The sequence below is a fragment of the Gorilla gorilla genome, chromosome 8 (genome assembly GCF_029281585.2).
Source record: "Gorilla gorilla gorilla isolate KB3781 chromosome 8, NHGRI_mGorGor1-v2.1_pri, whole genome shotgun sequence".
In the NCBI taxonomy this organism is placed as follows: Eukaryota; Metazoa; Chordata; class Mammalia; order Primates; family Hominidae; genus Gorilla; species Gorilla gorilla.
In genome coordinates, this window is record NC_073232.2 from 50,897,702 (window position 1) to 51,019,597 (window position 121,896).

Sequence of the window (121,896 nt, forward strand, 5' to 3'; positions counted from 1 at the left end):
AAGGAACCAGTTAGGCAGATAGCTGGGACAAGTCCTCGGTAGAATTCCTTTTTCTAACAAAGGAACAGCTTGAAAGATCAAGGTGTAAGCACAGATAAGGGGGCAAAGTCCACCATAAAAATGCCTTCTGTATAACTAGCAATGGTTACATATACATGGTAGGCTTCAGTGAACACATCCTTTCCTTTTATGGACATACTCAGATAAGGGAGTTTGCATGGGGAGGGGCTTACTTGAAACGTGCCTGTGCTGCACAGATAAAAGAAGTTACACAGAACCAGACACGTCCACAATAGAGAATTCTGCCCCCAGCACGTGCACAGTGAGGAAAATTAAACAACATGGAGTGACTAGGCTAAGAATCCACATGTGCACCAGAAGGACAAGGTGGAGCTGTCAGGAATTCACACCTTATGCAAATGAAACACTTCTTAACCAGTTTTTCATGCCTTTTGAAAATGAAACATCCCTCCCTACTAACCTGTTTATAAAAGCCTTTGTATTCAACCATAGAATGGCAACCCCTCTTCAAGGCGGAAAGCTTTCTCCTTTCCCTTATTAAACTTTTGCTCCAACCTCACCTTTGTGTTTATGGTCCTTAATTCTCCTGGTCATGAGACAAAGAACTCCATGTCCTACTTCAAACAACAAAATCGAAACATTGTGGTGCACTGGCAAGACTGCAACAGTCTCTGCCATCGTAGTGTGAACACAGACATAGACAATATAAAAAAAAAAATGAGCCTGGCTCTGCACCAGTAATGCCTTATTAAAAGAGGGCTGGACTTGCTCAGCAGGCCATAGTTAACACAGTTAACTAAATCCTCATATAGAGCATACTTCTTAATTACAATAAAATTAGGTTAGAAAAATATAATAAAAAGAAAATTGGAATATCCTCAGACATACAGAAATTTAAAATTTCACTTTTAAAGATGCCATAATTCAAAGAAAATATTGCAATAGGATAAAAAATGGCTATAATACATGAAAAACATACCTCATATCAAAATCTGTGTTACTCACTAAAATGAAGTAGGGGTGCTCAGGGAGTTGGCTGATTCCGCACCTGAGGCAGGATATGAACAAGATGAGCCTAAAACCTGTTGTGAAAAGAGAAAATTAAGAAATTTTTCAAAATCACAGTAAAACCACAGGAACCATTTTAAAAATTATCCCTCAGAAGTTGAGACAATTTTTGTATCAAAAAGAATGAAGGTTTCAATGGTTTGAAACATACTGAATACTTTAAAAAATCCATTAGTGTCTAAGAGAAATGAACAAATGGTTATATGGTTAACTTTGGAAGATGATGTGTCAAATTATGAATTAGAAATTATTCATTAAAAGAAATTAAAAATTGTTGCACCCTTTCCTGGAAGAATTTCACATCAGAATAATCAAGACTCCTTGAGGGAAATATTGTAATAGAATTTTTTAGCTTAATAAACAAAGAATAAAAATTATATTATTATAATAACATATAAAGTCTACTAAAATAATGGATATAGTCAATAACCGTAAATGGCTTCTAAAACTGTAAATGAAATAGTGATAGAAAAATGTATAATAGATAAATCAGACAGGTAACAACTGTATCAGCTGATCACTTTCAATATCTTAAATAAAGAGACAACCAGAAAGATATGCTGGTAAAAAAGTACTCAACGTCATCTATGAAGTATTCTTTCCAGAAATTCAAATCTTTCATCTGGTCAAGTCTCTAGATTTAACCATCATTTATGAGAAATTCAGGCCAACTAGAAATGTATCAAAGGCAGCACAAGATATAGTGAACACATTCTCATATTTAGAAATATCTATGGAATAAATAACATCATATCTTCAACAAATATAAGGGGAAAAAAGCTGACAAGTAAAAGCTATAGTTTAAAAAACATTTAAAGTACATAACAACCCAATTCAATGTGTGGACCTTTTCTTTAAATTTTGACTTAATAAAACTGACTATAAAAAGAAAGATGAAAAACAGGAAAGTTCAAAGATAGACTGGCTATTGTAGCATATTGAGAAGTTGTTATTAAAAATGTTAGATGGTAATAATGTATTGTTATTTTGTTTTAAGTATCCTGTCTTTTAGTGATAAATACCATAATGTTTACAGATGAAATCATGTGATATATATGTAAATCTCCTTAAAATGTTAAGGAAAGGATGACAAAGTGTGGGGTAGATATTGTGAAGGAAAATCTTGGGGTCTGAAAATCACTAATCTAAAGGAAAAAGTCAAGCTGGGAACTGCTTAGGGCAAACCTGCCTCCCTTTCTATTCAAAGTCATCCCTCTGCTCACCGAGAAAAATGCATATCTGATTGCTTCTTTTGGAAAGGCTAATCAGAAACTCAAAAGAATGCAACCATTTTTTCTATTATCTACCTATGACTTGGAAGTCCCCTTCACACATCGTGTTCTCCCACCTTTCTGGACAGAACCAATATACAACTTACATATACTGAGTGATAGCTCATGTCTCCCTAAAATGAATACAACCAAGCTGTGCCCCGACCACCTCGGGCACATATCATCCGGCCCTCCTGGGGCTGTCATGGGCGCACGTCCTTAACTTTGGCAAAACAAACTTCCTAAATTGACTAAGACCTGTCTCACATAGTTGGGTTTCACAATATCAAACAAGATTGACCATGAAGTGATAGTAATTTATACTGGAATTTATGTACATGACAGGAGGGTATAATTTTGCTATTTTCTCTACTATGTATATATGTGAAACATTTCTTAATATAATCTCTTAAAACTTAAAAAAATGTGTGGGAATCAGCTGTAGTTGTGCCAGAGGAAATAATATAGCCTAGAATTCATATATAAGAAAAAAGATTATATAAAAAAATCTTATCCATATTAAAAGTTTATAAAAGAACACTAACTAAATTCCAAAAAAATACAAGAAAAAGGTGATACCGACTAGGAGACCATAAAACTAAAATATAAGCAACAATAAAGAGAATAAAAAAGACAAAATATTTTTGAAAATCCAGTTGAGTTGGGATGTTTCTGATGAGACAGAGAAGTCAAATGTGAGAAAAATTGTAAATGATGAAAGTCAATATCAGGGATAAACAGAGGTGTTACAATAGATTCTGTAGATATTACAAAAACAATAAAAAAGTTATAGAAACACACAAATAAAATTTAAAAGCTACATTAAATGGATAATTTTCTGGAAATAAACAATTATGACACAAGAAGAAAAAGCTGAGCATTGTTTACTATTATAAATGTAGAATTTATAATTACAAAACTTTTCATGCTTTACAGAAATATTGTATCAATTATTTTAAACAAAATTATATTCGATTTGACATAAAGTTTTCCAGAGAACTGAAAATTTCAGAAGAGTGACAAACTCGTGTTACTAATCCAGTATCACCTTTATGCCAAACATTAGGTTGTTGCAAAAGTAATTTCAGGTTTTGCCGTTGAAAGTAATGGCAAAAACCACGATTACTTTTGCACCAACCTAATAGAGCATATTGAGAGAACAGAACATTATTGGTATCTTACCTCATGGATTTTGAAGCCAAACCTTAAATTCAACAAGGTACGGAATGAATAATAAATGAACAATATGTTGGATGTGACAATGGAATGCCTGTTTAGCTTAATATTAAAAAAGCAGTCATACTTTGCCATAGCAATATATTAAAGAAGCAAAATTGTATAACATTTTTACTAGATGCATTTGTAAAAGCACCAAACTAGGAACAGAAAGGAATTTCCTTGATATGATACAGTCTGTTTTCACAAACTATAGAGCAAACACTTTATGGTGAAACAGCAACCTTTTTTTTTTTTTTTTTTTTTTTTTTTAACTAGGACCTTACCGGGTGAGGTAAAAACAGCTTGATTTTCAACTTCCAGCAAGTGCTTCCTGTTGCCTGAGGGCTTTCTCCTGCTGCTGAGCCAGCTTTGGTGCCCCTGTGGCAGTCCAGATGTGCCAGGGAATGAATAGCCCTAGAAGCAGCTCTCTGCATGGCTGATAGGAATTAATGCATACATACGCCACCATCTGCACCCTGGCCCTTGGGGGGAACAACTGGGAGGCATGTGTCCTCCACTGATTCATAGTTTCTTACCCATGCAAAAGTGCCAGTAGCCCACAGTAGAAGCTGGCATCCTTTATCGGCTGTCTTATTTTCCTTCATTTTTTCATATCCTTAATAAACTATTTGCACTAGAATCCTCATCTCAGTGTCTGCTTCTGGGGAATCCAAACTAATTCATAATATAATTGTTGAAAATCTATTTACTTTGATAATAATAAATTCATTTATAAAATAACGTATAATTTTAATTGATTTTACAGCTATTAACTTCTCTTCTTACCATTTAAAAAATGGAAAATGCCTAACAGTCTCACTCATTTAGGATAAACAAAAATGCACTCTGCTTTAGCACAATATTTAATAGAGTCAAGCATTTCATAATCACAGGAATATAGTTCAACAGTTTCACAGGCATATATGAATATACAAACCTTTGTGTGTATGTTTTGTTGTGGTTGTTGTTTTATAACAGGACTACTTCTAATTCATATTTTAGGTTAGGTATAAAATAATTACAGAATAGTGATGCAATAGAAGTGGCTTATTTCCCTGTATTCTAAACATTACACATAAAAGAATTTAAGACAAAGTAACATTACTGGTTAGTTACTCCTTACACCTTACCTCTTCCTCTAGGAAGGAGGAGAGATTATCTGATACAGTGGGAGAAGAAACTGATCCTCATTAGCTCATCAGCTTTTTCTTTGGAGCAAGCCTATTCACAAGATGCATGAATTCCTGTGAGAGGCTTCCTCTCAAGGAGAGCCCTGGGATTGTCTACACTACAGTATTAGGTTAGGGATGTCTGTCCAATTCAGGAGTGAAGTCTGAGTGAACCAACTGTGTTAGCCTGTTCTCACACTGCTATGAAGAAATACTCGAGACTGCATAACTTATAAAGAAAAGAGATTTGATTGACTCACAGTTCCACATGGAGGCCTCAGGAAACTTACAATCATGGTGGAAGGGGAAGCAAACATGTCCTTCTTCAATGGCAGCAGGAGAGAGAAGTGGAGAGCAAAGCGGGCAACACCCCTTATAAAACCATCAGATCTCATGAGAACTCACTCATTATCACAAGAACAGCATAGGGGAACTGCCCCCATGGTCTAATCACCTTCCACAAGGTCCCTCCTCCAACACATGGCGATTACAATTCAGATTACAATTCGAGATGAGATTTGAGTGGGGATACAGAGCCAGACCATATCATCCACTTAGCTGCAAACCAAAGCTGTCCTTTAAATAGCACTTTCAGTTAAAAGTGGTATTTTCATCTCCATTTATAAAATTCCTACATGTATCTCTCAATGTGCTTTGAACTCAAGGGGGAAAAAGCGAGGTATTTATCAGCCCCTTAAAAATCACAAACTATTGAAAAAGAATCTCTAGGGGTGAATCCAGACACTTTATTTTTAACAAGCTCCACAAATTATTTTAGTGCACACTAAGTTTGGAGAATCTTTAGAGACAATGATATATATAAGCATATATACAAGTTACTTTCCTGGAAAGAAGATTTTATTGAAAATTTTAAATTTGTAATTTTTAAAGCTTTCATTTAAGTTTTTATTAAGTACACAATAGAATTTTCTTAAAAAATTATTACTGTAAAATTATATTTAATCAACTAAACCTAGTTTAGAAAATAAATATTTAATTAAAATATTTAAAATGCTTATTTAAATTGAATAATAATAAAACAGTTAACATATTTATAACTCTTTCAGTGTGTTCAATGGTATACTGGGAAATTCTCTAGAATATTATCTTGATTGAGAAAGATATTTTCCCTCAACGCCCCCATCTGCACTCAAGATGTCCAGATTCCACGTGTGCTGTTCAGTGGGCCTCTGTGTATCCAACTGTCCAGGACTGTTGGTTGGGTTGATCCCAGAATGGATTGGTGGTTTTCTGTGGATTTTCAAATATTAGAAGAGCTGGAAGTTGAGACTCTCCTGTCTGTGCCTGGAGCTTTCTTCCCTTCCCTAACTGAAGAATTCTTTCCTTTTTCTCTTCCTCTTCACTTCAGCCCTCTACTTCTGGTTTGGAGAATAGACAAACTAGCTGCGTAGATACGCATTCAAATATTTCTATCTTATGCTAAAGCTAGTGTCTTTTTTCAGACTTTGTTTTTGCTTTGTGTTATCTTGTAAAGTAAAAGTGGTACTGCAGTAACTAATGACAGAGGAAAAGGAAAGCAAAAATTTGGAAAGTAAATAAATTAATAATTTAGAATACAACAAAATAGAAAGGCTAAAAATAAGAAAATAGACTTGCCCTTTAAACTTCAAAACCCATTCAAGATCAATGGAAAAAAATAGATAATGAGGAAGTGTCCATATGTGTGTGTTTCTAACCTCAGTCTTTCTCTTTCCCTCTCTCTCTAGCCTTTCCATACATATTGTTCACATGACAGCAAAGGGACGGATGGTAAATATTTTAGTGTTTACAAGCAGTCATTCTCACAACAACTTAGCTCTGTCTTGTAACGCAAAAGCAGCCATATACGTACATGGACAAATAAGCATGGCTGTGTGATATAGTTTGGCTCTGTCCCCACCCAAAACCTCATCTTGAATTGTAATCCCCATGATCCCCACATGTCAAAGGAAAGACCAGGCGGAGGCAATGGAATCATGGAGGCGGTTTCCCTCATGCTGTTCTTATGATGGTGAGTTCTCACAAGGTCTGCTGGTTTTGTCAGTGTTCCATAGTTCCTCCTGCATTCATTCTCCTTCCTTTCACCATGTGAAAAAGGTGCCTTGCTTCTCCTTCACCTCTGACCTGATTCTAAGTTTCCTGAGGCCTCCTTAGCCATGCTGAACCGTAAGTCAATGAAACCTCTTTCCTAAATTACCCAGTCTCAGGCAATTATTTATAACAGTGTGAAAATGGGCTAATACAGCATGTTCCAGTAAAACTTTACTTTCAAAAGCAGGTAGTGGGATTGCCTCCTGGTTAAATTTAAAAAGATATAATCCTACAGGGAGAAAGGGTAGAAAATTCAGTAAATGGCAAGGTACAATTTTTCAAACACCCATTTTGTAACCCAAAAGTAACTTCCAGATAGTACTATAAAATCAAACTGACTTTTAAACCTACTATCTATATTCTAAAATATACAAAAGACATAGTGTCATAGACTTATTTATTACAAATAATTTTTTCCAAGAGAGTTCTTGATGGCCTCATTTAAAAATTGAACATGTGGTTTCCTTTTACTCTTGACAATGAGTATTACTACAATACAGCTTGGAAGGAGAAGCAAAATGCAGGGATTTAAAATATGAAAGTAAAACTTAAAAAACAAGTTATTGCCCTGAACTTAATTTCAATACCTTTTATTTATAGTGCTTCATTGGTGACTTTCTTATTCCATACTGCTTTAAGACCAACTCAAATTACTTTCATTCTAGATATAAAATTCATTCTAGATATAAAACTCATTCTAGATATAAAACTTCCATAGGTATTTTGACATTGTCAGAGTAATTAGTATTAAATATTGACAAAAAGTTTTGAAGAACATATATGCTGGTGGTTTTATCAATACACTAACTAAAAACATAAAAGCCAAACTAGAATTGCAGGCAATCTTATTATCTGATTCCATTAATTTGGTTTGCATTTTTTGAATATCACTGAATTTTATTTTACTTTTCAAAGAGAAAGGCTAAAGAGGACATTGATAATTAGTGAGACCTTCAAGATTCACTCTCATGAGAACAAAAAAATGTACAGTGTTTTCTCTTAAGGTCTATCTCTTCTTTTGAGTAAGAGTGCCATCTGCAGCTGTGAATCTGGATGCTGTCAAAGTAAGCTCTTCGTGTCAGCACAATCACAGCCAGGTTATGCCTTTGTGGAAGAGTAACCTGCTTCTATTTGCTGAAAGTAGGCACACCAATTTATCCAAACCCAGGCAACTCGACCCTTCAAAATAGGCAATGTTATCTCACTTATATCTTTGACTATAATTTCAAGGCAACTCATTTGAAATACTAATTTACTTTAGATATGAAAAGCATATTATTTACATCTGACAAGATAGCACATTTTAACACTGGCCACAGGTAAGGGAACATAGTTATAAATATAGCATCAACTTCTTGAGGAATGATACACATCTATCATATAATCGAAATAAGATCTATTATGAGGGAAGTTCTTCACAGTGAGCACGTCTCCATCATGAAAATCATCCTAATTGCTAATAATACCTACAACATTTTCATTAGTTATACATATAATTACGAAAGTATATGTATTATAGAATTGGATGTCAGAAGGATCGGTATTATCAGCTAGAGCAATATAAATAAAGGAAAGCATGCTATAGTTAAAAAGTAATAAATTTGTATCCAGATGAATTGGATTTGAGTCTGAGTACCTCCACTGATGGAGTCAATTTATCACCATAAACATGTTTCCCTCCTGTAAAAATGATTTGAATAATTATTTCCTAATTGACATATTTTTAAAAATAATTCTGTAATGACATAGGCATGGGAAAGACCATTGTAAACCTCAAAGTACACAGTCATTTTCTTGGTCATTAACGAAGAAACTCTGGGGTTTTATTTTTATTTTTATTTTATTTTTTTGAGACAAAGTTTTCCTCTGTCCCCCAAGCTGGAGTGCAGTGACATGGTATCGGCTCACTGCAACCTCCACCGACCGAGTTCAAGTGATTCTCCTGCCTCACCCTCCTGAGTACGTGGGACTACAGGCCTGTGCCACCATGCCCGGTTAATTTTTGTATTTTTAGTAGAGACAGGGTTTCACCTTGTTGGCCAGGCTAGTCTCAAACCTCTGGCCTCAAGTGATGCGCCCACCTCGGCCTCCCAAAGTGCTGGGATTACAGAAGTTTTCTTCTTAAATGTATGCCAATGTTGTCTATTTTTACCTTTTTGTAAAAGTCATCTGAGATAATTGCTCCACATAGAGATTCCCAAGCCCTTTCCCTAGAGATTCTGATTAAGTCTTATTCTAGCAGATCTCAGTAATCTTTATTTTTTTGTCAAGGCTTGTATGTATCTTTCTAATGATCAGGCCAGTTTGGAAAATATTGACTTATATTCTTCATTTTAGTAAAAGTTATGCATATAATGACTCAAATGTTATGGAATTTGAGCTGAAATAAAATTTTAGGTATGCAATATGAAACAAAATTTCTTACTCTACTGTTTGGTCATCCATAGCAAATTTATCTTTTATTTTAATGACCAGTGGTATACCCAACATGAAATATATTTAACTGATATCTTCTTTTTGTTGGTAGAAACACATTCAAGACTTAAGGAATTCTATCATCTTCTTTATGATATTTCTTAACTAGAGGGATACATTAGAATCAATCTTGACATTTTTCTGAATATATTTGCCTAGGAAATTCATTGTCAACTTGTTAATATTATAAAAAGGGAACCATTAACCAGTAATTCCTCCAGTGTTATTCCTCCTGAGTAAAGAACACAGCACCTCCTATGTTATCCTATATGAACATAAGAACATATTATCTGACCCCACAAAAGTGAAACCAGAAAAATCCAACTAGTAGAAATTCTGCAGAACAATCATTGTGGTTTTCTCAACAAACAAAGTGACCGGGAAAAAATAGAAATAGAAAGAAATGTATACATAACAAGAAAATTAAAAACTCAGACTTCGACTATAATTTACACAAATAAACAAAGGGAGATCATTTGAAATTTTCACATTTATTAGATGTCTGATTATATTAAGGAAATAATCGTATTTGTTTTAGGTATCATGGTAGTATTGTGGTCATGTTAAAGATTCTATCTTTTAGAGATGCATACAAAAATATTTCTGGAGTAAACAATATGATGTCAGGAATTGCTCAAAATACTCCAAGAAGCAGAGAGTAAAAAGGTTGTGGGTGACGCTGGTGGTGTTTGGGAATGGGTGATGGGCATATGAAGGTGCATTTTGCAGTCTTTCTGCTTTTAAGTATATTCAAAACTCTCCATAGTAGACAATTAAAAATAATAACTATATATAGGCCCATCTCTAACAGTGCTGACTTCACAGTTTGGTGGTAAACCCTAGGCATCCAAATTTTAAGTAAGATGCACAGATGCTATCTGATGCACAATCATGGCTTAAATATACTATGAAGGATGTATTTATATTTTATTTTATTTATATTTGATACATTTATTCATATTTCTATCATTTCACTTATTTACATGTGGGGCATTCATACAGTCCATCTTTAATGAAACGTTGAAGTAATTAAGTTTTTTCAGACTTGACAGATCAGTTTTCTTAAAATGATTGCAGATATGCCTGTGATTTTATTAATGCAGATGATATTAAACTTGCTATTTTCATGAAATGCAGAACTCCTGACAATAAGATATTATAATAAAGACTTAAATATTTAAACCTAAAATATTATAGGCCTTATAATATTTTAAATATGTTGGGGTAATCCAGGTTGCATTATTAGAATAATTCTATGGAGAAAGAGAAGAAAAAAATTGTTCACATGTAAGTGAGTAAATATGTAGAAGTAGAGCCTTTACCAACGAAAATAATATTGAAGCATTTTCCTTGAACACTTAGAGAAAATGCAATCACTAACATACACTGATCCATGAGAAAAGAAAAAATAATCACATCAAACTAGAGCCAGTGGTTCTCAATTCTGGTTATTTTCCAATTGCTTAAAGAGATTTTTTTAAATTATCAATGCTCATACACCAAATATTTGGATGCCATTGGGTTAGGGTTGAGTCTGAACATTGGTATTATTTTTAAATTCTACAGATTATTCTAATATGTTGCCTGGTTGAGAAATATTTTGTTGTAGACAAAACAACTCTCTATTTGGATAAGAACTTTCAGGAATTTGCTCATGGTATTTATTTCAAGAACAATATAACCTGGTTATAAATAATAAGGGAATATTACAATCTAACACCTAATGAGTATGAATAAATGAATTCATTTCAATTGAGCCCTTGGTGTGGATTTTTTTTTCTTACTACTGACCTGTGTGTGTTATAACAACATCTTGACTACATATGTGTTCTTTCTAGAGAACTCTGTGGAATGTCATATGTTAGAATAAGATGAGTCAAGTACATCTTTTGCCACCACGGAGATTTTAATCAAGGCTACAGTTAAACATGATTACATAATCATGCAATCAGCAACATACATGTATTGACTGATTACTATGTGTGGGAGCTTCTATCAGTAGCTAGGAGACACCACAATGAATAAGAGCTTAAATCCTGGTGAATTTCATCCTAAAAGATAAAGTGAACAAGCAAATAAATGTAAACACAGTGCTTTCAAATTCTGACAATTACTATAGGTGATATGTTGGAGGCTGTTGGGTTCGAGGATTGTTTTGCACTTATTGCTAACGAAAAGCTTCACTTAAGGATACTATCTGAACTGAAACAAGAATGAAGAGAATGGGTTAGATATGTTGAGATAGGGGGAATTGTTTTCCAAGCAGAGAGAATAGCCTCATCAAACATCATCAGTAAAGATCCTTGCACCTCCCAGGAACAAAGAGGAAAACAGTATGGATGAAGCTTATTGAACAAGAGCAAGAGGGAGAGATAAGAGAAAAGGTCAGAAAAGTAACCAGAAATCAAATCAAGTCATGTAGTAGTGTCTTTCATCTACAGTATGGATGTTTTATTTGTTTTGTTTTGTTTTGTTTTTTGTTTTTCCTCAAGGGCAGTGGAAAGCCTTTTTAGAGTTCTAGGCAGGGAAGTGACACGGTCTGATTTATACTTTCAAAAGGTCACTCTGGCTGCTGTGCAGAAAAAGGATTACAAGGCAAGAGTAGAAGCAGGGATCCCCTGCAGAAGAAAATTGCTGTATTCCAGGGAGGAATGATAAAATTATTACATAACATGATGAAATAAGAATAAGATGCAAGCAAAAATCTACATCGGTGTGAATTAAAAAAAAAAAAAACTTATGGGGCCAGGCGCAGTGGCTCACACCTGTAATCCCAGTGCTTTGAGAGGCCAAAGTAGGAGGATTGCTTGAGTCCAGGAGTTCATGACTAGCCTGGGAAACATAGTGAGACCTTGTCTCTATTAAAAAAATAATTGTAATTATATAGTATCATGGTGCACACCTGTAGTCCTAGATACTAGTGAGGCTGAGGCAGGAGGATTGCTTGAGGTTGCAGTGAGGTATGATCATGCCACTGCATTTCAGCTTGGGCAGCAAAGTGAGACCTTGTCGCCAAAAGTAATAATAATATATATAACATATATATAATGCATATAAATGTTATTTATATGCATTATATATGTTATTATATACATGACTATTTTTAAAAATCATTTCACATATACATGTGCAATTTCCTAACTACACAAATTTAGACAGCAGAACTATTAGAAGGATCATCATTTAATCCCAATTTCTTTTTTGTCAAATTTCATCTAGTTGATAGACTATGAAGCTATTGTTCTGGATTTCCAAAAGCATGTGAAAACAACTCTTTCATTGAATTGTTATGATAATCTTTCACTGCTTTGTATCAATCCATATACTGTTATAAGATAAAGATATATGATGTGTTATAAATTTAGACTTTATAAAAACAGAATCACCTGAGCATCTTTCAAGTAAGGAAGTTATGCAGTCTGATTTCTGCATTATCAAGGTCACTCTTGATATTGTCAAAGAAAGTCAACAACAAAAACAAAAGATATGTTAGATGATCTTTGCCTTTTAAAATTATGGATTAGATCATGTCACTTTCCTGCTTAGTATTCTTAAATCCAGAGAAGCTATGACATTATCTTAGGCAGCTGTGTAGATGATGGGACATGATAGGATACATTTTGGAGGAAGATCCAAATCAGAAGTGTGATATTAAAAAAAGAAAGAAATCAAACATTGGGTTTTGAACTTTATAACTTGATGACTGTTAATGCCATAAACTGAAGTAGAGAAGACTAGGAAAAGAAACCATTTTCGGGGAGAAATAAAGAATTGCAGTTGGGGCATGTTAAGCATATAATATCTCTTTTTTTAAATGAATCAATTTCTTAAATTGATGTATAAAATTGCGTGTATTTATCATGTACAACGTGATGTCTTGAAGTATGTTTACATTGTAAAGTAGTTAAATCCAGCTCAATTAGCAAATGCATCACCTCACATAGTTATCATTTGTGTAGTAAGATCACTTACCATCTAGTCTCAGCATTTTTCAAGAATACAATATATTGACCAAAGGGAGATGTTAAGGCTTGGGTGCATAGCTTAGAACTCAGGCGGATATTGAGGATTTGAGATGTAGATCAAAGCCACAGGCCTGAAAGTAATCATTCAGGGCACAACTAATGACCATGAGGAAGGCTGAAGACTCACCTTTAGGGTACTCTAACATTTAAAGAAGAATGAGATACCAGCAAAGACATCTGAGAGGAAGCAGCCTATAATGTAGGTGAAGAGGTTAAGGTATCTGTTAGTATGGAATTCAGAAGATAGAAGTATTTCAAGAAGCCAGTGGTAGCAGAACATTTCAAATACTGGTAAGATATAAATAAATTTTATGAATTTCTCTTCTGAGGACAGAGTCTAAACAAAAATTAATTGGAGGTGTTTCAAATGAATTGATGCTTATGTAAAAGAAAGAACACAAATTGCATTAGTTAAAATAGTTCATCTGCTGACATAATGAGTCTAAATTCTTAGTGGTCTGTAATCTAGTAAAATGGAATCTAAGTTTAGTGGCTCCACCAGTACCTGAGATCTGAAATGACTCTGTGGACCTTTTGCCTCCAGACAGGAAGCAACGGAGAAGGGAGAAATAGAGAGAATAAGTAAGAGCTTTTTAACTGCCTTGGCCAGGTAATGATACATCACTTTCGTCAACTTTGCATTGGAAAAAAATAAAGAATATGGCAAGCAGGATGAGACATTTCATTTATTGGTGTTCCCTATAACAGAAAGTAATTTCACTAATTTCTAGCCAGTCTCTGCTACATGAATATTTTTAAAAATCATTTCAATATCTCTAATTATTTTATTTTATTAAAATACTGGGATATTATTCCATTGATTATGTAAGTTGGTGCCTTAATTCAATGCATTTGGTTTTGCTGCTGTCCATATCCCAGTTACAGACTTTCCTTATGATGCTGCTATGGAATTTAACTGACTTGATCTGGTAATTAATTTATCAAGTGCTCTGGAATTTATATAATTCCCGCGTGAAATGCAGTCTATACCTTTTCATTAGGTATACTTCTCATTTAGACTGTCTTTTATATAATAAAAATATAGTATACTAAAAAGATAAAGTATTACATACTAATTTTAAAATATTCTGGCATATTTACATTCCTTATTTGAATATACATATATATGTTTATATACACACATATATATGTATATATCAGGTATATGTATATACATGTGTAGGCACTTATGCACATATATACACTTACACACAGGCATATATAGGTGTAAAGAAATATGTTTAAGCTTGTATTTTAGAAAACATCACCATATTGCACTTATCACATTAGAACACTGCCTCCAAGGCTACTTACTTATTTCCCCAAATATAGTAAGTCATTAGATATCCATATGCAAATATAGTTCAATGATAATATTGTGTTCTATATAGTTAATTTAGAAGTTCATCAAATTGGCAGGGCATGGTGGCTCATGCCTGTAATCACAGCACTTTGGGAGGCCCAGGCGGGTGGATCACCTGAGGTCAGGAGTTCGAGACCAGCCTGGCCAACATGGTGAAACCTCGTCTCTACCAAAAATACAAAAAATTAGCCAGGAGTGGTGGTGGGTGCCTGTAATCCCAGCTACTCGGGAGGCTCAGGTAGGAGAATCACTTGAACCCAGGTGGCAGAGATTGCAGTGAGCCAAGATCACACCACTGCACTCCAGCCTAGGCAACAAGCGTAAAACTCTCTCTCAGAAAAAAAAAAAAAAGTTCATCAAATTATAAAAACTTTGATAGGTGGTAAATAAGAAAAGAAGGCAAGATTTTATTCATTAATGCTTATTTAAATTGGAATTGTTAACAAAACTGCTTGTATATTCAGCATTCAATAAGTTGCTTCCCCAAAAATTGGACTAATAACAAACTAGAAATTTAAAATAATGTATCTGCTGACTCCTAGTTGTACATCACTAGACATAAATTGTGATTATTTTAACATGCGGCACATCATTACTTTGAATTATGGTATTTGAAAACAGAATTTTTTTAAGTGTAGCTGTTCCTTTGGTTGAACTGTTCTGAAAAGAACTGGTTAGGTGAAGGATGGTACTGTTGACCTCCTGAGAGTGCTTTGCATGATTATAACAAATGCTAATGAATTAGCTTCAGCTATCCTCGTCACTTCTAGTCTTTCCCACACAATTTTTCAAAATAATTAGCAAAAGATATGGAGCCAACCTACACTTATGATACACATTATGTATTATAGATTAATTCTATCTAAGCTAACATTGTTCTCATTAATAATATGCTTATACCAACCATGTCAATTATTAGAAAAAGCTAAGAATTACAGAATGGGTATATATAGATTTGCCAGTGTGCTACTCTTCACTTTTTTAATGACTATAAATTCAGTTTCAGTTAGTGCTTATTTAAGAATTGGCACACTCAATTAGTGATAAAAATGTCAAACATTCACTGAGTCAGGTATTAATATTTTAAAACACTTGGAGGCCAGGTGTGGTGGCTCACACTTGTAATCCCAGCACTTTGGGAGGCTGAGGCAGGCAGATCACAAGGTCAGGAGTTCAAGACCAGCCTGGCCAACATAGTGAAACCCCATCTCTACTAAAAGTACAAAAATTAGCTAGGCATGGTGGTGTGTGCCTGTAGTCCCAGCTACTTGGGAGGCTGAGGCAGGAGAATTGTTTGAACCCAGGAGGTGGAGGTTTTGATGAGCCGAGATCGGGCCACTGCACTCCAGCCTGGGCAACAGAGTGAGACTCTTGTCTCAAAAAAAAAATCACTTGGAGAGTACAAAATTAAGTACTTTATTTACACAACATTTTATTTGAAAAATTTTGTCCACAAAATGAATTACCTATGATACATGGTTCTCTAAAGTGTAAGTGTAAACACATTTCTTTATACCAATATATATGCCTGTGTACAAGTGTATATATGTTCATAAATGTATACCCACATACATATATACAGTATATGTGTACATATATATTCAGGTAAGTATATGGGTGCACTGTGTGTATATATGTGTGCATATGTAGGTTGTATATACAAATGTGTGCGTGTGTGTGTGTGTGTGTGTATATATATATTCAAATAAGGGGCACAAATATGCCAGAATGAAAAATAACAAAACATCGGCTTAAGTAGAGACCAAGCAACTATGACATGCTTTCACCTAAGATTCTATCAAATAACAAAATAAATGTAAAAAGGCCAAATGAATTTAAAGCATCACAGGGAAACACAAAACAGCGTCATTAAAAACAAAAAAAAATCCAGAAAGATAGAAAGGAAATAGGTTCAGATAATCAGATAATTTTAAAATGGAAGCTATAATGGCACAAATGCAGTAAGGGTAAAATACATTTATTATAAACTCCTTAGCACTTAAGCAAGCTAGCCCAACTCATACAAAAAGTGGCACAGGGCCCATTTGGAAAAACAAACTGGTTGACCTCTCCCTCTCCTGGATTTGTACTAAGCAATAAGTAAAAATGTCATTAACCCACAGGTTAAGCAATTAGTGTGGAAATTGGAATAGCAGAATCAGGAAAATGTCTTCAATAGCTGCTAAGTAGGTAACAACCACCCTGAGATGACAATCACTAAGAAACTGAGACTTAAATCATGTAGCATACATTACTGCTATTTTACTCCACTGTAGACTAAACTGACATGTAATTTATAATCATCACTTTAAAACAACATGCAGACAATCAAGATTCATAAGATAATTGAGTAAAAACATTGAAAGAAGGCACTCACCTAGACCAATTGATCACACTTAAAATAAATTTGTAGTGCAAACAAGTTAATATCAGAATAAATATCAATACAATTCAAGTTATCTACCTACCTCAAACCTCACATAACTAATGCAAGAGGGATTGTGGGCTATAGGTAAAACATAAAATAATAACGTTTTCAGGTAAAAATATAAGAAAATATATTTACAACCTTAGGGAAAGCAATGACTACTTAAGTAGTATAAAATGTAGCAACTATAAAGAAATGCCAATAAAGTAGTTTTAATCCAAATTCAAAACATTTGTAGTAAAAGATGAGATTAACTGAGTGAAAATGCAAGCCGAAGTCCGGGAGATGTCATGTGTAACATTAATGTTAGACAGTGAAATCTATCCAGAATACATCAAAACATGTTACAATTTAATAAGATAATGTGGTAAATATGGACAAAATCTTGAGAAGACACTTAACCACCTTAAATATGCCTACAGCCTGTAAGATATGAAAATCATTTACCATTATTAATCACCAGGGAAAAACTAAAACGTTAATGATATACCTCTACAACTCTCATTAGATTAACTAAAAGAAAAGAGAAAACTTAAGGTTTAAGGGTATGTAATAAGTAGAACTCACACATTGCTAGTGGTGTATGTTAAAGACAAACACACACAAAAAATTGTAACCCAGCAATTCCCCCTTTGCTGCACACCACACAGAAAAATACAGAAATGTACAAACATGTCCACAGGTGTGTTTGTAGTTGTTTCTTTATCATTTCATCTTTTTTCTATAACCAAATATTAAATGGGGGAAATTCTGGTGAGGGTTAAAAATGTCATTTAGATATTTTAGAGATTTTGAGTTTTCGTATTATTAGAATATTGGCAAAGAGAAATGTCTTTCTTTTCATAATTTTTCTGCCAGAGTACTAGTTTTCTCTTTCCCCTACTTCCCTTTTTTCTTTTTCTCTCTGTATTCCAAAATAAACACTTGTTATTCCATTTATCATTCATTTTTGCTCAGTCTTTTAAAAAGTAATTAAGTATATTAATTTTATATTGTCTATTGTCTACTATATCACCATGTCAGCATATATCGATGACTTAATAAATGTTTGTTGAATGAAAGTATGGTATTTTTAAATGAGTAACTATGGAAAGATGTGGAAAAAATTGCAAAACACAATTGTAAAATGACGATTTAATCACCTTGGATTTCTGTTTATTGCATCTCTATTTTCTCTGTTTCTCTTATTCCTTCAAAAGTGATGCATAAATGACCACATCCTGGTTTCAGTGTCCTTCTGTGCTTCATCAGTAATACATAGTAGCCTGCTTATGTTAAATGTGCTCATCAATGTTCACGATGTAGTATGAGCTTAATTCTTCAAGATGCATTCATTACACTGGTGATCTTGACTGGCTTATTCCTGGTGAGATGAGTAAACTCACTGCAAGGAAACTTGTTGGAAAATCAACTGGTCACTTCAAGAACTGTGGAATCACAATGTCCATGTCTCTCAAACTACCTTTAGAAGAACCATTTCTAGTGATTTTTATTTTTTTATTTTTTATTTTTTATTTTTTGAGACGGAGTCTCTCTCTGTTTCCCAGGCTGGAGTGCAGTGGCGTGATCTCGGCTCACTGCAAGCTCTGCCTCCCAGGTACAAGCAATTCTCCTGCCTCAGCCTCCCAAGTAGCTGGGACTGCAGGTGCCTGCCACCATGCCTGGCTAATTTTTTTTTTTTTTTTTGTATTTTTAGTAGAGACGGGGTTTCACCATGTTAGCCAGGATGGTCTCGATCTCCTGACCTCGTGATCACTCGCCTTGCCCTCCCAAAGTGCTGGGATTACAGGCATGAGCCACCACGCCCGGCCTCTAGTTATTTTTTAAAAAATTCCTTAACTATCATGCACTGATACAACGAAAAGAAATTACTAGATTAAGGATTGCATGCTTAAAGGTCAAACTGCTATGAAAGTTTCCAAATGCTCTTCTTTTTGGTAGTTTTCTCTTCATAGACAGTGGTGAGCAGTTTGCAGACACAGGTCCATTGGGCATACTTTGAGTATTGATGCTGTGAATTACATAGGAGGGGGTCAAGATCAGGGTTTCAGCAGAAAACCAATGGCATAATCAAATTGAGGCTATTCAAAGAGGTTTCAGAGTAGGAGTTATTTGCAAAAGTATGGTCAAGAAATAGAGAAAAAACAAGAGGTAGTAATAAGAATTTCTATCACAGATGAGAATTTTTAGTCTCATAGAAGTAAGTTTTCACAACAGATAAGCTCTTGACCCAAGATATAACCTCAATCAGGCTGACCTCCAAAGAAATGTAAAAAATAATATTTTGAGGGAGCCTTAATTGAACACCTGAAACATAGAAAGATTAGGGATGATATATTACTTGGTCTATGAATAAGTATAAAACAATCGAGTATAGGCTGAAACATAAGCACTAGAGAGACTGAGGGAGGGTGATCAAAAGAAAATGGTCAAGCTAGGAAATATATATCTACTGAAGAAAATTACCGAGTTCCAGGGCATGTTAGAAAGAAAATATTGACAATGTAACATTGAGGAAAAGGATTATTGAGGAGTTGAAATGAAGCATGAGAAAACTCATCCAGGTGTGATCCAGCAATTTGTATTTCGAAGTGCGCAGAAGGTTTCCTCAATCAATGCAGAGTATACGCTGAGAAGTAATGTGAGATGACTCAGAAGTGGCCTCACTGTCATCATTTAGGGACCTGCACACCAGCAGGTCACAGATTAAATAAATATTTTTTAAAAGATTACTGAAATAAAGACTTTCTTTAGGTGTGCAATTTATTATTTTATGCTCTATTGGTGAGTAGTGAAACAGAACTCTACAGGTTTCGTGTTCAAAATAAATCGGGGCATGGAAAATTGTTACTGCTCCCACTTCAATAACTAGCTAAGGAAATTTATTCTGAGGTTTAATGGAGTCTTCGAAAAAAAAGTTTGTAAAAAAGCAGCATCAGCACCTTTCAAAGTTTATCATTTTCCATCTGTCACTCGGCCATAAATACCTCTTCATTTATATTATTTTTGCAAAATTAGACATAAAACATTTATTGTAGATAATAATGTCTGTCTCAATTTGTTAGCCAAACTGTAAAATAAATCCAAATATGCAGTTAATTGATATTTAATAACAGTTGCATATTTGGTTAAATTATAAATCACAAGCCTTTCACCGGGCAAGTACATAATGCACCCTTAACAGGGATTAATATTCCAGTCCTAACGATTTGAAAAAACCTATAAGCAAACACATCACCATCCAAATTATTCTCGTTCAAAAAGTTATAAAATTCTTGCCAGCTTTCTCAAATAAGATGCATGAAAAGATAGCCCTTCTTTTGTGCAGTTTATACTTCAAAATGTTACATGATTGTTACAGTCAATTCCAAAGACTAAAGTTTCAAGTGTCAACCTGGATGCAAACAATGAGTTTATTGTGTTAAGGAGGGCCTATCAATAAAATTTACATATTTAAATATATTTAATTTATATTGAAAGCTTTTGATTTTAGTCCTTAGTAGATTGTTGACTTACGCAGACATACTTTCAAGGTATATTAATGTGGTTCTAATAAAATATGGAATTGTAGGACAGCATTTTAAGGTGTGTTAATTGAGCAGCTCTTAATATTTTCTGTGTCATCAATGGCTACTGTTTCATGCCCTAACTGTGCGAAAATATCAGGAAAATTTTGCTTTTCTGAATAGATGGTAGAGAACGAATAAATGAATGCAACTGTCAGCATGACACACTCTGACAGTTTTTATTTGTAGTATATTTTAACTTTAAAAAGTATAAGCCATAAAAATTCAACATGTTGAAACAATTAAAAATGTAACTAAACATAAAGCTAACCAGGTGATATTACAACTCATGTGTTTTCTATTAGATACCCATAGTCTGCAAGTTAATTTAGTTAGACCAATGTATCCGCATCATCAACAAAAATATTCATGATCATTATCACTTTTCAGCTGGCAGAAATTTGCAACAGATGTTATGGAAGTTTTCCATGTTTATATTCAGAGATGTTCAACATTCTCCTGTGAATTCAAAATAGGAAAACACAATGAATCATGTCCCTGCAGTCATAGCAAACCATATTTTGCATCATAATAACCATTTGTCTAGCGCAAATTCATTTCAGATTTGTTGCCCCTCAAAGGTAAAGGAGTTAGAAAACAGTTGGGTCCCCATAAAAATGCTCTTCCTATTGCTCAGACTAAAAAGTAAAAAATAGTTTTGTTTATAAAATGTTATCTAGAATCTAATAACCAGAGGATATCTGTTGTGTACCATTTTATTGTTTAGCTTACATATTAATACAATATTTATTTAAAGATTATAATCCTTTATTACCACACCTTTCCAAATTAATTAAGAAAACCAATTTTTTTGTGTTTCTAAAGTGGAGAAGTACCTTACTCAGTGTATGAAACAGAACAAGTAAATATTTTAAAAGGGCAAAAATAACTAAATCCCCTGATGTTATCAGACACCCAAATGAGCTTGTAACTACAATTTAGCATTGCACTTAGCACTGCATTTACTCATAGCAATGTCAAAAAGTAGCTCATCTTACAAGCATAAACATTTTTCTAATATCAATTCTGAGAAGTAATTACTGTGTGGGTCTTGATATAAGCTGTGAATAATGTAATAGATGACATTTTCAACTGAATTTTCAGTAGAAATAAAAGCGTTCCTAAATGGTATAACTTAAATCACTATTGATAAACACTGAAGAAATGGCATTTAATTTTAAACCCTAAAGGCATGGAAAGCTGTGAAGGCATTAGAGCGGATATATAAATTTCTGGTGATGTTAGTAAATAGATGATTAGAGATCTCTAGTAAGTGAGTTCTAGCATGGTTTCTCAACATTATTTCTTTGAGTTCTAAGTTACCAAGATAGTCTACGATTAAAATGTTCCTTATTTACATAATGTTGGGAGTCATTACTTGTTTTCTGATTTTCTAAATTTTCAGAATTCATATTCGTCCATTTGAGAAGTTCTGCACCAAAAAAGCTGGTCATATTTGTAAAATTTGTATTCTAAAGGTCATTTAACTTTTTTCATATAACATGTATTAAACTAGCAATGTCTTCTTTAATTAATATTCCAGAGAACAGATTTTGAAACTTACTTAAATGGCAGGACTGGTAAGTGACAGGTGCCCAAATAAAGTAAGTCAACTAAAGTAGTTGACGATCATGATTGGTGATCACATCACAGTTGTTTTTTCTGATGGGTACCTAAAAGGTCAGCATTATATTTGTTGTTTTTCATAGTAATGAAGCAGCTTTATATAACACATATATGAGACAAAACATGGACACTTGCTAGGGAAATTAAGAACATAGAATATGAACTTACATGGAAGACAAACTTGTCTTGTGCCAAGAGTTGAGTCAAGAGTTCTGTTGGAAAGACATTTTCATTTTTAATTAAAAAGGGCTTTGAAAATGCTTAAATCCTTTCAGGGAAATGATGATTGAAAGTATCTTAGGTTAGATTCTAAGAACTGAAATTTGATATGAGGATTCTTGTCCAAGTGCTCTGTAAGGAAGAGAGGAAAGCAGGATGGGGTGGCACAAAACACTAAAGATAGTTAGATGTCCTTTCAACCCAAAAGTCTAACCTCAGCCTGATACTGCAAGAGACTCTATAACATGCTCTGGGGATTAAAGGAGGGAGTATGGCCTCTTCAGGCATCTCCAGGAATGAAGCCTGAGCAATTTTCTAGAGGAGGGTAAAGCTGTAATCTAGAGAAAGCCAATACCCTCTACCTGGTAAGAGGATATGAGGAGAACCAGCAGCAAACAGCATCTACTACAGATGTACTTTAGCCTGTTAAATTTTAAAACTTTAGCAGTCTTTCTTATAAGTAGTGCCATCGACAGTTCATTAATATAAAGCTCAGGAAATGATTATAAGGCAATAAGCTAAAACTTAGTCACCTCCATAAACAAACAACAACATATTTCTATATTTCAAATGCCATAAGGTTCAAGGAATTCAACAAATTGAAAACTAAACTAAGGAACTACTATTCCAACTTAGCCAAAGCCCTCCTCCATTGCAATGGCACTACCATCTGTGAACAAGCTCTCTTTGGTTTTACTATGAAATATCTCTTGAATCCATTTGCTTTCTTTTTTTTAAATTGTTTCCCAGCTTTATTGACAAAAGTTATATATGTTTATGGTGTACAACATGATGTTTCAATTTATGTATACATTATTAAATGAATTGAGTCCATTTGTTTTCATTCATTCCTTAGCTACAAATTATCAAAACTATCATCTGTCTAGCTTAAATTTCAGAAAATATCTTATGTGTTTCATTGCATTTGGTTTTAATCCCCTTTAATACAGTTCCACACCACAGCTGGAGCTATCTTTTAAAAGCAAATCTAATCTTATATCCTTCCCTTGTAAAATTTACGTTGGATTTCTGTAGTTCTGAGGACAAAGACTCAAACCATATATTTGACAAACTTCAAAATATTAGAAAGTCCTAAGGACCAACCCTTAGCTCTGTTGTTTCCACCATCTTCACTCACTGCCAGTTCCATGCTGAGGACACCTAGTTTTATCTCTCTAATCCCTACTTTGCATTTGTACTCCAGACTTATGGATCCAAACTGCCCACTCGACATCTCTACTGGCTATTTAATAACTAGTGCAATATCTATTGTTGACATCTTTTTTCTTACCGTATCTACATAAAATTCATCAACACTACCATCAGCTTTTCCAGAATCTGACTCTTTTTTACAACCTCAGCATTCTAGTCTAAACCACCATCTTCAGTCATCTATATTTTTTCATCATAACTAATCTCCAAGTTCTATTCATGTCCCTCAACATACCCTATTCTACATACAGTTGTCACCAAGATCACCTTAAATACAAATCAACTGTACAAGTCCTTTTAAAACTATACAATTTATCTTCACTTTGATCCATCTAAGTCCTTCACTTTGTCTAAAGACTGTACAGGTTCCACTCCTGGCTAACTCTCTAAATTTCTCTTTCATAATTCTCTTCATTCTCATGCTATTCTAACCGTACTTAACTTTTTTCTGTTCCTCTCTCATATTTTCCCAGAATGTCGAGATAGCTTGCTCCCCTCTTTCAGATAACTGGTCAATTATTACTTTAAAAAAGGCACCATTCTACAACATTGCTCTATATAACATTACTCCTTTAATGTTGTTCATAATTATTATCAGCTCCAGATCTCTATTTAGTCAGATTGACTTCAACATAAAGCACCTTCTTTAGAAACAAGATCTTCATTTTGTTTAATTTGTACTCCCTAGTACTAAAAGTAGTGCCTGATACATAGTATTTGTTAAACAAATATTTTTGGTAGAAGTTATCGATGCTGATTCAATTTTTATTCATTCAACTAAGCCAATATAACCTTTCTCAGTTTCTTTGAATATGTGTCAAGACACACAACCAGATACTTTTCTCTTGCTTCCTTTGTATTTCTTGGAATTAAAACACTTACATATATGACTAAAAGCCAGTATATATAGAGAGATAAAATCACATGTTCTATTCTCTATGTGTATGTTTCATATCACAAGTAAAGGTTTTCTTTTCTTTCTTTCCTATTCTTTAGCTCCTGTGGTAAGTCAATGAATGGAGCACTACTTAACAAATTGTTCTAAATTTCAAAGGGAAAGTATTAGTATATTTTGGTAAAATGGCTACCATTGTGAACTATTGTCAAGTTAACTTGAATCAATAATGATGCCATATCCAAATAAGAATGGTTATTATACTGTTTGTTGTAAAGTTTCACTCAATAAAATTTTATTGTGGAAAATCTCTATAATACAAAAATTTTAAATCAACATTAGAGCAGATTACTTCATTTCATTTATGACAGCACTAAAATATGCAATAGGATTATGATGTTAAATTCCTATGGCTGGATTTCAATGCTGTTCATTATCTGGCTCCACCTCACCTCCCACCACCCATAAACTTCATTTCAGACTATTCCACAGTGAAATACTAGGTTAGTTTTACCTACACAACTATATGCTCTTTCCCACTTGTCAGATTTTTCATTTGATTTGATCATAACACAGAGAAATCAATTTGGCTAAAAGCAATGTAAACTTAGTAGTGGTAATAATGAAATAGGGATTTATTTTTCTTATACGAATGCTATAGGTCAAAAACTCAAGACAGAAACAGTGTCTTAATACGTTGGTATCCTAGGTTCCTGTTATATTTTTCTCCATAATATTTAGCGTCTTGACGTTTTTTCTTCCTAATTATTGCCTTATGGTTTCAAGGTGGCCACAAACCATCAGACTTCAAATACATCTTCCAGGTAGGATGGAGAGAAAAAAAGCAAAAGGAAAAGCATAGAGGCTAAAGGACTTTCCCCTAAAGAAGCCTTAGTGTGTATTGGGAAGGATGCCATTTCCAGGGAGCTTTGACCACAAAATACTGACATAAACATGACAACCTACCACTCTTAGTACATTTTGCCAAGCTCCCAGGTATAGGCCATGGACCTCACTCTGAGTAGTAAATTATATACCAAACTTTAAAAAATTATAATATAATCTAAGTCCTCCTCAGGTTCGTATACAAACTTGCCTCTTAGTTAATTGAGTAACCCTAGGCAATACATTTAACATTCAGTTTTCCTATATCTAGGCTGTGGATAACAATAAAATCAAATTATGGTTATGAAATAAAATTAAATTACAGTTTATATGAAGCACTTGCACATAGTGACCATCCCCCAAAGAATTGTTCGATTTCTTTTTAGCATTTCTGATATTTGTATTATTACCATCTGAAGCCAGCATTTTCCAAGTGTTTTCCATGATATAATCAAAACTGTTATCTAAGAAAATAATAATAATATATTTGAGAAAAAAAACCTGGGTTAAATAGATAACCAAATTAAAGGACCTGAAGAGTCTAATCATAAATAAATTTTCCCAAGCCCTATAATTTACTAATATGATTTATGAATCTCCAATAAGGAGTATGACAATTAGCATTCCACAAGACTATCAACCAATAAAGCCATTTTTTTTTTTGTGAGCAGAGCTCACGAAATTATGGCAAAGCCATAACATTCTCAAATTCCCTCTTAGTCTATGTGACGATTCTTCTTAAGTTTGTTCAGGACCTTTACGACTGTGTGCAGCAACTCTTCACCGATACCTACTCTTGGAGCATAGTTTGAGAAACAATTCAGGAGACACCTGACATAATTTAGGTGAGAGAGCCCATCAGAAAGAGGGGATAGTGAAGTCATTAACATACAGATGGCCTTCAGAAGGAGGGTCATGAAGGCTTTACAGAAATATAGAAGGGGGAAAAAGAAGAAATAGGAGAAGCAGAAGGCAGGAGAATATACCCAGGAAGTTCTATGAACATCTCTTGATTCTTGTGCATTTCTTACCCTTAAACTAAGGAAAAGGAATTCCTTCCTAGTACAATTTTACCAGAGATGTTGTGATATTGTTATTTATGTGGTTCATAGTGACTTGTTTTACAGGCTTTCTTTTACTAAAAAAAATAAGTGAATGATCAATTAATCTGGTTATATTATGCTAGAGGGTGAAATTATATTTACAAACATCCATATTAGACAAATAAATACTGAGTTGATGTGCAGATGAAAGTGTCAACTGTGATATCAAAATCAAGAGCATTGATAAAACAAGATGATACAGATTAATTAGAAATTCTTCCCTGGAAAATCACCCTGTCTTCCTTCTTTGTCATCCTTCCAATATGAGGCCCAATGAATTTGGGATTGGTGTTCAAATAATACACTATTTTCCTGTGCAAAACACTGTAGCGCCCTGAGGAGGAAAAGGGCAACTGTTTTGGAATTAAACCATGTATCCTCACATATGTCCAAACAAATATCATTACTGACGCTAGGAATTTAGAGCTCCATTAGTAAATGGGAAAATATAAAAATTGAAATTAATCATAAGAAAATGGCTTCTCAAAACACCCTTGCGGTCCTATCTGATAAAACTCAAATATTATTCAAAAGATTATTTTGAAAGAGCATCGAAAGGGAAAGCTAACACTAAGATGAAAGTCATTGGCACTCACAACATATTGTGCACCACTCTTAGAGCCCAAGAGCAGATGGATCATCATCGTGAAGTCCTGACATTCTTCCAAGGGTGTACATTATTGAAATTGATGCGGGATTTTTCTCGGCCCCTTTGCCGGACTCATGGCAGGGGTGCCACCTCTACCCCTCCCCCGGTACTCAACCCCCTGTGGAAGGGAGCACGTGAGTGAGCGAGTGCCGGATTCAGCTGGCTGCTCTGGGTGCTGACACAGGAACAAGCTCCGTGCAGGACCCGTGGCCAGACCAGCTGTGTCACCTCGAGGGGAAAGTGGCGGCACCCAGATGAGGGTGCCCACGACCCTGAAGCCCCAGAGGGGGTGTTACAGTGTCCCTGTACTTCTGCCATCAGCAGTTGGTTGTGTGTTAGCAGCTCAGTTGGCCCCTTGTCTCATCGTGTGGGCCAGCTGCCCTCCTCTGGCGAGGGCAAAGGGCCAATGTGACAGCCTTTCTTGGTACCCTCACTGGGTGGGTCCTGCGCTCTTGTCCAGCATCCAAGAAGAAAGAGAGCACATGGAGAGTTGAAGGATGGTGAAGGTGGAGAATTTTATTGAGCGATGAAAACGGCTCTTAGCAGAGAGGGGAGCTGGAGCAGGGACAGGAAAGCAGGCCAACCTCCTCAAAATCAGGTTGTCGCTTCCTCAAGTCAGGCCATCTCCCCTTATACCAACTGATTCTGGGGTCTTTATAGGCAGGGAGTGCATGCTGATTGGTTTGTGAGAATGCAAGAGGTTAAAGTGAAAATAGCACTTAAAGGTGGGCACGACAGTGTAGAGAATTTGGAAAGGGTAGGTATATGCAAAATAGGTGAAAGGTGGGGATCAATTAAAGGAAAGTGCTCCAAGCAGGACAAAAAGTTATCAGTCGGTCTGAGGATTTAACCTGTAGCTTGGCTTTCAGGCTTTAAATTTTCTTAGGCTTGGAGGTGGGGTGTCTTCAGGTACCCACCCCTATCTGCCCCTATCTGCCTAGACATTTGGCTGCCTCCTGTCACTATCAAAATGATTTTAGATACCCACCCAGAAGTTATAGAACTTAAAAAATACTATGCCATAATTAGTATCCGTGGACCAATCCATTGGCAGTTACCTGCCAATTGATATCAACAATGTAATTAAAAGACAGTACCTTAAATATGGTTGTCTACTGAGCATTGAAGAGACATTACAATCACAATATCCCAGGGCCAGAGGTATGGGGGGTGGAATACACTCATAGAAAAAAATAGGAGCTGGATTTAACATTTTCTTCAAAAATTCTCGAAACTGATTGCAGATGATGACTCTGTGCTGGAAAAAAAAAAAAACTCTATAGACTTTTGTTTTGTCCCCCCGAGATAGAGTCTTGCTCTGTCATGCAGGCTGGAGTGCAATGACACGATCTCGGCTCACTGCAACCTCCGCCTCCTGGGTTCAAGCGATTCTCCTGCCTCAGCCTCCCAAGTACTGGGATTACAGGTACCCGCCACCATGCCCAGCTAATTTTGTAGATGGGTATCGCCATGTTGGCCAGGCTGGTCTCAAACTCCTGACCTCAGGTGATCCACCCTCCTCGGCCTCTCAAAGTGCTGGGATTATAGGCATGAGCCACTGTGCCTAGCCTCAATAGACTTTCAAAGCAAATATTTGCACAAAATTATTAGGTAGAATAAGAGACCTAGTATTTTCTAAGAAAAACAAATTTATTTCATTGAGCAGTGGTTTGTAGTTCTCCTTGAAGAGGTCCTTCACGTCCCTTGTAAGTTGGATTCCTAGGTATTTTATTCTCTTTGAAGCAATTGTGAATGGGAATTCACTCATGATTTGTCTCTCTGTTTGTCTGTTATCGGTGTATAAGAATGCTTGTGATTTTTGTGCATTGATTTTGTATCCTGAGACTTTGCTGAAGTTGCTTATCAGCTTAAGGAGATTTTGGGCTGAGACAATGGGGTTTTCTAGATATACAATCATGTCATCTGCAAACAGGGACAATTTGACTTCCTCTTTTCCTAATTGAATACCCTTTATTTCCTTCTCCTGCCTAATTGCCCTGGCCAGAACTTCCAACACTATGTTGAATAGGAGTGGTGAGAGACGGCATCCCTGTCTTGTGCCAGTTTTCAAAGGGAATGCTTCCAGTTTTTGCCCATTCAGTATGATATTGGCTGTGGGTTTGTCATAGATAGCTCTTATTATTTTGACATATGTCCCATCAATACCTAATTTATTGAGAGATTTTAGCATGAAGCATTGTTGAATTTTGTCAAAGGCCTTTTCTGCATCTATTGAGATAATCATGTGGTTTTTGTCTTTGGTTCTGTTTATATGCTGGATTACATTTATTGATTTGCGTATATTAAACCAGCCTTGCATCCCATGGATGAAGCCTACTTGATCATGGTGGATAAGCCTTTTGACATGCTGCTGGATTCGGTTTGCCAGTATTTTACTGAGGATTTTTGCATCAATGTTCATCAAGGATATTGGTCTAAAATTCTCTTTTTTGGTTGTGTCTCTGCCCGGCTTTGGTATCAGGATGATGCTGGCCTCATAAAATGAATTAGGGAGGATTCCCTCTTTTTCTATTGATTGGAATAGTTTCAGAAGGAATGGTACCAGTTCCTCCTTGTACCTCTGGTAGAATTCAGCTGTGAATCCATCTGGTCCTGGACTCTTTTTGGTTGGTAAGCTACTGATTATTTCCACAATTTCAGAGCCTGTTATTGGTCTAGTCAGAGATTCAACTTCTTCCTGGTTTCATCTTGGGAGGGTGTATGTGTCGAGGAATTTATCCATTTCTTCTAGATTTTCTAGTTTATTTGCGTAGAGGTGTTTGTAGTATTCTCTGATGGTAGTTTGTATTTCTGTGGGATCGGTGGTGATATCCCCTTTATCATTTTTTATTGCATCTATTTGATTCTTCTCTCTTTTCTTCTTTATTAGTCTTGCTAGCGGTCTATCAATTTTGTTGATCCTTTCAAAAAACCAGCTCCTGGATTCATTAATTTTTTGAAGGGTTTTTTGTGTCTCTATTTCCTTCAGTTCTGCTCTGATTTTAGTTATTTCTTGCCTTCTGCTAGCTTTTGAATGTGTTTGCTCTTGCTTTTCTAGTTCTTTTAATTGTAATGTTAGGGTGTCAATTTTAGATCTTTCCTGCTTTCTCTTGTGGACATTTAGTGCTATCAATTTGCCTCTACACACTGTTTTGATTGTGTCCCAGAGATTCTGGTATGTTGTGTCTTTATTCTCGTTGGTTTCAAAGAACATCTTTATTTCTGCCTCAATTTCATTACGTACCCAGTAGTCATTCAGGAGCAGGTTGTTCAGTTTCCATGTAGTTGAGCGGTTTTGAGTGAGTGTCTTAATCCTGAGTTCTAGTTTGATTGCACTGTGGTCTGAGAGACAGTTTGTTATAATTTCTGATCTTTTACATTTGCTGAGGAGAGCTTTACTTCCAACTATGTGTTCAATTTTGGAATAGGTGTTGTGTGGTGCTGACAAGAATGTATATTCTGTTGATTCGGAGTGGAGAGTTCTGTAGATGTCTATTAGGTCTGCTTGGTGCAGAGCTGAGTTCAACTCCTGGGTATCCTTGTTAACTTTCTGTCTCGTTGATCTGCCTAATGTTGACAGTGGGGTGTTAAAGTCTCCCATTATTATTGTGTGGGAGTCTAAATCTCCTTGTAGGTCACTCAGGACTTGCTTTATGAATCTGGGTGCTCCTGTATTGGGTGCATATATATTTAGGATAGTTAGCTCTTCTTGTCGAATTGATCCCTTTACCATAAGAATCAATATCGTGAAAATGGCCATACTGCCCAAGGTAATTTACAGATTCAATGCTATCCCCATCAAGCTACCAATGACTTTCTTCACAGAATTGGAAAAAACTACTTTAAAGTTCATACGGAACCAAAAAAGAGGCCACATCGCCAAGTCAATCCTAAGCCAAAAGAACAAAGCTGGAGACATCACGCTACCTGACTTCAAACTATACTACAAGGCTACAGTAACCAAAACAGCATGGTACTGGTACCAAAACAGAGATATAGATCAATGGAACAGAACAGAGCCCTCAGAAATAATGCCGCATATCTACAACTATCTGATCTTTGACAAACCTGATAAAAAAAAGCAATGGGGAAAGGATTCCCTATTTAATAAATGGTGCTGGGAAAACTGGCTAGCCATACGTAGAACGCTGAAACTGGATCCCTTCCTTACACCTTATACAAAAATTAATTTAAGATAGATTAAAGACTTAAACATTAGATGTAAAGCCATAAAAACCCTAGAAGAAAACCTAGGCATTACCATTCAGGACATAGACATGGGCAAGGACTTCATGTCCAAAACACCAAAAGCAATGGCAACAAAACCCAAAATTGACAAATGGGATCTAATTAAACTAAAGAGCTTCTGCACAGCAAAAGAAACTACCATCAGAGTGAACAGGCAACCTACAACATGGGAGAAAATTTTCGCAACCTACTCATCTGACAAAGGGCTAATATCCAGAATCTACAATGAACTCAAACAAATTTACAAGAAAAAAACAAACAACCCCATCAGCAAGTGGGCGAAGGACATGAACAGACACTTCTCAAAAGAAGACATTTATGCAGCCAAAAAACACATGAAAAAATGCTCACCGTCACTGGCCATCAGAGAAATGCAAATCAAAACCACAATGAGATACCATCTCACACCAGTTAGAATGGCGATCATTAAAAAGTCAGGAAACAACAGGTGCTGGAGAGGAGGTGGAGAAATAGGAACACTTTTACACTGTTGGTGGGACTGTAAACTAGTTCAACCATTGTGGAAGTCAGTGTGGCGATTCCTCGGGGATCTAGAACTAGAAATACCATTTGACCCAGCCATCCCATTACTGGGTATATACCCAAAGGACTATAAATCACGCTGCTATAAAGACACATGCACACATATGTTTATTGCGGCACTATTCACAATAGCAAAGACTTGGAACCAACCCAAATGTCCAACAATGATAGACTGGATTAAGAAAATGTGGCACATATACACCATGGAATACTATGCAGCCATAAAAAATGATGAGTTCATGTCCTTTGTAGGGACATGGATGAAATTGGAAATCATCATTCTCAGTAAACTATCGCAAGAACAAAAAACCAAACACTGCATATTCTCACTCATAGGTGGGAATTGAACAATGAGAACACATGGACACAGGAAGGGGAACGTCACACTCTGGGGACTGTTGTGGGGTGGGGGGAGGGGGGAGGGGGGAGTGATAGCATTAGGAGATATACCTAATGCTAGATGATGAGTTAATGGGTGCAGCATACCAGCATGGCACATCTATACATACGTAACTAACCTGCACATTGTGCACATGTACCCTAAAACTTAAAGTATAATAATAATAAAATAAAATAAAATAAAAATAAAAATAAATAAAAAAGAAACAAATTTAATGTCACAAATCATCATAATTATTACCTATGTATCTTTCATAAGCAACATCCTCTTTTATGCTAGTTCTGTCCACTTTTGCACAAATAGTCAAATTGCTTTTTTCTTTTTAAAACTAGTTTCCATCCTAAACTAAATACATAATACAAGTGACAAAATAAATGAGTCATATAGGCCCCAAAATGTTACTACAACAATGTACAATTTATTTGGAGTCCCCAATATGATTAGAAGGCTTAATGGATTACAAAATGAAACAATGAGTCTCCCTGGAGAATCAGCACAAAATTGGGAGCATTATCCCTTTTGAAAGGGATAATTAAAATACTTCTATATAGATACAAAGAGGTATAAGGGAGACTTCTAGAACTTTTAGAAATCTGAAGACAACAAACTTTCCTGTCTAGTACAAAGCTCTAATATGTCTTAAACAATTTCTTAAACATTTCTAAAGCAGATTTTTTTCCCTTCACTATTTCTATTTATGGTGTATTCCTCAAGAGCACAGCTAATATAGCCCAAATCCTTTCTTTCTTATCCTGTCCTGGTAAAAATTCAGAATAAAAAGGTATTTGGGGGTGGCTTGGAGCTAGAACATGCTACAGGAAAGTTTTGTGTGACTTAGAACAGGTACTCAATCAGGGAGAGGTAGTCTGGAATCAGTAGGAAGACCTGGGTGTTGCAAGGAAGTAGCTTTTACTGATACAGTAAACATTGTATTGGAACTCACCTCAACATAGTTTCAGTGTTCCCTATTTCTGAATGCTTGATGACTAAAGAGAAGACTGTAAAAATCTCCAAGGCTGGCGTTCATTTGTAGAAGCCTAAGCTATTGTACTCTATGACGCAGCTGCCAGAAAGAAACACCAAAACAAGGAAGTGTGCTCTTTCTACAGGAGAAAAACATTCATGTTGGGAGATGTGCAAGCAAAGGGAAAGAAATTCTAGACAGCAAGCTCTGAGAGCAACTAAAGGCATCTGAGAAATAGTGTCATCTAGAGAACAGAAAAATATGGCACAAAAGCAGTAAGTAGAACTGTAAACCAATAAATATCAAGACAGTGAATACATTGTGGGGTAGGCCCCAAGGAAATGCTATTCAGTAGGGATAATAAACAATCTATTAGCTACATAAACTATATGGTGAAATATCACATACATGGAGCAGAAGTCGTACAAAAAGTATTCATACCTGTGATTCTTTTTAGATAAAGAACTAGCTGGATGAAAATAATTTATACTAAAGATATTAGAACAGTAGTTACTCTTGGGAACAAGTAGCATTAGGAAAGGGGCACAAGGGAATCCTCTAGAACACTGGTGACATTCTATTCCTTGAGCTGAGGGACAATTATACAAGGAGTTACATTTGTGATAGTTTATCGATCTATATATCTATGATCTGAAGACTTTTCCTAGATAAAATTATTTGAAAGAATGTTATATTGAGCATATTAGTTATATATTTTTGGTTTGTGTTACAATTACTTTCAAGATTTTGTGTTTTGTTTGGTTTTGTTTTGCTTTTGTGGTTGCAGTGCATTCTCCAAGCAAACATATTATTTAAAAATACAGACAAATTAATCAATATTTTATTCCTGATTTCTCACTTTTGTGTCATACTTGGAAGTTGTTTCCATCAAAGGTCATTATATACGAAATAAAAGGCTCCTATGTATTTTTCTAAGAAACTATAGAGCTTTTTCCTGTTTTGTTGTTTACACCTCTGATCCATCTGGAGGTTATTTTTGTAAGGAGTGAAGTATGTTTTATTGTCTTACTGGGATTGTATTCCCTATTCATTTAACATGTAAAATCCGCTTTTCAAATTTAACAATGATCAGCACTTAAGATAGATTTTCTTGTCAATATAGAGATTTTCTTGTCAACATCATCTATCGCAGACACAGGTGAGACACAGTATGTATAGTATGATTCCATATTGCAACACCCAGTTGATTATTAGAAACACATTCTGCAATATACCTGAAATGTTAGCACAGAGTATCTCCAGGTTGTAGGTTGGCAGTAGAATCCATATACTTATCTTTATTTTCTGTTTTTCTCTATTTTCTAAATTATTTGCTTATGATTTAAGCATATAATCTTTTGTTTTTAAAAAAGCACTTTTCTCCCCTTCTTCCAAACACAAATTGACCTCCTGTTCCTCTGATAAAAAATATGAGGTTTTTTTGTTTTTGTTTTTGTTTTTTATTGTGGCCTTTAGAAAGTATTCTTTCTTAACTAGTCATAGAATACCTCTTCATCCACGTTGAATTTTTCACATTGACCTGAATGCCCCATGACCTTCCATGTCTCTATAAGCTACTACGCCTTTTTTCTGAATGCTTCTCTTTTTTTTTCCTATGTGAAGATTTTCCAGAGTTCTATAAACAGTTATTTGCTCTTTTTTATATACCCAAAAATTGTAACTTTAGATCACACATAAAGTTAAATCATATAATTTTTTTCCTATACATGACTATCTCTTCCAGTAAAGTTAATTCCTGAGGCCAGGGCCTTCTATAATTTTCTTTTGTATCCCCATCACTGTTCAAGGGATGCAAATGACCAAAGTTTGTTAAATGAATGAATTACATCAAGACACCGGTAATTTTGATCTGATGTCTACAGTTTGAACCACGATGATGAGAAACAGGAGGTTAGTACCCAAATGACATCAAATAATAAATAAGAATCTTTAAATTTAACTTAGCAGAGCTGGAGAGTCAAATTTATAAATATGACTGGTATTTTTAGCCCCCTCTAATTTTAGAGTACAAAGAAAATACTAAACCATGAGGGAACAGATGACAGCATTTATTATTAACTAACTCACGTATTCAACAAATATAAAGTGGTGAATATCTGACAGATTTTTTAATATGAAAAACTTAAAATACTTGTCCTCAATGTCTCATAATTTTCTAGAAGTTCAGAAAGTTGTAATTAGCCTGTAAAAAATTTTGATCAAAATATACTGGTTAACAATTGGATGACTAAAAGAAACAAATTTCAAGAACAGCCTGAGTTAGCTCACATGTTCCTATATTTTATCAAATAACTTTATGTCATGAACTTGTCATCAAACAAGAACAGCGTATGAAATGAATTATATCCTCTTACTCATTTCCTATTTATGTTCTAAAAGAACATGAATATATTCTTTTTTCACACCATTGTATCCCCATATCGATCAGAATTCCTGCTTCCTAGAAGTATTTGACAAACACTTGTTAAATAAATGAAGAGTGAACGAATGAGCCATACTCTCCTCTTCAATTTTAGCATTTAAATGCAAATTCTGAAACTCTGTTCAAATTGATAGTGCACAATTACCAGAGAAGGAATGCAGGAGATATAGAAAAAAATAGTACATTAGAAAATAAATACAAATGAATGCTCATTACATATATTAAGTATACAGTGCAACTCTGCAAAGTAGTTCACTCTTTACTGGGCTCTATAATGTTGTTTTATATATGAGTTTAACTCATGGGTAAATTTGTCCTAATGTGAGATACATTTTAAACATGAAATACCATAATGACAAAGTTTGAATAAATTATTCTTACAAAGATTTTTGCTCTTCAATAGCCTGAAAGAATATCACAAAAGATTTGTGAGAGAGATTTTCTTTTCACCTTCAGCTGAAGTATGTGGGTTGGGATAAATGGAGTAGTGTGTTTATGAGAATTTGAAAATTACACAGAACGTAATTGACTTCTCAAGATCAACTCTTTAAAATCTCTTACATACACACAAGCAGAGAAACACACCTTTTATTTTTATGTAAATGAATTTAAAACAAATTATCATTTATGAAATTACATGGATTAAATGTTTGACTCACCAAAAATGTTCTTCAAAGGGAAAAGTCTACCTCAAAAGAATGTATGTGTCAGAAAAGCAGTTTGTTTATCAACTTTAATGCGTTGTAATGATGTTTTACTTTTGTTTCCAGTATACAGTATTACCAGAGTTAATATTAAATAATTATATTTTAATTTTAGCTCTTACAAAATAAAAACTGTTAAAATCTTACTTGTAAGTAGAGTATTCTACTGGCTAATATAAGTTTCCTATTTAGTGTTTTATTACAATGTATTATGTATACATTCATATTTAATTTATTTGTTTAAGCCTATGACCAATATAGCCTAATATATTCACTACTTGCCTAGAAACTCAAAGTATCTTGGCGATTGCAGACATAAGCACACTTGTATCAGACTTTCAGCTGGCCTGATAAATGGTCCAGTGTTTTTTTTTCAAATCAGCTGGGACAAGTCAGGTGACAAATGATTTCCATTAGCTTCAGCAGAATGGAAACAAAACAGATCAATACAAATGATTTGCAGCAAGTTTAGATCATAAATTTCCTTTTGCCCGGGTACATCATTTTAATATAGAAGCTTTTTCTTTTCATAGCAGAGAAAAAAGTCATTAGAGAATTGAAAATTCTTGTTACAGCAAACTGTCTCTGATTTAAGGTGAGACCATTTTAATGCACTATTAGTTTTATCCAATGGTACATAACGATATTATTTTAAAATATGGCAAACAATAAAAATGTTAATGAGCAACGTTCCAGAAAATTAATTTTACGTGTAAGCTGTGTACCAACCATAAAATGCTGAAGTCTACAAAGTAAGCTTTTTGTGTCTATTTTTAACTTAGGACCTTCATTGTTTGAATATTTTTCTTTAGTTCTATTTCTTAACCATTTTTTAATAATTAGTTTTTGATCGGCAAAGTATCTTCACTTCCTTGCTTCATGTTCTAAAGATGTGGTACTCCCTTTATGTATTATGTTTCAACGGTAGCAAATTATAGAAAAAGAAGGATAGGGAAATAAAGAAGAAGAAGAGGATAAAAAAATCAAGCCACAGAAAGCAAATTAGGGTTATTTACCTTTTTCCTAAGTTATTCCGGTGTATATAGATTCTTATATAGTCATGGAGGAATTTGTAAAGACCCATAGAAACATAGGGTGATTTCCAAGGAAGTCCTGGCAGTTAATAGAATTATTTATTTATATGATTTTGTGGACCTATAAAGGCTGAGCATAAAACTATCAGTCATGCTACATGTACCAAGAGCATCCACTCTGAACAAGTTCTGCTACACCCAAGGAAAATGTATGATGTAAGTGCCATTCACTGCACCCATGGGGGTCCTCTCGCTGCTGTTATAAGCAGATAGCTTTTACCTCAGTATAGAAACGGTAGTTCAAATTCATCACCACTACCTGAGAGAGAGAGAGAGAGGCTGGGATACATGGGGTGCTCTCCAGCTGACTACTGTTGCTGCATGAACAAGTGCAAGGGGACAGTAAGTATCTCAGCTTCTATAGCCTTTCTAACAAGTCAGTTAACCTTTCTCAGGATTATAATTTATAATTTAAATTTATAATTAAATTTATAATTTATATCACAAGCATACAGCAAGAGAAGATGATTCAAGATGAAAATAGAAAGAGAAACAATAAAACAAACTTGCTTTTATGACCCAAATAACTTGAAGGAGTTTTGGCTTTGTTTGGACAGTAGGGGAAATGTACATGGGTGTGAGATTAGGACAGAGATACATTTATCCCCTCAAGAGCAGATTTTAAAGTTTCCAAAGTCACCCAACTTGTCTTAGTAGCATGGAATAATTTTTCTAGACTCGTAATTTGGTTCATAGAGAGTGCTCTAGTCCTGTATGAAAACCCGTGTTTCAAGCCTGACTCCATTCTTTATTCTCAGTAAGATCCCTAAAAATAATTTAAATAGTTCCTCATCAGACTACTATTTGAAAATCAAGCAAAATAATATCCCCTCTGTCTAGATCCTAATGCCTATCAGCATCTGGTTTTCAAACTGCCCTAATGAGTCCAAAGTGTGTATGAGTAGAGTACAGTGTTAAAGAGCGTGGAGTCTCCAGTCACATTGCTTGGATTCAAATCCAGACTTTGCAAGTTACTAGCTTTGTGATTTTTGGCAAGTTTTTTAACCTCTGTGTGACTCAGTTTCTTCAACTGTGAAAGACGGATAACAATCATTCCTACCTAATAGGATTGTGGTGAGGATTAAGGAAGTTAATAGAGTAAAGCGCTAACAGCACCTAAATCATGTCTTCCTATCTGTTTTAGCTATTATTATTACTACTACTAATAGTATTATTATTATTATCATTATTATTGGTGTGTGTTCAAGAATGTCAAAAACAATTTGAAACAGGAGCTGAAGACTTGGAAGAAGGTAATAGAGGATTAGGAGTCTTATAAAAAAAAAACAAAAACAAAAAACCAGCAAACAACAACAAAAAAAGCTTTTACCTCCCAGGCACTCACTGAATTTTGTGACATATTGGAGAACTTTAGTTTGGTTCTCCTGGGAATCCAGCCATTATGTAAAATATCTGAATGCCAAGAGGCTGCTATGATGGAGAGGACTTGTGTAGCCTCGTCGGTCACCAGGTTAAGCTGAATTCCTTGGTGAACTCTAGCATTAATGGCCATGAGAATGAGCCATATTAGATGCATATTTAACTCCAAATATCAGATGACTGACCCAGCTGACAACCACTACAACCACATGAGACACTTCAAGCTGCCCAGCTAAAGCCCTCTTGAATTCCAAACATGTAACATCATGAGCAAAATAAAAGTGTTCATTGTTTGATGGTGTTACGTTTTGAGGATTTTTATCATGCAGTAATAGCAACCAGAACAGCATCAGTTCTGTTCTCTGCTCCTACCTTCTTTCCAAGAACCCAACTTTTTAGTCTTTTACTTTTCCTGCCTCCTACCTACCTTTGTGGCCCTCCAGCTCAGCTCTTTGCCTGGAATCATAGTCCATTACCTTGTAATGAGCATTTGCATGTTCCATGAAGAAATGTAACTAGCTATTAGCTCATCTTTCCAAGATATATGACTCTGGAATCTTGGTCTCTCATATTATTCCTGTATTACTTTTGTATTGCCTTGAAATAACTTTTGTTTTGTTCTGCTTTGTTTTAAATGTTATTCGGCTTTTCCACTTGTAGAAACACTGGACTACAGCAAGCTATTCTTTCTTAGTCAGAAGCAAAGTTATTATTGCCTTAATAATGAAGATTGGATTCTAAAATCATTATTGACTCAATTCCTTAATTGTATGCAAGGAACTAGAACTTGACTCATATTAAAATTCAAAAGATTTTATATTAACCATAAATTATTCAGAAGTCTTCTACTTCTTAAACCTAGTGTACTTCAATAACATTCCTTATGAACACAACCCATCTTCTTCAAAATTTCTTACTCTAAAACTAACAACAAGCCATTCATCACCATCAAGACATCCTCTGAGTCTTCTTTTACTTGGAGTCAGCTGATGTTCTTTAGAAAGAGAACACTTACTTTCCTGTGGAGCCAGCATTCCATGAGTGACCACCCAAAAGACTCCCTTGCCAGAATTCTTAATTCATCAGATCTTTTCTGTAAATCCTCAGCCTGGATTCAGTCACATATTTCCATTTGCTCTTCCAAATGGAATTTACAATTAATTGGAGAAATGCAACAACACGTGAATTGGTGCTAATGCAAACTTACAGTTCTAGGAGCCTGTGCTGACAGAAGTGGACCTTTAGTACCCTGCCAGTTTTTGAGTATTATATATTCTATATAATGCTGGAGGTTCTAGATAGTGAAGTAAGTCAGGAGAAAAAAAGAGATATACATATTTAAAAGGAATAAATAAAATTTCACTTTTGTAAAATAATATGATTGTGCATAAAATCCATAAAAAGAAGTGCATAAAAAGAACACTTATGTAATTTTCAAATTTGTATAACTTTTTATAAGGTAATGAGCAAGAGTAAACAAACAGACATATATTGTATGCCTATTGCAATAATTAACAATTAACAATTACATATTAAAATGCAATTTAAATGTTATTAAAATATAAGAGATCTACAAATAAATCAAACAAATATAACAAACAACCTATTTGGACAAAATATAAAATATCACTAGAGAAATTTAAAAATATCTGAATTAATAAAGTATTATGTTATCATCAGGATTATAAGATTCATTTGTAACAATGACAATTTTACCCATATTGATTACAGTTCAAAATTATAATAGATTTGTAAATCCTAGCCAAGCTTATTTAATTTCCTTTTGAACATTGAAAGGATAGAATTTGTCAAGGTTTCCTTGAAGAACAACAATGTGGCATGACTTGTTCTACAGATACAATTTTGTAATATGAAGTTACAATATTTAGTACACATACAATCATTTTAGTAAATGGTAATGAGAAAATTAGATAGGCTTATTTGGAAAAAAAAAGACTCAAATGTGAGTCATGTCAATATAGAATAAAATACAAAAAGCAAAATATTAAATGATCCAAAAGTTAATATAGATAAATATATTCATAACTTCAAGGTATATAAACATTTTCCTTTTTTTGTTTCTAAAGTACAAATTCAGTTTATTCATCTGTTTATGACACAGTACACAGGAGGCAAAGTGTTTCACATCATAGACTTCACTTCCAGCTGCTTGGAATGTACATTTCTTTGGCTTACAGGAGAGACCAGACAGGAAAGCCAGGCTATGCTTACGCAACTAAAATGAGGTTGGGGGCAATGCTAATGTCATCTTCACAGGGACGGCCACAGGGACTGTTAGCCGCAAGCTGGTTTTCTAGACCTGTTAGCTGGAAGCGTGGGGAGCACCGTTTCTGGAAGCTCAAGCTATGTTGGGCTTCAATCATCTCCACCACACACAGGTACAGCAGTGCTTTCTGGGTAGTCGTTCTTAGTGTCTTGCTGGATGTAATAGTACGGGGACATGCCATACTTTCTCTTGAATTCAGACCTAATTTTCAACATGTCCACTTCACTGCGGGAGACGATGATTCTGATCAGGACCTTATCTCGAGCCCCCTGGCCCTTCATGGAGTAGTACAGCCAATCAGCAAAATACAGGGGCTTGTTCTGAATGCACTGGACCAGGTTCAGGAAAGCATTTTCCAGGTCTCCTTTAACCTCTTTCTTGATGCTCTCTCTTGATGGGCTGTAGCTCTTGTGCCTTTCAAATACTTTCTGGAGGTGGGACATGCTCTGCTCGGTCATCATGCTGATCCACTTGGGAATGTCAGTTCTTTTCCTCTTCACTCCAGCATCACAGAAATCCCGGGCATCTTGGTCAATCAGTTCATAATCAATGACAGAGCCATCCTCTGGTCTTCTAACATTTGCCAGGGCAAACATCAGCTTGCAGAAGTCACCATATGTGTCCGAAATAATGTCCTTCTCCAGATCAGTTTTGTACATTTCTTTGTAGACTCTGTTAATTCCCTGGAGCTCCTGGTTGGTTGTTGAGCAGATGATCTCAACGAGGGAGTCCTCCTCAGTTCCCAGCCCCTTCATGGAAGCTTTTAGCTCAGAAGCATCATACTGAGCAGGTGTCTTCAATAGGCCCAAAATGACTGTCTCCAGGTGGCCAGTAAGGCTGACTTCAGTGCTGATGCAAGTTCCTTTGTGGTCCTTCTCTGCTAGGCAAAGGCAACATCCTCTCTCCGAGCATTCCTGCTGTTGGTCAAAATGTTGACAATGGTGAACTTACCCACACCTTATGTCCTGATGGTCCTTTCAATGTTCAAAGCATCCCCCTCAGCATCAAAGTTGGTGTAGGCTTTGACTGACCCATATGCACCTGAGGGTGTAGAGTGATCACCCTCCAAGCTGAGCTTGCACAGGATTTCATAAATAGTATACATTTTGAAGGAAGCTGGGCCAGGCGCTGAGAGCTGAGAGTGTCCCCAGATGCTGAGCCAAAAATTTTCAACAGAACACAAAAAGCACTGATCATTAAGTTTATTTTTTATTTTTATTTTTATTTTTATTATGTTTTTATTTTTATTATTACTATTATTATTATTTTCTTTAAGATAGACTTTCACTCTTGTTGCCCAGGCTGGAGTGGAATGGCATGATCTCGGCTCACTGCAACCTCTGCCTCCCGGGTTCAAGTGATTCTCCTGCCTCAGCCTCCTGAGTAGCTGGGACTACAGATGCCGGCCACCACGCCCAGCTAATTTTTTGTATTTCTAGTAGGGATGGAGTTTCACCATGTTGGCCAGGCTGGTCTCGAACTCCTGACCTCAGTGGTCCACCCACCTCGGCCTCCCAAAGTGCTGGATGACAGGCGTGAGCCACTACACCTGGCCTGATCATAAATTTTAAATGTAAGCTTTGGTCATAAAGATTTGATCACAAAAAAAGTTAAAGTCTGAAACCATATTTGAAAATTCTAAATAAAAGACACATAATCAGAAAACCTAAAGAATTACAAATCAATTAGAAAAATATAAACAAACAAAAAAGGGTAAAAAATGTGAATAAAGAGGAAATTGGCATGTACAGTAAAACAATTGAAAAAAAGTTGTTCAATTTCATTAGTCATCAAGGAAAAGAATATTAAAGTTTCAATAAATTGCACCCAAAAAAGAAGATAAAATTAAATTCCCGGTGTTTGTATGAATGTAGAAAAACTCATACTATTTCTTTCAGGGGATATAAATTCATGCTATCACTTTGGAAAACAGTATGATATTATCTAGTAATTTAAAAATATGAAAAACGCAACTATTTCCTCATAGGTATATAGACAACAGGAATGTATTTACATATGAACTCAGAAATGTGTAAGAATATTCACAGCATTCATCATAAAAGCCCTAAACTGGAAACTATCCAAATATCCATTAACAGGAAAACTGGTGTATAAATTGTGGATATATTCATCAACTGAAATGCTTTACAACAATCACAGGAAAATGGAACTACAACTACACACACTACTTTCAACTGATCTCACAAGTATAACATTGAGCAAGAGAATTCAGACCCACATTTATGTATAATGTATTATTCCATTTATATAATGCTCAAAAATAGGCAAAACTGAATGATTCCATTGAGTTATCATTATTTAGGTAGTAATACTACAAAGAAAGTGAGTGGTTATTACCTTTACATTGAGGATAGTGATTGCCTTTAGAAGAAATGGACCAGTTTGTGATTTGAATGGGTGTGCAGGGTGCTCATATTATTTCACATCTTGATCTTGAAAGTGTTTATAGGGGTGTTAACTATATAATAACTTTTTAGCTGCACGTTTAGATTTTATGCAGTTTTCTCTATGTGTTTTTAATTCAGCGTAGAAATGATTAGAAATACTGTCAACATCTCATGTCTTTTATATTTTTCATCTTTTTCTTCATCGATCTCTGCCAATTATAATTTTATTTAAAAATATGATGAGTAAATGTAATTAGAGGAGTAGGAAGAAGAATGGAAACTACTAAAGTGATACTGTGGAAATTCCTCATGGTAAGAAAAATTTTATGACAAACACTCACTGCTGCTTCAGTTAAGGGAGGTCATGTTTAACCAGACTTCTGAAATTATTTGAAAATATTACACCTATAATAGATGATAGAAATTCAATGATGTAGTACTCCTGTATTTTTCTTCAGGCAAAAAGCCATGTTACACATGAGAAATTAATGACTAAGGTAACAAGTTTTTGAGTAAGAGGTTAGAAATAGTGCTGGATAGGAAACTGACAGCAGCATTCCTTTTACTCACAGGCTAAAGCCATAAAATCCCTCCTCTAGTGTCTTTTTCTGGAATATTCTAACCATGAGATAAGCCATCCTCTAGGTACTGCTGAGACCTTAAGGACTGAAGGAGTCAAGGAAGTCAGGATTCCTTTAATCCTCTACCTTCAAGGGCCACCCCATTTAAAAGTTGTGCTGACCTTTCTTCTTTCTCTCCTTTCTCGCCTCTCCTCTTCTTCCTTATCTTCTCATTCGTCCCCTTTTCTTAACCATTCATATGTTTTTTCACCTTCCTGTAAGGGACAGGAAGTGTGGAGCTTTCCAGCCAGAGAAAAGTAAGACTTGCCAGGTGTTTAGCAATTCTGCTCCTGTAATCTCAAGATATTGCAAGTAAAGATTTTGAAAGTAGAATCATCTATCCTATTTTTGAAATTCAAAGACTCAGATATAATTTGAATATGAAGATTAAAAATTCAGTAAAATTTTATTCATTGTTATATGCAATAATGATCATTTTCTTAGGGAAAGTAAGGGAGATATGCCACTTTCTATTTAAGCACTTTGCTTTAATATACATTAGGAAAAATCATTATATTTGGCAATCATCAAAGTAATTTGGACAAACACACTTTTAAAAAAACACTATAGAAACTGGCTTTTCCAGCATTGTACAGTTTGGTGAACTATAATAATCACCACAGATCAGTTCATTACCAAGTCCCCATCTTCTCTTTGCTTTCAAGACTAGTTTCTAGAATCTATTTGTTAGGTTACACACACACAAACACACACACACACGCACAGCACGTTTTCACACACACGTGTAATGTGGCTTTTTGCCTGGAGAAAAATACATACAAGAGTACTACATCATTGAATTTCTGCTATCTATTATAGATGTAATGTTTTCAAATAATTTCAGAAGCCTGATTAAACAGGACCTCCCTTAACTGAACATACTGTAAATGTTCACAAACATAACAGTAGTCCCCCTTATCTATGGATTACATGCTTCAAGATTTCCAGTGGACAGCACTAAACTCTGTTTTTTTTCCTACATGCATGGAAACCTGTGTATATTTTTCATATACATAAATATCTACAATAAAAAGTTTAATGTATAAATTAGGCACAGTAAGAGGTTAACAACAATAATTAATGAAACAGAATAATTATAGCAATATACTATAAGCAAAAGTTATATGAATGTGATCTCTTTCTCTCTCAAAATATCTTATTATACTTACTCACCTATTTTTAGGCTGTGGTTGACTGTGGGTAACTAAAACCAAGGGAAGTGAAATCACAAATAAGGGGGGAATACTGCACTGTGAAAACTCTCTTATGAGAAATGTCATAAATATTATATAATTTTCTCATATTTCAGATAGAAAATATGGGCAATCTTTTTAAATTAATTAATTTAATTTGTAGAGATGAAGTCTCACTATGTTGCCCAGGCTGGTCTTGAACTCCTGGGCTCAAGTCATCCTCCCACCTTGGTCTCCCGAGGTGCTGAGATTACAGGTGTGAGCCACTGCACCTGGCCAGATAATATCAGCAAACTTAATCATACCATAGCTGGCTTTCTCTGCACATTTTGAATGAAACCATCTTTGAAACATTGAAATGTTTTGCTCATATATATATTTGCTTTTCTAGTGCCTTCATGCTAGATTTGACTAATTTATATTAGGAAATTAATTAGATTCATAAATAGAAATTATCTTTGCTAATAATAATTGGAAGTAAGAACTTTTACCCCAGTGAACATAAATATCAAAATTTCAAAATTAATCAGAGGTTTCCAGCAGATATGTCATGTATGGAGAATAAGGGGATGCCATTTCTAGGAGTATTTCCTAACATCCAAGGCTGAATTTGTTGCCTCTGCTCTGGACACCATTTATCACACTTTATTATTAATGTCTATTTTATTTTCACTTCCCCTCCAGGTCAGCACTCTTCAATAGAATATTCTGTGAAGATAGAACGGATCTGTATCTGTGCTGTCCAATAGGTTAGCTACTGGCCACATGTGGTTATGACTCACTTAAAATATGGCTATTCTTAATCAGAATGTGTTGTAATATAAACTACAGATTATATTTCAAAAACTTAGTGCAAAATTAAATATATAGCATTAATATATTTTTACATAGAATGCATGCTGAAATGATAATATTTTGAGTATATGGGGTTACATGAAATATAATTAATTTCACTCATTTTTTCTACTTTTTAAATAATGACTACTATGAAAATTTAGAATTATGCATGTAGCTAGAAATTGTAGAGTACTGTATCTCTATGAGGAGGCATGCTTTATGTCTGTGAAAAAAAGCATTTTTCTACATACAGTATTTTGTAACACTATATTCTAAGTTATATTTTAACTTATATTTTCTATTAAATAGTAGTGTGTGCAGGTCATAATTTACTTGGGGCCTTTTCTTTTCTCTTTTAGTGTTTCTGTTTTTTGCTTAGTGCATCTTATAATCAGTTATAAGTTAGGACCAATAAAATATGCTTTCTTTCTATGTTTGCCACATAAAAACACAGTGCAAATCAGTTGATTCTTAATCCTGTGAAAATATCATCAAATAACTAAAAACATTATATTTCAAAACGCTTGAATTAGTGTGCTTGCCAAAAGGATAATTACCCAGAAGAAAGTGTTAGCAAATACTTAAATAAAATGCAGCTCTCTAGAGAAATAATTGAGGCAGATCAGTTTATCCTTCTCTTTGAATATTATTATAATCACTTCAAATAAGTCTACAGTATTGACTTTAGTTAGCATAAAAGCGAATTTGAATGATGGCTTGAAGTTTGTTGACATTATTTCTAACTAATAATCAAACAATAGATTTGCACTGCATGTTTACATTGGTTGGAAGGAAGGGTTGGGAAACTTTGAGGAAAGAAAATTTAAGAAAAGTAAAATTATGTAAATTTTACTTTTCTTTGATGTTAATATTTGTTGGTTTTTTCCTTTTTATTTTAAAAATAATATCTGAAACAAAAAGTAATACAAACAGGTGGTGTCTAATCAAATATCACGGTCCACGTTAAGGCACCTCCAATTTCACTCCTAGTAGCAACTCATTCCATTTCTGTCACTTTAATATTTCTGGTGATTTCCACATAATTCTTCATCGTGTGTTAACATCTTTATTTCTGAATTTATCAAATTTAGAAAAACATATATTAATGCTCAACAATTAAAGATAGAGAAAAGCCTGCATCATACCAAGCCCTATTTTCCTGTGATATACTCCCATAGTCAATAGTGTACTGTTTAGTTTTGTATAGATTACCTTCCTATCTTAATTAAAAAATTAATTATCCCATTAACTTATGACAGTGTCTCTTAACTCACCATGTCTTCATATTAGAAAATAAGGGTTTTAGTACTTTCATCTACTCTTCTTTCTATTAATAAATGTATTCCTTCCCTCTTCTATTTTCTATCATTCACGTTGCTAGAATATTTATTTATTTCCTGCAACCATAACCAAGTTTTTCAAACATTGATTCTTCCATAAATTCTAAAGTTGAAACCCAATAGCCACATTTCCACTTCTATGACTATGTAAATATTGTCTACAGCCAAGTTAGACTAACTCTAAGTCTATGTATCTTTACCCTCACTTCAATTCATTGATCTCAAAAAGACAAAAGCAATTATTTCTATTTTTTAATAAAATGCATATATTTTGCAAGTACACTTTTATAACAGTTTGTGATACCTAATTTTACCAAAAACTTCCTGGGTTTTTCTTCCACAATCTAATTTTTAAAATGCAGTTTCATGTGGCTTGAATTATCAGAGTTAATAATATGCATTCCTGATAGAAAAAAAAGGTGACTTTTTATCTAGATGAAATAGTAACAGTGTTGAGTTTATAGTAGATGCTGAACAATTATTTGTTAAATGAATGAATAATTCATCTTTCAAAGAAAGTTCTAATATCTAGATGTAGAAATTTTTGAATTCAAGAGTAAGGTTCTTTTTTTACTGAATGCAGTAGATGAGAATAAATTATTAAAATGTTTCTTAATATACTTTTGATGTAAGGATACTAAGAAAGAACTAACTGGATTTTTTTTAGGTCAATGATTTTAATCATATAATTCAAACCTGAAAAATATTTGAATTACACATGTGAACTTTTTACAATATGAGAATAGTTGACCACAAATTTGATAACACCATATTAAATTAAACCATATTAAATTAAATTAATACCATATTGTCTAATTAAAATAAATTAAAGAATATTTCTACTCTTTAAATACACATGAAAATTAAGCATTATTTTAAGAGTATGTTGTGACTCTTTCATGCAGTAAAAATTATTAACATTTTCTTTTAAAAATATGCACTTTATCTTAAAACAAGGCATAATTAAGGTGGGAGCTAGGTAGCAACTATTTTTTATTTTTAATTTTTAATTTTATATTAAAATAATTTTATTTTTTATTTTATCAAATATATATTTAAATTATTGATGGTTTTAAAAAGTAGTAAACTTTTAATAAGGTTAAAAATTTAAATTTTTAATATTTTAATCATGTCCATAATCCTGATGCTGATGATGAGGCATTATCCTAAATCAAGAGGTAAACCTTTGGGTTTTGCTGTGATACAGTTGGGAGCACTGTATGAAGGGATGGATGTAAAACAGTGATCTTGTCATGTCTTATTTGTAATTAATGGAAAAAATTCATAAATGCTCATGAAATAAGTTGCTAATAAATGTCCATAAAATAAAAAGAAAATTTGCTTTCTGTGTTACATAGAATATTCATAATTAGTGTCATTTCACTTCCATTCAATGGATTTTAAAGAATTTCGACCATCCTAGTATCTTCCGGATTGTTTTCATCCTCATAAGCCCAATCTGTCATTTTTCCCATTTTAAATGATTTGACATGTTGCTAAAACAGGACTCAGAAGAATTGGCTAAATATATCTATAACTGAGCTACCATTCTTTTGAAGAAATGTTTAGTTTCACTTGGGCGATTTAGAATCAGAAGCAGAAGTTCCAGGAGGATAAAATGGAATGTGAACAGTATAGACAGATTAGAACAAATGAAAGATACGTAAAATCACCATGGGAAACAGTTAAGTTTTAACATTCATTGTCATGAAATTGTGTGATAGATGTTCACTGAACTTGTGTGACACTCCCTGCATAGCAGGCACTCAAGAAAGGTGATTGATGGACTGGCAACAAGTTTCCAAACTTTGGAATTTATTTAGCATGTCAAATTGAGAATATATTTTTAAATACTACATTTGTTTATAGTTAAGATTAATGCTATTCAACTATTCAAAAAAATCACAATTGCAACAATTCCCTAAGGAAATATTTCCCTAAGGAAATATTTCTTTTTATCTGGCCTTATTTTATTTCACTGTGTTAGAGAGTGATAGACCATGAGGGAGTTATTCTAGAGATGACTACTTCAGGTAGTTGTGAACGCCTAAGAGATACTTCTATAAATGATGGTACTTTCATTACAAGAAATTGTTCAAGTTGCCTTTCCATCTTGACTAATATTATGAAAGTTAAGTGGCAAAAAGTCAAGGAAAAATTTTGACATACCTTAGATCAAATACTGATCATTGCTGCTTTCTAACATATAGAATTAACAGAGACATAAAACAGTAAATTCAAGTTTTGGATCCATTACATACGTAAGTTTTACTAATTCATCACAATCATAGACACCGTTGCACAAAACAACATCCTGCTGATATTCTATATAATATGTAGAGTGTTCACTAATTTTAATTTGTTTTGTTCTTTCTTGTGAGTTAACCGATTGGTTCACTAGAGGCAACAGAATCCATGAGACCATAGCAAACACATATCTCCTACAAAAATGTCTCATTTCTGGCATTGATTTAGGAAATTTTTCCAGAATTTCCTTAAAGTAGCACTATAAAAAAATATAAGGATACCAACATCTAGAATGATTAGACACTATATCATAAATAATATCAAATATCAATCCTTACACTCAACTGACATTGTAGTATTGTGGTAACAAACAGTTTACAGTGGGATGTCATTGTTTGCTTTTGCTGTGAAATAACCTACCCCAAAACTCAATGCCTGGAAACAAGAATCAATTCTGTCCAATGTCAGTATGGGTTTGAATCAGCTGGGTGGTTTTTCCAGTGGTAAGGTTGGAGCTTCCACATCACCTACAGTCAGCTTGGGGCTGATTTGTCTAGAATGAACTAACCCACAGGTCTGGGGGTCAGTGCTTCCTATCATCTGTGGCTATGAACATCAGGCTAGCCTGGGACTCATTTGCATGGGGGTGATCATAGTTTTCAAAGAAAGAGCAAAGTAAGGTATATTCCAAAGCAGAAGCACATTGAAGTCCCTCCTTCTATCACATATACCTGTTACCCCAGGGCTTGCTGTCCAAAGCAAGTCATGTGACCAAGTTAAGTATAAATGGATTTTAGTCTTCTCAAGAACATGGATACAGACAGCCATGATTAAATTGAGGGCTATTGCTATAACAATCTATAATGCTGGAATAATGGCTTGCTAATTAAATACAAACAAATCAGGTCTTTATATTGTCCTAGTTGAATTAAATCAATGCATTAATTAATATATAAACTTTTCTTTATCCATTAGTTCATGAATGTATTTAAATATTTATTTATTCAATTCATGGTAAAAATGTAGAATTAAAACATGACTTAAATTTAAGTTCTAAGAAAGATTTATTTATTTATTTATTACTTCCCCATGCCAATTAAAATATTTGGAACTGAATACTTAGGTATGCAGCAGAGAGAAAAAAGTTGGCTGGTCCTCAAGAGGCACTCTGAGTCCACACACACAGCCATGTAAAATTGGCATGGAGATAAAACACAAAAAGAAGAATTATAAGAGACGAAACAGAAGAAAACATCTTAATTTTAATATAAAATAATCCTATACACAATTGTTTGTGCCTATATCCAATTAGAAATTCCTCTTCACATGCAGAGGAAGATAGAAAAGCTTAGACAAAGTGGGACTATGTTTGAGAGAGAGACGAAAAATTCCACTTGAGAAATAACTTCATACCAAATATTTTAAATGATAAAACTCAACACTGCATATACAACCTGCTTAGGTAAAATGGTAAAACACATGTAAACGGTAGTGATGATACACAGAAAGAACGAGGAAAATGTTACCATATATCTGTAATTTCACACTTAAGAAATTATGCTAAAGAAAATATTCAACAGAACATTCTGGCTTAATAACAAACTATTTTGAGAAACTGAAAACAATTATAGAAATACGGTTTAAATTACAATTGAACATAGAGATAATTGGGTAGCCATTAACATTATAATTATGAAGATTTTTTTCAACATAGAAAATGTTTAACATGTAAATAACATTGAGTAAAAATGCTAATTTATATGATTGCTACCATGTGTTTTACATACACACTCATATGTGTATATGTAAAAAAACCCCATAAATTTTGAGTTAGAGTGGTTAACTTAATGAGTAATTGTTTTAAAGCAGAAAGTATTTATATTTCTATGTATTAAATTTGAGATATAATAACATTCCTTGAAATAAGTATACCCTGAATTCATTAAAAATTCATAAAAACAATTTAAAATAAGAGCAAAATATATAAAATGAGTTTCATGCCTTAGTTACCAATTGTTTCAATTCAAATTCACTGGCTTTACTATAGGTATTAAAAGGTTGCATAGCAGAGTGGGTCAATCTATTAAGGTTTCATTGTTTTCTTGGTAAAAAGTTACTTTAAAAATGAAATAGAAAATAGAGAATTATATTTGTATTCAAAACTAGAAATTGTTCCAATAGTCCAAACCAAGCAAAGTCCTTATTTAATATAAATAACCAGGATAACTGACTTACTACCTTACTTTTCTGTGTACATATAGTCTACAAAGAAAATATATTCAGTGTTTTAATTATACTAGGCATCATGTTATTTATGTCTCACCTATGTCTAGGTAAAATACGTTTCTCAAATATCATTAAGTGAATTTCAACTTGACTTTCAAGCCAAATTATTAGTATTTCTAGAATATCCATCTCCTTTGCCCTGCTATAGAATTACTCCAAATGTAACTCTAAGTTATCAAGCTTAGGAAATTGAAACGGAAATTTAGTTGTAGGCTGTTTTCAGCTCAGTTAGGAAGCATGCAATTGCAATTGAATGCTCAGCAGCAAACACTGCTTGAGCCTGAAGGCCTTTCAAATTTTTGTTAAGCAACTCACGTATATGATTAAAGCATATGGCAGTGCTGTCTTTTCTTTCCTCCATAAATAAAAGAAATGTTAGTAGTATTTAACTTTGACCCAGAAACACAATGCTATTGTCACTGCAAAATGTCAGCCCCATTATGAAGTTTAAGATAGATCAGGTCAGACTTGCATTGTATTTTCTTAAGTGAAGAGAAACATTGAGTAATATATATCATGATGAAAACAAAGACACTGGAATGTTTAGGGAAAAAATTATGGTAACTTGCTATTTTACTTCTGAAATATATGAACTTTATTTTGCATGGTGTATTAATGTCTCAAAGGGAGAAATGCAATGGAAAATACTCAAAATGAATAGAAAAGTTACTAATCTGTGGTATAAGTTTCGGGGGATTTCTTACCTTTCATGTAGGCTGTGAGATACCTCCAAACACCAAGAAATTAGACCTGTTAATATAATTCCCAAAATATTGGTCTATTACTGATACTGTATTAACTCCTAAGGAAATTTAAAGAATTTAAATAACTCACTCAACGTTGCTAAATATAAACAAATAAAAAGTAACACTAAAGTTAACTTTATAATATGAGCCTCTGATTGATTAGGAAGAAGGTGGAAAAGGAAAAAAAACAATTGGAACAGTAAATATTTCACACTTTCTCTCATGCTCTGAATTTGAAACTCATTGTTTATTTGGGAAACTTAACCATTGTGTGGACCCAAAGCATGATTTTGGTTGTAGTTCCAACCTCTTAGTTTCCATTATTTCCTGCCCTTTTCATGAACCTTGCTTCATAAATCACCAAACATTGTTGGAGAAATATCATGTTTTGAAGTACATTTTTTTTCTATTCCAATTACTCAGAGTTGGTTAATCTTGTTGGCCTCTCAAACATGAATTTGAAAACATTATGTTAGAGCGTGTTACAGGCAAGAGACCTGAAACCTGATATTGGTCACTGGCCCGGGTGTGAATGAAAAGTAAAGCCTGGTTCATATTAAGATAATTGGATCTGGCAGCCTATAGTTTGCAAGGTGAAACCATTAATAAAATTATCCATAATGCACTGTGAAAGCCAAGTTTGCAGGATGGAGTTGCCACTACTAGAGGAGAATATGCACAACACAGTGAACACAAGACCTATGGTGTGATGGGACTGAAATTAACAGATCTAACCAGCTTAGAGAAAGAAATCACAAGTTTAGATTGCTAAATTTCAGAATTAAGGTATAGACTGAAACTCAGCAATTTTCTACAATTGTGCTGAAAGAATGACTTACCTCTTATGAGGGAAAACATGTAATGCCCCAGGTACTATTCTAGTTATGGGACAAACAACAATAAACCTAACTAGGAAAACTCCTCCAACTATAAAGAGCTATACTTAACATAGTAAGGCAGAAAAGTAATAAAATTTTCATGATGAATAGATTAGATAGGTAGATAGATAGATGATAGATAGATAGATAGATAGATAGTTTCATTTATTTAATTTAGAGATAGATGAAAAGAAAGTGAGTATCAGAGAGGGTTGTCTGTGAGTATATGGGTGTGTCTGGGATGGGAGTCTCATTTTTTATATAGTGGTTAGAGAAGGTGTCACTGGCAATTTGACATTTAAGAATGACTTAAGAAAGTATTGGAATGAACCATGTGGTTATTTGGGGGAAAGAATGCTGGAGGCATATTGGTTAGCAAGTACAAGAGTCTTAAGGAAGGATCATGTCTGACATTTTATAGAGAAAGCAAAGAGGTCAATGTGGTTGGAGCAAAGCAAGTGAGCTGGAGACTTACAAGAGATAAGTAACCACAGGCTATTCCTAGGGCTTTGGATTTCTCAAGCTACGTGAGATAGTAAGCTATGAGTCTTTAAAGCAGAGAACTGATATTATCTGACCAACTTGATTGCTCTAGTAATAGTAGACTCTGATAGTCAGGGTGGAAGCAGTGACATTTGTTAAAAAGGAAAAAAAAAGTTATCTAACATTTTTGACCTGCAAAATCAAAAGAACAGATCAATGACTTGCCATGAAGGGAAAAATGTTTAGGCGATGCAAGTCAGTGTGGATTTTGAAATCATAAGTTCAGTATTGGATATTGTGATGGTTAATTTTAGGGGTCAATTTGGGCTAAGGAATACTCAGAAAGACGGTACATCTGTGAGGGTGTTTCTGGAAGAGATTAACATTTGAATCTATAGACTGAGTAAAAATCTGAGCAAAGATCTCCTCAATTTGAGTGGACATCATCCAATGGCAGAAGAAGGGCAAATATGCTCCCTGCTTGAGCCAGAACATTGATATTTTCCTGCCCTTGGACATCAGGGCTTCTGGTTCTTGAACCTTCAATTTGGACCAGAACTTACATCATTGACACCTCAGTTCTCAGGACTTTGCACTTGAACTGTGAATTACACTACTGGTTTCCATGGTTCCCAGGCCACCAGATTTAAGCTGGAACTATTCAAAGTAGCACTTTGGCATCCCTGGGCTTCCAGCTTGCAGACAGCTGGAAGGTTATGAGACTTCTCAGCCTTCTTAACTTCTTTGGAGAACCCTGGCTAATACAGATTTTAGTGTTTAGAGTAGTTCTAGGAAAACAAAATTTTAAGGATGAGTTTTCTGAATTGTTTCTGGGGTATCTAGAACTGATTCCCTAATCTGATTAAAGACAATGATGACTTTCTTTTGTTGGTAAAGAGAACACTGATAGTCCATGGCATGAATTGTTTATAAAAAATATGCAACATATCTGCATTGTATAATTCTAATCAACCATGTATAAGAAACAAGGAGCTAGGTGACTCTGTATATGATACTTTCAAACATTTTTGGAAAACTAATTAATATAATTATGTTCGTCGGTTGCTTCTAATGTCACCGGATATGTCTATGGCCCTACCACCCTGAACACACCCAATCTCACCTGAAAATGTCACTGGATGAATTGGTAAAGAAAAGAATGTGCTCTAGGATTCAAATTCCTAGCTCAAGTACCAAATAAATGACCTAAGAGCATCTGTGTGTGTCCTGAAAGGGTCCCTTATTTCCTGTAGCTGAAGGGCTGAAATTGCTAAAACTTAAACACAAAACCTCATCCTGCAACTGGTTAAATTACAGTGCAAGTTGAACTCTCATCTTTGAATGATTTCTACTCTTAGGGTGAGGGTATTGACTGGAAAAAAAAATGGGATCCTATATATATATTGCAGTGGGGATGTGTGGAACGATCTTGATGAAACTAGATACATTCACTCCTAAATTCTGTTAAGTCTTCCATACCAATGGAAGAAGTTTTCTCACCCCCAATGGAAGTGGCCTTCTAAATCCTAGTGGCACTGGTCTCTTCACCTCTGGTGACAATGGCAACACCACTCCCAGAGATATTGGTCTCCCCACCCCCAGTGACACAGTGACAATGACCTCACTACTCCCAAGGGTATCAGTCTCTCAACCCTCAGTGGTATCTGCCTCTGTCTGTTCTCACAATAGTCTGGGCCTTTGTATCCATCTGAGGGGATTGACCCTGCCTTCCTTGAGCAATGACAACAGTAATGGACTCCCCTAAGGCAGTTGCCGCGTAATTCGAAGCCGATTTTCCTCAGGACACCCCTTATCTCTCATCTTTGCTTCCAGACCTATAATTGGACTCAAGTTTCAGTAGACTTCTAAAAGTGAGGTGTAAAATGTGACCCATGAGGATGTAAGCTACAATCACAAAGCACTTCTTGAGTTTTCTAATTTATAAGACAGAATCCAGAGAATGTGTGTGGGGATGATACTAACAGTATGGGGTAATGGTGGCAGAAAGATAATGTAGGATTAGGCCATATTTATTGATATGTGCTCATTTAGCAGAAATTCTGCATTTAATGTTGTAGCTTCTGGGGATAGAAAGCGTTCTACAGTTTGGTTGCCTGGTTAGAACAAGGACCAAAGGATGGTCCACTGTGAGCAAATTGGAAATGCTGGATGTACCTTCGTTTAGTGTAGAGAAAGAGATTCAAAGGCTTAGGAGGTTAGAATATTAGAATGAATTTACAATTTAGTAACTACCCACCCACATTGGGAGGGTACAGAAGACATACCTTCCACCACTCTATGAGAAATAAATTTGTGAAAGAAACCCCAGGATCTTTGAAGAACTCTGGGTTCACTTTTTCTGTATGTCACACTTCAAAGTGGGAACTGCAGTCACTGAATTGGAAAATCTAAATGCAATGGGAGTAACTGGTTCCTGGGGTATCAGAGACCAAGTGGTGGAACTCAACCACCAAAGGCAAGCTGGGCTTGGTTACTGTAATGGGCGGCAGGGTGAAAGCAGCAATCAGGATAGTCTGACTTGCCCAGACCTATGAAATTAGCTAGTTTAATCATGATGTACTTAGAAGTGAAATAGTAAGACTATTCTTTTTTTAAAACGTATGTATTTTTTAATTGACAAATAGAAATTGTGTATATTAATCATGTACCGAGGGCTGGCAAGATGGCCAAATAGGAACAGCTCTGGTCTGCAGCTGACAGCAAGACCAACGCAGAAGGTGGGTGATTTCTGCATTTCCAACTGAGGTACCCAGTTCATCTCACTGGGACTTATTAGAAAGTGGGTATAGCCCACAGAGGGCAAGCAGAGCATGGTGGGGCATCACCTCACCCAGAAAGCACAAGGGGTCAAGGAACTCCCTCCCCTAGCCAAGGGAAGCCTTGAGGGACTGTGCCATAAGGGACCGTGTTATCCAGCATAGATGCTATGCTTTTCCTGTGGTATTTGCAACCCACAGACCAAGAGATTCCCTTGGGTGCCTACACCACCAGGGCCCTGGGTTTCAAGCACAAAAGTGGGCAGCTGTTTGGGCAGACACCAAGCTATCTGCAGGAATTTAGTTTTTCATACCTCAGTGGTGCCTGGAACACCAGAAAGACAGAACCGTTCACTGCCCTGGAAAGGGGGCTGAAGCCAGGGAGCCAAGACGTCTTGCTCAGTGGATTCCACTCCCACAGAGCCCAGCAAGCTAAGATCCACTGGCTTGAAATTCTCGCTGCCAGCACAGCAGTCTGAAGTCAATCAGGGATACTCAAGCTTGGTTGTGGGAGGGGCATCGGCCATTGCTGAGGCTTGAGTCAGCAGTTTTCACCTCACAGTGTAAACAAAGCCTCCAGGAAGTTTGAACTAGGTGGAGCCCACCAGAGCACGACAAAGCCACTGTATCCAGACTGCCTCTCTAGATTCCTCCTCTCAGGCCAAGGCATCTCTGAAAGAAAGACAGCAGCCCCAGTCAGGGGCTTATAGATAAAACTCCCATCTCCCTGGGACAAAGAACCTGGGGAAAGGGGCAGCCGTGGGCCCAGCTCCAGCAGACTTAAATGTTCCTGCCTGTCAGCTCTGAAGAGAGCAGCAGATCTCCCAGCATAGCACTCAAGCTCTGCTAAGGGTCAGACTGCCTCCTCAAGCAGGTCCCTGACCTCTGTGCCTCCTGACTGGGAGACACCTCTCAGCAGGGGTCAACAGACACCTCATACAGTAGAGCTCTGGCTGGTATCTGGCAGATGCCTCTCTGAGATGAAGCTTCCAGAGAAAGGAGCAGTCAGCGCAGCCTCCAGTGGTGAAACCCAGGCAAATAGAGTCTGGAGTGGACCTCCAGCAAACCCCAGCAGACCTGCAGCAGAGGGGCCTGATTGTTAAAAGGAAAACTAAGAAACAGAAAGCAATAACATCAACATCAACAAAAAGGACACCTACACAAAAAACCCCATCTGAAGGTCACCAACATCAAAGATCAAAGGTAGAAAAATCCATGAAGATGAGGAAAAAAATAGCACAAAAATGCTGAAAGTTCCAAAAAAAGAATGCCTCTTCTTCTGCAAAGGATCACAACTCCTCACCTACAAGGGAAAAAAACTGGACAGAGAATGAGATTGATGAATTGACAGAAGTAGGCTCCAGAAGGTGAGTAATAACAAACTCCTACGTGCTAAAGGAGCATGTTCTAACCCAATGCAAGGAAGCTAAGAACCTTGATAAAAGGTTAGAGGAACTGCCAACTAGAATAACCAGTTTAGAGAAGAACATAAATGACCTGATGGAGCCAAAAAAACACAGCACAAAAACTTTGTGAAGCATATACAAGTATACAAGCTGAATCGATCAAGCAGAAGAAAGGATATCAGAGATTGAAGATCAGCTTAATGAAATAAAGTGTGAAGACAAGATTAGAGAAAAAAGAATGAAAAGAAATGAACAAAGCCTCCAAAAAATATGGGACTATGAGAAAGACCAAATCTACATTTGATTGGTGTACCTGAAAGTGACATGGAGAATGAAACCAAGGTGGAAAACACCCTTCAGGAAATTGTCCTGGATAACTTCCCCAACATAGCAAGACAGGCCAACATTCAAATTCAGGAAATACAGAGAACATCACAAAGATATTCCTCAAGAAGCGCAATCCCAAGATACATAATCATCAGATTCACCAAGGTTGAAAAAAAGGAAAAAATGTTAAGGGCAGCCAGAGAGAAAGGTCGGATTACCCATAAAGGGAAGCCCATCAAACTAACAGTGGATCTCTCTGCAGAAACCCTACAAGCCAGAAGAGAGTGGGGGCCAATATTCAACATTATTAAAGAAAATAATCTTCAACCCAGAATTTCATATTCAGCCAAACTAAGCTTCATAAGTGAAAGAGAAATAAAATCATTTCCAGGCTAGCAAATGCTGAGGGATTTTGTCACCACCAGGCCTGCCTTACAAGAGTTCCTGAAGGAAGCACTAAATAGGGAAAGGGAAAAATGGTACCAGCCACTGGAAAACATACCAAAATGTAAAGACCATCAACACTATGAAGAAACTGCATTAACTAATGTGCAAAATAACCAGCTGGCATCATAATGACAGGATGAAATTCACATATAACAATATTAACTTTAAATATAAATGGTCTAAATTCCCCAATTAAAAGACACAGACTGGAGAACTGGATAAATAGTCAAGAACCATCAGTGTGCTGTGTTCAGGAGACCCATCTCACATGCAAAGACACACATAGGCTCAAAATAAGGGGATGGAAGAATATTTAAAAGGCAAATGGAAAGCAAAAAAAAGCATGGGATGCAATCCTATTCTCTGATAAAACAGACTTTAAACCAACAAAGATCAAAAAAGACAAAGAAGGGCATTACATAATGGTAAAGGGATCACTGCAACGAAAAGAGCTAACTATCCTAAATACATATGCTTTCAATATAGCAGCACCCAGATTAATAACACAAGTTCTTAGAGACCTACAAAGAGACTTAGACTCCCACACAATAATAGTGGGAGACTTTAACACCTCATTGTCAATATTAGACAGATCAATGAGACAGAAAATAAACAAGGATATTCAGGACTTGAACTCAGCTCTGGACCACATGGACCTAATAGACTTCTACAGAACTCTCCACCCAAAATCAACAGAATATACATTTTTCTCAGCACTACATAGCACTCACTCTAAAATTGAACACATAATTGGAAGTAAAACAGTCCTTAGCAAATGCCAAAGGATGTAAATCATAACAGTCTCTCAGACCACAGTGCAATCAAATTAGAACTCAGAATTAAGAAACTCACTCAAAACCACACAACTATATGGAAACTAAACAACCTGCTCCTGAATGACAACTGGGTAAATAAGAAAACCAAGGCAGAAATAAATAAGTTCTTTGAATCTAATGAGAACAAAGACAAAATGTACCAGAATCTCTGGGACATAGCTAAAGTAATGTTTAGAGGGAAATTTATAGCACTAAAGGCCCACATGAGAAAGCGGGAAAGATCTAAAATCCACATCCTAACATCACAATTACAAGAACTAGAGAAGCAAGAGCAAACAAATTCAAATGCTAGCAGAAGACACAAAATAACTAAGAACAGAGCAGAACTGAAGGAGATAGAGACAAAAAAAACCCTTGAAAAAGATCAGTGAATCCAGGAGCTGCTTTTTCTAAAAGATTAACAAAATAGACAGACCACCAGCCAGACTAATAGAGAACAAAAGAGAGAAGAATCAAATACACACAATAAAAAATGATAAAGGGGATATCACCACTGATCCCACATAAATGCAAACTACCACCAGAGAATACTATAAACAACTCCATGGAAATAAACTAAAAAATATAGAGGAAATAGATAAATTTCGGGACACATACACCCTCCCAAGGCTAAACCAGGAAGAAGTCGAATCCTTGAATAGACCAATAACAAGTTCTGAAATTGAGGCAGTAACTAACAGCATACCAAACAACAAAAGCCCAGGACCAGATGGATTCACAGCAGAATTAGACCAGAGGTACAAAGAAGAGCTGGTACCATTCCTTCAGAAACTATTCCAAACAATAGAAAAAGAGGGACTCCTCCCTAACTCATTTTATGAGGCCAGCATCATCCTGATACCAAAACCTGGCAGAGACACAACAAAAAAAGACAATTTCAGTCCAATATCCCTGATGAACATCGATAAGAAAATCCTCAAAAAATAAAAAATAAATAATAGGCAAACTGAATCCAGCAGCACATCAAAAAGTTTACCCACCAAGATCAAGTTGGCTTCATCCCTGGGATGCAAAGCTGGTTCAACATACGTGAATCAATAAACGTAATCCATCACATAAACAGAACCAATGACAAAAAACACACGATTATCTCAATAGATCCAGAAAAGGCTTTCAATAAAATCAACACCCCTTCATTGCTAAAAACACTCAATAAACTAGGCACTGATTGAATGTTTCTCAAAATAATAAGAACTACTTATGACAAATCCACAGCCAATATCATACTGAATGGGCAAAACCTGGAAGAATTCCCTTTGAAAACCGGCACAAGACAAGGATGCCCTATCTCACCAATCCAATTCAACACAGAATTGGAAGTTCTGTCCAGGGCAATCAGGCAAGAGAAAGAAATAAAGCATATTCAAATAGGAAGAGAGGGAGTCGAATTGTCTTTGTTTGCAGATGACATGATTGTATATTTAGAAAACCCCATCGTCTCAGCCCAAAATCTCCTTAAGCTGATAAGCAAATTCAGCAACGTCTCAGGATAAAAAATCAATGTGCAAAAATCACAAGCATTACTATACACCAATAATAGACAAACAGAGAGCCAAATCATGAGTGAACTCCCATTCACAATTGAACTAACCTGCTCCTGAATGACAACTGGGTAAATAACAAAACTAAGGCAGAAATAAGTAAGTTCAAAGAGAACTTGAACTTATTTATTACAAATAAGTTTAGTAACTTAAATAATTACAAAGAGAATAAAATACCTAGGAGTACAACTTACAAAGGATGCGAAGGACCTTTTCAAGGAGAACTACAAACCGCTGCTCAAGGAAATAAGAGAGGACACAAACAAATTGAAAAACATTCCATGCTCCTGGATAGGAAGAATCAATATCTTGAAAATGGCCAGACTGCTCAAAATGATTTATAGATTCAATGCTATTTCCATCAAGCTACCATTGACTTTCTTCACAGAATCAGAAAAAAAAAAATACTTTAAATTTCATATGGAACCAAAAGTGAGCCCATATAGCCAAGACAATCCTAAGCAAAAAGAACAAAGCTGGAGGCATCATGCTACCTGAATTCAAACTATACTACAAGGCTACAGTAACCAACGCAGTAACCAAAACAGCATGGTACTTGTACCAAAACAGATATATAGACCAATGGGACAGAACAGAGGCCTCAGAAATAACACCACGTATCTACAACCATCTGATCTTTGACAAACCTGACAAAAATAAGCAATGGGGAAACGATTCCCTATTTAATAAATGGTGTTGGGAAAACTGGCTAGCCATATGCAGAAAACTAAAATTGGATCCCTTTCTTACACCTTATACAAAAATTAACTCAAGATGGATTCAAGACTTAAATGTAAGACCTAAAACCATAAAAACCCTAGAAGAAAATCTAGGCAATACCATTCAGGACATAAGCATGGGCAAAGACTTCATGACTAAAACACCAAAAGCAATTGCAACAAAAGCCAAAATTGACAAATGGGATCTAATTAGAAAGCTTCTGCACAGCAAAAGAAACTACCATCAAAGTGGACAGACAACCTACAGAATAGGAGAAAATTTTTGCAATCTATCCCTCTGACAAAGGGCTAATATACAGAATCTACAAGGAACTTAAACAAATTTAAAGAAAAAAAAAGACCCCATCAAAAAGTGTGTGAAGGATATGAACAGACACTTCTCAAAAGAAGACATTTATGCAGCCAACAAACATTTGAAAAAAAGCTCATCATCACTGGTCATTAGAGAAATGCAGATCAAAACCACAATGAGATACCATCTCACGCCAGTTAGAATAGCAATCATTAAAAAGTCTGGAAACAACAGATTCTGGAGAGGATGTGGAGAAATAGGAATGCTTTTACACTGTTGGTGGGAGTGTAAATTAGTTCAACCATTGTGGAAGACAGTGTGGTGATTCCTCAAAGATCTAGAACCAGATTTGACCCAGCAATTCCATTACTGGGTATAAATCCAAAGGATCATAAATCATTCTACTACAAGGACACATGCACATGTATGTTTATTGCAGCACTATTGACAATAGCAAAGACTTGGGACCAACCCAAATGCCCATCAGTGATAGACTGGATAAAGAAAATGTGGCACATATACACCATGGAGTACTATGCAATCATAAAAAAGAATGAGTTCATGTCCTTTGCAGGGATAAGAATGAAGCTGGAAACGATCATTCTCAGCAAACTAACACAGGAACAGAAAACCAAACACTTCATGTTCTCAGTCATACATGGGAGGTGAACAATGAAAACACGGAGGCAACATCACACACTGGGGCCTGTTGCAGGGTGGGGGGCTAGGGGAGGGATAGCATTAGGAGAAATACCTAATGTAGATGACAGGTTGATGGGTGCAGCAAACCACCATGGCACATGTATACCTATGTAACAAGCCTGCATGTTCTGCACATGTATCCCAGAACTTAAAGTATAATTAAAAAATTTAAAAAATAATTGACCACATGATGTTTTGGAATATGTATACATTATGAAATAAAAGTCTACTAAAGTCTTATTGGATATGTATAAACAGAAAAATTCCAAGTCAAGTAAACAAAAGTGTATCTCAAATTATAAAGTTAGTCATCATCTTTCAATCAATTCTCAGACTTGAGCCAATTTATAGGCCCAGAACCCCCTTGAAGTAAGGGGGAATCCAGTTCCTCTTGAGGAAATACTCCAACAGACTACCAAAAAGTATGTTGTAAATCTTTCTCCCAGTCTTCCCCAAAAATATCTTGTCCAGTGCATTAGGAAAAATAAAATAATCCAATTTTAGGGGAACTACTGGACACTAGCTCCGAAATAATATTAATCATCATTGTGGCTCACCATTCAGAGTAGGGGCTTATGAAGGTCAGGTAATAAATAAAGTTTTAGCTCAGGTCCATCTCATAGTGGGTCGAGTGTGTCCCTAAACCCATCCTGTGGGTATGCAATTATGCATTCCCGGTTCTAGAATGCATAATTGAAAGAGACATACATAGCAGCTGCAAGAATCCCCACATTTGCTCTCTGATCTGTGTAGTTAGGGCTATTATGATGGGAAAAGCCAAGTGAAAACACTAGAATGGCCTCTACCCATGAACATAGTAAATCACCGATAATAAAACATTCATTGAGGGATTGCAGAGATTATTTGTGCCACTGTTAAGAAAAGATGCAAGGATAGCAATTCACACCATATCTCCATTCAACTCTCCTATTTGGCCTATGCAGAAGACAAATGGATCTTGGAGAATGACAGAGGATTATCATAAATTTAGCCAGGTTAGTGACTCCGCAGATTCCCCCCAAAAGTGGGCAACAGCATCACAACAGCCCCTCTCAAGGACATCCCTGAAGGAGAGTCATGATGGAAAATCTTCCCAGTGAGAGATCTTCCCTGATCTTTGAACAGGGTACCTGGTTGCACACATTTTGCCACAAAGGAGAAATGACAAAAAGTTCTTCTATCCCAGTTCATGGGCTGTAGCCAATGGTTTGACTGGATGGTCAGGGAATTTGAAGAAACGTAATTGGAAAACTGCTGAGAAACAAACATCGGGAAGAGATATATGAATATATATCTCTGAAGGAAAAAAAATGTTAAAATATGTGTGTCCCACAAGAATGCTCACCAAGAGGTGACCTCAGCAGTGGAGGGGGGTTTTGAAATCAAGTGGACAGAGTAACCCATTCTGTGAATACCAGTCAGCCTCTTTCCCCAACCATCCCTGTTATCACCCAATTGGCTTATGAATAAAGTGACCATGGTGATAGGAGAAGAGGTTAAGCATGGGCTCGGCAACATGGACTTTCATTCACCAAGGCTAACCTGGCTATGGCCTCTGCTGAGTGCCCAACATGCCAGCAGCAGAGACTGGCACTGAGTCCTCTATATGGCATTATTCCCCAAGGTGATCAGTCAGATACCTGGTGGCAGGTTGATTACACTGAATTATTTCCATCGTGGAAGGTGTAGTATTTTGTCCTTATTGGAATGGACACTTACTCTGGGTTTTTCTTCCCTGAGTGCAGTGTTTCTGCCAAAGCTACCATATGTGGATCTACAGATTGCCTTTTACACTGCCATGGTATTTGTCACAGCATTTCTTTTAATCAATGAAATCACGTCACAGCAAAAGAAATGTGGTAAGGAGGCCATGGTCATGGAATTCACTGGTCTTACCATGATCACCACCATTCTGAAGCAGCTTGCTTGACAGAGCAATAAAATGGCCTTTTGAAGGTTCAGTTACAGTGCAAGTGAGTGTCAAAACTTTGCAGGGCTAGGGTATGGTTTTTCAGAAGTCTGTATATGCTCTAAATTAGCCTCCAATATATGGCATTGTTTCTTTCATAGCCAGGATTCATGAGTCTGGAAATCAAGAGGTGGAAACAGGAGTAGCACCATACCTCTTATTGTCACCCTTGGAAATTCACTAACAAAATGTTTACTTCCTGTTCCCATGACATTCTGCTCTGCTGGCCTAGAGGTCTTGTTCAAGAAGGAAGAATGTTTCTACCAGGAGGCACAACAATGATTTCACTGAATTGGGATTTTTAACACAAGTACCTGGCCACTTTGGGCTCCTCATCTCACTGAATCAACAGGTAAAGAAGGGAGTTATGGTGTTAGCTAGGGTGATTAATCCTGACTACCAAGGGGAAATTGAACTACTTCTCCAAAATGGAGGCAAAGAAGAATATGTCTGGAATACAGGAGATCCCTTAAAGTGTCTCTCAGTGTTACCATGCCCTGTAACTAAGGTCAATGGAAAACTACAACCCAATTCAAACAGGACTACTAATAGGTGAGACTCTTCAGGAATGAAGGTTTGGGTCACCCTACCAGGTAAACAACCACAATTAGCTAAGGTACTTGCTGAAGGCAAAGGAAATACAGAATGAGTAGTAGAAGAAGATAGTTATAAATACCAGCTACAATCATATGACTAGTTACAGAAACAAGGACTCAAGCTGCCATGAGTGTTTTCTTCTTATTTTGATATATATACACACACATATATGCATTTGATATGTACACATATATATACACACAAATACATCTGTGTGTATATATTTATATACATACATATATTAAGCCAATATCTTTGGTTTCTTTTCTCTCTTTTTTTCAATTATATAATATAAAATGTACCGACTTTATATCACCATTTTAGTATTATTAATTTTACATAATAGTATTTAAGAATGGGTTACCAGGAGAAGAGAAAACATCACTCATGGACTTTACCTTCTCTACTGGAAAACGGACCAATGTGCAGGATAGCTGTATCACATTAGTTGGAATTAGGACCTTATTATTGGCTTTATGTAGGTATTTGGTATTTAAGAAGAGGTTTATATATGCCAAGTTGATAAAGGGTAGGATTGTGATGATTAATTTTAGGTGTCAATTTGACTATGCTAAGGAATGACCCAATATATGGCAAAATATTATTTCAGGGTGTGTCTGTGAGGATGTTTTCAGAAGAAATCATTATTGACTCTGTAGGCCGAATGTGGAAGATTGCCCTCTTCAATGCTGATGGACACCACCCAACCTGTTGAGGGCCTGAATAGAACAAAAGTTAGAAGAACAGCAAGCTTGCTCTCTGCTTGAGTTGAGACATTCATCTTCTTCTGCCCTTGGAAATTTTGCTCCTGGTTTTCTGGCACTCAGACTTGGACTAGGATTTAAATCATCAGAATGTTGGAAGAAATATGGACTGTAGAGGCCATTCTGATGAGGTATCAAATGGAAATGAGCATGTTAGTTGACAATAGATAAAAAAAAAATCTTTGTTACAAAGTGGCAAAGAGCTTTGCTGAATTGTATTTGTGTTCCAGTGTTTATTCGAAGCTACTTGGCTGAAGTTATTTCTAAGCAAAGTTGTGGAGGCTTAACTGTCCCTGACTGCTTATGGTAAGCTGAAAGAAGGATAAACGGTTTAAAGATGGAATTATTAAGCAACAAGGAGGCAGAACTTAAAGATTTGAACATTTTTCAGCTTATTCATATGGAAAGAAAAAGAGACCTTTTCGTGGAAGAACATTAAGGGCGTGGCCAAGATAAGGAGATTCATATAGATGTGAACCATGGACTTACTCAGCCAACAGAGCAGGAAAACTGCCAGTTTGACTTGAAGAAAAAGGACACAGAAAGGAATAAAGGAAGACTGTCCTACTTTCTGTATTTTATAGGACAGAACTATAGAGCTACTCAGCTTCAAATGTGCACTATTCTTTAAAACCGGAGAAGAATGACCTCAAAGGCAATTCAGAGATCATTAGGGCTGCCTCCTTGGTTTCAAAAGGGGAGACCATCACCTTTCTTTCAACAGGCCTAACAATTGTGCAAAGCTGTGGAGGCGGGACCACTGCCCCAGTGGTTTCAGAGGCAGGATTGTCACCCCAGTGGGTCAGAAATGTAGGACTACTGTCACTGTGTGCCTAAAAGGCACAACATCGAGCCGAAGAGGATTATTCTGAAGTCTTAAAATCTCATGGAGTTTGCTTTGTACTTTGTACTTCGTACTTACTTGGAATCTGTTACCCCTTTCGTTTTTCCTGATTTCTCTCTTTTGGAATGGAAATGTGTATTTTATGCCTGTCCCATGATTGCATTTTGGATACACATGAGTTGTTTGGTTTCACAATGTCACAGCTGGAGAGCAGTTGGCCTCAGGATTAACTGTATTTTATTTTATTTATTTATTTATTTACTTTTTTGAGATGGAGTCTCACTCTGTTGCCCAGGCTGGAGTGCAGTGGCACAATCTTGGCTCACTGCAAGCTCTGCCTCCCGGGTTCACGCCATTCTCCTGCCTCAGCCTCCCCAGCAGCTGGGACTACAGGTGTCTGCCACCACACCCAGCTAATTTTTTTGTATTTTTAGTACAGACGGTGTTTCACCATGTTAGCCAGGATGGTCTCCATCTCCTGACCTCGTGATCCGCCCGCCTCAGCCTCCCAAAGTGCTGGGATTACAGGCGTGAGCCACTGCACCCGGCCAGGATTAACTGTACTTTAAATCTCATCCATATCTAATTTAGAGGATATTTAGGTGAGAACTTGGATTTTAGACTTTAGAGTTGATGATAGAACAAGTTAAGACTTTAGGGGCTGTTGAGATATAATGAATGCATTTTGCCTGTGAGAATAGCATGAGCTTTGGGGGACCAGAGGCAAAATGCTATAGACTGAATATTTGCTGTCCCCACCCCCAATTCATATGTTGAAATCCTAACCACCAATATGATGGTATTAGGTGGTGGTGGTGCCTTTTGCAGGTGATTAGATTTTGAGGGTGAAGCCCTCATTAATAAAATTTGTGCCCCTATGAAAGAGGCTCCCGATAACTCCCTTACCCCTTTTACTATGTGAGGACACAGAGAAAAGAAGACCACTATGCATCAAAGAGTGTGCCCACATCAGACTCTGAATCTGCTGGGATCTTGATCTTGGACTTCCCAGTCTCCAGAACCATGAGAAATAAATTTCTGTTGTTTATAAGCCACCTAAATATGCTACTTTGTAATAGCAGCCCTTGACTTAGACAGCTATGTTAAAGTTGAGATGCTCCTTGGATTTATAATGGTAAATATTGAGTTGGCTGTTGGCTCTACAAGTTCAAAGTTTAAGAGAGACTTGCAGGATAGAGATTTAACTTGGAGAGGTTTTTAATCATATTGACAATATTTAGAAATATGAAATTAGGTGAGGTAACCTAGAAGAGGTTCAAGAACTTAGTTCTGAGGTCATCCAAGAAGAAAGAAAGATATAAAGAAAGCACCAAAGGAGACTAAAGAGGATCAGCTATTGAGTTAGAAAGAGAATAATGAGGGTGGGATGCCAGAAGTCAAGTGCAGAAAAATAAAAACAATTAGATGAAGACTGAGATTTGACTCTTAGTGATAGATTGGATTATTATTTGCAACTTTCTACACTCTCTCTGAATTGGAATTATACTTCTCCTATCCTATGCAGCATAACTTAACAGTACACTCCTACAGTGAGTGGAATTTCTTTTCCTAACATTGTCAATATAGGGCTCATGGACATTACTTGCTTCAGCCAATGGAATGTTAGCAAATGCAATATAAAAAGATGCCATAAAGATTTGCACAGTTTGGTTCAATCTCTTATGCTCTTGCTACTTATTCTGACAAAAACATGCCATCATTCACTATGAAAAAAATATGCTGTGGATAGCAGCTGGGCTAGGGATGATGAGAGAAATGGCCAGCTTGAATCCAATCCAAATAAACGAGCCACCTAAAGCAAAGCCACTTATCTATGCCCATCCTAAATTAGTCCAGCTGTACTCAACCTGCAACATGCGGCCCTGAAAATAAATTTTTTTGTAACCCACTGAGATTCTGAAGTTGTTATGCAGCATTAATTTGGCAATAGCTGGATAATTCAGTGTTGTATTTGGCAGTTTAATGTCATGTAGTTATTTTGCCAGTGCTATTTCAGAGTCATGTCCAGAACAAAACTCTGATTAGAGTGGATTAAAAAAAATAAAAACAAAAACAAAAAAAAAAACAGGAGGAAAATACAGAGAGAATGTATAACAGACGTTTTTGAGAATCACATATATAAATGGGAAAAAAATTCAATGATATAAATTAGGCTATAAATGTATAGTAAAATAAGTTGTCTTCATTTATTTCTTGTGTTTCAAAAAACTATAGTCAGGTTAGTCACAGTGGCTCACACCTGTAATCTTGGCACTTTGGGAGGCTAAGGCAGGAAAATTTTTTGAGCCCAAGAGTTTTAGACCAGCCTGGGCAAGTTAGGGAGACCTCATCTCTGAAAAAGAAAAAAAAAAGAAAATAGCTGGGCATTGTGGCATGTGCCTTTAGTTCCAACTACTCGTGAGACTGAGGTGGAAGGATCACTTGAGCCCAGGAGGTTAAGGCTGCAGTGAGCTATAATCACACCACTGCACTCCAGCTTGGTTGACAGAGTGAGACCCCATCTCAAGAAACAAACAAATAAAAAAGTATAATCATGGGGCATCTTTCACAATTTAACTTCAAGTAATATGTTTGGTTCTTAAGTAAGTATACATCCATAGGGAATACCAGGTGTATTAGTCTGTTCTCACACTGCTAATAAAGACATACACAAGACTGGGTAATCTATAAAGAAAAGAGGTTTAATTGACTCACAGTTTCACATGGCTGGGGAGGCCTCATGATCATGGTGGAAGGCAAATGGGGAACAAAATCATGGTGGCAGGCAAGACAGCTTGTTCAGGGGAACTCCCATTTATAAAACCATCGGATCTCATGAGACTTATTCACTACCATGAGAACGGTATGGGGGAAATTGCCTCCATGATTCAATTATCTTCACCCAGCCCTGCCCTTGACATGTGGGGATTATTACAATTCAAGGTGAGATCTGGGTGGGGACATGCCCAAACCATCTCACCAGGAAAAGGAAAGCGTTTTATTAATTTGGTCTATATTAGCTAAAACTGAGCCTTGAGAATGAATAAGATTCTTAAGACTCAGAACTGTGTTGTATTAAAAGCATCATAATCTGCATAATCTTTTCTGATTTCCTCTACTTAGTTAAATGGAATGCCACTAGAAATAAAAGAAATCCTTTCACTCTCCAACCCCATCTTGACACTACTCCTGGGACTATCTTAAATTTAGAGCAAGTATTCTTGCCTCAACAGTATGCTAAGAAGTTTAATTAACAGAAAATTATATTTCACACCTATATCAAGTATGAAATACATGCATAGAAAATAAGCATGGAAATCATGGGCAAACTTGCTTTACAGAACCCATCTGCCAGACATACTAAAATGGCATTATTTACCTTTTCTTGAGCAGGTAGCTAATTTCTGTGGGAATTTTTAGATGTTAAACCTCAGAAATTCTCAGAAATCCTGTTTTCTTTGCACTATGTACATGAAAAGAGTGAAAGCAAACAAAAACAAAAAATCTCTATTTGTAGTTTAGCACCTCTGGCCCCTCCTCTTTGGCTGAGAAGAGATCAGATGTCCAAATATCCTGCCCCTAGAGAGAGCACACAGATGGACCTCAGAAGGATGTTGAAGTCTGTGGGCTCCCCAGAAAGCTGATAGTTATATGTGAGCCCTTTTCAGGCAGGGATAGGAGAGCTCTCACCAAAACTAGTGAAATCACCTAAGCCAGAGACTTATGGATATCCATTCTAGGGAGACAACTCATCTTTTGGCCTGAAGTTATTAGATTATTTTTCTCCATTACTTTGCTGTTTTTGCTCTTAAGAAAAGAGGGTTTTTTCATCTTTCCTATGTTATCCTGAGAGTCAAATATGGCGAATAGTCGAATGGGGATAATATCTCACGAAGTCATTCTGAGGATCAGATAATTTCTGGGTGGATGGCAGGCCAGATACCTCTTTGTTGTTTGCATGTGTTTTTTCAGTTATAGAACTTTCAAAGATGAGATTGGAGTTAAGAGATATGTCCTTAAATCGTGGGATAATGACAATCCTACATGCATTCGACAAATATTTATTGAACACATTGGTAAACCAGATAACACAATCCCTGCATTCATGTAGCTTTCATTTTAGTGGTAGACAGAATGTACTACAAAGGAACACATAAAATAATTGCAGATAGTGACAACAGCTAACATGACTAGATAAAGTTGTTCTTTTGAGTAGTCGGTCAGATAAAAAGCCTTTCAGAAGAAATGACGATTGAACTGAAACCTGGCTTATGAGAAAGTGCCAGCCAAGCAAAATCTGTGGGAAAAGCATTCAAAGCAAAAGAAAAAACAAGTGAAATACTCTTAGGGGAAAAAAAAATGACCTTGGCATACTTTAGATGAATTCTACATAATTAGAATGTAGTAAAAATGGGAGACTATAAGGTCAGAAAAATAGATAAATAGGGATTGGATCATGTATGAAGTATGTTACCCTTTGAAAAACATGCATTATATCTTTTAGTAATGATGATAATATTTGAAATACAAGTTGACCCATTGCAAAAGCCTGGTAATGATTTGTGAGAAGAGATACCGTATTAGGATAATGAATTCATATTGCTAAGCCACTGTAGACATAAAAAAGATTGCCTCTATGTGATAAAAACTTAAATAAATATCTAGGAAGAAAACAGGCCTTCAAAAAATCCTGTATCAGCTATATGGCTTGTCTATATTACTCTCAATATTGGCATTTTAGGGATAATCCCAATATTCCATTTATTTTTTTTAAATACATTTTTCCTTCAAGTAGTTTTAGATTTACGGAAAAATTGAGAAAATAGTGCAGAGTTCCCATGTAGCCTATGCTCTGTTTCCTCCATTGTTAACATCTTATATTGGTATGGTATATTTTTCACAATTAAGGAACTAATATTGATACATTATAATTAACTAAATCCATACTTAATTTAGCTTTTTTTTTTTTTTGAGACAAGAGTTTCACTCTGCTGCTCAGGCTGGAGTGCAATGGCATGGTCTCAGCTCACTGCAACCTCCACCTTCTGGGTTCAAGTGATTCTCCTGCCTCAGCCTCCCTAGTAGCTGGGATTACAGGCATGTACCACCAAGCCCAGCTAATTTTTGTGTTTTTTAGTAGAGATGGGGGTTTCACCATGTTGGCCAGGCTGGTCTGGCCTGACGTCAGGTGATCCACCCACCTTGGCCTCCCAAAGTGCTGGGATTACAGGCATGAGCCAGTGCACCTGGCCTAGATTTCTTAAATGCCTTTTGTTGTTGTTCCAGCGTAGCATGGTAGATTGAGTTGTCGTGTGCCTCTATGGTCCCTTGCTTATCACAGTGTCTCAGATTTTCCTTAACTTTGATGACCTTCACAATTTTGAGGAGCACTGGGCAGCTATTTTATAAAACGTCCTTTAATTTGGATTTGTCTGATGTTTTTCTTATGATTAGACCAAGAGTATGTAGTTTTAAGAATACCACAAAAGTAAAGTGCCATTTTTATCACATCATACCAAGGAACATAGCATTAAGATGACTTATCACTGTTGATCACCTGGCTATGGTAGTTATTTTTAGGTATTCAACTGTAACGTTACTCTTCTCTCTGCCCCCTTAGGAAACAGCTTCCTCATTGGAGTAGATTACTTACATGCAGTGTCTCTTGTTCTCAGTCTTACAAACTCTACCCATTTCTAAAGTTATTTTGGTTGACATTTCCCTACACCCCCACCCCTTCAGTGAGGTTATTTTATAAACTTATCATACAGTTATATCAAAGTTTGCATTCCATACTGGGATCCTCCCTAAATGATTTGTTTAAATTTGCATACACTAAGGTTCATTATTCTTGCTGCAATATTCTATAGGTTTTCACAAATGCATTGTCATGGATCTACAACTTAACTATCATACAGAATAGTTTCACAACCCTAAAAGTTTCCCTATGTTTTATCTATTTAACCTTCTTCCCTCCTTCAACACCTGGAAATCACTTGTTATCCTTGTTATAGTTTCATCTTTCCAGAATATCATGTAATTGGAATCATGTGGCATATAGTCTGGCAAAATGTTTTCCTTGGAGTGTAGACCTGTCTTAGTCTGTTTGTGTTGCTATAAAGGAGTAGATTAGGCTGGGTAATTCATAAAGAAAAGTGGTTTACTTGGTGCATGGTTCTGAAGACTGTACAAAAAGCATGGCACCAGCATTGCTTCTGGTCAGAGTTTCAGGGAGCTACCACTCATGGCAGAAAAGCCAGCTATGCAGAAAACATATGGTGAAAGATGCAAGAAAGAGAGAAGGAAGAAGGTGCCAAGCTCTTTTTAACAACCAGCTCTCATGGGAACTAACAGAGTGAGAATTCACTCATATCTTCCCCCTCCACCAGGGAGGGGATTAATCTATTTATGGAGGATCTGCTCCCATGAGCCAAACATCTCCCATTAGGCCCTACCTCCAGCATTGGGGATTAGGTTTCAACATAAGGTTTAGGGGACAAACATCCAAAATGCAGCAAGGAATTTGATATGGAGCACTCCATGGGTAAATTTTATGGTGATTCTTCTTTTCCCATTGTCAGAGCCACAAGGGGGGTTGTCTCCTGGATCTTCACTATAAGAACTGGGTAGGACTATTGGGGGAGAACCCAAGATAGAGTGAGCTCCCACTAAGACTATGGCCCCATGCATTTCTCACTATCATGCCAGTGTACACTTACACTCTAAAAACTGGTCAAAGTGATCATGTAACTGCTCCAACAGCTGATGGCCCCAGTGGCTTCTCTTCCAGATTTCAGAGTGGGAATTTGCTCTGCAACTTCAGTTTTCTGTTAAGTACAATAAAAGTCATTGGTTTTTAGTTTGTTTAGATTTTCATATTGTAAGGACGGGCCTGGCAACTTCTAAGTTATTTCCATGTGGAAACTAAAACTACAAGTCCTTTACTTATTTTTCCTTAAATATGTTAATATCTTCTTACATTTTTCCTTTCTCAGGCACTGTGTTACTCGCACTAAACTTACTATCTTGCTGGGTGTTTTCATACAGTTAAGTACATTCTCAAGGAACCTCAACAAATTATACTGTCTCTTTGTCCTGTACTTTTTTTGTCTTTATTTTGTTCGCATTTTTTCTTTTGTTTTTTCATAGTGGGTTCCCAATAAATTATTACCTGCATACATTACTAATTAATAACAAATAGAGATATAAAATGAGAATAATAAATTCAGTTTTCAAATCTACAAGATTAAAAATGCCATGCTAACTTATTTTACATCAGTTTTATACTTGGGTTCTTTGTGACATAAGGAAGATAATAATAATTTTAAACAATAATAACCTATGCTATAAGCTAAAGAAAACCTACTAGAAATTATATAGTTATCATTAAGGTGACACCTTTTACATCAAAACATATTGTCATCATCACCAGCAGAAAATTTACAAAGGTCAATCTGGGAACTAAATGACTCATCTAGAGAGCAATTTGTCTTTATTTGCTTAACATAGACCCTTATCACTTAGTGACATTCATTTATGCAGTTGTAATAAGCTTAATAATAATCCTTGAATTAAAAATTTTATGCAAAATAATTTTATATTATATGTATTATAATTTTATATCCTTGAATTAATTTTTATTCCTTGAATTAAGATTTCATGCAAAATAAAATAATTTTATATGATATTTTATATTAATTGTAATTTTATATTTTTATGCAGTAATAACATAACTCATTTCTAAGTGGATCTAAAGAAGAAAAATCTCTTCCAAGAATTCAGCATTATGAGATATATCACCTGTTCCATTCATTTTAATGTTTTTCCTCCAATGTACGTGTGGATCTTTTATTTTTCTCTGAATTGTGGCCAAAGCCAAAGAAATAATTCAAAATATAACATTGTTACCCAGACCCTACATTTATATTCTCTGTTATTTGGAGGTGATATGTTATGAAAAAATTCTATACATGACTTAAAAGTACATATTTTAACATCTGAGTCCTTCAAACTGACTTCAACCTTTATTGAACTTCAGACTTCTCCAAAAATACTCATGTTTTCTTTAAATCAACTGGTGACAGAAAGACACACGGTCTCTGCCCATATCTAACAAGGAATAAATTACCTATAAAACCACCAAAGTAAGTAAGTAAAGTACTTTACTCAGGAAGACCCAGTTTCTCATAGTATCTGGGTGTTTTTAAAGAGGGTTTATGGAAGAGGCATTAACTCTTTCAGATCAGCCAAGGTCTGAATACATTGAAGCAATAACACAATTTTGACTTGAGAACAATATAAAGTAGTCATATAATGTAATGTAATATAATATAATGAAGTGTACTGAAAGGAACTTAAAGCCCTGGAAACTGGGTTCCAATCTGTTTCTCACATTAATTTATGTACATAAATTTGAATCTAATGAATGCTAAACTTACTAGCTTTATTCATCCCATATATTTACTGGGTTTTTCACCTCATCCCCAGTAATTAGGTTTAACTGATAAGACATGTTATATAAAAGGCTGTATCCAATCTAAAAGAACAAGCCACTTTCTCATAAGTATCATCTAGTAAGTTACTGTTTGGCATTGTGTTTCCTTGAATTTACATAAGCTATTATGAAAGAAGAGATAATTTTGATAACTTAGTTTTTTTTAAGATTCTTTCTTCAGTTATCTTACTATTTCCATGATGCTTCTTATGAGAAACCTCCAATTCTTTCCATTCCCTACACACTATTTTCTATGTGTAAGTTATTCATTGATGGAATGGCAATAATCTAACATAAATTGATTCATGCTCCTCTGTTAATAGAGTTAAGGTGTTACAGTATTATTATTCTCAGAATCCCTGCCATTTTCTCCTTTTCCAGGAAAGCTGAATACTGGATACCTTATTAAGCCCAATTCCAATAAATAAGTGCCTAAGCCTACCTTCTGAGCAAATAACTGCCTTCTGAGAAATGCATCTATAGACTCAAGTCTTTCTGTCTCTTTAAATGTGTCCCATAGAGAAAGGTGGAATGTCCCAGTGGATAAGTTAGGCAAGTGTTATCTGCTCTGTAAATGCAATCTCCCTTACAGGCAGATCCCAAGCTCCAGACTTGGGTGAGTACATAGAGCAGCATGGAAAGACTGCTTCTGGCTAGAATTCTAAGTTGCATTTTCCTATTCAGATTTAGCACGTTAACATTAATAAATGTATTCTCTCCCACATGACTTCCAAATCTATCTACTAAAACTTCAATATGGAAAAAAAAGTATTGTGAATATGGAAATATACATTTTTCTTTTAAATTCCTTAAACAAGAGTTCGTTGACATAAACTTGGAAAAGTTAATCATAGACACGTATTTATTATTTATATAGTTATTTTTTAATATGATGTACCAAAACATTAACCTGTGGTAAGATAACAAATTCATCTACATTATTTGGTTCTATGGATCATTTTGTGATATAAAAGCACACACATTTGTATACATGCACTATGGGAAATTACAAATAACTCAAGTAAAAGCTCTTTTGTATAAATGTTTTCAATGATTCTGTACCAAATTGGATTATTTCCTCTGTAGACATCATGACTCAAGCAGTATACCTTTAATTATTTTTCTATTTGTGCTTAAACAAAAGCATTTGTTTTTATAGTCCACATTTAAAAATATGGTTGAATATAAAAATATCGATCAAATTTGTTATTTTTAAAAAAGGTTCCCTTAACTAATCCTGATGGGAAATTCAGTGGAAGTAGATAATTTGAGCTAGATATAATACTAGAACAATTCCTCTCTGGGGAGGTTTGACGAGACTCATTATAGAACCAATTACTATGTGCAGGTGAATTGTTAGACTGTGGAGATGCTGCGTGGTCATATAACTATCTTCACTAAGTCCTGCTACTGCTATACTAGCATAGCCTTATTGCTGCCTGTGAAGACTGATCAACCTCAGCTCCAAGAACACACTTAACTTGATCTAACCTTAGCTTTTGTGGCTACACAGACTCTACAAGCAAGTTGATTTCATTGTTCCCCCTTTGCAATTAGTCTACTAGTCTCTATTTCTCTTTTACTGTTGCATTATTATTCTTTCCTTATAAACCCATTTTCTCTGCTTCCCGATGCACTTAAGGGAACACCTCTTCCCACTCTGCTCTCCCCAGCCCCAGTTCTAGAGTTCATTGCTGAGCACTAATTTTTAATTGTTGGGAGAGAGAAGATGTTTGTCACAGTTTATTTGGGTATTTACTTTGGTTTGGTTGGAGAGCAGGAGGCAAGTGGGGGGAGTGGGGAGAAGGTGAATCTCAAGTAGTTCAAATAATACAAATATGGTCGTCACTTTTGTGGCAAATATCTGGGAAAGCCTACACCAAAATCCTAATATGGAAAGTAAAATTTTATTTTAAAAATGCATTATTCATCTGCTTTTTGTAGTGTTTCTACTGTGATCACGTTACATTTGTTTCTTAACCTCTTTTATGAGCAAAGAATGGCAAAATCAAATCTAAGACTACCAATTTTATCAAGTTAGCTAGATTTCTTAAATAATAAGATACAAAGTTAATATTTCATAATGGAAATGAGCATGCTCATACACTGCTAACACAACTTAAAGAGTTACAATCTTCTTTCGGTGGCAATTTGGCAATCTGCATGTGAGTCCTTAAATCAGTGCATTAGCTTTTAGTAATTTCACTCAAGGGAAAAATTAAGAATGTGTACACAGACACAGAAAGAAAAATGCATATCACATGAGTTTATTATAAGAAATTATAGGAAATTATGCCTCATTCTATGAAACTTATTAAAAATACTTTTGATTGAGTTGTGTAACAAATTCTATGCAATCCTTTTTAAATGGTGATAGGGAAAACCCTTCAGTGACATGGAAAATTGTTCTGTGTTTATTTTTAAGTTAAGGAAAGGTAGATAAAATACTTTATGGTTTATCAACTGCAATACTTTTGTAATAGGTAGTCTTCAGCTTTTATGTGCTCAACATTCACACAGCCAAATTTTTGTATGTTATTTAACAATTGTATTTCTTGATCAGTCTTGCTAGTAGTTAACATTGTTCTTTATTTAAAAAACGAAATTTGTCTCATTTTCTTTCTTTTTTACTTATTTCTACTCTTATTGTTTTTATTTCTGTTCTTCTATTTATTTAGTGGTTCATTTGCTCTCCTTTATCTACATTCATAAAGTGAAACATATATGCAAACCTGTTTTCCTTTGAAAGAAGTAGCATATCCATGTAAGGCAATAACTTTCTCTCTAAATAACGCTTTAACTCCATCTCCCAGATATTCAGTTTTCATGATCATCATTTGGGGAAAATTTCTCTGTGACAAATAAAGTTCTTTAGAATTGTGTCATTTAATTTTCACATATTTGGGACTTTTTGATATCTTATTTTTATTAATTTCTTTAATATTATTTTTCTGATTTATAATTTAGTACTCTTACAGTGCATATTTTATAATATTTGAACTATTAGAAACTCAAGAAACATTTGATCAAACTTTGTGAACATTTCCTATGAATTTCAAAGAACAAATATTTTGTTATTGTGTGTCATATTCTATAAATAGCAATTTATTCAAGATGATTAATAGTATTGGTCACATTTTTATATTATTATGAGCCTTTTTTAGACTTGTTTTATCAATTAGTGAGAGATAATAAACTCTTATGCTTTTGCCTTTGGTTTCCTCAATTTTGCTTCATATATCTTGGGTCCTGTTATTACATGCAAACACATTTATAACTGTTAATTCTTCCTCATGATTTGACCTTTATATCTGTATGTAATGTCCCTATTTTGTTCTGGTGCACTTGTCTTAAATGAATCGTATACACATCCAAATTTTTCAGTGAATCCAAGCAAATTTAACAGCTTTTGTTGAGCAAAAGTGTCATCTGCCATAACAACTCCCACAATTCTAACACACAAACTGCAGACAAACTTCTTTCATGCTCCAATGTGTATGTTTATGCCTCAGGATTTGCTAACACTTCTGCAGTGGAAAACATTTGCTGTTGAAACAAATAGTTTCTTCATAAATCCCCAACTTGGCTGTGAAGATACTGACAATTTTGTTGATTTTACAAACAATCATCAGTCATGTCTCATCCAAGTAAAAATATGTTATTTGTCCATAGAAAGCTATGTTATATAAATAATAAATTTAAGGAAAAACATATCCCATTACATAATCATTATAATTGTACATTAATGTGTTTATTTTTTCATTACATATTTATTTTTTGTCTACTCTGCACAAGGTACTAGGGTTACAAAAATGAGTAAGAAGAGAAGGTAAAGGGCATGGCTCTACCCCCAAACAAAGAGATGGAATATAAAAGCGAAGAATTGGCTGGGGGTGGTGGCTCACCCCTGTATTCCGAGCACTTTGGGAAGCTGAGGTGGGCAGATCACTTGACGTCAGGAGTTCTAAACCAGCCTGGCCAACATGGTGAAACTCCATCTCTACTAAAAATACAAAAAAAAAAAAAAAAAGCCAGACATGGTGGCAGACATTTGTAATCCCAGCTACTCGGGAGGCTGAAGCAGGAGAAGATCTTGAACCTGGTAGGTGGAGGTTTCAGTGAACCAAGATCACGCCACTGCAGTCCAGACTGGGTGACAGAGTGAGACTCTGTCTCAAAAAATAAAATAAATAAATGAAAATGAAAAATATATGTACATTTAGAATACATGATATAAGCCATACACGGTGGCTCATGCCTATAATCCCAGCACTTAGTGGGGCTATAGGGTATTTGGACAGAAATATTGAGACTTATTTAAATGACTTTTGCATAAAAGTTGAATGTAGATTAAAGAAAGTGCCTTTGAGGCAAAAATTTGCAAGAGAAAATGCATATGTTTAGAAATAAATGTGAAATGTTAAAGGGAAATTTGGTAGAAATTTGGCTAAAGTCAATTGTTCATGTTAAGAGAAGAGTGATAACTAATGTTGGATATTTCATACATGCTACACTGAAGACTGTTTTTAATGTTGGGACATTGCTTCACTAAGAATTTTTGAGATGGAGGAAGCCAATGAAAAGACTGAAGTGGGTAGCTGACACCAATATGTTTAGTATGGACTAGATGAGAAAGAGAAGTGAGGTTGTCATAGCAACGAAGACACTATTGCAGTGGTCTAATTACATCATTGCATTCATTTTTCTAAGGATGATTTTTGTGTGTTTGTAAGAAGAGCATTTTTTATATTAGTTAATTGTTTTGAAAATGGACAAACTGTAGAAACAGTAGAATAGGCACTTCTGGTTATGCCAACATGAAACATTACTGATACATTCTTTGTGGAGAATGTCTAAATGTAGCAAAGCAATCTAAATAGAGATGTTTCAGATTAAAATGTTACATGATCTCCTTATTAATGTTACTTGAGTGCATATTTCAGCACTCTAGGAACTGATTTTATTATTAAAACTATCTTTTCTAAATCTTAATTTCTGGATCTCCAGTTTCAGAGTCACTTGTTGATAATTGTTGAAAATGTAGATTCCTGAGTCTCAGTTCATGCTTACTAAATCAGAATTCCTGGAGGTGGGACCAGGAATTTGCATTTATTTAATGAAAAAGATAAGTGTTTCTTAAGCACATGAGGGTGAATTCAAACTCAGCTTTGTTTTTTTTCTTTTCTGCCCCCGTGAATACTGTAAGATATTTCTGTGCTTTATGTTAGTGCTACCCCTTGAGTAGTTGTGAGTGTGTTTACATACACATGTGCTATGATTTAAGCAATTGATTTAAGCACTTACGCACTGAAGTTTATGAACAGACACACTTAACACTGCAGGAAAGAAATTTACAACCAATAACTTCTGTTCACAATGAAAGAAAAACTACTAAAGAAATGGAACTACCTTGTAGTGTTGATGATTTCTTATCTGAATCACACTGTTAATATCCTACATGTGATGTTACGTAACACTAAATGACATTAATGTTGCAGAGGTCCAGAAACTAGTTTATTTTTATTGCCTTTGTGGGTTCATAGTGAAGCAGGATATTTCCCTGTCCCCCTTCATGGGTGGGAATAGGAGTGCATGAGCGCTGGAGTCAGCTGGCTGCTCTGGCACCAACAGGGACAAACTCCACTCACTGGAACTGGCTGTGTTCCACCTCTTGCAGGTGAGGAGCCCCTTTGTTCCACCCCTTGCTGGGGGAGCATGCAGTGAGTGAGTGCAGGAGCTGAGGCAAGTGCTTTTGGGTGCCAATGGAAGCAATTTCCATACTGGCCCTGCAGTAGCATCTGGGGGGTGGACGCCCACAATCCCTGAAGCTCCAGAGAATGATACAGTGTTCTTTCAGCTCAGCCATCTGCAGATGGCTTAAGTATTAACAGCTCAGTGGGCCCTCTGCCTTTCCATGTGACGCAGCTGCTTTCTGCCAGTGAAGGCAAAGAGTCAGTGTGATGGCCTTTTGCATCTGCATTCGTGGCACCTGAGCTCTTGTCTGGTGTCCAGGAGAAATGAGGTCACACAAACAAATTGGAGGATGGTAAATGCAGGGGATTTTATTGCCAATGGAAGTGGCTCTCAGTGGGAAAGGGAGCTGAAAAGAGGATGGGGTGGGAAGGTAATCTTCCCCTGGAGTCCAGCCATCTCCAGCCAAATTATTCTCTGAAATTATGCTGTCAAGCTGTCCCTCTGAAGTCAAGCCACTTCTCTCTGATATCCAGCTGTAGTCTCTGACATCTAGCTACTTCTCCTCTCTCTGCCAGCTGAGCCTAGGGTTTTTATGGGCACATGATGCGGGGTGGGGTGGGCCATGGATAGTTTTGGAAAAGGCAACATTTGAGTGGGAAAACAGGAATGTAAGTGCTCACTTTGGGCCACAGTAGCAGGCTTTTCAGCTTGAGGGTGAGGCCCTTGCAGGGGAACCTCCTTTTTCTGCCCATAATTTCCCTACCTCCTGTCCTTACCAATAGAGCAATACTGAGAGGTGAAGCCAGCTGGGCTTCTGGGTCAGGTGGTGACTTGGAGAACCTTTCTGTCTAGCTAAAGGATTGTAAATGCACCAATCAGCACTCTGTGTCTAGCTAAAGGTTTGTAAACGCACCAATCAGCACTCTGTAAAAACACACCAATCAGCACTCTGTGTCTAGCTAAAGACTTGTAAACTCACCAATCAGCACTCTGTAAAAACACACCAATTGGCACTCTGTGTCTAGCTAAAGGTTTGTAAACTCACCAGTCAGCACTCTGTAAAAATGCACCAATCAGCACTCTGTGTCTAGCTAAAGGTTTGTAAACACACCAATCAGCACTCTGTAAAAACGCACCAATCAGCACTCTGTAAAATGGACCAGTCAGCAGGATGTAGGCGAGGCCAAATAAGGGAATAAAAGCTGGCCACCCGAGCCAGCAGTGGCAGCACTCTTGGGTCCCCTTCCATGCTGTGGAAGCTTTGTTCTTTCACTCTTCGCAATAAATCTTGCTGCTGCTCACTCTTTGGGTCTGCACTACCTTTATGAGTTGTAACACTCACCGCAAAGATCTGCAGCTTCACTCCTGAAGTCAGCAAGACCACAAACCCACCAGGAGGAAAAAAACTCTGGATGTGCCACCTTGAAGAGCTGTAACACTCACTGTGAAGGTCTGCGGCTTCACTCCTGAAGTCAGCGAGACCACGTACCCACCAGGAGGAATGAACAACTCCAGACGCACCACCTTTAAGAGCTGTAACACTCACTGCAAAGGTCTGTGGCTTTACTCCTAAAGTCAGCAAAACCACGAACCCACCAGAAGGAAGAAACTCTGGACACTTCTGAACATCAGAAAGAATAAACTCCGGACACACCATCTTTAAGAACTGTAACACTCACTGCGAGGGTCCACGGGTTAATTCTTGAACCCACTGGAAGGAACCAATTCTGGACACATTTTGGTGACCATGAAGAGACTGTCACCAAGTGGTGAGTACCGTCGGACCCCTTTTGCTTTCTATTCTGTCCTATTTTTCCTTAGAATTCAGGGGCTAAATACCAGGCAACTGTCGGCCACTTAAAAGCGACTAGCGCGGACACAGGACTAAAGACACGGGTGTCAGGATTTCTGGGAAAGGGCTCTCTAACAACCCCCGACTCTTCGGAGTTGGGAGCATTGGTTTGCCTGGAACCAACTTCCACTTTTCCTGTACTTCTGGGCTGAACTGAGGGTCAACAGAGAGGAAAGCCATTCAGCTCTGGGGTCCCAACAACAAGTTGGTTGACCCTGCAGCCATGAACAGAACTTTCAAAGTCATGTCACCCAAGCAAGACTCGCCCATCTATCCTATCTATCCTGACCCTTGCCTCCTGGGTCCTAACGCCTGTCAGAGAAACTTCCTCCCACCTCCCTTCTCTGAGGATAGTCCTGCTTCTAAAAACCACTCCCTGTCTCTGGTGCTTTTCTAGTTTCTCCTATAAGAATGATTTCTAGTATAAACTTCAGGATTCTGTTAACTTCTCTGGGCACCCAGGCTCACCAATCAGAAAGATTTAATTTTTGCACAAAGTCCCATTGGAGGGGGGCCTATCTGGAATTTTAGGATCCCTCCTCAGACTAGCAGGCCTAAAAAAAGTTATTACTGAAGCTAGGATATGGGGAGCTTCAGAAATGATATCCTTCCTATTCAAGTGAGGACAAAAGGCATCACTCTTCCCACTCTGGAGATCCCTTCCCTCCCTCAGGGTATGGCTCTCCACTTCACTTTTGGGGCATAACATCTTTATAGGACATGGGTAAAGTCCCAATACAAACAGGAGAATGCTTAGGACTCTAACAGGTTTTCAAGAATTCATCAGTAAGGGCCACTAAATATGATTTTTCTCGATCCTCCTTGTGGTCTAGGAGGACAGGCAAGGGTACAGGTTTTTGAGAATGCATTGGTAAGGGCCACTACATCTGACATTCCTCGGTCCTCCTTGTGGTCTAGGAGGAAAACTAGTGTTTCTGCTGCTGCGTCAGTGAGCACAACTATTCCAATCAGCAGGGTCCAGGGACTGTTGCAGGTTCTTGAGCAAGAGGTGTTTCTGCTGCTGAGTCAGTGAGCGCAACTATTCCAATCAGCAGGGTCCAGGGACCATTGCAGGTTCTTGGGTGTGGGAGAAACAAACCAAAACCATGGGCATTTTTGTCTTTCAGAAGGGAAACACTCAGGCACCAACAGGCTCACACTTGAAATGCATCCTAAGCCACTGGGACCAATTTGACCTGCAAACCCTAAAAAAGAGGTGGCTCACTTTTTCTGCACTATGGCCTGGCCCCAATATTCTCCCTCTGATGGGAAAAAATGGCCACCTGAGGGAAGTATAAATTAGAATACTATCCTGCAGCTTGACCTTTTCTGTAAGAGGGAAGGCAAATGGAGTGAAATACCTTATGTCCAAGCTTTCTTTTCATTGAAGGGTAATACATAACTGTGCAAAGCTTGCAATTTACATCCCACAGGAGGACCTCTCAGCTTACCCCAATATCCTAGTCTCCCTATAGCTCCCCTTCCTATTAGTGATAAGCCTCCTCTAATCTCCCCTGCCCAGAAGGAAACAAGCAAAGAAATCTCCAAAGGACCACAAAAACCCCTGGACTATCAGTTATGTCCCCCTCAAGCTGTAGGGGGAGGGGAATTTGGCCCAACCCGGGTACATGTCCCCTTCTCACTCTCTGATTTAAAGCAGATCAAGGCAGACCTGGGGAAGTTTTCAGATGATCCTGATAGGTACATAGATGTCCTACAGGGTCTAGGGCAAACCTTCGATCTCACTTGGAGAAATGTCATGCTATTGTTAGATCAAACCCTTGCCTTTAATGAAAAGAATGTGGCTTTAGCTGCAGCCCAAGAGTTTGGAGATACCTGGTATCTTAGTCAAGTAAATGATAGAATGACAGCCAAAGAAAGGGACACATTCCTACCAGTCAGCAAGCCGTCCTCAATATGGATCCCCACTGGGACCCCGACTCAGATCATGGGGACTGGAGTTGAAAACATCTGTTGACCTGTTTTCTAGAAGGACTAAGGAGAATTAGGAAAAAGCCCATGAAGTATTCAATGATGACCACCATAACTCAGGGAAAGGAAGAAAATCCTTCTGCCTTCCTCGAGCGGCTAAGAGAGGCCTTAAGAAAATATACTCCCCTGTCACCCAACTCACTTGAAGCTCAATTGATTCTAAAAGATAAGTTTATTACTCAATCAGCTGCCGATATTAGGAGAAAGCTCCAAAAGGGAGATCTCAGCCCCAAACAAAATCTGGAGGCATTATTAAACCTGGCAACCTCGGTGTTCTACAATAGGGACCAAGAGGAACAGGCCCAAAAGGAAAACCAAGATCAGAGAAAGGCTGCAGCCTTAGTCATGGCTCTCAGACAAACAAACATTGGTGGTTCAGAGAGGACAGAAAATGGAGCAGGCCAATCACCCTGTAGGGCTTGTTATCAGTATGGTTTACAATGACACTTTAAAAAAGATTGTCCAGTGTGAAACAAGCCACCCTCTCATCCATGTCCACTATCTTGAGGTAATCACTGGAAGGTGCACTGCCCCAGAGGACAAAGGTTCTCTGGGCCAGAAGCCCCTAACCAGATGATCCAACAACAGGACTGAGGGTGCCCAGGGCAAGTGCCAACTCATGTCATCACCCTCACTGAGCCCCAGGTACATTAAAACCATTGAGGGCCAGGAAATTGACTTCCTCCTGGACACTGGAGCAGCCTTCTCAGTGTTAATTTCCTGTCCCAGACAACTGTCCTCAAGGTCTGTTACTATCCAGGGAATCCTGGGACAGCCTGTAACCAGGTATTTCTCCCACCTCCTCAGTTGTAATTGGGAGATTTTGCTCTTTTCACACACCTTTCTTGTTATGCCTGAAAGTCCCACACCCTTATTAGGGAGGGATATGTTAGCCAAAGCTGGAGCTATTATTTACATGAATATGGGCAACAAGTCACCCATTTGCTGTCCCCTACTTGAGGAGGGAATCAATCCTGAAGTCTGGGTATTGGAAAGACAATTTGGAAGGGCAAAAAATGCCCACCCAGTCCAAATCAGGCTAAAAGACCCCACTACTTTTCGTTATCAAAGGCCACATCCCTTAAGGCCTGAAGCTTATAAAGGATTACAGGATATTGTTAAATATTTAAAAGCTCAAGGCTTAGTAAGGAAATGTGCAGTCCCTGCAACACCCCAATTCTAAGAGTACAAAAAACAAACGGTCAGTGGAGACTAGTGCAAGATCTTAGACTCATCAATGAGGCAGTAATTCCTCTATATCTAGTTGTGCCCAACCCCTATACCCTGCTCTCCCAAATACCAGAGGAAGCAGAATGGTTCACAGTTCTGGACCTCAAGGATGTCTTCTTCTATATTCCCCTGCATTCTGACTCCCAGTTTCTCTTTGCCTTTCAGGATCCCACAGACCACACGTCCCAACTTACGTGGATGGTCTTGCCCCAAGGGTTTAGGGATAGCCCTCATCTGTTTGGTCAGGCACTGGCCCAAGATCTAGGCCACTTCTCAAGTCCAGGCACTCTGGTCCTTCAGTATGTGGATGATTTACTTTTGGCTACCAGTTTGGAAGCCTCATGCCAGCAGGCTACTCTAGTTCTCTTGAACTTTCTAGCTAATCAATGGTAAAAGGTGTCTAGGTCGAAGGCCCAGCTTTGCCTACAGCAGGTCAAATATCTAGGCCTAATCTTAGCCAGAGGGACCAGGGCCCTCAGCAAGGGACGAATACAGCCTATACTGGCTTATCCTCGCCCTAAGACATTAAAACAGTTGCGGGGGTTCCTTGGAACCACCGGCTTTTGCCCAGATACAGCGAGATAGCCAGGCCCCTCTACACTCTAGTCAAGGAAACCCAGAGGGCAAATACTCATCTAGTAGAATGGGAACCAGGGGCAGAAACAGCCTTCAAAATCTTAAAGCAGGCCCTAGTACAAGCTCCAGCTTTAAGCCTTCCCACAGGACAAAACTTCTCTTTATACATCACAGATAGAGCAGAGATAGCTGTTGGAGTCCTTACTCAGACTCATGGGACAACCCCACAACCAGTGGCATACCTAAGTAAGGAAATTGATGTAGTAGCAAAAGGCTAGCCTCACTGTTTAAGGGTAGTTGCGGTGGTGGCCGTCTTAGTGTCAGACGCTATCGAAATAATACAAGGAAGGGATCTCACTGTCTGGACTACTCATGATGTAAATGACATACTAGGTGCCAAAGGAAGTTTATGGCTATCGGACAACTGCCTACTTAGATACCAGACACTACTCCTTGAGGGACTGGTGCTTCACATATGTATGTGCATGGCCCTCAACCCTGCCACTTTTCTCCCAGAAGATGGGGAACCAATTCCAGACACAATACCACATGTAATATCTCAAATGAAGAGATGCTTTCACTGTCAATTGGCAAGTGGACGATATGAGGCAGTAAATGAAGATGGTGTAGGCAACATCCATCTAGGAAAAAGGGGATATACTCCTTTTTGTACTGATATTTAAATGTGGAAATAAGTCTAGCAACCTGTTGGTTAGAGTCCAGCTGGCACGTACCATAAATGTAGTCTGAGACTTACCCAGAGAGCCAGTCTATCAGGGACTCTGAGGATGTGTGAAGTATTACCAGAGGATGAGAACATCTGTGCCCAAGAGCATCCTCATAAGCACCATTATCTGCAGCAATACCAGAAGCATTCATGGAGAGGTAGAATAAAACAATTTTAGTTGAAGAACATGAAATACACACATCTGAGCACATATAAGGCAATGCCATAGATAATAATGAGTGGAGATTTTCTTTTAATGATTATTCCTTGCTGGAATTGACATTTATAATTTTGATTTTACTATTATGACTACTTTTTAACCCCATATTCGTTAGATCTATGACTTTTGGTTAGACTTTATTATCTTAGTTTAAGTTAAGACATAATACGATGACCTTGGTCAATAATTTTAAAATGATTGCTTCCTTCTTTAGCCTATGCCATCAAATATAGCTCATAGTATCTAAGAAGCAAACAAGTAGGTTTAGCGCAACTTTTCCCCATAGCTTGAAAACAAGTTTTTAAGAGGAATGTTCCATAATACATGGTTATGTACACAAATGCACAGCACATGAGATTTGCAATTTCTAAACAACCATTCAGAAAACTCTCATTGCTTCAGTGTCTATAATCACTGGGGCAACCTGTTCTCTTGCATAGTATTTCAAGTGTATTTTCTAAAATATATTTTCCAAGTGTATTTTCTAAAATATATTATAAAACATTCCCCACTAGAGTTCTGGAGGAAAAATACATTTAGAAAATAGTGCACACCTGGAGCCTGAAAATACATTAGCTTGGACCATAAGTGTAGTAAATACCTGAGAATGCCTGCAGTAAAGAGACTCCTATAACTTTGATAATTCTAACTCAATCTTATTGGAATATGAAAACTCATTTTCGATGTTAAATGTATTACATGTTAGTTACACACTAGATAATTCTAAAATGGGAGTATTATAGACCTTGTGATCACATATATATGTGCATTTACATTCCAGCATAGCTACTTACTACCAACGACCTGTCATTTGTTGAATTTCTACAAATGAAGATAGATCCTTCCCAGGGAGTTTTATTTTTAATTTGTTGAAATACTTTACATAAAGAATCTAGGAAAATCCTGGCCATATTCTTGCTTTAAAACAAAATTGTTAGTTTCTTACTCGTCTTCAGAATTTTCTAACAAAATCTCTGAAACTCTTCTTAAGTCAATATTTTGGACTTGACTAAAAGTCAAAGAAGCAGAGTCTCCATATATTAAATAAAAATATTTATAGGCACAGAGTAGAGTTTATAAGGAATAGCACAAAATATGGAAAAATAAAGAAAATGTTGATGAGATTGTATTTGCCATCTTTAATCAAGAAATATGTTCATTTTATTTCTTGCTAATGAAAAATAAGGTCCAAATAATGCACATAATGTTACTGCAATTAGAAATAAGTTTAACTTATCACATTACTAAACTCAATATGTTAAAAACAAAAAGCTTGTGGCAAAAAAATTCTAGGTAAAGACAAGTTATTACCTTCCTAAAAATGTGCAGTTTATACTTTTCACTTCAAATGACTATACAAACAAGATTATTTGGCAATATAAAAAAACAATTAAAATTTACAGACTTACTGATCTTGACTGTTTTGGTGACCTCTCATGTGCATCTCACCCACAAATAAGATGATATAGAAAATAAACTATCAATTTTTGCATGACATTTTGCTCACCTTTTTTTTTTCCTGTATACTCAATATATGTGAACTATTCTCAAAATAAGGCTCCTAGGATAGGCAAGGTACACTTTGTTTGAAAATTATCAGAAAAACAGCAACAATAAAAGGCACACAATTCACTTAGTTCCAATAATCTTTAAATATTTCTTCCCATTTCTAAATACCTGTCAAGGATGTAAAAATTTTATTTGGTTTAAGTCACTGCTTCACCATGCAGTAAGCAAAGGTTATTTGAACAGCACTCCTCCTCCTTCTTTTAAGTAATGTGTTTTGGAGAAGAAACCTTCTGATAATCTATTTAATAAAAGTTATGGGTGAGTTCAAACAAGAACGTCTGTCAGAATTTCAGTTCTCTCTTATACAACTCTCCTCAAGTTTCCTGTTACCTCTGGGAACCAAAAATTCTGTCTCCCCATTTCTCGCATTACTTGTAAGACTAACAGTGGGAGGCAGTTATAAAAAGAGCCATGAATATATAATTAGGTGATCTGAAATTTAGCACTGGATAACATTGGTTCTCTTCGTACTTCACCGTATCATCTTAGGCAAGACAATGAGTCTTTTTGAGCCTCAAACTCTTCATCTGTAATATGGACTTTAGCTGATCTGTAAAAATTCTTCTTAAATATTATATTTTGCATTCAAAGGTCCATTCTCTCTCTTCCAATAAATCAAAGAAACTTTGGTAGTAAATAATAAAGTAGACTGAATCATTGTTACAGTAATGTTTGTGATTGTAAGCTATCTCTTGCATCCTCATACGATGCTCACTCCCTACTAGATAATCATAACCCACAGAAGCCTTCAAAAGTCAAAGGAGCTGGGTGCGGTGGCTCATACCTGTAATCCCAGCACTTTGGGAGGCCAAGGCTGGAGGATCACTTGAGCCCAGGAGTTTGAGACCAGCCTGAACAATAAAGTGAGACTCCTGTCTCTACAAAAAAATTTAAAAATTAGCCAGGTGTGGTGGTGTGTGTCTGTAGTCCTAGCTACTTGGGAGCCTGGAGTGAGAGGATTTCTTGATCCAGGAGGTCAAGGCTGCAGTGAGCCGTTTTTATGTCACTGCTATCCAGCCTGGGTTACAGAGTGAGACCTTGTATCAAAAAAAAAAAAAAAAAAAAAAAAGAAAGGCAAAGGATAGCCCAGTTGTGGGACCCAAAGGATCCCTGGCTAACCAGTGGTGGATATATTGGAGAAAGATAGCAAATTATCATGTAAATCTAGTCATCTGTATTAAGGAATATTTAAAAATTGCTAATACCTACAAATGTGGGGACACAAGTCAGCTAGGAAAAAAAATATATAAGAAAAGGTTCCGGAATAGACAAGAGCTTTCATCTGAAAGGCTAGTGAGAGGAAAACAGCTTTTCATGTGGTTTTCACATCTCTGGAATTTCTCTCTTCTCCATGGATTTCTCTTATGTTGATTCTCACAGTCACCACCACACTCTAAATAACCTCTCCTCAAACTCTGTTCCCTTTTTTCCTTTTGAACCTAAGGATGATTTCGAAAAATTATTTTGTTTTTATCCTCTTAATATAGTGACATAGGAAAAATTTCAGAATTTTATTGCAAATAAAGGAAAGAAGAAAGCCAAATATACACACATTCTCTAGTTTATGTTAAATCAATTTATGACATCTCCCCACCTTCTAGAAAATTCCTCTAGGTAAAAAATAGCAAAACTCCTCTTGTATCTCCAATATTCATATTTATCACCATAATAAATTGAGCATTCATTGGTGATAAGAAAATGTGATAAATTGAATATGAGATAAAAGTATTTTAATTTAGCAGGTGCAATATTTAGTAGAGGTGAATGAATATACTTATTAATGAAATAGTGGTTTATTAAAGACATTTTCTTACTTGGAAATGCTTAAGAACAGGTACTGAGACAACAAAAAGAAAGACAACCTTGTATTCTACAAAAGGGTGGTATGATGACTTCAGGGAGAGAAATGGTTGGCCTTATGTTATAGTTGAGCACGCAGTTGCAGCGCAGCTACAGATACCAATAGAGATATTTTCAACTAATTGCAGCTTGACTTGCTGTTTGTTTGCTTGCTTCTGGCAACAAACTAATTAGCTTAAAGATTTGGAGTCATCATCACTAGAATTATAAAATTCTTAAGCTAAATTTTGACACTTCTATTATTATGTCTAGCATAATAAGAAATGCATTTTACAACATCACAACTAAGAATTAGGTAAGTTCTACACTATTTGACTCAACTATACATCCAAATTATTATGTCTATAGTTGAGATGGAAAACATCTGTGATCAGAGAGATTTCATAATCCAATGAGAAGAGGGGAAGGAGGTAGCAAATCAAGAAATGCAAGCAACAACAACCACAGGAGCATGTAAATTAACTGCAAACAGGGCTTTTAATAGAGACACTGTTTTAACAGTCATTAATTGCTGAATTTTTAGTCCTGTGATCTGTAGAAATGCGGTCATATCTAAAGGTTTTCCTGCATTTCTGGGAGTTAGTGCAGTCCTTCCAATAATTTCTCCTTCTTGTTTATCCTTACAGGCAAAACAAATTTATTTATTTGTTCAAGTTAAGCTCAGATTGCTAAAACCTTCCAATTAATAATTTATTTTTTAGAATGAAAATGAAGAGATAGTGAACTGTCACTGACATAGTAGAATTTACGTATTACTGCTTAGAATCATAAGATTTCTGTGAGCAATATTAAGCTAAAATCTATCAGCTGGTCTAGGCAGCAAAACGATCTAATATAAGCCATTAATTTAGTAAAGAAAAAGAGTAATAAATGTATCTCATAATAAAGCCTAATTAATTCCATACATAATAATATACTTACAGTATATACACCTAATCAACGTTCAATATATTAGAAAAATCAAATGTTAATAACATAAAATGTTATAGAAGAAAAATTCAAAATATACTCATCAGTTTTTTTTAATCTGTGCCTATTGCTGATGAAATAACTATTTAAGCTCATTCAGTGTACTGCTTCCTTACTGCCACCAGTGTCAGAGGTTTGTTTTCTTGAATAGTTTAATGACAGCAATCTAAAGAGGTTAAATCAGAAGATCTAGAAGACAAATTGGAAGAGGTTTTTATATTTTCTGATTTCTGTAACCACTTTAAAATGCATTCATGTTTTTCAAAGATGGCATGTGATTCTACCATCTTTAATTTCTACCTTTTTATTTTACCCACAGTGCCATAAGTATAATTATATGACATAGCAAAAATCAACTACTGGTCTTATAAAATATTAGCACGAGTTTAGTATGCTATGAGCATTTGTATACATTTATCTATACCTATGTAATTATCTTAACAACACTGAGGAAATATGAGATGTAAAAATCAAGAGGATAGCCAAGTAATTTTAAGAAGATGAAGTTTTTCATAACATCAAAAATTCAAACTGAAAGTTAATGACATTTAAATTGTCTAATATTTTCTTAAGTTTTTTAAATACTTGGGCTTCTAAAAATGCCATTTACTCTTTCCATGGTTTATAAAACTTGGAAACATCAAACTATGATAAGATTCCCATAGCCAGGCACTGCATAACATCAACCTTACAGAGTCAATTAGCAAATTACCTCAAAGCTGACCAATGTTCAAATTTGAATTTTGTACTACAAAGACAAGGAAATCACATTAGTATTATTTAGTGAAAGGGATTTTAATAATTTTGAAGGACAATGGTAGAGCTGAAACATGCAGACCCATCATAAATCAAGAAAATATAAAGTATTTGGCAGAATATTGTTTTTTGAATATGTATTTTATGGTCATTTACATGTCTAGAATGTTCTACCTATGAATGTTTAATAAAAGATGGTTCATAAAGAAATGAGTAAGAGCATATTCAAGCACTTTTTCGATATCCGAGTGAGATTTAACAAGGTTGAAACCACCGTTACAAAGATTATGACAATGGGGGAAATCTAGCATGGCTGATTCCATTTTGCTTCTAGCCTCCCAGGCTGGCTATCCTCATTCACTCCTGGGCATATGCCAAGCTAACCATGGGAATAATTTAGTTTCTAATTTAACTTCAAAGCAATGATGCTAATAGCCCCTCTGTAAAACTGAGCCCTCTTTTCCTGTCTTTGTAAGATTAATGAAAGGCCACAAGACTAGGATTTTGGGAGAGGCTTGAATTCTGCTTGACGTAGGCCTAGTTAAAGGTAACCAGCCATTGTTCTCTACCTTGCTTTTCTATCAGCTCTCACTGCTCAGGAGTCATGAAGCTAGAGATCATTTATAAAGAAGATTTATAACTTCTCTAATTTCTCCTATAGATGACATCGCTATTGTCAAAACCTCAGATTGGTCTTTGGGATATTTTTCAGACTTTTGCATTCTGACGACCTACTGACTCCACCTGGACATGTGAGTCATACCAAGGAACTGACTCAACCTGTGATTCCCACCCAGAAACAGACTCAGCACTCAAAGACATTTTGGACACTTCTACAATTTCATACCCAACCAATCAGAAGTGCCCATTGCCCATCCTCTTGCCCACCAAATTATCCTTAAAAACTCTAGCCTGCAAGCTCTTGAGGAGACAAACTTGAGAATTAACTCCCCTTCTTCCAACTGGCCAGTCCTGCAGTTATTAAACTTTGTTTAATAACTTCTTTGTTGCAAAAACCTACTGTTCTCATTGAATTGGCTCTGGGTGGTGGGCAAGATGAACTCACTGGGTTAGTCTCACAAGATTAGTCTTATAAAGCAGCAGGCCCCAAACTTTTTTGGCACCAGGGACCGGTTTTGTGAAAGACAATTTTTCCTCAGACAGGGGTGGGGCAGGGGGAAAGGTGGGGGATGAAACTGTTCCACCTCAGATCATCAGGCATTAGAATCTTGTAAGGAGAGCAACCTAAATCCCCTAAATCCTTTGCACGTGCAGTTCACAATAGGGTTTGCACTCCTGTAAGAATCTAATGTAGCCACTAATCTGACAGGAGGTGGAGCTCGGATGGTAATGCTTACTTGCCCACTGCTCACCGCCTGCTGTGTGGCCTGGTTCCTAACAGGCCACAGACTGGTACGGGTCCGCATGGCCCGGGGGTTGAGACCCCTGTTATAAAGGGCCCATACAAGTCTAGCAGCAGAAAATTACCATCTCCAGGAATACAAAAAAAAAAAAAAAAAAAGAATGAAGATATCACAAAGAGGCTACAAAAATGCAAACATTAAAATTAAAATAATTCTATTTAACACACGTAATATACATTTTCAGAAAGAAATGCAACAAAATGCTAAAAAAATTTAATATCAAATTTTTTCTCCATCTTTCTGGTACTCTTTCTCAACCTTTGTCTAATGATAGAATCTTCATGACCTAAAGGAACTCCATTCTCTGTGGTTTATGTGAACCTAATCCAGCTCTCCTTTCTGCCCTCAGTCACTAAGTATTTCTTACAGGACCCAACACTTAGTGAAAAAATGGGTACATATCTATGTATCATATATGGACTGAGGGCCACAATATATGTATGGTTCACGACATGTGAAGATAACCATGCAAGAATTTACCTTTGCAGAGATTATGACAGTGAGGGAAATCTAGCATGGCTGACTCCATCTTGCTTCCAGCCTCATTCACTCCTGGGCATAGGCCAAGCTAACCATGGGAATAATTTAGTTTCTACTTAACTTTGAAGCAATGATGATAATAGCCGCTTCGTAAAACTGACTTCCTCTTTGTTTGGGGACTGAAATTGTCTTCACAGGACTGATGAAAGGCTACAAGATTCAGCCCACACTGAATTAGATGTTAGAAATGGAGAAAAACAATCAGATAGTTCACTAAAGGAAGACTTTGAAATCTTAGGTCAGGCAATGTCTAAAGTCATCACCAGCCTGTTAATGAGAACACATATTTCTTTTTTCTTCTTTAAGTTCAACTTCTTGGTGACAGGTTTCTGTCACCTGGAACTAGAAAATTGCTGAGTAACGTGGTTCTGTTTCAACAATAAGATTGGGGAAATTTGAAATATAGATCTAATTTTCTAATTATTCTACAATACATTTATGTTTTTATTATCAGATGGATGTCATATATGTTGTTAAGAACTTTGCAAATATTCTAAGATGTCATTAAATGAATAACTTTAATGATCCAGGTTGATAATTAACAAAGTGAGTAATACAAGTCCAGAAAATATCTACTTGAGTACTAAAATAAGACTATCACTTTAAACCCTATGTCAAGGAGCTAAAGCAGCACCATTGTTCTGTATAACATTCTTTTGTTCTACCATTTTTTCAAAACAGCAACTTTTTCAAATTCGTGCAATGCCCCAATTTTGTAATTTAATGGCTCTTTGCACCACCAGCCTCTCCCTTCTCTTCATTGGCATGACCTATCCTTTTTAGTTTCTCATGCTCCTTCACTAGAAACCATGGCATGAAATCCGCAATCTCATACTGAAATCGTTAAATGCATTCTTTCTAAGATAGTGACCAGATAAGGATGCTGTAATTTAATATAGTTCTGTACTGTCTTTATATCTACAGATGCAGTTGGCTCTGGCCAACACGATAATAGAATAAAAACAAGAGTAAGAAATAGAACCAGCTACAACTGCCATTATGTGCAGATGATAAAATCATCTGTCTGGAAAAGCTAGTAGGATCAACATAGGAACTATTATGAAATAAAAGACAATTTTTCCAGACACAAGATAGACCAAAAACTTCATTAAATCATTACATATTTTAATACCACCAACAATCCATCTAGAATATGTATTTTAAAAATAAGATTTTATTTATATTATCAACCAATTTATAAAATAATCCAAATAAGATTTCCAAGTTGGCTGGGCTATGGATAAACTTTTAATACTAAAATGAAAGATGTTAGCCTGGCATGGTGGCTCACGCCTGTAATCCCAGCACTTTGGGAGGCCAAGGCGGGCGGATCACCTGAGGTCAGGAGTTCAAGACCAGCCTGGCCAACATGGTGAAACCCCATCTCTACAAAAATACAAAAAAAAAAAAAAAAAAATCAGCCAGGCATGATGGCGGTGCCTGTAATCCCGGCTAGTTGGGAGGCTGAGGTGGAAGAATCGCTTGAACCTGGGAGGCAGAGGTTGCAGTGAGCCAAGATTGTGCCATTGCATATTGCCTGAGCAACAAGAGCGAAACTCCGTCACACAAAAAAAAATAAATAAATAAATAAATAAAGATGTAGAGAATGATTAGAATAAATAGAAAGGTAATTGTAATATAATATTTAATAATGTAGCTGCTATTTCTCCTCAAGTTAATATCTAAACAAAATTAAAGCCAAAGCCAATATTTCAGTTTATTTTTTGAGGGGGGAAATGTATTCTAAATTTATGTGCAGAAAAATTTTATGAATAGCTAAATCAACCTTAGAAAAAAAGAGCAAAGAGGGGTTATCCCTTTTTTTGAATATTAAAATATGCGACAACAAAACCACCATTAGTAATAAAAAATAATTTGGAATAGCCACAAGAAGATAAAAAAATTAAACCAACAAAATGAGAGATCAGAAACAGAACCAAGTAAACACAGGATTTAACATATGATAAAAACTAGATCAAATATCATTGGAAATGATAGATGGCATATAAATAGTATTGGAAACTGTTACACTTCATAAGATAAAATTGGATCTTTCCTTAACATTACAAAATGTTAATGTCTGTTAGATTAAAAGTATAAATATGAAAGATAAACCTAATAGGTAATTGAAAAAAAACAGAATATTTTATTCAAACACAGAAAAAGGATTCTCAAATAAAACATTAAAAGTTTGAATTCCAAGTGACATCAATAAATGTGATAACATAAGAAATGTTTTTTGTTCATTGAAAAGCCTCTTAACAAAGTCAAGAGATAAATGAATGAATGAAAAAAGCATATTTGCAAATTTTATGAACAATTATTCTTCAAAAAAGGAAACTCAAAAAACTAAAGATGACATAATGTGGTCCTCAAAATAATTAATACCCAGTAAAATGCAAATGAAATTACGAGATACTGCTCTGTACCTATTTGTCTACCAAAAATAGAACACTTTATAATGTCAGACATTAGTTGGTATTTGCTAATGCAGGAACTCTCATGTACTGACACTGTTTTGGGGAGTATGGACTGGTTGAGTCATTCTGCACAGCAATTTGGTACACTTGGTCAAGTTTATTATATGCTCTTCTATGGCCCAGAAATTCTGTTCCAAGGTATATGTAGCCCAAAGAAATTCTTACCAATGTTTTATAAGGGACACACATGAAGGCGGTCCTTATTGCAGTATTTACGGAAGTGGGAAATTGGAGGCAACAAAGATGTCTATTGGTAGGTGAAGGGGTAGGCAAAATGGGCTGCATGTGCACATTGAAACATTATGCAGTAGTCAGAAGCAAAAGGTATATGTATATACACAGAATAATACTTAACAACTTGGTTGGACTTTCAAACCTAGGGCTTAGTGAGAAAAGTAAGAAACAGAACGACCTATTTTTGGATATATATATACACATACACACAAACATACATTACTATAACTCACTATATTATAGATATATAAATCATATGCATATGCATTTATAACAGTAATATACATTTTACAATAGCATATACAAACAATACAAGACATCTTAGAATATATAATAGTTGTCTATAGCTAAGGTGGTGGTGAGAGGAAGGGAGTGGGAAACAGGGATAAATCCAAATAAATGAATAAAAGAAAACCGAGCTAACAAACCAAACCCAGAAGGGACCTTGCAAAGACCAGTGATGGTAATTTGCCTCAAAGTGAGAAGTATGATTAATGCAAACTTCTGCTCCATATTCCCAACATAAAATGAAATATTATGATTCATCAAATTACTAACATCTTAGTGATCCATGTAGTGAGCCAATACAAGTAATGCCATTCAACTAGTATGTATCAATAAAAATTTTAAAAACAAACAAAATAATGCCAGTGTAAAAATATCCATGATAGAATACAAAGAAGCAAGGTTTTTGATTGTCAGCATCATGTGTATGACAGGAAGGTGATGGGACAGTGGTATCGGCCAGAGAAACAACCAAATAAAGACCATAAAACTAGTGAGGAGTAGAAGAAAAACAAAAGGCAGAACAGTAAACAATAAGACCTATTTTTGTTACTAAAATCACTAATGGCTGAATTTGACTGAATTTCTTATGGAGAATGTTGAATAGGTAAAATGATCTGTCTTGGATTGAGACTAGTGGGAACAAGGAAACTGCTACAACCACAGCTGCTGTAAATGAGGTCAATGTGTGTTGTCTTATGCACTCAAAGTAGGTTTTGTGCACAGAGAAGAGTAGTTGTATGTGTACTTTAAAATCCCATTCTATCTGTAAATTAAAATTTTAATCTAATAATTTTGTAAAATGTTTAACTTAGAAATTGAATTACTCTACTTCTGCATCCAGGGAATTTTAATATTCAAATGTTTGGTCCCATTCTGATACTTAATTAACTAAACTCAATTAACATTTTAAAATAAAGTTATAAATTCAATGTATTGAATTTCTTTTTAATTATTTAAATAGTTTGACTACCAAACTACCTCTTCCCAAGCACTAAAGTAAGTCTTGTAAGTTAATTACATTAAACTTAAAAGTAAGCTAATGAGGTTTTCTTAAATGGTTTAATACTTTTTATAAATTTAGAAAGATTTAAATATAAAAATCACAAGTTTAAATCACCTACAGAGTTAGAGATTTTAAGTTAAAATCAAAGATGTATTTTCTTGACGCTTTGTTGTGATAATTTTTATTAATCATTAAACTTATTTAAAATAACAATGCACAAATTATTCCATAACAGAAAAAATAATGTTATAATTTGGATTCATTTTATTATTCTCACAATGACTTTATATTTCTCATACACCTACCCACTAGAGAAAAATAAATTCTTGTCTTCCCATGTTTATCAAGTGGATGTTTTTGTCTCATTGCATTGATTTCCTAACAGTTACACTCCCAGCTATAGGACTGGTGTAGGTTGTTGCCCACAACAAGAAAGGTCACATTCAATCCTATTATAAACAGAATAGAAAAGAAAACCTCCTACCTTTAAAACGAAATAAGCACTAAATTCTTGCATTCAAGCCACCTAAATTTTCAAACTGCAGTAAATTATCCCTAATATCATTCATTACTTCAGTAGTGCTTTGCATTTATTTGACTCTTTGCATGTGTGGTAGAGGTGTCTTTTAAATAATTACAATGATAGGAGAGAGATTTTAAAAATATTTTTAACATCTTAATTTAGCCAAAATAAATGAATCAGCATTCTATGCTAATTACCTCTTAAAAAAAAAAGAAAAAGAAAAACAAAGCCTCCCCAAGAAATCTAAAAACCTGAGATAATAATAGTTAAGGTCTATTTTTTAAACTGAGGGCTGCCCCTCTCTAATAATAGTAGAAATAAAATATTCCAGTGCTTACAACAAACCTTTTGGGAGTGAGAGGAAGCTAGAAACAGGTATTTTCTTTCTTTCTTTCTTCTTTTTTTTCTTGTTTGAGGGGGAGTTTCTCTCTTGTCATCCAGGCTGGAGTGCAGCGGCATGATCTCGCTCACTGCAACCTCCGCCTCCCAGGTTCAAGCAATTCTCCTGCCTCAGCCTCTTAAGTAGCTGCCATTACAGGTACGCACCACCATGCCCAGCTAATTTTTGTATTATGATTAGAGACGGGGTTTCACCATGTTGGCCAGTCTGGTCTGGAACTCCCGACCTCATGTGATCCACCTGCCTTGGCCTCCCAAAGTGTTGGGGTTACAGGCATGAGCCACTGCATGCACCCGGCCTGGTATTTTCAATTAATACACATTTTGATGTTTTCCTTGTAGTTAATGTTTTGATTTTTTACTTGCACCTACAGGTGATTTTGTTTTTATTTTATTCAGTTTTGTTATTAAGGACTTGACAGGGTTTTTAAATGAAAATAAGCCATTTAGGAAATAGTTGGTTCAGGTTCTATTTAGAAGGGTATATATATTTAATCTAAATATTTGTCTGTTTCTGCAAACCATATTATGCCTTCCAGTTAACTGAAACGCAAATGAATTAAGGAATTAAGGGTACTTCTATAAACCTGCTCTCTAGTTATAGTTTTGCTACTCAGTAATTGAATGACCTTAAATTTAAGCTTCAATTTCCTAAAATAAGATTATAATTATTATTGAAAATGCTGTTCTGATTTTTTTCGGAAATTTTGGTGGGAAACTGCAAGAATACTGACATTCCAAGGCTTAACATGGATCTTTATCACACTGGGTAAGTGGCATGACAGTAAAAAACAATCTTGTTAAAGTATGCCTGTGGCCAACAGGTAAAGGGGACTCCCTGTGGCTATCTGAGGTGCTCAAAGTTAAAACAGAATAAGGTTGTCATGGCTGGAGTGAGGGAGCAGTCACATACTCTTTGTTCTCAGAAAGATATTGTAAAAATATCACAGGACTTCCCTTTCTACACTCAAGCCAATCCAGTTCCTGTTGTCTGAATTAAGATAAACTGTAGCCAGAAAGACAGCCCCTGCCTCACACCCCCATAAAGCCCCCACCAGTAGTTTGAAAGAAATATCTGCCAGAAATGTCTGGTTTGGGGCCTGGAAGCCAACCAATCAGAGATCACCTGAACAAACCCACCAGCCTCACTACCCCATCTAATCAGAGCTGTATCAACCAATCAAAGCCCAGCTGTGCTGACCAACCAAAATTAAGCAAGTTTCAATCCTTCACTTGCATAAACAAGCATTATTGGGAACTTGGGCAAGAACTTTTGCTGCAAAACCCTAACACTCTCTTTGTTCTCTGGAACACTTCTTCATTTTACGTTACAGTTTCTAAGATTCCAAGGCCCCATCTCCCTGATTTGCAAACTGTTCACTGGAATAAAGTGTCTTTCCTCCAAATTCCTTTTCAGAGAAGTTTTGTTCACAATCTAAAAAGCAGGCATGACTGGTAGTAATGGAGAGAGACAGAAGCAGCCATTACTATAGGAACAGAATCAGTGACAGATCTGAGGTCATATATTTGAAAGTAGGTGAAAGATTGGAAGCTTACAACATCAGGAATGGTTTGGAAAGTTGAATTACAAAGCACCCTGCATTAAATATTTGCAGAAATAGGTTATGAGAAGAGAAATGGTATTTTGCTTGCATTTGTGTTTGTGTGGTTCCGGGTCAGTTTTGTCTGTTTTGACTTAGGAGCACAGAGCTAGTGAGGCCACAGAGTACCTTTAGTTACCAATGCAGAGTAATTAGTTACCACAGAGTAAATTAGTTACCAATGCACAAACACTTGCAATATGTAATTACTATTTTTTAATGTGCCAAATGAACACGTAAGTCAAAATTAAGTATTTTAACATTGGGGTTTCTTATTCTGATTCAAAAATAATTATTGAATATTCTCCATATGTAAGCAATATTGTTATTGTTTTGGAAATAAAATTAAAAACAAAATCTTCTCCCAACACAGAAATAATCTCCATAAAGTTAGTAGAAAAGAAAACACTTTTATTATTGAATAAGCATTAATACAGAATGTGGCGGGCACCACAGGCAATCTGCTAAGAGATTGAAAAGACAGAAAGAAATCTTACACTTTTATATAGTCAAATAGATAAAACTCGTATACATGCTTTCAAGATAGTAACTAGTCCTCAAGTAAAAGGACTTGACAGCACCATTTGTCATATATAGTTCACACTCACTTCACCTGGTAATTAGGCTGACCATCTGTGTTAGCTAACTGGCTTTATCCACAGGAAAAATAAACTTCTCATATATTTATCATAGGAAGCAGTTTTGTAGTTTGAAACAATCAAAGTTAGGTTCCTATCCATCCATAGAAAGTGAGAGATAGGAATTTTATCTTCCTTGATTATTACATTTCAAATAAATGGCTCCCAGGTGCTCGAGGAAGACATTCTTGATCATAAAGCAGACAAACGGTCTATCTACTTTTCAAAAGGATTTACATACATTTCAAAGAGAGGATAAAGTACTTAAAATTACAAGTTTTCTAAAGTAAATATTCTAAGAAAAAGGGGAAGGGATAATTCTCTTCCCTTATTTTAACAGGGAGAATTAAGTTTACAATTTTTACTTATTCATGTATTTATTTGTTTGTTTTAAGTAGAAATAGGGTCTCCCTATGTTGTCCAGTCTGGTCTCAAACTCCTGGCCTAAAGCAATCCTCCTGCCTTGGCCTCTCAAAAGCCTGGGATTACACTGAACTACAGTGCCGAGACAAGCTTCTTATTTTAAATTTGGATTTATCCTTACACTAGACACTGTACAGGATACAGTGATGAAAAAGATAAAGTTTATGCCTTCAAGACATGTATAGAAAAGGCATCTGAATTAGGACCAGAATTACTATATTCATCATCTATCCCAGTTTATAAGATCAAAGATTCCCAAGTGAATGTTGCAAAAACTTTTATTTCCATCTGACCAAATTAGAAAACTCAACTTTTCTTTATTCATATATTTTAGCATGTAGTATTGAACTCAACAATAAAATGAATCAATTAACTGTTTTATATGTATTGATTTCAAATTGATAAAGTAATTTGATAATTTCTTAACTACTATAAGCAAAACTAATTTTGAGAAAATAACACGAAAATGCATAAACAAAACTATAACTTCCATTATTTCAAATCATATCTGTTGATTTCCACATTCAATGAGTTCATTATTTATTTAATATGTATCTCCTTAGCAATAATAGGTACTCATCACTGTATCACATGCTAAAGATAATATGTTGAAAAATATATTACAACAATATTGAGATGAAAGTGGATTCAGATTCTACCTTTTTTTTAGTTTTGCAATTAGCAAGTTGCTTAAGCCCTCTGACTCTTAGTTTATTTATCTACCAAATGGTGACACTACATATGCATTTTATTGGGATAATGTAATAATTCAATAAGATTATACTTTTTAAAAATTAACATAGTATTTATTATTTAGAAAATGCTCAAAATGGTCACTATTACTTTCAATTAATATAAAAAAGATATAGATATATGAATATATACGTAAAAGCAATTTTTTTAATGTTATACTGGCAGAATATCAGAAATTATTGGTAATCTATTTGGCCCAGCTTTAAAAATTGGTTATAGAAAAAGGTATCTGCATTATGGGGATGGGAATGTGGCCAAAAATCCCCAAATAAACAAACAAAAAACCAGCATAGAGAATCTTTAGCTTAATTCAACCTAGGTCTTTTATTGTTAGTCATAATTGCCATATTGAATATAGGCATTGTATTTTAATTCACTTTCATCTTTTATTTTCATCTGTTACCTGATTAGCGAAAAAAATAACTGGCTCTTCACCAGCAATAGTTTAAGGCGCATTGCATTACGTTATTAAACCTCTCTGGTTTTCCATTTTCTCATTGCATAGGGTTTCAGCCAATCTGGTTACAATACTTTTGTGAACTATAATAAAATTATCAGAAAAAAACAGAATAAAAATTTAATACTTGCCTTACATAATCTCCAGTTGCCTTATTAGAGTCAGCAGTCACAAAATTAGTTTAATGAATATATTCAGAACAAGCAAAACAGGGAAAAAGAAAATAATCATGAACTCTGTCTATATTGTTTATTGAAAGTATGTGTATAGATGACTAATATAGACAATTGCCATTGAACTTATAGTTTTTTTCATTCCTCTATTATATCTAAACAAGCTCTTCCTTCTGCTCCAGCCGTGTAAGACATGCTTGTTTCCCTTCTCCTTCCCCTGTGATTCTGTGTCAAAGGGAAGTTCCCACATGACCTCACTTCTTTCCTATTTGTTGGAAATATTCTACAGTTAAATAGTAAGAACCTCAGCAAATCCATAACCATGCTAGCAAAAGATTATGGCCCTGGGTTCACTGTGTATTTTGGCATTAAGCCCACTGTGGTTGTATGGTTTCAAAATAATGAAGGAAGCCCTGATTGATCGGAGACAAGAGTTTTCTGATAGAAGGAGTTTCCCAGTGATGGAAAAAATCACCCAAGGATCAGAAAAGTTTTTCTTTGCATAATGTGTGTGGGTTTGTAAGTTGTAAAGACTTAAACTAAGAAATTAAGAAATTAAAAACAAACAAAAACTAAACAAACAGTTTGAAGTTAAAAATTCTTCATAATAACTGCCTATATACACTTTGAATGTACACTGTGTATACCAATGTTTAAAGGTTTTAACATGACAAAGGCATTCTGCGTGTTAAATTTTAATCCTTAAATTTTAATTTAGGTTGGATGATGACAACACTATTTGCATAGGATAATATATTTTTAAGTATATCTGTGTTTTGTTAGAACAGTGCTCACAGTAGAGTAACCAGTCTCATAAAAGTATGTTGATAGAAACAGAAGAAGAAACTTTTGGAAAAAATTTTAGCAAGACCAAAATTTTTGTTTTTAATTTTTATCCAGAATGATACAAGTGATGCTGTATTTTCAAAATTCACTCAGGTCTCATTAGTAGTCAGTTCCAATTCATCTCATAAATTTAAATTAGTTTTTTATAAAAGACATGAATTCTGCATCATGAATTTCCTATGTATAGGTTTCCTTTTGGTAGAAATAAAACCAAAGTGATTTATTAAATGAAAAAAATGTTCATTGACAAATTTTTGCAAATATGCAATATCAAGATTATCATTCACATCATTTACAATTGGTGTTAAATTTTAGAACATGTCATTACAATCTGTAAACACTGTTTTTTTCAAATTTTTAACTTTTGTGTGTGCCCTCAATTTTATCTGCTATTGATATACATTAAATTTCTTTATTGCATGAAAGTAATAAGATAATTAAAAATACCAAGCATATCAGATTAATAAGCAATTTTGGCTGTCCATTTCACTTCCTTAAAAAAAAAACTATGACAAAACCAATTTATCTTTAAGAATCACTTAGAGTTTGTTCCGTATTTCAAGCACTCTAAATCCAATATTTTTTTCAATTAAACATCATACTTCTACATGCAATACCATGCACTCATAATTATTTTCCATATTATCATAAAATTAAAATGTTAACCTTTGCATAACTCACATCTAAGCCAACTTATAGTTGAGAGCTGACGAGCTCTTTTTTTTTTTTTAATTTTTTGGCAAGATTTGTGTGTGTGTGTGATGAAGCACTGTGACTAAGTGACTATCCCACAGAACATAGATCTACATAAACCTTGCATGTGAAGTCACATTTATTGACAATGTTATTTTTTATAGTTTTACACAATTTAGAGCTAGCATTTAGAGCTAGAGTTTATCATATCAATATTATGTTTAAGTTGCATAAGTTCTTAAATAATTACCTTGTTGGGCTATGAATTTATCAGGTTACAACAAAAAAATACTATGGTAAGTTCATTTTTTCTATTAGTCTTCTCTATCATTAGTTAATTCTTGAATGTGTCAAGGTATAGTGTTGGAGAGCGGTACTTGAGTCAACTACTTTGCTACAGAAACATTTCTAGACAAACCCCTTTGCTACAATCATTCATTAGTTTCTCAATAATTGTACATGGTGTTTTTATTCTTGGGAAAATGAAGTGCCATGTTATATAAATTCTGCCAAGCACTAATGTTTGTATTCAAAATATTGAACATCTGTTGTCAGCTTTCTATTTTAACACTTTTTCTTTCATATAATTCTGTGGTTTTGAACGCATCTCTTTATGTTGTGTATATAATTGGCCTTAAGTTTGATGCTTTCATCGTTTCAGCAGCCAATTCATCTCCTCAAATAACATACTTCTTTTTAATCACTTCATCACCAATTACACCTACAAAATGAAATCAATATATGAGAGATAATACTTCCGAGTAAAATTAGCTTGACCTTTTTTTTGGTCTTTACTTTTTAAAAAAATTCCATTATCACTATTTAATATACTACTGAAATAAAAGATGTGTCATTTTTTGACAAAAAATGTCCAGTTAATCTTCTTTTACCATATGTAAATTAGCATTAAAATTTTTTAGCCCTTCTTTGAAATAACTTCCATTATTGCAATTTCATATACTACTACTCAACGAAAAAATGTGTCGCAACTTTACAAAAAAAATATTGTAAATCTTCTTTACCGTCTCTATATTAGGGTTAAAATTTTGATTACTTAAATAGCAAATAATGGTAAGCTACACATTTAAAATATATCTGATAAAACCTTAAAATTTTCTGTAAAATAAATGAGCACACACATTTTATCATATTTTCATTGAATTACACCTCACAAACCAACTTTAAAACATTATGTCATCCCTTGGTCCTCCTGCGTATAACTAAAATGCAGCTCTTGCCTCTTATGACTCATCAGGCTAGTTGAGCAACACTTGGTCTAGTTTACACCCTGTTTAGTGAGACAAATCCACTGATTGTAAGTGGGATGACATAGAAACGACAATTTGATCAATAGTGTTAATATGTACACTGCTCAATTTTTGTTCTTATTACAGGCCTGTGACGACCAACTCACAGATAAGTATCAGTCCTCCTATCACATTGAGTAGTGGCGATGCAGCCCCCAGCACCCAGCTGGTAATTTTCACAGATGGAATTCACATCCAAATCTGGCATACTTCAAAGCCCAAGAACTTGCCTCTGCACCATACTACTTTCCGAAGCTATGGGAATACTTACTTTGTACCAAATACATTTGGTACTCAATTGTTCCATTTTCTTCTCTTTCCAGAAAACAAGGCCTTCCCAGTGATTTCAAACTTAAGCTGTTCTACAACAATAACTCTACTTCTTATACTTCTCATACATTATCGGAGGGCAATTAGCAGTGCCTAAAAAAATCCTCAACATTAAAATGTAAGTTTAAGGAAGAGAGTACATTGAAAGAGACAGTCTCTAGGCTGTTTTTTTTTTTTAAACATTTAACTGTAACATAGTTAAAACTATTTCAAATCTAAAGGGACTTTTTTAAATTTATTTTTTATTATACTTTAAGTTCTAGGATACATGTGCAGAACGTGCAGGTTTGTTACATAGGTATACATGTGCCATGGCGGTTTGCTGCACCCACCAACCTGTCATCTACATTAGGTATTTCTCCTAATGTTATCCCTCCCCTTGACCCCTACCTCTGACAGGCCCTGGTGTGTGATGTTTCCCTCCCTGTGCCCATATGTTCTCATTGTTCAACTCCCACCTATGAGTGAGAACATGTGGTGTTTGGTTTTCTGCTCCTGTGTTAGTTTGCTGAGAATGATGATTTCCAGCTTCATCTATGTCCCTGCAAAGGACATGAACTCATTATTTTTATGGCTGCTTAGTATTCCAAAGACATTTATGTGGCCAACAAAACATGAAAAAAAAGCTCATCATCACTGGTCATTAGAGAAATGCAAATCAAAACCACAATGAGATACTATCTCATACCAGTTAGAATGGCGATCATTAAAAAGTCAAGAAACAACAGATGCTGGAGAGGATGTGGAGAAATAGGAACACTTTTATACTGTTGGTGGGAGTGTAAATTAGTTCAACCATTGTGGAAGACAGTGGGGCAATTCCTCAAGGATCTAGAACTAGAAATACCATTTGACCCAGTCATCCCATTATTGAGTATATACCCAAAGGATTATAAGTCATTCTACTATAAAGACACATGCACGTTTGTTTATTGCAGCACTATTCACAATAGCAAAGACTTGGAACCAACCCAAATGCCCATCAATGTTAGACTGGATAAAGAAAATGTGGCAAATATGCACCATGGAATAAAGGGACTATATTTAATTTTACTTTTGAAATGTATTTTTATCACAATTTCTTTCATTGTCTAGCTAAAAGAGGATTTGAGGTGATAGTGCCTTAAACGGAATGTTTGTTTCTTAGAAAAGCCATTTTATCATTGCAAACAAATACCGTAAATAAGAAAAAAGACAGAGAGAGAAACAGGAAAACTATACTATACTGAGCTTACCAAATAGAGTGTCACCATAAATAATTGCTGAGAATAGCCACTACCAGAAACTTAATTTAAGTATAAAATTATTTTCTCATATAAAGTATGTGGGCAAAAACAAAACCAGAAAAGTCATAAGAAAGCCCCAATTCTAACAGTGAAAACAATGGATGAACCTGGAGGACACTGTGCTAGACTAATCAGATGGATAGAAAGTAGAATGGTGGTTGCCAGGCCTGGGGTGGGGAAAAGGGAGAAGTTGCTTAATAGGTATAGTTGTTTAATAGGTATAGTTGTTTAATAGGTATAGTTTCATTTTTGCAAGATGAAAACATTCCAGAGATTGGTTACAAAATAATGTGAATATACTTAACACTATGGAACTCTACACCTTTGAAAATGGTTAAGATGGAAAATTTCATGTTGTGTGTATTTTACTACAATTTAAACAAAAATTGTTGTGGTTGCTTCTTCTCATACTCCATTTCATTGGAATTTTCAATAACCTTGAACTCTTAAACCACAATGATCAGTATTGCTATCAGTTCACATAACCTGCCTTCCTGAAATAAAATCTTTATCTATATTTAAAAATGAGGAAACATGTATCAAGTTATATGCAACAGAACCACTGCTCAAATAATATAAATATATTCATTTAAGGAAATAATTTGGGGATGAGTTAATATACTTAAATGGTGTTTGTGAGATATATTTTGACCACTAATTCCTTTCTGGAACAGCAGAATTTATTGTGAGTAAACTGGGGGTGGGAGGGGAGCATTATGTCTTATTATATGAAATAAAATTAGTATGATATTGTATTGGAGTATAGTTTCATTTAATCGGAAGTTTGTTAAGTCAAGTAGAAGAACAGTGCCAGTAACTTATTACTGGCTTATTCTGTGAGAACTTACTTTCTCAACCTGTTTGAAAGGCACTATAGCAACTAGAAAATAAATTTGCTATTTTACCCTTGTCTCATGGGAGGCCAGGAAAAATCTGCTAAATAAAATACAACTTTCATCACACACTGATGATTCAATGTTTGGGCTTCAGGATTTTGAAGAATAAAATATCAGTGTCACCCTTAATTATATTAAAGTTGGGTTTATCACTTTTATACAAAAAACATACAAAATATTGAATTTACAGGCGACAGGATCAAAATAACTCAAAAGGGCAAATATAGTGTGTGACAGAGACTGCTTGTTACCTAAATCCTTATCCATTATTTTTCTTTAGTAAAATAACCCAAGTTTTATTCAGCACGGTGTGTAATAAGCAAACAAAACCCATTTGTTAGCCTTTCTTCCAGCTTGGTGAGACCATGTGAATAAGTTCTAGGCAATGCAACTTAAGCAAATGTGTGTTACTTTCGTGAAAAACACAAAAATAAGCTGGCACAAATCCTTTGTTACTTTTTTTTTTCTCTTTCTTCTTTCATGGTGGCTGACTACCAAAGTGATGGCTGGGACTGTCACAGCTCTGGGCCATGGAGTCATAGGCTAAGTGTGGCCTAGTAGCTAGATAATAGAAGCCTGAATCTCTAACACTATAAAGACACTTACTTTGGTGTCTGAATTTGGTTTACATAAAGATGTAAAGTCTATGTTTTATTAAGTAATGATGACTTTGGATTGTTCTGTCACATTTAAGTGAAAGTTAGCCTAACTGCACAAATTCAAAGCAGAGTATAAAACTATGATTATTAAATAAAAATAGGATGGGTAAAGAGGACCCTAACAGCAACAACAAAAAGGTAAATATATATGGTATTAAAATTTTATTATAGACTTAATTACTGTTTAATTTTATATTTACCATTATACATTGTGTGTGTGTGTGTGTGTGTGTGTGTGTGTGTGTGTATACACCTATATATGGGCTTTCAAATATACTTTCAACTATTATACTATGCCATATAATATAGTTTGACTATGTCCCCACCCAAATCATATCTTAAATTGTAATCCCCGTAATCCACATGTGTCAAGGGAGGGACCAGGTGGGAGGTAATTGGATCATGGGGGCAGTTTCCCCTACTCTGTCTTGTGATAGGGAGTGAGCGCTTATAGGAGCTGATGGTTTTATAAGCACCTGTCATTTCCCGCGCTTGCACTTCTCTCTCCTTCCACCATGTGAAGAAGGTCCTTGCTTCCTCTTCCCCTTCTGCCATGATTGTAAGTTTCCTGAGGCCTCTCCAGCCATGCAGAACTGTGAATCAATTAAATCTCTTTTCTTTATTATTTACTCAGTCTTGGCTCATATCTTTATAGCAGTGTGAGAAAGGACTAATACACCTTATATAGTATGGTATCTGTAGTTAGTTTAGAGATTAAGTGTTCTACAAAGCTTGTTAAAACAGAGAAAAGAAAATGAAGACATTTCACAGCTCTCTCCATTTGATATTTCATAGAGGTAACAACTTTTAAATTTCTCTAGTATTTAATTTTTTATAAATAGCATTTATAAATAGCATGAGTATATTGACCCTCCACCCCCATCATAAGTTAGCTCTGATATTTTGACCTGTCATTTTGGTAGATGACAATCTAGCTCTCTTTCACCTTCTTTGCCCCAATAATTTTATGGACACATTTGAATTATTTGATGCATTTATGTCTTAAATTTGGTTAGATCAATATTTAGTGTTCACATTGTTATGGCTTTGTCAATGCTAGTTACAACTAAACCAAATACAGATGAGCCTGAGTAACACAGATTTAAACTGAGCAGGTCTATACATGGATATTCTTCTGCCTATACCACCCCTGAGACAGCAAGAACAATTCCTCCTTTACCTCCTCCTCAGCCTACTCAATGTGAAGATGATGATCTATTTCCACCTAATAAATAGTAAATATGTTTTCTCTTTCTTATGATTTTCCTAATGCCATTTTCTTTTCTCTAGCTTACTTTATTGTAAGAATACAGTATGTAGTACATATAACCTACAAAATATGTGTTAATTGACTATGTATGTTAACAGTAAGGCTTCTGATAAATAGTAGGCTATTTTTAGTAGTCAAGTTTGGGGGAAGTCAAAAGTTATATGTGGATTTTTGACTTTGCAGGGCTAAGTGCCACTAACCCCCATGTTTTTCTAGGGTGAACTTTAGTAATGCATTACGTTGCGATTGCTTTTTCTTTCCCCCACATTTTGTTTTCCTTAGAGATAATCATTTTCTAGTTTTACATATTGGTTTTATTTTTCATGTTCTTAGTAGCAATTCTATACTAATGCCCCCTCAGTATTATAAAACCCCTCTTAGTGTTATCAAATTAATTATCTCTTAATCAGTTCCATATCTTTTGATGAAATCCCTCATGGTGCTACCTGACTTGTTCCACTCTGGCTAACCTTCTCTGCAAGCAGGCTAATCACTTTTCACCTTGGGCTAGAAACCTGTCATCACACCATTTTCTAGTGTTGAATTCCATCTCCTGAATTGCATGAGTCCCTCCATCTGAGTTATTTCAAATTTTGATGAGGAACATTCCCCATTTGCATCCTGGGAAAAGTGCATAAGAGGCTGTCTTAGATGGCTGACTAATCTCCTTATCAAACAGTCATTTGGGCACACCTTTGTGTTTTCCTACGCAGGTTTTTCTCATTCATTTCAATATGGATAGTGTGAAAGTTTTCTAAATCTTTAAATTCTTCTTTCTGATTAATAATTTCTTTACGGTTTTTCTACTTTTTTTTTTTTTTTTTTTTTGAGACGGAGTCTTGCACTGTCGCCTGGGCTGGAGTGCAGTGGTGTGATCTGGGTTCACTTCAACCTCTGCCTCCCAGGTTCAAGCGATTCTCCTGCCTCAGACTCCCAAGTAGCTGGGATTACAGGTGCCTGCCACCATGCCCAGGTAATTTTTTTTTTGTATTTTTAGTAGAGGCGGGGTTTCGCTATGTTGACCAGGCTAGTCTCAAACTCCTGACCTCATGATCCACCTGCCTCAGCCTCCCAAAGTACTGGGATTACAGGTGTGAGCCACCGCACCCGGCCTCACTCTCCTCTTTTCAAGTTTTAGTATAAGCAATCAAAAGGAACCAGGCTACTATTTCAACAATTTGCTTACTTACTTCCTCAGACAAATATCCAGGGTTATTGATTACACATTTTATCTTTCACAAAGCAATAGAACATGAACACGACTTAACCAGTCTTTGCCACTTTATAACTAAGATTGTCTTTCCTCCATTGTCTGATAACATATTCCTGATTTCCATTTTTAGAGCTCATTAGAATGACCTCCGCTGTCTATGTTTTTACCAATATTCTGTTCAGAATCACTTAGGTATTATCTAAGAAGACTGAGGCATTGTCCACAGCTCACCTCCTCTCCCAAGCTTTCACCTGAATATCCCTTAATGGTCCATTCACAGCAAAACAGGCTTTTTCTAACACGCACTTCACAACTTTTCAGCCTCTATCCATTACTTTATTCTAAATCTGCTTCAACATTTTTAACTGTTTAACAGCACCCTCACTTCCTAGCACCAATGTGTGTCTTAGTCCATGTGGACTGCTATAATAGAATATCATAAATATCACAAACTGGGTGGCTTATAAACAATAGAAATTTGTTTCCCACAGTTTTGGAGGCTGAGAAGTACAAGATCAAGCTACCCGCATACACAATGCCTGGTAAAAACCTAATTCCTGGTTCATAGATAGAAATCTTCTGGCTATATGCTCAAATGGAAGAAGAGGTGAGGGATCTCCCTGGAGCTTCTTTTAAAAAGACACTACTGACTTCCCAAAGGCCCCTCCTCCAAACAACATCAATCACATTGAGGGTTAGGTTTCAATATATAAATTTTAGGGGAGTACAAACATGCAGTTTGTGGAAATCACTTTTTCCATCAGCTATTTTTTTTCCTTTTTGTTTGTCTAGGTCTCTGATTTTTATGTTAGATGTTTTCCTTAGCTAGCCAGTACTCATTGGCTATTCATTCCTTTTAAATTTCCAGTTGGCTCCAATTATACCTATAAACTTCATTCTAACAGAACCTGGTCAGTCCATCTCATTGAGAAATCCTTAATCACTAGTTCCTCAAGTCTTTTTTAGAAGACTGATCAGGTTCCTGAATGAAGTTTTTTTTCAACCTTTTGCTTGTTGCGGGTGCAGAGAGAGAGAGTATATATTCAGCTGAAAGCATTTGAAATCCTAGTAAGGTAATAAACTTAGGGGCTTTCAACAGTTGTTACTATTAAACTTATTTAAATACATGCTGACATCAGCCTAAATCCAAGAAGGATTAGCCTTGCCTTAATGAAAAAAAGGCAAATATTGCATTGTAAGCCATTTTTACCCAGCACAGTTGCAGATTCTAATAGTTTTCTAATATGCCACATTGGTAGTACTTTGGAAAAGTTGATGTCCAGATATTGGGGACAGCAAATACACTAGTAATTTAAGAAGTCAGAGGTATTTGTTCAAGACTAATATCACAAAGTCATTAGTTTAGACAACATGAAAAAGAGCCAGATCATAAGAAGGTCTGAAATAAAATTAAGATTGAATGAGGATGTATTTGGGACTGGAGGGAGGGGTGTGTTAGGAAATGAGTGGGGAGAGGCAGGATGGTTTTTGACAAATGGTACAAACTTTAATGCCCAGCTGGTTTCCCATCAGATTCATCCACAAGCAGGACAGAAAGTGAAATTATCAGAAATTTCCTGACTCTTCCTGCCTACTTTCCACATTATTATTGGTCTTTAACATAGAAATAAAAATGGTTAAACTGATAAAAGCACCTGTAAGGTTAATAATTCAATTACTTGATGAGTATCTTTGACTGCTATCTACATACTCTATTTCCTTGATTCTAAAACACTTTGGATTATAAAATACACTATCAATTTAATAAGCTTTTTTAGAGAAAAACTATTTCTACTACATTTGATGTATATACTGATTAAAAATATCTCAATTTCAGAAACTAAAATAAGATAACCTATGTTGGGAATAAGAGACTGACACCGCAAAATATGGCATTTTAACATGCTGAACTAAAGAAGGAGGCTCATAATCTCTCTGACCTCACTACCCACTCTCCCAACTATTGTCCCTCAATCCTCTGTCTGTCCTGAAGCACAGGAGGAAGTTCGTCTCTAAATTTCCTTTATCTCCCTAAAGTCCGGATCTAACAAACAGAACAACTGTTCTTCTTTTTCTCTCTCTTGTTTTATTACCTATTGCAGAAAAGAACATCAAGAATGTAACCACACCTGAACAGATTCTTTCATAAGATAATTTTTGTCTCTGAGGATCATTCAAATTCCATGAGCAATATTTACAAGTCACCCTCTGTTCCCTATCCATTCATTCTCCCTACTAATCATTTATCACCCTCAACAGAATTCTTCTTCTCCCCCTTCCCATAAAATGTTTCCAACCATAACCTCTTTTGTGAGGATCCAAGCCTCCATTCTTTCTGTAAACTCAACATGGTATATGAGCTTCTTAACTCCAGTGGGGAAAAGGGTAATCATTCTGTGGTTCTTTGCCATGTGTATGTTAATAGGTTTATAGACCCAAATTAAAATTCCTAAGCCATCCAACTGACTGAATGGACACCCATTTCGGCCAAGGGAATCCAAAGAAACCTGAAACACTATTTGAGGTCATGATGGGAAGTGGGGATAAGATATGCCTCATACCCTCCTCCCTTCAGAGTTCAGGCACAACTGATCAGCATTAACATTAAAACAGAATAGGTTCTTTGTAGTAGTAAGATACCAAATTCAAACCTGACTCTAGTATATCATCACATGACATATAAAGAAGGAAAGCAAAATATTTTACCCTCAAATATGAGTTTCTTTGCCATTTTTTGAAATGGTCCTGCAATGCTGCCTTTTTTAGGAGAAAATTTGCATCTGTAAAGAATCTCTATTAACATAACTAGATCTTTCCAGGCCCTCCCAATCCTAAATAGATTAATTGAGAGTCTAACACTTTTTAAAGGCCGGAATAGGAAATATTTGCCATCTATTGTCTGTAAGGGCAGCCAGCTATGAGACTTCATCTACATAATAAGAATCTTCAGCTCCACACCCCTTAACTTAACCCATCCAATCCTCTTTACTGATTCTAGGTCTTTAGATAATAATTAAACTCTTTCAATCAACTGCCAATCAGAAAATCTTTGAATGCATCTATGACCTTTATGCAACCACTTTGAGTTGTCCCACCTTTCCAGACTGAGCCAATGTAAACTTCACACATATTGATTTATGTCTTAAGTCTTCCTCAAATGTGAAAACATCAAGTGGTAACCCAACCACCTTGGGCACATGTTCTCAGGACTTCTTGAGACTATGCCTCTGGCCATAGTTACTCATATTTAGCTCAGAATAAAACTCTTCTGGCTGGGTGCAGTGGCTCATGCCTGTAATCTCAGCACTTTGGAGGCTAAGGCGGGGGGGAAATCACTTGAGGTCAGGAGTTTGAGACCAACCTGGCCAATGTGGTGAAACCCCATCTCTACTAAAAATACAAAAACTAGCTGGGCATTGTGGTGGGTGCCTGTAATCCCATCTACTTGGGAGGCTAAGGCAGGAGAATCAGTTGAACCTGGGAGACGGAGGTTACAGTGAGCCAAGATTGCACCACTGCACTCCAGCCTGGGTGACAGAGCAAGACTAAAAAAAAAAAAAAAAAAAAAAAATTCGGTGTGGTGGTGCATGCCTGTAATCCCAGCTACTCAGGAGGCTGAGGCATGAGAATCACTTGAACCCAGGAGGCAGAGGCTGCAGTGGGCCAGGATCATGCCTCTGCACTTCAGCCTGGGTGATAGAACAAGACTCCATCTCAAAACAAATAAATAAATAAATAAATAGCCTCTTTAAAATATTTCACAGGGTTCAGCTTCTTTTTTTTTTTCCACGAACAGATTTGTTTGCCTTTTCTCCAATTAACCTGTCTCTTGTGAGTTGATTTTTCAGTAAGCCTTCAGAGGGTGAAGGGAGTTTTTCCCTAGGCCCCTACAAGTATAACCTATCCTTGAGAAACACAGAACTAAGCATCCATTTCTCTGCACTTGCAATTCAAGAATGTCTTCAAATAGAAATTAGCAAGTATGATTTCATCTCCATAAATAGTACTGCAAACATTGCCTCTTGAAAAAGGGCACTGTCAAGTCCTCCTCAAAGAGTCAACCCATTCAAGCAAAAAGCGTAGGGTCTTTTGCTTGTCTTATAACTAAAAACAACTACAGAACTAATTTAAAACATTGTTCTGAAAAATAAAAATGTTATTTTATCTTCTCTAATTTGGAAAATATATGAATGATATTTGCCTAGTGACATCTTAAACATCAGTGAATTTTTCTTCATTTGTCTGTATAAGGAAATTTGGTATTTCAAGTATGTCACTGAATGCAGATACATGACAAAGAGATCTAACAACTGGGAGAGTGTCATGCCAGGTCAGTCTTGAGCACTTTGTAATGATATTGGGGTGGCTGAGTGGGTAGGGTGGCAGATATAATTTTCACAGCTTTAAAATATCTCATACAGCTGGATGCATAGGAAGTGTTATTAGAGATCCATCTTAGATTTGAGTATGTATTCCCGGACAGCACTCTGGATGAAGGGGTAGAAGAATATTCCTGGATCTTATTGTTCCCATCACAATTCCTGGGTTTATTTCTTCCAGTATATGGTGATCATATGACAGCTACAGCCCCAATTTTAATCATTATCTGAGAAATGTGAAAACTTTAGTCATTTGCCAAACAACAGTGTATTGTGGAATAAAATAATTTTTTTCTGAAAATCAATTCGACTGCTTTAACTAAGTTATAAAATCAGCATGGCACATTTTATTTTGTTTTATCTTCAGTTTTCTGAAAAGGGAGAAAAGATATAAAGCTAAGAAACAAGGAAAATATTTCCTGTTTCTATGTTCCATGCTTTAGGAGCCCTATCCATTAATTGCACAATAGAGTGATCAAAAGAAAACCAAATAACTGTACCTGATCAGCATGACTTGCTCGGATATGTCATTCATTCTCTGGCTTTCATTGTTCAGGTGCAGAGTCAGTCATTTGTTAGCAACTCTACATATCTTCAAAGGCAATACTGAGCAAGAAATAAGTAATATCACTCTGTGTATCTCATTGCAATTACATTTCTTATATGCAGTCCATCCACAGAATTGAGTAATTAAAAGATAACATGTCTATTTCATAACCAACCACATCTATTTCTGCATATATCTACTCTATCTTTTTTATTATAAGAATTGGATATAAAAACAATTTCTTGCAAAAGCCAGTGCAACTACTTTTACTATCTACACAGAACTAGACTAGAAGTTATTTCAAGAGCAGACAGATGCTGGAATTGAGAATTTAGAGTCCATAACATCAACCCCCATAACATCTGGTACTTTTGAGAATATTTTTTATACACTTCTATTTTTTCCTGGTATTTTTAAAATCATTTATTTTTGGACTCACCCCATCACTAGTCTTATCCTCATCCTTTCTGATATGTTTTCATTTAACAGAGCTGCATTAACTCAAATAGGCATTCATTTTATTCATTCACTCAACAGCTATTTATTTTATACCTACTTTGTGCATGGCTTTGTTTTAGACATTAAAGACACCACAGATAAGATCCCCGTCCTCATGTGTTGTAAATTCTAGTGGATAAAGACATAATTTCTAAAAAATCAGCTACAAGTATAATTATAATTAGGAAAGAAAAATGTAGTTTTCAAGGAAACATGTACCAAAAGGATATCTTCTAGTTAGAGAGATAGAGAATCAGGGATTCATCCCTAAGAAGGTGACAGCAGTGTTGATCTCCCTTACTGGCACATGGAAGGTACTTACTCAGATGAAAGACCTGTGCATCCTTTTAGAATTACTAGCTCTGGAGAGGAATCAGACAAGAAGAAGAGAGAATATGCCTTAGTATATTTTCCTGGCTTCATCTGACAGCAGTGAGTTAGAGTTTTCACATGACCTGCCTCACTCATCATAACATAAGCTAATGAATGACCTCCAGATTATGCCTATAGATATGTTCGAAATATTCGGTAAAATACTCATCAGGGATCTAAGTTGAAAACAACTGAAACAAACTCTGGGAAATATTAGCTGTATATATGTAGGATACATTTATTTGGAGGGCCAGATAAACAAGTGTGAAGTTTACATGGGCAAAACAGTTGCCTTAGCCCTCCCTCATTTTGGAGGTTGTCCACTAAAGATATGATCATCAGGACCACTAGTGATCAGAAACTTCAAGCTGCACCTCACATTCTACCATGTGGACACAGGGTCCTGTGATGGGCACTGTCACTATTGCTTATCTAATTCAATATAGCTGCAAGCTCTGCCATCACTCTCTATCCAAAATGAATTCTTCAAGGAATTTATTTTATCTCCTCAATATCTCCCCAGATAGAATATATGTAAGTGGATCTGATTATTAGAAACTTGATTACCTGCCTGGATCATCATAATTTCAAGCTGGATTGAGAAAGTAGACATTTGGTATGTCAGCTATATGGAAGAAAGTAGACTGCATGTTTAAAGGTGAGAATAGCCCCAAATAAAGGTTAGGGCTGAAAAAACAAACAAACAAAAACAGATGAACGTCTCAATTTTCACAATTTTGATTTCCTAGTACTCCATTTTTTTCATCTTTAGACTTAAAAACATTTCCACCTAGCATGATTTAACTCTCTGACATAATGTTACCTGACTTCAAATTATACTACACAGCTATAGTAAACAAAGCAGCATTGTATTGGCATAAAAACAGACACATAAACCAATGGAATGGAATAGAGTGAAATCCATACATCTGCAGTGAGCTCATTCAAGTTCACTCATGTCAAGTGAACACTTGACAAAGGTGCCAAGAACATACACTGGGGAAGGGACAGTATCTTCAATAAATGCTGCTGGGAAAACTAGATATCTATATGCAGAAGAATGAATTTAGACCGCTATCTCTTGCCATATACAAAAATCAAATCAAAATGGATTAAATATTTAATTATTAAATTAAATATTTAAGACTTAAATATTTAAGACTTTGAACTATGAAACTACTAAAATAAAACATTGGGGAACTCTACAGGACATTGGACTGGGCAAAGATTTCTTGAGTAATACCCCACAAGCACAGACAGCCAGAGCAACAGTGGACAAATACAGCCATACCAAGTTAAAAAGCTTCTGCACAGCAAAATGATAATAATAATAATAATCAACAAAGTGAAAAGATAATCCACGGAATGGGAGAAAACACTTGTAAACTATCCATCTGACAAAGGATTAATAACTAAAATAATATAAGGAGCTCCAACAACTCATCAGGAAAAAATATAATCCAATCAAAAAATAGGCGAAAGATCTGAATAGGCATTTCTCAAAACAAGACATGTAGATGGCAAACAGGCATATTAAAAGGTGCTCAACATCATTAACCATCAGAGGAATGCAAATCAAAACTACAATGAGATACCATCTCACCCAAGTTAAAATGGCTTTTATCCAAAATACAGGCAATAGCAAATGCTGGTGAGTATGTGGCGAAAAGGAAACACTTGTATATTGTTGGTGGTAATGTAAGTTAGCATAGACACTACGGAGAACAGTGTGAAGGTTCCTCAAAAACTAAAATAGAACTACCATATGATGTAGCAATCCTACTGCTAAGTATATAACCAAAAGAAAGAAAATCAGTATACTGAAGAGATATCTGTGCTCCCATATTTATTGCAGCACCACTCACAACAGCCAAGAAGCAACCTAAGAGTCTATCAACAGAAAAATGAACAAAGAAAATGTCGCACATATGAAACTGCCTTTACAAAATTATGACAGTAAGAGAAATCTGACATAGATTACTCCATCTTGCTTCTAACCTCCAAGCTCTCCTTGGTCATTCCTGGGCATAGGTCAAGCTGAATCTGGGAGAAATTTAGTTTATAGTCTAATCTTAAAGCAAGGATGCTAATAGCCCTCCCCAAAACTAAACTTCTTTGTAAAATTAATGAAAGACCAGCCAGGCACGTTGGCTCACACCTGTAATCCCAGCACTTTGGGAGGCCAAGATGGGCAGATTACCTGAAGTCAGCAGTTTGAGACCAGCCTGGCCAACATGATGAAACCCCGTCTCTACTAAAAATACAAAAATTATCCAGGCGTGGTAGCAGACACCTGTGATCCCAACTACTCAGGAAGCTGAGGCAGGAGAATCACTTGACTCCAGGAGGAAGAGGTTGCAGTGAGCTGAAATCGTGCCATTGCCCTCCAGCCTGGACAAGAGTGAAACTCTGTCTCAGACAAAAAAAAAAAAAAAAAAAAAAAAAAAAAAGAAAGAAAGAAAGAAAAAGAAAAAAGAGCTAATGAAAGGTCACAAAGTTAGGATTATGACAGGGACCTGAATTCTGCTAAGATCTAGGTGTCAGCAAATGACAACCGGCCATTGTTCCAGAAAGCACAAGATTTGTACCTTCTCTAATGATGCCTAATGTTAGATAACATCACTATTGTGGAACCTAAGATTTGCCTTTTGGATATCTTTTCAGACTTTTGCATTTCTGAAGACTGTCTAATTCCACCTGGACTTGTGACTCATGTCCTAATAGTGAACACCCCCTCCCTACCCAGAGACTGACTCAATGCAGGACAACTACTTTCCACATCCCCAATCAATTAGCAGCACCCATTCCATAGTCCTTTGCCCACCTAACTATTCTCAAAAACCCCTAACCTCTGAACCTTCAGGGAGATTGATTTGAGTAATAACTTTATCTCCCATGTGGTGGTGTTAGAGTAGGCAGGTAGCCAAAAACGAGCAGGAAAGGGAGCCCTCTGGGAAAATAAGTCCTGGAGATGCTGCCCACTGACAATCAGCAAAAAGGACAGTAGCTACATCTGGCCTTGCAGTTAGGTTCTTCTATCCCTGAAGGGGACTTCTCAGGTCCTAGCTGGAGGTAACTATGCTAGAGGTTTTCCCCAC

At 35.9% G+C, this 121,896-nt stretch overlaps 2 pseudogenes; one reads left to right on the forward strand and one right to left on the reverse strand.

The window, feature by feature from the left end:
• Positions 1-41,124: 41,124 nt before the first annotated feature.
• LOC101142916 (annexin A2-like) lies at positions 41,125-42,553 on the reverse strand (annotated as a pseudogene).
• Positions 42,554-57,048: 14,495 nt separating this feature from the next.
• Positions 57,049-107,489, forward strand: LOC134759144 (uncharacterized; annotated as a pseudogene).
• The last annotated feature ends 14,407 nt before the right edge of the window (positions 107,490-121,896 follow it).